General features: G+C 41.3%; 1 protein-coding gene and 1 non-coding gene across 6 annotated transcripts; both read right to left on the reverse strand.

Annotated features, from left to right (window-relative positions):
• Positions 1-253: 253 nt before the first annotated feature.
• Positions 254-108,559, reverse strand: LOC145343907 (nucleosome assembly protein 1-like 4). Of its 5 annotated transcripts, XM_080190415.1 has the most exons (16): positions 108,459-108,547; positions 100,483-100,567; positions 86,383-86,416; positions 84,301-84,368; positions 77,922-78,021; positions 66,193-66,334; positions 59,392-59,472; positions 58,644-58,775; positions 56,520-56,591; positions 45,320-45,459; positions 43,523-43,668; positions 31,310-31,335; positions 29,432-29,551; positions 19,779-19,814; positions 15,199-15,258; positions 254-1,246 (listed from the first exon to the last, which is right to left on the reverse strand). In XM_080190415.1, the coding sequence occupies exons 3-16, from the start codon at positions 86,397-86,399 to the stop codon at positions 1,208-1,210; spliced, it is 1,179 nt and encodes a 392-aa protein (XP_080046541.1). In that variant the 5' UTR covers positions 86,400-86,416; positions 100,483-100,567; positions 108,459-108,547; the 3' UTR covers positions 254-1,207. The 5 variants fall into 5 exon arrangements, with proteins under 5 accessions (XP_080046541.1, XP_080046539.1, XP_080046540.1 ...); XM_080190413.1 differs by lacking the exon at positions 100,483-100,567 and having other exon boundaries at positions 108,459-108,559; XM_080190414.1 differs by lacking the exons at positions 100,483-100,567; positions 108,459-108,547 and adding an exon at positions 96,795-96,959.
• On the reverse strand, positions 44,730-44,857 carry LOC145344635 (small nucleolar RNA SNORA54). Its single transcript, XR_013886931.1, has one exon. It is a non-coding gene; the product is annotated as a small nucleolar RNA SNORA54 (small nucleolar RNA).
• Positions 108,560-122,225: the final 13,666 nt, after the last annotated feature.

The raw sequence follows: 122,225 nt of genomic DNA on the forward strand, positions 1-122,225 counted from the left end.
AGATGGAAGGTGTCCTTGCCGTGGAGCCACGACAGTATCGTACAAGTACCAGGTGGAGGCCACATTGATTCTCTGACAGAAATCTCACCATCTGAGCAAGTTCAGGCTCAAGGAAATTTTCTTTTTACATTAATACTCTAAAAATGAAGTACTTCATTGAGCCAAACGCCAAAAAAAATTGTCCAATAGTTAATCCAAATGGTAACCTGAACATTTACATTTTCGCAATCAACATGACGGCCAAAACAAAAAATACTTCTATAATGTTGCACAACTTTATTAGAATACTCTGGCTATTCTGTACAAATTGAAAACAGCATATTAAGGTACATTACAACTGTGTAGAACAAGGTAAGGCTGGAGCACTCTATGCCTGGACACAGTGCTGTGTGCTGGACACAAATTAATAAAAATTTAAAAAAAATCTGTGTTAAAGATTTTACTTCCACAGGAAAACTAGTAATGACTCCCACAACATTATAATGTGCATCTTTTCTGGGGATGAAGTGACTGCAACTGGAGCTAATGTGTCCAGGTAATAGGATATTTTTCACGTGCTGGTTGGTAAGTTCTGTATAACGGTAATAAATAAGTCAGTGACAGCAAGATTTCAGAGCAGCCTCCCTGTATATATATATTTTCGTTAACCATTACTATTTTGGATTAAAACAGTAACAGTGACCACAGCGCAGTCAGATCTTTTTGTAGAAAATTAAGCTTTTGAAATGCATTTAAATATAAATATTAATGGCAAAGGAAATGCTTAACTATTAACTAAGTGGCTGCTCACAAACATTGGGCAGCACAGGAAAGATGCACCTCAGAAGTCCATGAAAATCACCACTGACTCACTGAGCAATGCTGCCCCTATTTGCAAGTGACAAGCGTGTAACACTCACTACATTTCAAAATATCAGTGTTCGTTGAAGCTGCAGAGTGCATGCTTGCTTTACCTTGCAGTCTCAAATCCTTCTGTATTTTTGAAGTAGAGAATTTTATAATGTTTCCACTGTAAAAGTAAGCCAAAAGTAGGAAAAAGAAATCTGAAGTTAAAGAGCAACCCATGCATTTTAAAACATAGTGTTTAGCTTAATAAGATTGTGCTGCAGAAGGGGAGGGATCACCTCAACTGCACAAGAGTATTTTAGATACGCTTTATCACATGGCATCAGTCTCTAGGCAGTGGTGTTTCCTTGTTACCACGCTCCTATTGCTGCTTGCATTCAGTAGGCTGGTTGGGTTCTTTCTGCAAGAGAGAGAAAATATCTGATCAGTGAAAGCTTCTTTGCTGCATGGGGTTTATCTGTAGTTCCAGTACAGACCATATTCAGTGTATGGACAGTAAGAATCCCACCGAAGGAGGAATTGAGAATAAGTTAGTAGAAGTTTCAGGGACATACTAACATTTGGGTTTTAGTACTGAAGCATGTTAGGAGGCCAAATGGAGAGGAAAAGGAGAGTAAAGAGATACACTCACTAACTGTTAATAATCCACCCTGTTGTGAAACTGAATCTAGCTTTGCAAAAAGCTGTACTTATATTTGAAGTTCAAATTCATTTACTAATAAATATTTCCTGTAATTTAGTTTTCTGGTGGAGAAATACATCTTGGCTCAAGTCTGTCTTGCTTTTCCTTTCAGAAATACTAGCACTGGGAAAGTATGACTTATTCTGTAAGGTCTTTACAATTCTTAGACTGATGGCATCCTCACACACTGGATCAATTTGTCCAATAAGGACTCATTCAGTTTTTGTCCTCATCTTCAAAACTCCCATTTGCTCAAGCTCAAATTCTATACTGGGACCTGCTCAATAGCTCAGTTCTTTCCAACCTACATTATCGTAAAATTATTCTTTTCTAACTCAATTCTAAGAGAACAATGATCCCAGCAGAATCTGGGGATGCTTTTTCACCACAGCAGGCCAGGGGACTCTAGTAGGGGCTGTTTCACAGGCTCCCTGATAAGCACCTGGGCCTGAGTGCTCTCCCAGTACTGGATTTCCAGCACAGTCAGCTTAGTGCTAATTTTTCTGCATTATGTATGCAGTGTCTAACTTGCATACCATTTAAATGCCCAGAATCACAAGCTCCAAAAGCTCATGATTCCAAATAAACCTGTTGGCTATTAAGCTGGTGTCACGAGACTTCTTTCTGTGCCCACCCCAGTCCAACGCCAGCATCTCCACAGCATATTTAAATGCCATTAGTGGGCCTGGGACTGAAGTCTCCAGGCCTGCTAGCATTTCAATCCCTCATTGCCAACAGTGTTTCACTCCAGTGGGACTTAGTGACTCCCGCTCCCCACTTATGGGGAGCTGGCAGCCCAACCCCTTTTTGGGGGGGGGGGGGGGGGGGGGGCAGGCAGGCAATCAATGCCCCCAAGTAAATTGGGTGCTCGTGATTCCAAATAAAATATGCCCTCTGGTCATTGCCCCCTTTGCAGTGAGAGTCTGGGCCCCATGGCACTGTCCAGGGAGCAAACAGCAAATGTCTAGGGGCATCTTGGCACTGCCCACTAGGTATGTGGCAGTGCCAAGGGCACAGGGCCTAATGGGGGCCTGCTGCCACTCGGCAGTGGGAACTGGGGGAGAGGGAAGGATGCCGGTGATTGGGCTGGGGATTGTCTCACGGCCAGTGCTGTGGGGATCGCAGGGCTGGCCAGTGATTGAGCTGGCCAGCAATCAGGTGGTCGGCACACAGGGGCCACTGTGCATATGCCGATCTTGCCACTGACAGATTGGTGCATGCACAGTGGCCCGTTCAGTGCTATGCTGCCAGCCTCACCAGCTGATTAGGCCCTGCCCACTGATTTTTTACCATGTTTCACACTAGTTTATCTAGCAGTGCACAGAGTGAGAGCAATTATTTTTTAAACTCCAGCTGAAAAAACAGCGTGATTTACTCCAGTTTTATGCAAATTTGACAAGAGTTTAGGGGTGAATCGCACCTAAAGTGGTGTTTGGAAAGTGCACTCGTCAGCACTGCCATTAATTAAAAATTGACAACAGAGGTAAGAAATCATTACTTCCCACACAGGCGCTGCAATAAGTTAAGGGAAGGCCTACTTGTGAAACTAAATCTAGCAACCAGCACTGTCTTGTGCGTTGTAGAGATATAAACAGTAATGTTTCACTGAACATACAAGGGGTACTTGATGTACAACTTTATATTGGACCATTGTAGTAAAATATCAAGGATTTTTTTTTTTACAGTAGGTGGGTTTGGATACTAAACCAAGGAGATGTGGGAAAAGGTGTCCAAAAACTTGACCAAATTTGTGGGTTTTCAGATCGGTCTTATAGGAGGAAAGAAATGGAAATGCGGGAAAGCAGAGGACACCATAGTGAACTGGACAGTTCGAGGGGCTTGAAGACAAAACCCACTGATGGTGGAAGTATGAGAGATTAGTAATCACCAGGGTCCAAGGAATGAAGAGATTGGGAAGTTAGGGAGGGTGGGTGAAAGAGGATACCAGAGATAGAAGGTCAAGACCATGAAAAATTTAATCTGAGGACACAAATTTTTAGACTGAAATGTTGAGAGACCTGGAGTCACTGTAGGTCAGCAAAGATGGAAGTGATAGACAAGTGGGGTTGATATGGGATAGGTAGGACAGCCAATTTTTGAATCAGTTAAATTTATGGTAAGTGGAAAAAAGGCTAGCCAGAATTGTACAGGAATAGCTGTGAGTGCTGGTGACAAAGATATGGTTGAAGATTGCAGAGCAAATGAGTTGAGGTAGAGCGAAGGTAGAATTCAATGTTTGAAGTTGGAAATAGACTAATTTCTGAAGATCTTAAAAATTGGATAAGGTGCAGAGAATACAAATGGCCTACTTCAGCCTGAGGCGCGAATGGATGCTAATCCACTGCAGCTGGAAAAAATAAAATTATTGCTCATCCAAATTCAATATTAGATAAATATCTGACAATGGAGTGATTAAGAGAAGCAATGAAGTGATGGGATCAGTTGAAAACACCCATGCCTATGTCAACAAGGAACAGAATTCTAGGGATAAACATGGAGTGGGAAGGGAAGTCAGGGTTGAGATGCTCTGGATATGACTGGATGGGTAGAGTGGAACAAAATACGGGTAGTCACCTCGAGCTGAAGGATTGACATTGGAGAATGGTCTGTTCACATTAGTTTAATTGGATTTATTATTGTCACATGTATTAGCATAGTGAACAGTATTGTTTCTTGCACACTATACAAACAAAGCACACCATTCATAAAGGAAAGGAGGGTACAGAATGTAGTGTTATAGTGATAACTAGGGTGTAGAGAAAAGATCAACATAATGCAGTGTAGGTCCATTCAAAAGTCTGATGGCAGCAGGGAAGAAGCTGTTCTTGAGTCGGTTGATACATGACCTCAGACTTTCTTTTTCCCGACGAAAGGTGGAAGGCAGAACATCCGGGGTTCGTGGGGTCCTTAATTATGCTGGCTGCTTTGCCGAGTTAGCAGGAAATGTAGACAGAGTCAGTGGAACAAGGAAAGTTGGATGTTTAGCAGTTTAGTTACAATTGACTCAAAGGTGCAGGAGGTGGGTCTAATGAACATGATTGTGATGAGGTATGAAGAAATTTGTGTCAAAGATGTTGATTAAGAACTAGGGCAGAAGGAGCCTGGAGAGAAGTTCTGCTTGATAGGTAAGGGGAATGAAGAAAAGCCAGTGAAAAAATGACTTTTAGCTTCATGGCAAAAAGTCCATGAACTTAAAACTTGCAGTTGGGACACAAGTGAGGAAGAGGAAGGGTTTCAAAAGGTCAGGTGGTAGTGGAAACAAGTATATGGGATTACTTTTCCACTTCAAGATGCTCTGCTGTACGGGCTGCTTCTGGTAGTAGAAAGCAAGGTCAGATAATATTTGATGAGAACATAAGAAATAGGAGCAGGAGTAGGCCATCTAGCCCCTCGAGCCTGCCCCACCATTCAATAAGATCATGGCTGATCTGTCACGGCTCAGTTCCACATTCCCGCCCTCTCCCCATAACCCTTAATCCCCTTGCCTATCAAAAACCTATCAACCCGCGTCTTAAATATATTTAGCGAGGCAGCCTCCACCACTTCAACGGGCAGAGAATTCCAGAGATTCACCACCCTTTGAGTGAAGAAGTTCCTCCTCAACTCCGTTCTAAACCGCGCCCCCCTTTATCTTGAGGCTGTGCCCTCTAGTCCTACTGTCCTTTCTGAGCGGGACGAGCCTCTCCACCTCTATCCTATCCATCCCATTCATCATCTTATATGTCTCAATGAGATCTCCCCTCATTCTTCTAAACTCTAACGAGTACAAGCCTAGTTTATTCAGCCTCTCCTCATAGCTCAACCCCCTCAACTCCGGTATCAACCTAGTAAACCTCCTCTGCACTCCCTCCAAGGCCAAAATATCCTTGCGCAAGTGCGGCGACCAAAACTGCACACAGTACTCCAGCTGCGGCCTCACCAGTGCCCTATACAGCTGCAGCAAGACCTCCCTACTTTTATATTCAATCCCCCTCGCTATGAAGGCCAGCATCCCATTAGCCTTCCTGACCACCTGCTGCACCTGTAGGCTGGGTTTTTGCGACTCATGCACAAGGACCCCGAGGTCCCTCTGCACCGTCGCATGCTGCAGTTTTTCGCCACGTAAGTAATAATCCTTCCTACCATTATTCCTACCAAAGTGGACAACCTCACATTTGCCAACATTAAATTCCATTTGCCAGTTCCTGGCCCATTCCCCCAGCCTATCTAGATCCTTCTGCAGACTCTCCACACCCTCCGCACAATTTGCCGTTCCACCAATCTTGGTGTCATCAGCAAATTTCGACACCACACACTCGGTTCCCTCCTCCAGATCATCTATATAAATGGTAAATAGCTGAGGCCCCAGCACCGACCCCTGGGGCACTCCACTAGTTACCAACCACCAATCCGAATAGCACCCATTGACTCCCACTCTCTGCCTCCTATTTGACAGCCAATCCCCTATCCACGCTAACTCCCTACCCCCAACTCCATGCCCCCTGACCTTCTGTAATAACCTCTTGTGAGGCACCTTGTCAAACGCTTTCTGAAAATCAAGAAACACCACATCCACCGGCTCTCCTCTATCCACCGCCCTAGACACATCCTCATAGAACTCCAATAAATTCGTCAGACACGACTTCCCCTTAACGAAACCGTGCTGTGTCTATTCTATCAAACAATTCTCCTCAAGATGTCTCGCTATTTTCTCCTAGATCACGGATTCTAACATTTTACCTACAACAGCCGTTAAACTAACCGGCCTATAAGGTACTGCTAGATTTGGCGACGGATGACAAATAGTGACACTGTTGCTAGAATTCAACTTGAGAACCTTAAGTTGTCTATAGGCTGTTTATTGACGAGGGGACTAATGATGCATTCATCCTGCAACTCGTCAACTAGTCAAACCCACACCTAACCAGAGATGGATAATGTATGGTTGGCTCTTGATACTCCCTAATGCAGCCAAAAAAAGCCACTCAGTTGCAGAAGAGTATTATCAGAGACTAATGACAGACATCAAACCGGGAAAAAAGATACAAAATCCTCAGCACTAATATCTGGAGCTAATGGTCAAATTGGGTGAGCCATCCCACATCCAAGTCATATTCATTAATCAACCAGCATTCCAAACATCCTCTACCATATTCAGGTAGGCCCTGTCCCAACAGAAACACATAGCTCAAGGGGAAGCGGAGTGAGAGTGGCATATTGTCAGTGGTCTTTGAAATCCTCAGCACTGACTTTGGACCCAATGAAGTCTCAAGTCAAATGCCAAGAAAACGTTTGTAATTACCACTGATTGCATCCTGAACTGCTGAGTTGTTATTCTGTCTGACAAATATGGCAGTAGAAATCAAAGCTCAAAACTCCTGTGTAAAGGACTTCAACGTTCTTAAAGGTTATAGCATCAATGACCAGGCTATGAACCTTGCTGTCAGTGAGCCAGTCATGCGACAGAGTGAAAGAAATACCCTACTCAACAACAAACCCACTAATCAACCAAAATTGCATTTCTGTAATAACAGAAGTGCCACAATCTTTGCCATCTTCAAAGTGAGGGCACACCTCATGTGCAAAGTGGGACAGACACAACAGTCCAAAAAACTGGACAGTTAAAATACTGTGGATTATCAGCATCCCAACTGTTAAACATCAATCCAGGAGACCACCTTACTGACCTAGTAACACAACTGCAAGCTAAATCTACATTATTACTCTCATTTCCAACTTGACATGAGTGCAAAGACATGCAAAAATATTTACAGGTGTCTTGAGCAAGTGTAAATGGCATTCTCTTTCCTGAGTCTCTAAAGATACTTGCATCCAGCCAATTTGGTTCAAACCATGTGACATTAAGAAATGGCTGTGCACGATCGACACTGCAAAATTTATTGGCGCCAACACCTTTAGTGCTGAATACCTGTGCACCAGGATCAAAAACCCTAGCCAAGTTGTTTCAGCATACCATCATAATAGTACCTATCCAACAACATAAATAAAGACAAATAAGCTCAGCGAAGATTGAATCTAGAAACACTAAGATGAGAAGAGATATCTCCTTCCTTGACGGTTTTCACCTCAGGTCTTCATACTCAACCAATTTGATTTTTTAAAAATTCTATTTTAAAGGCCTCTCATAACACCAATTTTCTTGCCTTTCATATCAACATTAATCCAATATATCAAATGTCTTGCATAATATTGACTAATTTCAACTTATAAAGAAGTTTTTTAACTGATTAAATACAATTAAGCCTTTTACAAAGCATTACTGTAGAATGGTAATTTGAGCTACTATTATAAAAGTGACAGTCAAATCAATCTAAAATGGAATTGTAAATAAAATCAAATTGGTTCAGTTTTAGAAAGTGAGCTCAAATGTAACTAAAGATAAAAAGCAACGTTAAGCAAAGGATGATCATAGAAATAAGGCAGAAAATTCCCTTACCTAGAAACGAAATTTGTTTTACTGAGATATGAATTATACCTAAGCAGGGGAAAATTCAGAACAAAATAGGCAATATTAATGTCACTGAAATTAAATAATCAGGGCTAGGCAAACTCTTAAAAGGTATCCAAGTCTGTCAGGTACTGACCATGAATGTAACAACAACGTAGAAGTACGCGGGGGACAGTAACAATGATAACTGCAGCCTGGTCAGATTGGATACCAACAGTTGATTATTAGGGCATTGCAAATTCTTTTTCTTGTACTATAAAATAGTGTATTAACTGTAATGAGCAATACTATGTTGTAACACACCCATATTAACTTACAATTAGTGAATTGTAATGACAGCACTCACAATGACCTCCCTTAACCTAATCTCAAGAAAATATTTGTAATTTCTTTAGTCAGGAACATACTAAGATGAAAAACAGTTTCCAGTGACATAAACAACTCATAAAATAACAATTATTTCTAGAGAACCCCTCATTTCTAGGGGGAGCTCTCCTTGCATGATGCCAGATTCAATTTTGCAGGAAAACATTAAAGTTTACATTGCTGTTTTGCACATGCTATTTTCTAAATTGCATGTTGAGTGCTTCAATGTAAAGACATAATGCAACATCACTTGTTTGTTCAAATATTATCTCACATAAATATCACAAATTTGAATTAAGTGCTCAAATAAATTAAGGATAATTTATACTGTTACTTTTTGCTGCAAGAAGTGACTCTGAAGCTTTTTGTCTTGCACTCATCAGGACGCTTTGCAAGTATACCAATATATAGGGTGGCACAGTGATTAGAACTGCTGCCTCACAGCGCCAGAGACCTGAATCAATTCCACCTTGAGTGATTGTGTGGGATGTGCACATTCTCTTCATGCCTGAGTGGGTTTCCTCTAGGTGTTCCTCCCATAGACCAAAGGTGTGCAGGTTCAGTGGATTGGCCATGGTAAATTTCCCCTTAGTGCCCTAAGATATGTAGGTTAGACGGATTAGCCATGGTGAATGAGTAAGGTTGCAGGGATAGGATTGGGGAGAGCGCCTAGATAAGAGTCAGTCAGTACAGACTCGCGGGGCCAAGCGACCCCCTTCTGCACTGCAGGGATTCTATGATACAAAGGGAAAGCAATAATTTATACTGCATGAGAAAGAACTGCTGATTGGTTGGCAAGCAGACTGAATGGTAGAGACATGACCAAGAAGAATGCATGAGATGACTGACAATTAACTACCAAGCACTGTTTAAAGTTTAAACGTGGCAAATTCAAACAACGTTTGGCAGCTGAGAGCTACTTAGTGCATTCTTCCTCGCATCATCTCTACCACAGTCGACCTGTCAACTGATCAACATCTGCTTCTCACACAAAACTGTTGTTTTCTCTTACATCAGTGATCTTGAAGTGTCCTGATGAGTGCAAGGCAAAAAGCTTCAACAGACTGATTTTTTTTAAAGCAATACTCAACATTTGTGTTACCAAATGACTGTTATTTTTAATTAACAAAGACTGTAGATCCCATTTCTGTCTAAACAACATACTTAATTAAGAACTATACTGCAATGCTATCAACATAGTACTTTAGGAAAAGACAGCTGTTCCAATTCAGATAGCATGAACAAAATTAGTGTTTAGGAGAAATAGCTGTATAACAATACTGGACGTACTATGTTTCAGGAAGGGACAACTCCATAACTGCACAGGCAATTTAATAGTATGTTTTAAAAAGTGGTAGTTGTGAGAATGTATTGGCAAATTATTTACTTATCAGATGTTAACATGGTCATGGCTTCAAAGATTAGAACTTCTGTTATGTAACTGAACTGCAGTTTAGATGTAGATCTAATTCTCTTATAAGACTACAGTTATAAAATCTACTGATTATGACAGGTTGATGGAAATGTAAACTAACTGTAAAAGGCATTATGATGTATGGAATTCGGAGGAAAAATTGATTACTAATATTGACAATGAGGAACATGAGTTCTTTAAAGATTACATTACAGATGAGTGGACATCAGGAACTTCACCCAGAGGTTTCTTATTCCATCTGCTTCTTCAAAATTAGTTACAGCTGCTCTTCAAAGGTCTCTAAGGTATCAACCAACTTATATACATTGAGAAACTGTAGAGCTACCAATGAGAATTACAGACAACCAGATATGACGAAAACTGTTTCAAGCAATAGAGAAACTATATGGGCTAAGATCCTATTAATGATATTCTTTGATTCTTCTGCTCCTAAAAGTGACAAGCAATAGAGAACCCTGTCCTGTGCACTTCTTGCTGTGAAAAAGTACTTGCCAGCTTTCAAAGCTCGTGAACACAATGGATTTCATCTGCTTCTACAAAATTTGATTCAATATGGTAATTTTACTTGGCTTAAATTACGTTTAGAGGAACTTAAATGAACCCCACGTAAAGACCACAAAAAATCTCCATTGGGATAAGTGGCTTAGGGAACATTAAAGCAACTGCAAAGGAGTTGTACTGCATAGTGTTAAAAACCTGAATCACTTCAGAAAGCATTAAAATTCAGTTATGAATTGCAAATGACATAAGTATTATTTTAGTTGCTTCTTCATATTAGCACCTGCAAACGATGGAACTTTTCATCGAGTCAACTCATCTGGAGCATGCTTTGTTGGATTTTGATGTAATGAATAAAGTTGGTTAGCAGCTACAGCAAGGGACATTAATGATTACATAAATTAACAGTTGAGATATGTTAGTAGAATCAATGAAAAGGTAGCTAGGAATTAGTCAAGAGGAGCAGAATTTAAATTAAGATTTAAAACAAATCTGAGAGTCAGTTACTAACTGTGACATCCCCAATTAATGAGGTAACTTTGTATTCTCCCAATTGCTGAATGGTAATGGCTTCTTCTTTAAACCACTAAAAGATTAAAATTCAACATCAATGTCCTAAATTCTACTTCCAAAAATGCACTGCATTCTCCTTTTCACAGACAAGGTGTGTTTACCATTTCTCAGGTTACAGAATCGATTTCTGAAAATTTACTTCTAAAAACACCTTTGATAGCACATGCCACTTATACATCAATGGTATATTGTTGAGGCTTTTACTGTGAATAGGGAAGCAGCTCAAAAATTTTATGAAAGTTAAATGTCGGTATATGAGAAACATTAATGTGAGTCATACTTAGTCAATTTAAAAACATGTGATTATGACAGAAAACCTCAAGTCTAAAATGATTCAATCAGTATGTACAGCCTTGCTCCTGCATCAATACAATTGCTACTCCTGCAAACAGCATTTCCTACCTTCACCAACACTTAAATTAATAGTTGGACAAAATTCAAGATCAAATGCAAGTAATACAAGTAGGATTATAAAAGTAACGGTGTTTATTCATTTCAACTACTGTACCAAAACATGTTATTTGGCAGATTTTAAATTATCAGTAACTTAAATTAGGAGGCCACAAACAATGGGATGCTTTAGGTTTGCAGACTGACTACATACAACAGGATTGGTCAACAGTCAGCGGATGGCTGACTGCCTTGGTGTGATGGTCAGTAATAAAACTTCATAATCAAACCTTCATAATCAATGTTTTACAGTCATGATCAGATGTAAATTTTGAAAGGACCACGCAGTTCTGTCCAATAAACGGTAAGCATTAAAGAAAAGGATCAGACGGGCAAAATTCACAAGATACTGAAATATTATTGGCAACAGGAACCAATATTACAAAGACTGACTGAATTTGAGGATTAAACCAGGAAACACTGGCGAGGTAGGGGACCATTTACTTTGCAAACCTTCAACACCATTATTAAGTTATATTTTGAAGTTGAGAAAATAATTGTCATATGCTGCATAGAGCAACAAATTTGAAGAGATGCAGCTTTGCCTCCTAAATAATATTACTTATTGGGCTTTAACTTTAGATTTGCAAGTACGGATACTTCAGCAGCTCACAAGGACAACCAGAAGAAAAACCTGAATCTAAAAACACCATGAGAGACTTATGGTGCTATTAATTAACATATGCAATACATTTTAACGTGCTGCTAATGCTTAGTTCAATACATACCAGTTTCCACAAACTAAACAGTATGTTCTTTACTAAGCTATGGCAGTTTAGTAGTTGTGGGAGTGGAGCAATAACTCAGAAGTTTTGAAATCAAATCCCATTGTAAGTTGGAAAACTGAATGCAACAAATCGGCTGGTGAGTTAGCACCAGAAAAACGATTGACAAATGCTTCCTACCTAAACTGGCTTAAACCCAGCTCCTGTGTGACACTATGTGTGACTCTTAATTCCAGCAGGGAAAAATCGGGAATGGGTAATTAAGACCACCCTTCTAGTCTCACCATATTCTTTTATTCATTCATGGGATGTGGGCATCGCTGGCTGGCCAGCATTTGTTGCCCAAACCTAGTTTCCCTTGTTCAGAGGGCAGTTGAGAGTTAACCATATTGGTATGGCTCTGGAATCATATGTAGGCCAAATAAGGCAAGGATAGCAGATTTCCTTCCCTAAAAAATATTAGTGAATCAGATAGGTTTTCACAACAATCAACAATGGTTTTGTGGGCATATGGAGATGCCAGTGTTGGACTGGGGTAAACACAGTAAGAAGTTTGACAACACCAGGTTTAAGTCCAACCGATTTATTTGATAGTAAACTCAAGCTTTCGGGGTTTGCCCCTTCGTCAGGTGAATGGGGAGTTCTGGCCTCAGACAGAGCATATAACAACACAGACAGTTTACAGATTACTGATTAGAATGTGAGTCTTTACAACTAACCTGCTATTCAAGTCTTAAAGAGGCTGACAACGTGAGTGGAAAGAACATTAAGCACAGGTTAAAGAGATGTGTATTGTCTCCAGACAGTGCAGTAAGTGAGGTCGCACAGGACCTTTAACCAATGCTATATACTTGATACATCGGTGACATTTTCTTCCTCTGGACTCATGGTGAACAATCACTGAAACAACTATATGATGACATCAACAAGTTCCACCCCACCATTAGACTCACCATGGACTATTGTCCAGAATCGGCTGCGTCTTGGACACACGCATTTCCAAGGACGGCCACCTCAGCACCTCACTGTACAGCAAGCGAACAGACAACCTCACAATGCTCCACTTCTCCAGCTTCCACCCTAAACAAGTTAAAGAAGCCATCCCCTATGGGCAAGCCCTCCGTATACACAGGATCTGCTCAGATGAGGAGGATCGTGACAGACACCTCCAGACGCTGAAAGATGCCCTCGTAAGAACAAGACATGGTGCTCAACTCATTGATCGACAGTTCCGATGCGCCACAGCGAAAAACTGCACCGACCTCCTCAGAAGACAAACACGGGACACGGTGGACAGAGTACCCTTGGTCGTCCAGTACTTCCCCGGAGCGGAGAAGCCAAGACATCTTCTCCAGAGTCTTCAACATATCATTGATGAAGACGAACATCTCGCCAGGGCCATCCCCACGCCCCTACTTCTTGCTTTCAGACAACCGTACAACCTCAAACAGGCCATTGTTCGCAGCAAACTAACCCAGCCTTCAGGAGAACAGTGACCACAATACCACACAATCTTGCCACAGCAACCTCTGCAAGACATGCCAGGTCATCGACAGGGATGACATCATCACACGCAAGAATACCATCCACCAGGTACACGGTACATACTCTCACAACTCGGCCAATGTTGTCTACCTAACACGTTGCAGGAAAGGACGTCCCGATGCATGGTACATTGGGGAGACCATGCAGACGCTACGACAACGGATGAACGAACATCGCTCGACAATCACCAGGCAAAACTGTTCCCTTCCTGTTGGCGAACACGTCAGCAGTCACGGGCATTCGGCCTCTGACCTTCAGGTAAGCATTCTCCAAGGCGGCCTTCTTGACACACAACAGTGCAGAGTTGCTGAGCAGAGACTGATAGCCAAGTTCCGCACACATGAGGATGGTCTCAACAGGGATCTTGGGTTCATGTCGCACTGTAACCCCCATGACTTGCCTGGGTTTACTGTACTGTATGGAGGCAATACACATCTCTTTAACCTGTGCTTCATGCTCTTTCCACTCACATTGTCAGCCTCTTTAAGACTTGAATAGCAGGTTAGTTGTAAAGATTCGCATTCTAATCAGTAATCTGTAAACTGTCTATGCTGTTATATACTCTGCCTGAGGCCAGAACTCTCCATTCACCTGACAAAGGGGAAAACCCCGAAAGCTCATGAGTTTACTATCAAACAAAATCGATTGGACTTAAACCTGATGTTGTCAGACTTCTTACTGTGTTCATGGGCATCAACAGATTCTTAACTCCAGTTTTTTTTTGTTTTTACAGAATTCAAATTCCACCACCTGCTGTGACGGGATATGAACCTGGGTCCCTAGAACATTAGTTGAGTTTCTGGATGAAATAATAGTAATAATACCACTAGGCCATTGCTTCTCTTCTCCAAAAAAAAAAACACCTGAAAACTATTGATTAACTCTAGCTGATGGCTGACTGCCTTGGAGTGATGTTCAGTAATAAAGTAACTGGTTTAAATCAGGGTTATACATAAAGATTCCCAGGTAAATAAGATCAACATGCTGTCCTTTTACAGTCCAACTTGGATAACAATCCATTCATTACAAAGGATTCAGGAAAAAAGCAGTTTCAAATGCCGGTAGCATCTAAACAAATCATGAATTAACTAAACCTGTATGTTGCTTTCCAGATAGGTTATTTCTGGCATTGTCTGATTACCAAATCTCAATTACATTTCACTAATGAACCTGGAGCCATAAATTACAAAGAGTGGAATGAAAATGATAGTTTTAAATTGGATCCAGCAATCTAAAGCAACAATTTATTAGGAAGACAAGGAAGTACCCTATCAATTTGTAAAGTTTTAACAAAGTAGACAGGTTAACAAACAAAAAGCAATTTAACTTGTTGCTGTTTCTTTTAAAAGCAACACTAATTCAACTGCTTGTAAAACAAGCTCAATGCACCATGAGGTTTAAATGAGTCTGAAATTTAGGGATATTTACAGCAGGACAGGAGAAAAATTAAACCAAAGCATTAAACGCTAGAAACAAGCAATAGGTGAGTCAGCATCTTTCAGCTGACTGACTTGCTGAATGCTTCCAGCATTTTTGTTTTGGGTTCAAACTTCCAGCACCTATAATCGTTTGCTATTTAAGATTTAGATTAAATTGATTGTTAATGAAATTCAAGCTAATAGAAACTCACTTTAGGATCAATCTCAGCATCATCATCTTCATCCCCCTCCTCTTCAACATCATCATCATCCTGTTAACAGAAAGTTTCAGATCATTAAAGTGACAATGGCATTTGATGCCATTTATTCAGTCAAATTGAAGTGGGTCATCCCAGTGTTTCACAAGTTGCCATTTCAACACCTAAAATCTGCCATAAATAATGACTCCTCTCCTCTTCTGCGACACTATCATTTAGATTGACTGGAATAGCCACATCAGGTCCTCAGCTCAATCACAGAATACTGGTTAATGATGCAGCTTTCTGAAAATTCAGATGTGTTACTTTTTCTGAATGAATGAGGAAAATACATCATATGTAGCAAGATTTTCTAAATACCAAATTTCTTCACAACGCGGAAATGACCCAATGAACAATAGTTTCCAATTCAACAAAGACAAAGACAATGTGAGCCAAAGAAACTCTCCTGAACAAGGCACTGCAGATCACTCAGATTCCATGAGGCATTAATGTAGCTCATTAATTATTAATAGTTCTCATTTCTGGACTGGCATAGGTGTTTGAATTAATGAAACTGCAACTGTGGTGGGAAAATAATCATTTCTCCGAGCAGCAAGATGGGAAGTTCCATAAATCCCTCAGTAACACAAAGCATACAATTAAGCAAGAACATTACGGGGAGCAAAAAGACCGTTGCACACAGAATATTAGCTGGGGAGATCAACGTACTAGATGGTCTACATCTGTGTTTTTTATTTTAAAAAATCCGCCTCCAAAAATCCAAATCCATTGATTCCTACACCTACAATCATAACGAATACTTCTGAAATAAACTTGTTTGTGTAATTACCTCCCTCTAATAACGTTTCAGTTCTCAATCACCAAGCCTCTCAGCTTGTGCTGATCAGAAACACCTATGCTCCAACAAACTCATCTGTTTCCTAAGTTGCAATTTATTTTTTTAAGTCACAATTGATAATGGAATATAGGACTTCAGATTAATTAACTGAATTGTATCTTCAAATCCTGATCAAGTTATTGTACACTCTGATTCACTCTAAGCCCATATAAGGCCTTAAATTCCCTTGTAAATCATGGAATTTGACCAATATAAACTTTATACCAGAAGATGATTTAAAGAAGTTTGTACAACAGCTGATTTTTGTTTACATACGTGCACTGCTCTACATTACATGTTTTAAAAAATTTTTCTTTTGCTGTTCATCAGTGCCACACTTGTGTACTTATGCCAAAAGTTCATTTTCATCATCTGTGGTCTCAATGAGCAAGAGTAGGCTATTCTATTTGAGCAGCATTACAGTAGATCTCAATCCTCAGTCCACAAATCTGTTCACCCAGACAGGGAACAAAACAATAAGGATGGACAGAAACCATGATTACACATGCAAATACACAAATTAGGAACGGGGTAAACCACTTGGCCTTTGAAGGCTGCTTGCCCATTCAATGAGATCATGGCTGATCAGATCGTAACCTTGAATCCACATTCCTGCTTACCTTTCACCCACCATATATTCCCCTCCCTAGCCCAAAGGCACGAAGGCTAACCATAGTAAACCTGCTGCTGAAATTAATTAACTGATCATAGGTTTATGATTGAACCCGAAGTATTCTTAGTCAGCTATTTATCAATAATCAGCTGAACGACTGAGAAGCCTATTTCATAATTGAACACAGAATGGGTAGGCTGTTTCTTCACAATTTAGCAAATGAATGAAGATGAATTCAAAATGGGGAAGCCATAACATCTGTGATTCAAAAAGTATAGACATATAGACAAACTGAAATATTTGGTTAGCATCTTACTTCTAAGTAAAATGCATTTGAAGCTTGTGTCACAAACAGATTAATCTCTATAGGATCTTCATTACCATAGCTTTGTAATTCAAAATGCCTACAGAGTGGCCAAAATGGAATCTTTCTTCAATCACACCAAATAGCAAACAGCACAAAACTTTAAAACCAAATTTCCTCTTCAATAGGAATGATTTGCTCTGTGGAACTTCCTGAAAACATCAGTGAACTTGTCAGCTGTTCAGCAGATGTATGGGTGGAGCACTCCAATCACCTGGCTTTCAAATAATCCAATTCCTCATCCTCCACCATCAATAGAATAGACAACCAGTTTATTTTCATACGATTAGAAAGAACTGAATAAGCCAGGAGTGGGATAATTCTGATACGTGCAATATATCTTGCCGCCAGAAATAGACTAATAAGGTAGTGGAAACATCTCAACAATAGCTTAGCAGGACAACTGGGTATATACTTCAAAAGGGAAAAAATATGCAAGGTTCTGGGGAAAGTGTATGGAGGAAGGGCTAATTTATTAGTTAACAGGCATTTATACTATTTCTGTGCTGTGTAATTTTCTGACTCAAAGGGTGCGATCCTCCCAACCCGCTGCACGAATAGCGCAGCAGGTTGGAAGATATCAGCAAGGGACCTGTTACAATGCAATCAGCCTCACACTTGGAGGGCGGCTATTGGGGCTGGCCAAGGGGCAGGGGGGCAGTCCTTTAGTGCCAATCTCCCCATCGACAGATTGGTGCATGCAGTGACCCACTCAGTGCACTGATTCCAGCCTCTCCAGCAGGTTCAGGCTCTCCCCTCCCCCACCCAAGAGAGATTCATGTGAGGGACTCTTGAGTGTCCTGGAGATTCATTCCCCTCAGCTCGCTCAAACTCCTGCTTTCCTACTCATTAGGCACTTAGTTTTTCTGGGGGGAGAACTGCCCCCAACATCTTTGTGTAAATGCAAACAGACACAATGCCCGTGCTAATTTTCCACTCCAGCACAAAGTGCTATTCTTCCGTTCCCTATTGCTACACACCAGCATCAACATTCCAGTTTCAAGTGCAGTCACATGCGCAACTCTGTTGCTTCATTTCTTACAACATAGATGCACATCAGAATAAATGCAAACCTAGCACTACTGGTCCATTCCTACTGCACAACACATGCCCAACTGTTACTTTACCTGCTCCAAATCAAAGAAAAGAGAGCAGAGCCTGCAGGAAAGATACTGTTTCAGTCAGGCTGTCCAGAATAGCATTACATGTCTTAAACAACATAATAAATAGGAGCAAAAAATGGTCATGCAGCCTGTCAAGCCTGCACTGCTATTTAATAAGACAATGGCTGAAGTTAGACAACAGTTTCACTTTCCCATATAGCTTGATTTCCTTAGTGCTTGAAAACCTACTCTCGAACATACTTATCAAATGAACATCCACATCCCCCTGAATTTCACGTGTGAAATGGTTAACTCCTTCATCTGATACTGTGACCCCATATGCCCAGAAAAACAGACTCAGTTACACCTCCAAACACAAGAATTTTATACGCCTTTACGAGATAATTACTCATGCTTCTGCATTCTCCAGCAAATACAAAACCCATTCTATTCAATCTATCCCCTTGTTCAGAGAATCAACCTGGTGAACCAGAATATTATCTTGCCCCTTTTGTAAAGAGACTAAAATTGAGCAGTGTTTGAGATATGCTCTTACCAATGCCCATCACTGCATGAATACCACTTTTTTTTATTCCACAGCATTAAAAGGTCAACTACAATTTGCTTTCCTAATTGTTTATTTTATCATGTTAACTTCCTGTGATGTGTACAAGACACCCCAATCACACCTGAATAAACTTTTAACACAAATCTTCCTTTTCCATTCTTCTAACCAAAGTGAAGAATTTCACATCTATCCACACTATACCTCATCTGCCATTTTCTTTCCCAATTTTTTCATCCTCCCCACAGCTTATTTTTCCATCTTAATATCCTCTACAAATGATACATTACAATCAATAGCCTCATCCAAATACCCTCATAAATTAAAAGTATGAGGCCTAAGCACTGATTCTTGTGGCACAAAACTAGTAATCTTCTGTCACCCTCAAAATGAGCTTTACCTGTTTTGTATTGGTTAACTAATCCTTAATCCATGTATTTATATTACCCCAAATCTTGCATTAACAAACAACTTATGAAATTCCAAACAAGCTACATTCACTGCTTCCCCCGTATCTACCTGTTGATTACGTCCTCAAAAAACTATAATTGACTTGTCAAAGTCTATCTCCTTTTTACAAAACCATTATATTGCGATTTCTCCAAGGGCTTGTCACCAAGTCTTCAATAATTTTACTGGGGCCAGGAACAATACGTCACACAACTATTATATCAACTGCAAACTTGCTCTTTGTCCAACATCAACAAGTTTACAAAATGGTAGAAGGATTTGTCAAAACTATTCATACCACCAACTTTCTTCCGGGGAGTTGGTAAAGAAGCATTTATACCCACACATTTTATATTTCTTCCAGTAAGATAAAAAGTTAATCAGAAAACTGCACTTCTTAAATAATCAAAATAATGACTAATGTAAACAAGGGAGACTTGAATAAAAAGTCAACCTGAAATTTGGAAAGGGACAACTGAAAAATGTCACCAGTTGTCTTCTTGAGGACAAAATAAATAATGCAACTTTTTCCTGAAGAGAAAAATGGTGGATAACATCTACAACATGCTGAAGAAATAAAGCTGTTAATGTACACTTACCTCCTCTTCACCTTCTTCTCCTTCCTCCACCTCATACTGGAAAAGAAAAAAATCAGCAAGTTTCTCATGAATTCTAACATCAGTCTAAACATTGAAAACAAAGTGATGCATTCAGAACTCTACATGTAACCTCTAATGAAATGATGAAAATCTGAGGGGTGTGCACTTTCCCAAGCATTAAAGCTTGTTTTCTGTATAAGAATACTGATTTAAATATAACTACCAAATATTTTGATATTTTAAGCCTGAAGTATATTCAAACATAAACAAGTTGTACGCTTGTGAACTGGTAGTAATGAGACTACAGTGTAAGAAATTAAAATAGCATGTTGGAAGTATGATGTTGAAAGTTTACAGATCAGCATGGCCAATTTGAAAATCACAGAATTGCTATGATGTAGGTGGTGACCATTTGGGCCATTGTCTCTGCACTGGTTCTTCAAACGAAGATCATGACTGTGCACCATTACTTGTCTTTTCCCTATACCCCTGCACATTACTTGAATAGAAACAATCATCTAATACTGTGTTGAATGCCTCAATTGAATCTGCCTTCACCACACTTTCACACCAAACCAGTCATAGTAGTTCAATGATTAAATTACAATGATTAGAGATATTTGCCACGTACATGGCTCATCATCTAGTGAGTGATCACAGAAAAACTAACTGAAATAGGAGCAAACTGAAAATAAAGAATCCTACTACTGTTATAGTAGTATGATGGTCTTGTCTGGTTATCCTGGTCTAAATAGAATAAACAGAAAATGTACTTACCCATTATTTAGAGAAAAAGAACTCAACATGTACAATTTAAAGACCGGCACTGACGAAGCCATTCTCTGTACTTCTCCCAGTATTAATACACTTATGTTTGGGCAAGTGCAGGAACAAATACTAAGAATAAAGAGCAGCAACATATGAGGTGGTAGGACTCTGATAGGAAAATCATTACTTTGAATGACTTGCTGTACTAGCATGTTAACTTTGTGATTCATCTACGAGAATACCCTGATTATTCTCTACCACAGCAATCTCTAATCTCCCTCTATTTCAATAAATTTTGCCTTTCTATTCTTCTTACCCAAGTGGATAACTTTACATTATACTGGAACAGGGTGTCCTGGTACATGAATCACAAAAAATTAGTAAGCAAGTGATTAGGAAGGCAAATTGAATTATTTATTTCCAAGGGAACTAAATGTTGCTGCACCTGGAAAGGGCTTCGGTGAGACCATATCGAGAGTACCATTTAGAGTGTTGCTTTCTTTATTTAAGAAAGGACATAAATGTTGGAAAAGTTCAAATGATGGCCACTCAGTTGACATCCAGAATCAGAGGGTGTCTTGAGAAAGTTTTGGATAAGTTGGACCTGTATCTATTGCAGTTTAGAACAATAAGAAATGACCTTAATGAAACATATAAGACTCCAAGGAGACTTAACATGGTGGATGTTGAAAGGATGTTTTCTCTTGTGGGAGAAAGACTAGAATTGTGGGACAGAGTTTAAAAATAAGGGTTTCCCACTTAAGACTGAGGTGAGAGTTTTTCTCAGAGGTTAGAATCTTTTGAACCATTTTTCCCCCAGAGAGCAGTGGAGACAAAAAGGTAGATAGGTCAGCCATTATCTTATTGAATGGCAGAGCAGGCTCAAAGGGCTGAATGGCCAATCCTGCTCAATTTGCATGTTTGTCCTGCAAGCGCACAGAAGGAGTTTGAGGAATGTCAGATTTTAGTTACAAATATAGATTGGAACCATCGGGATTGTTCCCCATGGAGCAAAGGAGATCGAGGGGAGATTCAATAGTACGCAAAACTGAGGGGCTTGAATAAGGCAGACAAGGAAAAATGGTTTCCATTAGCTGGTCAATGTGAATTGGGGGCACAGATTTAAAGTTTTGACAAGGATTTTAAGAGGAATGCAAGGAGGAACCTTTTTAACCAGCAAACGCTACTGACTTGGAATTCACTGCGCATGAGACTGATGGGAGCAGAAACAGTCAATGACTGCAAAAGGAAACTGGATGTGCACTTGAGAAATAAACCCACTAGGCTACAGGAATTGAGTTGGGGAGTGGAACTGACTTGATTGTTCCATGGAAAATCAGCATAGACTCAATGGGCCAAATGGCCTCGTTCTATGCTGCAAAATGACTCTACACCATTTTCCCACTCATTATGTATATCCACTTGCAGACTATCATCCACACAATTTGTTTTCCCACATTGCCTTTGTATTGTCAGCTAATTTAGCCACAACACACTCAGTCCCTTCGAAGTTATTAATGTAGATTGTAAATAGTTGAAGCCCCAGCACTGATCTCTGCAACATTCGACTAGTTACAGTTTACCAACCTGAAAGTAAGCCATTGACCCGGAAGCTTTTCTTTGTTAGTTAACCAGTCCTCTATTCATGATAATAGATTACACCTAACACACAAGATTACATGTGGCACCTTACTGAATGCCCTTTTGAGAATCAAATGCAATACAAATACATACGACTGGTTTTCCCATGAAATATTCTGTTCATTACATCCTCTAATAAGAGCTCCAATAGATATGTCAAACACGATTTTCCTTTTACAAAAGCACACTGGTCCCACTCATTTAGAATCACAGAATAGTGCATCGGCTCTCCAAATCAGCATCCTACCCAGACTGGAATCAAACCTGACCCCTGGCATTGAGAGATTCCAGTGCTAACCACTGTATCATGCTTTTCTTAATGTCCTGTACCTTCCTTAAAGGTGAATTCTTGCATTTTCCCCAGATTAATTGCCTGGTTTTGTGATTTCGGCCAATCTGCTCTTCTGGTTTCCTAAGCCACTGGGGCTTTTTTGGGTTTTAAATGGTAAGGGGGCAAGTTGACTGTCGTAGATTAGAAAGCTACACTAAAAAGTAAAACGTAGAAGACAAGCAATGGTTAACATTTAAGAATTATTACATGGTTTACAACAGAGATACATTCTTGTGGAGGTACAAAAACCCAGAAGGGCAAGTGATCCAACCAAGCCTAGCAAAAGAATTTAAGGGCATTATATCGAAAGAAGAGGCTTAAAAAATTGCCAAGGATTGGGAACATGTCAGAATTCAACAAAGGAGGATCAAGAAACTGATACAGAAAGGGAAAGCACAATTAAAAAAACTAGCAAGAAACAAAAGTGGATTGTAAAAATTTCTGTGGTATGTAAGGAACAGTTCAGCAAAGACAAATGTGGCAAACTATACACAGAGACAGGAAAATTTATAAAGGGAAACAAGGAAATGACAGAAAAACTAAACAAATACTGTCCATCTTCATGGAGAATACAAAAAGTGTTCCAGAAATACCAGAGAACTAAGTGAGAATGAAATGTTGATAGAAATTAGTATTAGTAAAATAGTACTGGAGAAATCAATAGCACTGCATATTGGTAAATGCCCTGGAGCTAGTCATAGAGGTTTACAGCATGGATATAGGACCTTGGGCCCAACTTGTTCATGCCACCCTTTTTTTCAAAATCGTAAACTAATCCTGATGATCGGCATTCCAGTGCTGAAGCTGGGGGGATGCAGAGACGGTGGAAACATTGGTGATCAACTTCAGAAAGGAAGTTAAGGGTAGTATTAAATTTAAAGAAATGCTGCACAATCTGTCAGAGGATTGGACAGGTTTTAAGAACCAGCAAAGCACAACACAAGATAAAAAAGATGCAGATAAGAGACAAAATTAGCTAATAACAAAAATAGATAGCAAGAGTTTCCACAACTATTTAAATATGAAAAGAATAACTGAAGCTAGCATTTGACATCCAGAGAGCGAGTCTGGGGAATTGATAATGAAAAACAAAAATAAATGAGGTGCTGGGTAAGCAGTGTCCCTGCGCATGGGAGAAGGCTTAGAAAACTCCTCAAAGATGCTTTATAATCAAGAGGTGAGGGGGAGGCATGAACTTAAAATGACCACAAATACTAGGAAAAGGATACTAGGAAAACAATTGCTTCTAAAGCAATAGTTCCCCAGGCAGGAAACTATAGACCAGTTAGCCTAATATCGATCACATAGGGAAATTACTAGAATCCATTATTAAGGAGGTTATAGAAGGGTGTTTCAAAACATCCCCATTCAGAGGATTGTTAGAAGGTGGAATGAATCCTCTTCCCCAAAAAGCAGTGGAGGCTGAGCCTTTAAATTTATTCAAGGCTGATTTAGATAGATTTTTGATAGTTGAGGGAGACAAAGGTTATGGGAGCAGATGGAAGGTGGAACTGAGACCGCAACCAGATCAACCATGGTCATGTTGGATGGTGGAGCAGGCTTGAAAGACCAAATAGCCCAGTCCTGTTCCTAAAATTCTATAGATTCAGGGAAGGTTCTTGCAGACTGGAAGGTTACAAATGTAGCACTACCATTTAAGCAAAGAGGGAAGAGAGGAACAGGGATGGCACAGACCTGTTAGTCTGACATCTCTATACTGTCTGTGCTTTATATGCTCTGTCTGAGGCCAGAACTCTCCATTCACCTGACGAAGGGGCTAACCCCGAAAGCTTGAGAGTATATTATCAAATAAATAGGTTGGACTAAAACCTGGTGTTGTCAGACTTTTTACTGAGTCTGACATCAGTAGCAGGGAAAATACTGGAATATGTAATAAAAGTTGAAATATCTGGACACTTAGAAAATAATGTGATTGGCAGATTGAACATCAATTCATGAAAGTCATGCTTGGTTTACAGGAATTTTCAGAAGGCTTGAGTTGGTCTCACAGAAGAGGTTAATACATAAAATTAGAGAAAGTATGGTAATATACTGACATGAATTGAAGATTCATTAACAGGCAGAAAACAGTAGGAATAAACAAGTCATCCTCAAATTGGCAGGCTATGACTAGTGGATAATGCAAAAATCATGCTCGAGCCCCAGCTAATCACAATCTCTCTCAATGATTTGGGAGCAGAGACCAAATATAATGGGTGGAATTTCTCCCCCCAAAAAAATCAAGTGTCAATTCGGGCAAGAAAACCAGTGTTTCACGCCAGAATAGATTGCAATTATCCCACACTTAGCCATTTTTTTTGGGAAGTGGTGAGTTTTGCACTTGTTCTGAAGGGGGCAAGACCTAACCACACCAGTAAGCCCAGACAGACTGGACGCCATTTTTATAAAGAGCACCCTGAGCTTGAATTGAAATTGAGTCCCACCCCACCACCCCCCTCACTAAAGGTATGTTTCCCCAGCAAAATTCGCTGGCATTGGGACATTGACTACAGTCCAATATAAAGAAAATTGTTTCAACTCCGACCAGATCAAGCTACAGATCAGCTGTAGGCCCATGGTTTTTGTTGAATTGATATTGCACCGGAATGGAACCCAAAGTCTAACAGGAATCATTAACAACAGGTTACGAACAGTGCAGAGACACAATGGCCTGTAACTTCTGGACAAGTGGCAATTGAGTTGGATTGTCACTCCTCTTAGTTTCTTATCTTAAACTGAAGCCACTTTACATCATAGAACAAAAAAACAGTACAGCACAGAAATAGGCCGACACAGATGCCTCTCTAATCTAATATTTTCTTACTGCTACGTGGTCTATATTCCTCTATTGCCTGCTATTCATGCATCTATCCAAATGTCTCTTGAACATTGTTGTAGAATCTGCTTCCACCACCTCTCCCAGCAGTGTGTTCCAAGTATTCACCATCCTCAAAGAAAAACATTCCCCTTACATCTCTTTTAAACTTCCCCCCCCTCTCACTTTCAACCTATGCCCGAGTAATTGACCCTTCGACCTTGGGAAAAAGATGGTCTATCCACTCTAACCAAGCCTATCACAATTTTGTAAACATTTATCAGGCTCCCGCCTCATCCTTTGATGCTTCAACGTAAATCAAGTTCGTTCAACCTTTCTTCATAGTCAATATCCTTCAAACCAAGCAACATCCTGATAAATCTCTTCTGCACCCTTTCCAACGCATCAACATCCTTCTAGTAGTATGGCGACCAGAATTGTACACAATACTCCAAATGCGGTCTAACCAAAGTCTTAAACAGCTGCAACATGATTTTCCAATTCCTATACTCAACACCGACTCATGAAGGCCAGCATGCCATACACCTTCTTGACTACCATGTTCACCCGAGCTGTCACCTTAAGGGAACTGTGGATCTGCATGCCTAGATCCCTCTGTTTTCTAATAATTCTAAGGGCTCTACCATTTACTGTATACTTTCCTTCTGCAGTAGATCTGCCAAATCGCATCACCTTACATTTCTCTGGGTTAAATTCCATCTGCCACCTTTCGACCCACGTCTCCAGCCAATTCATATCTTGCTGTATCCTCTGACAATCCTCCTCGCTATCTGCTACACCTCAATTTTTGTATCATCTGCAAATTTGCTAACCCAACCATCTACATTTTTCTCCAAGTTATTTATATATATCAAAGAACAGAGGCCCCAGCACTGATCCTTGTGAAACACCACTTGTCACAGACCTCTAGTTAGAAAAGTACCCTTCCACTGCTACTTGCTGCTTTCAATGCCCAAGCCAGCTTGTATCCATCTTACCAGCTCACCTCAGATCCCATATGACTTCACCTTCTGTAGCACTGTAGGTGTGGGAAGATGTGGCAGCGCGGGCTCGTTGGGCCGAAGGGCCTGTTTCCCGTGTTGGGATGTTCTTTGTTGTAGACTGCCTTGTGGAACCTTACTACAGTCTTTACTACAGTCCATGTATACAATGTCCACTACCCTGGTCAATTTTTCTTGTCACTTCTTCAAAGAGCTCATTCAATTTTGCGAGACACAACTTCCCCTTCACAAAACCATGCTGCCTATTACTAGTAAGCTTATTCTCTTCCAGATGTGAGTACATCCTGTCCCTAAGAATCTTCTCCAATAATTTCTTCACCAGTGATGAAAGGCTCACAGGCCTGTAATTTCCTGGATTATCTCTTCTCCCCTTAAGCAGTGGAAAAATGTTAACCACTCTCCAACCCTCTGGTACCTCACCTGTGGCTAAACAGAATACAAAGATTTTGGCCAAGGCCTCAGCAATTTCTTCCCTCATCTCTCTCAGTATTCTGTGATAGACCTTATCCAGTGCTGGGGACTTGACCCCCTTACTCACCTTGTTTAGTCTGCTACCTCAACAGCCTCTATGCCCTCTCCCCTCACCAACCTCTCAATGCTTGGTATCATAAGCAAACTGAAGCTTATACATGAAGTTAGATGATGGCTCCAGACATGAACATCATTTAATATTCTGCCCACTACCTAACCCACAATGCTGACATCAGCCCTAATAATTACTTAGCATCTCATTCCTTCAGCCAATTTCTTTCAGTAACTGTCCTTTAAGAGCAATTTTATCAAAATACATTCGGAATGTCAAATAGAAGACTTCACACCAATTTTTAGACATCCTTCAAAAAGTCATGGAATTTCAGTAGATAGGATCTATTAATTAAAAGCTATTTTAATTCAATGTTATTAAAACCTTACAGATATCTTTCCCTTATTTCAACATGTACTGAAATTCAACTGTTGTTCTCCTCCTTCCCCAGGACCTGATCTACCCCAGAATACTGAGGGAAGGCAAGGATGGAAAATGCTGGGGCCCTGACAGAAATGTTTGTATCCTCATTGGCTACAGGTGAAGTTCCAAAGGACTAGAGGATAGCCAATATTATTCCGCTGTTTGAGAAGGCAGCGGGGATAATTCAGGAAATTACAGGCTGGTGAGCTTTATGTCAGTGATAAGAAAAATTATTGGAAAAGATTCTTAGGGACAGGATTTACTCTCATTTGGAAAGAAATGGATTTATTAGTGTTTGACAGCATGGTTACGTGAAGGGGAGGTCATGCCTCACTAACTCGATCGAGTTTTTCGAGGAAGTGACGAAAGTGATAGTTGAGGGAAAGGCAGTGGATGTTGTATACGTGAACTTCAGTAAAGCCTTTGACAAGGTACCTTACGGTACATTGGTACGAAAGCTAAAGTCACGTGGGATCAGAGGAGAGCTGGCAAGATAGATACAGAACTGGCTTGGCCACAGAAGACAGAGGTTGGCAGCAGAGGGGTGCTTTTCTGAATGGACAGCTGTGACTAGCAGTTCTGGGTAGCAGGGATTTCTGGGACCTTTATTGTTCGTAATGTATGAATATAAATGATTTGGAGGAAAATGTAGCTGGTTTGATAAGATCGCAGACGACACAAGAATTGGAGGAGTTATGGATACGGAAGAGGATTATAAGAGGATACAGCAAGACATAGACTGATTGGAGACTTGGGCTGAGAAATGGCAAATGGAGTTTAATCTGGACAAGTGAGAGATAATGTATTTTGGAAGGTCCAATGCATGTAGGAATTATACAGTAAATGGTAGGAGTATTGACAGACAGTGAGATCTGGGCATACATGTCCACCGATCACAAACTGGTAATGCGGTTACTGATAAGGTAGTCAAGAAAGCATACAGCATACTTGCCTTCGTCAATCGAGGACATTGAGTATGGAAATTGGCAAGTCGTGCTGCAGCTGTATAGAACCTTAGTTAGGCCTCATATAGAAGATTGTGTACAATTCTGGTCACCACACAACTGAAGCGATATGGATGCTTTGGAGGGGGTACAGGAGAGGTTAATCAGGATGTCGCCTGACCTGGAGGGCACTAGCTACGAGGAGAGGTTGGATAAACTCAGTTTGTCCTCACTGGAATGATGGAGGTTGAGGGGTGACCTGATAGAGGTCTACAAGATTATGTCCATGCCACTCAGAGTAGATAGTAGGATGCTCTTTCCTAGGGTAGAAAAGTCAAGTACTCAGGGACATAGGTTTAACATGTGTGGGGAAAAGTTTAGAGGAGATGTGCGAGGCAAGTTTTTTTTTACAGAAGGAAGGTGATGAATGTCTGGAACGCGCTGCCTAGGGAGGTGGTGGGAGCAGGTACGATAGTGTCATTTAAGGAGCACTTAGGCAAATACACGAATTGGATGGGAATGGAAGGATTCAGATTCCGTTATGTGCACATGGTTTTAGTTTAGGCAGGCACCGTGATCTGCACAGGCTTGGAGGGCTGAAGGACCTGTTCCTGCACTGTACTTCTCTTTATTCCCAAAAAAGTATACTTACCAGAATTCATAAATTCGCTTATACTAATTATTAACACTGATCAAATGTCATTAGTTTTAAATATTCTGAGATACTGACATTACCTATCCAAGAGAATTTATTTGTTTTGAATCTTTTTAATTGTATAGAGCCAAATTGTTGTGTTAATGTAAGCCTTACTTGTGACTAATAAATAAACTTTGATTTTTATCAGATTCTCAACTCTGCATGAGTCTAAGTTTTGGTCAGTGAATACTTCAAGGGCAGCACGGTGACACAGTGGTTAGCACTGCTGCCTCACAGCACCAGGGATCTGGGTTCAATTCTGGCCTCAGCTGACTGTCTATGTGGAGTCTGGACATTCTCCCATTGTCTGCATGAGTTTCTGCTGTGTGCACGGGTGGAACTGTTGTCAGTGCAGGCTTGATGGACCAAATGGCTGCCTACTACACTGTAGTGACTCAATGATAATTTCAGCTTAGCTTCGACTGTTACATTGCTTTTCTTCTGATAACTTACCAAAAATAACTGGTCATAAATTAGCAATGTACTCACATCCTCATCATCATCTATAGCTTCTCCAGTGAAATACAGAACCGCTCGAGGGACTATCCGTTCACGGAAAAAGTGGCCAATTTCAAAATCCGTAGCCAAGTTAAACTCGGAATCTTCATCCTAGGAAACAAGATAAAATTCTGTTGCAACTATTTTATTGTGTGCAATATAACTAATTACCTGTATGATACAATATTATTTACAGTAAGTTCCAGATAAAATGTTTCCATCTAGGGGTTAAAAAATTACTATTCCAAAAGAAAGCTTTTGCTCATGAACCACAAGTGAAATCCCAGGTGAGGCTGAACAACTTGCAGAATTACCTCACCAACAAGACATACAGGCAAACAGATAATCTGACTGCCAGACTGTCTGCCTAAAATAATTAATTACATTGATTAATACTGAAGGGAAAATGAATTTTATATTTTGTGTGTTGAATGTGTCACCAGCATGTCTCTAGGCTCCAGGAGATCTTAAAGCTATGTTTTGTGTGGCTCAGACACTGGAATTGCAGTTGAAATTGGAGGTTTGGTAAGCACTCTATTGATCCCAACTCTAACTACAAGTAGATTTATACAAAAAAACCAGCCACAACTGTATCTACCTTGACTCAAAAGTTCAGAGACTAAGAAAATATACCTATAGCTTATATACCTATATCTTATGAACTTGTAATTTTAATAGGTAATGGGTTGAAGGGTTATGGGGAGAAAGCAAAAAAAATGGGGATGAGGAACATATCAGCGGACTCAATGGGCCAAATAGCCCAATTCTGATTCTAGATCTTATGAATTTATGAAATTCAAGAAGGGATCCGCAACAAAATTAAAGCTACCATAAGTTCAAGATTTGTTTGACAGATACCAGCCAGGTTCTCCACACCTCTTCAGGACATAAGAAAACTGAAGAGCCTCACTTGTATAACATGACAGGACAAAGGGCATGAAAAGACGTACAAGCAATTGATGGCTGACTGAAACGATTTATCAAGGAAGGATCTTGGCAATGATATACCCATCTTTCCACTGCTGCAACAAAAAAATTCCATCGTATTTGAGCAGCCATTTTAAATTCACACTGTAGTCAGAAACTCCCAAGAAGAAATATTCATGAAATGAAGTGATAGCTCTTGGATGTGTCATACATAAGAACATAAGAAATAGGAGCAGGAGTAGGCCATCTAGCCCTTCGAGCCTGCCCCGCCATTCAATAAGATCATGGCTGATTTGTCGTGGCTCAGTTCCACATTCCCGCCCTCTCCCCATAACCCTTAATCCCCTCGCTTGTAATTTAAGGGTATCCTACACAATTGGATTGTAAATGAATATTCAGAAATATATCTCAACCTCAACATTACTCTGCAGTAGCATTGCTTCAGAGAGATGTTGGACAGAGGCTAGACACCTGTAGGAAGACTGATCACACCTTCACCAATTCCCATTTACAGTTGTCGATGAGGCCCTCAAATGCATGCAGTCCATCTCCCGTGCCACTGATCTCACCCCTCCCCCTCCTCCCAGAACAAGGATAAAGTCCCCTTGTTCTCAGATTTCACCCCGCCAGCCTCCGCATGCAAAGCTTAATCCTCCGCCAGCTTTGACAAAGTCATCTGGACTCAAAACATCAGTTTTTTTCTCTCCTTACAGAAGCTGCCAGACCTGCTGAGATTTTTCAGCATTCTCTCTTTTGGTTCCCTCAAACACCTCTCTGCAGCATTTTGAATGGCCTTAAGGCGGAGCATAGGAGGCACAGATAGCCAAGAAAACCATAAAGGGAAAAAAAACAGCAATATCCTTGAGCATTTAATTCCAGTTAAGGAACATCTACAGTGTAAAGATCAACTCCCCTTCTCAGTTGCACTATAAAAGCACTTACCATTTCTGCCTCACCATGTCCAGAAACTGAAAAATAAAGAATAAAAATGTCAGTTTCTTTCCTGCATTGGTTGTCCCCTTAGGGTAAAGGGCAGATGTGCTGGACAATGACAAACTGAAGGTTTTCCTTAAAGAGAGTGGTTAATATTGTGCTGATAAAACCTATGACGTGGTTGGAAGCCCGTAGGACTGAATCAGATACAAACTGAATCTAGTTATAGCTGGAATCAGGGATCTTTCTGCGCACTTAAATCCATATTCAATTCAATGGGATATTTTGAAATTTTGTGTTCAGTAACTAAATTGTGGCTTAAATCTAAATTAGTGCAACCAATGTTTAGCTTTAGGCCAGTTTTTAAATGAACAGCTCTCATGCAGACTTTAAGAATGGGAGCAAGAGCTCATTCATGGAAAACGATAGTGAACCAATTTATCCAATACATTCAAGTTGCTAGAGTCCAGCACATTCTTTAATTGGAATCTGATTTGCAACTCTGGCATTAAAGTAGACTACATGCCTATTTTGTCTGCTAAGTTGTGCAATTAATGTGGCTACTACTTAGCTAGGTTCAGTCACAAAGCACTGTTGTTTCCTGCTGGCTGTTAGCTTTATCACTGCTGCAATTACAGGCATGTTAAGTTACACACACCCCTGTTCAAGTATTTCTCTCATAAGCACTTTTGTGGATGATAGCATTCCTTTCCATCATTTCAACAGAAAGACTTGGCTGATCAAATTCCACTTACACCTCTAGCATTCCACTTGTCGTTGGAGAATGTCTTATTAATTCTTAAGAAAACTCCACTAACATTTCAGCGCGAGAGAAAGCTGACAATTGGAAACATGTTATTAAAGGAGGATTAATTAAATGTGTAAAGTGGCAAGATTACAAAATTAGTTCATTTCATCTGAAGCGCCTCTGGAAGGATTCATAGAAGGTGGTCTTTAATTGATCCGAGTATTTCTGTTTTGTGGAAACACATTGGGAACTTGTTTGGTCAGGAAACAATCGTTTCCCTTTAGATTCTCTTAATGTTTTTAGTCAATGCATTATTTGTTTGAAAATGCAAGATCGTGTCTATATTTTTTGTTTTGAACAAACCCCAATACACACTACTACTCATGGTCAAATGGATTTCTTTTTCTCAGTGTCCATTTCCAGTACACTCTAAACTAATGCACAAATAGCTGAGAAATATTGTGTTTTAACCTCTACACTATAAAGGGGTCCAGATGTTTACTGTATGTATTAAGTTTTGCAACTGAGGTTGGGACATTTCTAGTCTTTGCAATTCTGGCTTCACATTTACATTTCCATCATACCAGCAAATATTTGAGTAACAGACTTAGCACTGGTATGAATATTGGTGGTGCTGTGATGATGATGTGATAAAAGGAGGTTTCAATCTATTGTGTGCTAATACGATAAATATAGGCAACGCACAAACCAGGCACAAGACCAAGTATTAACATTATCTTTCTCTCTTTTCCTCTCCGTTTCCTATCATCAACATTCTGATTGAGCTAGTACCGTGACAATTTCTGTTTCACCAAAGTCGCATTTAAGTCAACACACTAACATTAAAGGAGTAGCAAATATCAGTTGGAAAATGGGATGTAAGTTGACCAAAACGAAGTTAGAGAATGGTTGAGAATCTTTAAAATCTACTTTTTCATTTTCCTACAGAAAGCCAAACTATATCTGAATGTTCATTTAAAAAACATTAAAACCTTTATGCAAGTTAAGTTGGGTAGTTAAAAAGCCTCAAGTTTTCACAGTTCAATTTAACCAATTCACTGTTGGTTTGAGGTGAATTTCAAAGACTTTAGTCAAACGCAGTTAATTTTTTCAAAAATATTCATTAAATCCAAATAATGTACCTTTTAAGATTAAGTTTCTAAAAAAAATTGGACAACAAATTCCAACTAACTGACATCTAGGCGATACAGTGCATTAGATATTAGCCTTTTATCTCCATGATGGGTTCAAATTCAGCCCATACTTATTCATTCAGCCTGCTGAGGTCTGGTGTGAAGGAATTTGGCTAACCTTAACATTAAACTTGTATCAGCACCTCAAAACTGCTAATAACACAAAACTGCTAATTCAGCACAAATGTTAATTTAAAGTAACATAGCAAATCTGTGCTGATCAAAAATAATAGAATTATGGATCATTTATATTGCATGGCTTTTAATTAAAAGGAATTAGTATTTAAGTAGATTTCTTATATAGGCCATAGAATTTGTGGTATAGAAAGTATGATTCAGAACTGTCTGCTTTATATGGTCTGCTTTTCTTTCCTTGAGTAGAAGGAGCATTTGAATAAGCAGATTGCAAGGTGAATTGTACATTATAATGATTTGTAAATACTTACTAGCAGATTTCACTCATTAGCAATTTTGAAATTTCAAATTTACAAGATGAATAAATGAATGGTGAACTCAGCAGCATGAAGTTAAAGACTTCTGTGCACAGGTGCATATACCACCTTGATGCCTGGACTTTTATTCTTTGGTCCAAGAATAGTCACTGGAATTATGCAATTAAAGTGGTTGTTGTTAATTACTCTCCAAAACCTGCAAATTGCATTATGATTCACAAAAAAAGAGAACTCAACACCCACAAGTTTCTAAGATAATCATTTCTGGATCATGTCTGGGCAAATTATTTGGATATAGTCAATTACTGTACACCATTTTAAATTAGACAATATTCTGCATCTCCATTAGAGCTCATGAATAATATTCACTCCATCCTTCCTTCCTAAAAAAATTCCAATCCGATTGTTCATGACAGTTACAGTTGTGAAAGTCTACCTTTGAACAGTTGCAACATATAACTAACCACACTTCAACCTTTAGTTATTGGGTGGGTGACTCAATTGCAGTGGGTGTGTGTGTTCCACTGATGACTCATTATAGAGCAACCATGTCCATGAGCCATACATTTTAAGCTACAATAAAAACCAACAGCACAACCTAATGTAAGATACAACACAAGGTATTTAACCAAGTTCCCACCATAGACAAATATTAATTTTTAAATCAGTCATTTCAGTGAATTCTTTCAGGCAGTAATTCACTTCAAATAAGCTACTGCTAATTATAGGAAATAAAATGCAGTTTCTATTTTTGGACAGCATGAATTAGTATGATGCACCTAAAATTAGCTTGCCATCTTGAATCTTCAGGCCAAATGCAAAAATGCCAAATTTTGAATGACGATAATTTACCGACAAAAAAGGGTGTTGATTGATTGAAAAAAAATCAACAGGGAACCATCGGCTTATGTCTCTGGGAAATTCAAAGAAGGCTCAAGGCTTGAACATTTGATGGCTGTTTAAGAACATAAGAAGTAGGAGCAGTAGGCCATCTAGCCCTTTGAGCCTGCCCCGCCATTTAATAAGATCATGGCTGATCTGAAGTGGCTCAGTTCCACATTCCCACTTTCTCCTCATAACCCTTAATTCCCTTGTCCATCAGAAACCTATCTACCCGAGACTTAAATATATTTAGCGAGGTAGCCTCCACCACTTCAACGGGCAGAGAATTCCAGAGATTCACCACCCTTTGAGTGAAGAAGTTCCTCCTCAACTCTGTTCTAAACTGCTCCCCCGCCCCACCGCCCCCCCCGCCACCCATCTTGAAGCTGTGCCCTCTAGTCCTGCTGTCCTTTCTGAGCAGGAAGAATCTCTCTACCTCTACCCTATCCATCCCTTTCATTATCTTATACGTCTCTATAAGATCCCCCCTCATCCCTCTAAACTCCAGCGAGTACAGACCCAGTCTATTTAGTCTCTCTTCATAGTCTAACCCCCTCATCTCCGGTATCAGCCTAGTGAACCTCCTCTGCACTCCCTCCAAGGCCAAAATATCATTGCGCAAGTGCGGCGACCAAAACCGTACACAGTACTCCAGCTGCGGCCTCACCAGTGCCCTGTACAGTTGCAGCAAGACCTCCCTGCTTTTATATTCTATCCACCTTGCTATAAAAGGCCAGCATTCCATTTGCCTTCTTGATCACCTGCAGACTGGGTTTTTGCGACTCATGCACAAGGACCCCCAGGTCCCTCTGCACCGTAGCATGCTGCAGCTTTTCGCCCTTTAAATAGTAATCCCTCCTACTACTATTTCTGCCAAAGTGGATAACCTCACACTTGCTAACATTATACTCCATTTGCCAGGTCCTCGCCCACTTGCTCAGCCTATCCAGATCCCTCTGCAGACTTTCCACACCCTCCGCACAACTTGCCTTTCCACTCATCTTCGTGTCATCAGCAAATTTCGACACCCTACACTCAGCCCCCTCTTCCAGATCATCTATATAAATGGTAAATAGCTGAGGCCCCAGCACCGATCCCTGCGGCACTCCACTAGTCACCAACCGCCAATCAGAATAGCACACATTGATACCAACTCTCTGCCTCCTATTAGGCAACCAATCCTCTTATCCACGCTAACACCTTACCCCCAACTCCAAGCCCCCTAACCTTCTGAAGCAACCTTTTGTGCGGCACCTTATCAAACGCCTTTTGAAAATCGAGAAACACCACATCCACCGGTTCTCCTCTGTCTACCACACTAGTCACATCCTCATAGAAATCCAATAAATTTGTCAAACACGATTTCCCCTTAACGAATCTGCTCTATCAAACAATTCTTCTCTAGGTGCCTCGCTATTTCTTCTTTGATGACGGATTCAAACATTTTTCCAACCACAGACATTAAACTAACCGGCCTATAATTCCCTGCCTTTTTTTAAACAGTGGCGTAACATTAGCCATTTTTCAATCTTCCGGCACTTCCCCGGAATCCAGCAAAGTTTGGTAAATAATCACTAAGGCAGCTACTATCACCTCTGCCATTTCCTTCAGAACCCTGGGATGCATTCCATCCGGTCCTGGGGACTTGTCCACCATCAGTCCCGTTAGTCTATCAAGCACTACCTCTCTAGTGACAGTAATCGCATTCAGGCCCTCAACTCCTACCATCCTTCTATCTTTAATATCCGGCAAACTGTTTGCGTCCTCCTCCGTGAAGACCGAGGCAAAAAACTTAAAGGCTTCAGCCATTTCCTCATCTCCCACCACTAAATCCCCCCTCTCATCCTCTAAGGGTCCAACATTCACTCTAGCCAGCCTCCTCTTCTTTATATATTTGTAAAAACTTACTGTCCGTTTTTATATTTAATGATAGTTTAGCTTCATAGTCTATCCTTCCTTTATCAACTTCTTAGTCATTCTTTGTTGATTTTTAAACCTCTCCCAATCTTCTACTCGCCCACTACTTTTAGCCACTCTGAACGCATCAGCTTTTAATTTAATACTCTCCTTTATTTCCTTCGATAACCACGGCTGATTATCCCTTCTCCTACATTCCTTCTTTACCATCGGAATATATTTCTGCTGAGCACCGAAAAAGATCTCCTTAAAGATCCTCCACTGTTCCTCAGTCGTCCTACCGACCAATCTGCGCCCCCAATCTACATTTGCCAATTCCTCTCTCATCCTATCGTACTCTCTCTGTTCAAACAGAGGACACAGGTCCGGGACCCTACTTTCTCATCCTCCATCTGCATCAAAAACTCAACCACACAATGATCGTCCCAAGAGGATCCCTCACAACAAGATCCCTAATTCTTCCTGCCTCGTTACACAACACCAGATCTAAGATAGCTCGCTCCCTCGTCGGCTCCGTCACACACTGTTCAAGGAAACTCTCTCTACAGCATTCCAAGAACTCTTCAAGCCCACTACATCCAACGGGTCAACCAATCAATCTGCAGATTGAAATCCCCCATAATCATCGCCATTCCATTTTCTGCACGCATCATTTATTTGCTTTTTTATAGCCCGCCGCACCTCCAAGTTATTATTTGGGGGCCTATAGACCACACCCACCAGCATCTTCCTTCGCTTACTGTTCCTTATCTCCATCCACAATGATTCCACGTTCTGCTCTTTGGAGCCTATATCTTCCCTTACTACCGCCCTGATATTATCCTTAATCAGCAGAGCTACCCCCCACCCCTCTTTTCCTCCCTTCTATCCTTCCTAAACACTTGATGCCCCTGGACATTCAGCTCCCAGCCCCTGTCACCCTGCAACCACATTTCCGTAATGGCCACCAGATCATATCCATTTGTGCTGATCTGCGCCACCAGCTCATTCACTTTGTTCCTAATGCTTCGTGTATTCAGGTAAAGTGTCGTTATCCCAGCCTTCATCTGAGCCCTATTTGCAGGAACACTACCAACCTTTCTCATGCCCCCCACACCCTTTATTATTGGGACATCCTCAACATTTTCCTGCGCCCGTACCCTCTCTTTTACTTTAGACATTGTAATTTCTCCTACCCCTGCACCCTTAACAGAACAGGCCTCTGAATATATGTCACTCTGAACAAGCAGAAATGGGCCACCTCATGAGCTTGACCATCTTAAGTTTATTACTGTAGCTATTTGCAGGCTCAGGATTGTTCAGTAAATGGTGCCCAAATGCGGGAATCACATCTAATAGATATTTTGTTGTGGGTTTTCCAACATTGGGCTGATAGAATACAGCCCATAAACAATCTATTATGAACCACTGGATGATTTTTGTTTGGTATCATCAGCCAATCATTGAGATGCGTAGCCTGCACACCTGGCATTGCATGAATCATATGAATTTCTGTGCCAGTATAATGCTCGGTCTGTAGGTCATATGCCTCGACGATTGGCTGATCAATTCAAACATGTAATTCTGTCACTGAGATAGCCCAGTAGTAAGGCTCATCCAACCCTGTCTCTCTCAAAGGCGGAGCATTTAAAATAAAAGAGCAAATATGCTTCTTTATTAAACAGGGAAGTATTAAATAAGCAGAATTCACTATTTCTGTTCTACACAACACTAAATATTACATTTGCAGCAATCACCTCAGATATACTGCAATATACATCCCAGCCTCAAATATACCACCGTATTTCATGACTCTTCTGACTGGGTAATGAGACACAAGAGAAGAGAATTTGAATCCATAGGTTTGCACATCGGTCAAATGTATGTAGGTCTAAAGCTAATGTTTGGGCACAAATCTGCCATCCGTAAATTTCTGGGTTGTAAGGTTCTGTTCAGCAATACCAGTAAAATATTGACAGGTTCTGAATAGATATTCTATTAAAACACAAAAAAAGTAGAAGGAGTTTGTCCTTCAGTTGTTCATGGCATCGGAGAGATAGCATCTGGATTACTGGGTATACAGTTGGTCTCCTTATGTAAGGAAGGACGCAACTGCAATGAGAAGCAGTTGAGAATATTAATTCAATTGAATCCTGATATCAAGAGGTTATCATATGAGGAAAGGATAAAACCCATATACACCGGAGTTCAGAAGAATGAAAGGTAATCTTACTGAAGCATACTAAGTCCTGAGGTTTGACAAGACAGATGCTGAGAGGATGTTTCCTCTTGTGGGACAGACTAGAACCAGGTGACAGTTTAAAAATAAGGGTTTGTCCCTTAAGATGATGAGAAGAATTTCTGAGGGTCGTTATCTGTGGAATTCTTTCTCCCTAGACAGCAGTCAAGGCAAGGTCATTGAATACTTTTAAGCAGAGTTAGATAGGCTATTGATAGACATGGCTATAGGAAATAGAGAGGAAAGAAAGAGTTGAAGCCACATTCAGATCATGATCTTATCAAATGGTGGAGCAGGCTCAAGGGGCTAAATGTCCTGCTCCTAATTTATACCTTCATACGTATCTACTCTTTGCCATCCAACCCAATGCTGAAGCAACTATGATCCCGCTATGCTCTACAATTATCAACTTCATGCCTCCTGTCCCCAAACATATTAAACACACCATTATCAACTCAGTGCCCAGCATAATTTCCTTGCCGACCACAGTACTTGGCAAAGTCAATGACAACTTTTGAGACTATGACTTTGATTTGATTTATTATTGTCACATGTATCGACATGCAGTGAACAGTATTGTTTCTTGTGCGCTATACAAAGCGTATTGTTCAGAGAGCGAAGAACAGGAGAGGGTGCAGAACATGGTGCTATAGTCATAGCTAGGGTGTAGAGAAAGATCAACCTAATGCAAGATAGGTCCATTCAAAACTCTGATGTCAGCAGGGAAGAAGCCATTCTTGAGTCAGCTGGTACGTGACCTCAGACTTTTGCATCTTTTTCCTGGCTGCATGGGGTCCTTAATTATGCTGGCTGCTTTGCTGAGGCAGCACAAAGTATGGACAGAGTCAATGGATGGGAGGCTGGTTTGCGTGATGGATTGGGCTACATTCACGATCTTTTGTAGTTTCTTGCAGTCTTGTGCAGAACAGGAGCATACCAAGCTGTGATACAACCAGAAAGAATGCTTTCTATCGTGCATCTATAAAAGTTGGAGACAGTCGTAGCTGACATGCCAAATTTCTTTAGTCTTCTGAGAAAATAGAGGCGTTGGTGGGCTTTCTTAACTATTATGTCAGCATGGGAGAACAAGGACAGGTTGTTGGTGATTTGGACACAAAAATGTAAAGCTCTTGACCCTTTCTGCTTTGTCCCCGTTGATGTAGACAGGGGCATAGTCTCCTCAACACTTCCCGAAATCAATGACAATCTCCTTCCTTTTACTGACACTGATGGAGAGGTTATTGTCGCCGCCCCAGTTCATCAAATTCTCTATCTCATTCTGTACACTGCCTCGTCATTGTTTGAGATCTGTCCCACTATGGTAGCGTCGTCAGCAAACTTGAAAATCAAATTGGAGGGGAATTTGGTATGCTGTACCTACTTATATTTCTCACCATGTATTTAACACAGCAGCCCCCTCCAATTTCCTGCATTTCCTTCCTTATAGGGCAATGACCAAATGGGCTTTTGTTCTGTTATTCTAATGCAGTCGTATAGCAGCTAGTGGTTTTTTTTCCCCCATGACCAAGCCAGATCATAAGACGCTGCATTTTCATCTTTTGGCTTTTTATCTCCATGGCTATATGCTTCCCTTGGATCCATCATTCATATAGCTTTCACATGTATGCTGACAATGTCCAGACTTAACTTTTGCCATCATTAACTCCATGACCATTATTGTCTTAGCCAACTAAGACAGGAATTCACTGATGAGCAAGCAGCCACTTCAGTTAAACATTAGCAAAACTGAATTTGTGTTCAATTTGCACCAAAAATTCTGTATTCTGGTCGATTCCATTCTGTTTGGTTTCTGTCTGAAGACAAACCAGGCCAAGAAACTGCTATCACCAAATTCTGCCTAAATAGTTCATTTGCCTGTCCACTGCTAACTCAATATGCTACACATACTTAAATGCTGGAAGCTCAATTACCCCAACACTCTCAGAATTCCTACAGTGCAAGAGACCATTTGTCCCATCAAGTCTGCAACAACCACAATCACAGCTAGGCCCTATCCCTGTAATTCCACATATTTACTCCGCTAATCTCTCTAAACTATGCATCCTGAGACACTAAGGGGAAATTTAGCATGGCCAATCAGTCTAACCGCAGATCCTTGGACTGTGGGAGGAAACCCACGCAGACACAGAGAATACGCACACAGTGACCCAAGCTGGGAGTCGAAGCAATGTTCCTGGAGCTGAGGCAGCAATACTAACCACTGTGCCACTGTCGCCTCTCTTTACTGGCCTCTCAAATTCCATCCCTCAAACGTCAACTTGTTTCAAGACTTCACTTGAATTTTGTGATGCGTTATTATGCCACTTTGGCCTTCTTCAACCTCACCACAATTCACCATATTCAAAATTACATGCAGATCCTCAGCCTTTATTGGCCTCAACATCTCCCTCCTCTGCAACCTCCTCCAGCTTTTTGCATCAATGTTTGCCTTCCATATGTCAAATCTGGGCTGCTTTTCATCTCCCTATATCTACAGTTAACATGAGTTATGAGCTTCAGCTACATTCTGGAATGCTCAACTTTGCATTATATCTTTGCCCTCCTTTAAAAGCTGCTTTGAATCCACCGTTATGACCTCACTTGCAGTCAGCTTCCTATATCTTTCAGCCATTATTGCTCCGTGCCCGACTGTTTTTCCAATACATATGCATTAATAAACACTATGGCAGAAGTTCCTGCTGACAGGAACTTCTGATCCTGCCAACAGCAAACCCCCGCTGCAGATTTCCCAGTGGCAGGTGGTATATAAAACAGGAAATTCCAGATAGCAGCAGGACTGGAAGATCTTGCTGTCAGCCAATGGCAGACCACCTCCATCTCATTACAATGCTACCAATTATGATTGTCTGTTTTTAAAAACGAATCACTCATAACAGTCAACATTTACATGACACAGAACCTAATACATAGATACAATGATTGGCGTTGTAGTTCTCTTCCCGTCATCTGTTCACAAATTGCAACAAACTTGGTCCTTTTTTTGGTTTCATCTTTTTGTAGCTCCAACAGCCTTCTCTCATCATACCTGTAGCTCTCCTTGCTTGCAATGATCTAGCTTTGATTTGTACAAGCAGGCTGTTCCCACATGTTTATTAATTTCTCCATCTTCCAGCCTCTTTCCATACACCTGCGCCAGGGAATTTGGAAGTAGGCCTCCGGGTCTAACTGACATGTATGCGTTAATTAGGCTCTTCTTAGGCACAAAGGAAGGGAACAGCAAATGTAAACTGGAGAAGTAAGGGCACTCGACTACTCAAATGTACAAAACAGTATATGCTCACTTACGCAGAAGTTTTTTTAAGTAGAGTTTATCTGCAGAGGTACATGAGATCATAGTAGCTTAAAATCAGCCACCTTCTACAATGACAATCTTTTATTCTCCTCCCTGTACTCAACTACGAAATCAAGATGTAAAAAATATTTTTCATGCACTTAACTCAAATGGTGCGACATTTTAAAAGGCATTTTACCTTAACATTAAATGATTGAGGATTGTAAACACAATCCTTTTTGTGTTTGATTTACTATCAAACACCTAATGAGAACTTCTGTTTAACCTTCATCTTTAAATATAGTTATGGCAATTTATGTTGCTTCCAGTTTCCTTACTAAGTTATGAAATGAAAGCCTACAGGGAAACAAATAGACAATAAAAGTAGAAACAGACAATGCTGGAACAACTCAGCAGGTCTGGCAGGATCTGTGGAGAGAAAAACAGAATTAATGTTTCAAGTCCACATGGTTTACTTAGAGCTGATAAAAGCACAGCTGCTGGACAGGCTTAAAAATTACAGCATTTATCTTTGTAGTCTTCCAGCTATCCTAAATTAACTGGTGGTCAAAATTGGAAGATTATGCATGTGTTAGAGTTAGTCACTTGGTAAAGTGCGATTCAAGATTCACACCACAGTCACAAGATAAGGCCCCAAAGCTGTTTGGATTGTTATTTCACGCATTTAAAGCTGACAGATGATCCCAAATTCAACAGCTGTGCTGAAAGGCCCCATGTAATCAGCAGAGCTTCTGACACACTCCAGTTTTCAACTCTCCATAGCAAAATTCAGAATTTTGTAAAATTTTCTTTCAGAAGCAAGATTTGCAAGAACTTGCTGTGAAATGCTCCAAAGATCTCAGCCTTTTGTTTCAAATCCAGACTATACCAATACAATTGTTGCATTACATTGGTATCATCATTCTTTTGCTCTTGCACACATTTGAGGTTGGCACAGTGGTTAACACTGCTGGCTTACAGGGCCCCAGGTTCAATTCCCAGCTTAGGGACTGTTGGTGTGGAGGCTGCACGTTCTCCTTGTGTCTGCATGGGTTTCCTGCTGGAGCTATTTCCTCCCACAGTCCAAAAGACACTTTGGTTAGGTACACTGGCCACACTAAATTCTCCCTCAGTGTACCCGGACAGATGCCAGAGCGTGGCAACCAAGGAATTTCACAGTAACTTCATTGCAGTGTCACTGTGGGCCTACTTTTGACATTAATAACTTTAAACTTTAGATTAAAATCTCAGTATTTACAATATATGATCAAATAGTGAGAATTTTTCAACTTTGAGATGGTGGGGGAATGTAATGAGCATTTCACTTATTCTCCAGTAACACATTTTTAGTTAAAAAACTTGGGTTATACTAACCTAAAATATAAAGCATTAAAATTTTTTTTTGTAGAAATCTTAGTTTATCATGAACATGGGAAGTATATTGAGAACAACCTTTTTTTTTAAAATTAGGCAGACCTAAATGTATAGAATCTCTTGCATGTTTTCAAATTTCTCCTCACCTTTTACTGGATTAAAGAAGTTGAAGAAGGAATCATTAGGTACTTGTTTGGTGATGGTTCGAACTGTTCCTCGACCCTTGTGCTTCTGCTTCTTTTTAATAGTTTTTACAGTTATATTTTTTCCTTTCTTCCAGTCAATGGTGCACCTGGTGAAAAGGGCAATAATTAATCTCATTCTAAAATTTGCCTGTAAAACACAATGGTGATAACTGAATTAGTGTTTAATTCTCTAATTAGTAAGCTCCTTCAATAGAGTTATTTCTATGATACGTACATTCCATTTTCCCTCCCTCCCAACATCAAGTTCATTAATTTTCTAAGCAAAAGCGATATTACATTCCACCCTTGAATGAATAAAGACAATTTAAATTTTGCCAGAAGTATGCTAAAAAAACTTAAGTGCAAAATACTGCAGATGCTGTAATCTGATGCTGTCAGACCTGAGATTTGAGCATTTTCTGTTTTTGCTTCAAAAAACTTAAATCCACTTTAGCATTGCTCAGCTGTTCATTGTTTGGCAGTTCATTTTGCATCTGAGCAGGATGGGATAAGATGCACATGAATTTAACCATTACTTGTTCTTTAACACAAGTTGATCAATACAAGTGATGGAAAACAAGCTCACAATCATTTAAAAAAGAAATCCAGATTTGACCTTTGTCAAATGATCACAATTGCATTGCATTACATAGGGTACACGATTAAATTAAGTAGAGTCTTTATTTTGTGCCACATAACACAGGCGCTCAGTTTTGGGCTCGAGTATAATTTAGACAATGCAGAGCTCAATAAGAGTACTAAATTTTGTACAGACAGAGCTAGAAATTTATCTTAGTATCAATTCTGATATAAAATCATTTCCTGTACGCTTTGGCAAACAGTGAATCTGATTAGATATTTGATAGGTGCAGCACCTGAAAGTTCTTTTGTGTTCCAGCTTTTGTTCCTCATGAAGCTTAATTATAACCTAAACCAAGTAATCAAATTACTTGGCATAATGCCTTGCCTTCCAAAACACATGCTGGTATTTGGATCTGCTTTTAATATCATGTCTATACATGATAACTAGCTATGGTTGACATGCATCAGTTGCTAAAAAATAAAACATATAAAAAAGACAAACAGTTTGAACCTCATGGGCCCCTAGGAATAATAAATATTCAGACAAGTAGGAACTGGTGAGTAAAGTTTTAACTTAGCAGTAGAAATATGTTCCCAACTCCAAAAAGGTCAGAAGCAGAATGAGCACCTAACCCATATTGTTGGGATTAATTTAGCACTGGAATGGAATCTGATGCAAGACCAATGACAAGTAACAGATTACGAACAGTGCAAGATATATAAACCTCATTTCACACTATCTGGAGGGTCACATTTGGCTCAAAGAAATTTCAGGACAGAAGTACGTCACTCAGCACACCGCACTCATAGCATTGCGAGTTCCATATTAGAGCTAGTTTCTCTATACCCACATTCCTTCATTTTAATATTTTTTTTCCAAGTGCTTGTCTGAATTCTTTGATTCAGGAACTGGAGGATAAAAAATATCAATTAATGGGCAGTTAGCTTCCAAGATGCCTTTGAGCCACAAATGGAATTAAATGGCTTTTGTTTTGCCTGGCTAATTTGGTTTGAGCTATGGAAAATGAGAGGCACAATCAGCAGTTTGCACAGGGAGCAGATACTGCTGTCCAACTGCTAGGATTTTTACTTCACATCAACACCATAGTGACGTGTCAATTAACGCCAAATTTCAATGACAATTATTCATCAGGTCAAAAATGACTTTTCACTTACCCTACAAAGTCAACAATCTCTGGGCCCTCAAAGGAGAAGGGATCAGTCTCGTCTGGTTCGGACTTCATCTTGTAAGTTTTGGTTAACACAGAATTTGTAAAGTAATCATTTGGTTCAAAATGAAACTCTAACGTAAAACTCTGTTGAGAAAACAGTAAAATAACTATCTTAAACAACAATTTTTCCACCTGTCTTTCCATTCTCCACTCCCCAAAGACTCAAAGCTTGAATGCATGTGAGTTGTTTTCAAATTGAAGGAAAAGATGTACTAACCACATGGTGAAATAATGCACATCTCCTTCCACCAAGATACTCTTAAATAGAAATGTCTACGTCTTGCTTGATAATTAAAATTGAGAGTTCATTTTCAGCCTTATAATAATGGGCATAGAAACAGCCTTCCTAATATCAAAGCAAAACCAGTGTTGCTCACATTTTTTCTGAAATGATGTAATATTGCTCTCACATCCATTACTCTCAACTATGAGACGCTAATAGCTGCATCAATACATTTGACACAACTGATACCACACTTGTATTGCTGTGCTCAATCTGGACTTGAAACCTCAAGCTTGGGCTTGCACTGGTCCAGATTAAGATGCCAGTGATGTTTTTGGGCAAGTTTCTTCTTTTGCACTCAAAGGTCCCAAGAAGTGTGTTTTTGCACACTTTTTCCTTGCCATGCATCTCCTTCAGAAGTGCTGATAATTCATTATTTTTGTTTAGAATCTATTTCCAACAGATCTCAAAACTCGTTTATTTGCATCACAGTCCAAAAGTAACTTTATTATTTCCTGTCCATGTGTTTGCATTCAAGCTCAGTTGGCCCAGCCATACGGAAGGAAATTGCTAACCAGTGGTTCAAAGTGTTCGTATGTAAAAACAGCTGTCACAGAATCATAACTTCACTAAACACAAGATTCACTGCTCATCATAGAATCCATGAAATCCAACAGCAGGCCATTCGGCCCATCCAGTCTGTACCAACTCTCTCCAATTGAGCATCTTATCCAGACTCCTGTAATCCCATGTATTTATACCAGTAATCCCCCTAACCTACACATCTCGAGACACTAAGGGGCATTTCAGCATGGCCAACCTATCCCTATCAGTGCTGGTGGAACTGTACACAACAGCATATTGTACCTTTAATACAATAAAATGCCCAAGGCACTTCATAGAGGCATTATAAATAAAAATGTGGCATTGAGTCACGAGGGACGTTTTAAAGGAGGAAAATGAGGTACAGCAGCAGAGGTGAAGAGGGAATTTCAGTCTAGGGCCTAGGCAGTCAAAGGCACAACCATCAATCATGGGGTGACTGAAATAGGGGATGTTTCAAGAGGCCAGAAGTCATGCAGGTTAGGTGCTTTGGCCACGCTAAATTGCCCCTTAGTGTCCCAGATTGTGTAGGTTACAGGGATTAGCAGGGTAAATATGTGGGGTTATGGGGATAGGGCCTAGAGATTGTTGGTGCAGACTCAATGGGCCGAATGGCCTTCTGCATTGTAGAGCTTCCATGAATTAAGAGTGTGCAGAAATCAAGGAGGGTTGTGAAGTGGAGATGGCAGTGGGGGCAAAGCCATAGAAAGATTTCAAAACATGGCTGGGACCTTTCAGCTGAGACCTTTCAAATTAACTGCTGGTATACCATCAAGTGTCATTACTTTCAGATACGTACACAGCAACTGATCAATTAGAGTTGTTCCACAAATAATACATAAGTAATTATTTGCAAAGTACTCATCAGTAAGCTGAAAGGGTCATGTGGTGGCACAGTGGTTAGCACTGCTACCTCACAGTGCTAGAACATAAGAACATAAGAAATAGGAGCAGGAGTAGGCCATCTAGCCCCTCGAGCCTGCCCTGCCATTCAATAAGATCATGGCTGATCTGAAGTGGCTCAGTTCCACTTTCCCGCTTTCTCCCCATAACCCTTAATCCCCTTGCCTACCAAAAATCTATCTACCGGCGTCTTAAATATATTTAGCGAGGAAGCCTCAACCACTTCAACGGGCAGAGAATTCCAGAGATTCACCACCCTTTGAGTGAAGAAGTTCCTCCTCAACTCCGTTCTAAACTGCGCCCCCCCCCCCCCTCCTTATCTTGAGGCTGTGCCCTCCAGTCCTGCTGTCCTTTCTGAGCAGGAAGAACCTCTCCACCTCTACCCTATCCATCCCTTTCATCATCTTATACGTCTCAATGAGATCTCCCCTCATCCTTCTAAACTCTAACAAGTACAAGCCCAGTTTATTCAGCCTCTCCTCATAGCTCAACCCTCTCAATTCCGGTATCAGCCTAGTGAACCTCCTCTGCGCTTCCTCCAAGGCCAAAATATCCTTGCGCAAGTGCGGCGACCAAAACTGTACACAGTACTCCAGCTGCGGCCTCAACAGTGCCCTGTACAGTTGCAGCAAGACCCCCCTACTTTTATATTCAATCCCCCTCGCTATGAAGGCCAGCATCCCATTTGCCTTCCTGACCACCTGCAGGCTGGGTTTTTGCGACTCATGCACAAGGACCCCGAGGTCCCTCTGCACCGTAGCATGCTGCAGCTTTTCGCCCTTTAAGTAGTAGTCCTTCCTACCATTATTCCTACCGAAGTGGATAACCTCACACTTGCCAACATTGTATTCCATCTGCCAGGTCCTCGCCCACTCGCTCAGCCTATCTAGATCCCTCTGCAGACTTTCCTCACCCTCCGCACAATTTGCCATTCCACTCATCTTTGTGTCATCAGCAAATTTCAACACCTTACACTCGGTTCCCTCCTCCAGATCATCTATATAAATGGTAAATAGCTGAGGCCCCAGCACCGGTCCCTGGGGCACTCCACTAGTCACCAACCGCCAATCCGAATAGCACCCATTGACACCCACTCTCTGCCTCCTATTTGACAGCCAATCCCCTATCCACGCTAACACCCTACCCCCAACTCCATGCCCCCTAACCATCTGTAACAACCTCTTGTGCGGCACCTTATCAAACGCCTTCTGAAAATCGAGAAACACCACATCCACCGGTTCCCCTCTATCCACCGCACTAGACACATCCTCATAGAATTCCAATAAATTCGTCAGACACGACTTCCCCTTAACGAAACCGTGCTGCGTCTGCTCTATCAAACAATTCTTCTCAAGATGCCTCGCTATTTTCTCCTTGATTACGGATTCAAGCATTTTTCCTACAACAGATGTTAAACTAACCGGTCTATAGTTCCCTGCCTTTTGCCTGCTACCCTTTTTAAACAGCAGCGTAACATTAGCCGTTTTCCAATCTTCCGGCACTTCCCCGGAACCCAGCGAGGTTTGGAAAATAATCACCAAGGCATCCACTATCACCTCCGCCATTTCCTTCAGAGCCCTTGGATGCATTCCATCCGGTCCTGGGGACTTGTCCACCATCAGTCCCTCTAGTCTGTCCCAGGTTCCATTCTGGTATCAGGTTACTGTCCATGTACAGGTGGATTGGCCATGCTAAATTGCCTGTTTAGAGTCCCAAGATGGATTAGCCATGGCAAATGTGTAGAGTTACGGGGATAGGGCAGAGCAAGAGTGTCTGGGTAAGGTATTCTGTCAGAAAGAGTTGGTAGAGACTTGAGGGGCCGAATGGCTGCCTGCACTGCAGGGATTCAATGATGAACAATTAATTTTTTTTTTAAGTGAAGTCATGATACGCTGATCAATGTAGGAGAACTCTTCCTTTCTTTGAACAGTGCCATGGAACTTTTAATGCCCAGGTAAATCAACAAAAAGACGAGATTAATACCTCACCCAAAGGGAAGCATCTTCAACCATGAAATACTCTTATCATTGCACTGAACTATGAGCCCCAATTGAGTTCAAATTTCAAAAAGGTTTAAACCCATTATTTGTTGTCCAGACATGATACTATCATCTTGGCAGACTTAGTAAATTCCATGTCAAAATTTAGCATTGCCACTGCAAAATTCAACATCATCTTTCTCTTATTCCAAGTCTTAACATGTGAAAACCTGGGTAATTAATATCATAGGATCGCTATAGTGCAGAAAGAAGCCCCCATGTTCAATAAAAGCTAAATGATAAAAGCAGGCTTATCAACTTTTACGAAATTCCAAATAGACAGGTGTGAGGGTTAGAAAAGCATGTTCACACTGGTGACTAACAAGCAGGAGTCATGGAATCTTTCACAAAATGGTTTATAGCGCCATCCAAAGTTGACATAAAAAATACCTCTCAGTATTTAGCAGGGGATTAACAAAAAGATGGGGAAGATAAATAAGAGAAGGGAGAGTGAGACGTGCACGGGGGCAGATGTTAAAACATGTCCACAGAAAGACAGGTGAAAAAGGATCCTGAGACAGGCAGCATTATTTAGAGGAGTGGGCAACAGGAGGGCCCTGGGACAGACAGCAGAATCTGGAAGAATGGGCAAAAAGTGTGTCCTGAGACTGAAATGGTTCAGTTTGTGGTTCCAGAGTGAATTGACCTCGTTGAGATAAATGAAATGTGACATCACAGGAAAACTGATAGTTGAATGGTGGATTTTTTTGTGTGTCAAAACTTGGATAATTTTAGTAATTGGAAGGCTTTATTAAATAGTTTACTAATAATAGTAAAGCTGGTTAGGTTAGCTATTGGGTATAGGGAATTCAATTGACAGGAGAAGTGGAACATTTATTGAAAGAATATAAGCACAGGCATTAATTTAAATTAATCATTAATTGTTTAAATAATAAAGATTGCCAGACAGATGTGTAGTGGCTGAAGCATGTGGGAGCTCAGGGCACCAGTATGATCCAAGGCAAACATGTTTGCATCAAGTGCCTGGCTGGAGGAACTTTGGTTCAGAGTTATTGAGGTGCAGATACTCTGACACATCAGGAAGTAGTTGGACATTTTGTTCCGAGTGGCAGTCACACCTCTTAGGACAGGGTCATCTGTGAACTTAGGTCAGACAGCAGACATTGTTTTCTGTGGTGGAGACCAGGATTCCAGAAGGTGGCGTTGCCCTTCCAGTGCCAGGGTTTTCAGTGGAACAGGGAGGGGCTTGGTTGTCATGGTCCACATAAGTAGCACAAGCAACTAAAGGCTAAATTAAAAATGGGAATTTCAAAAGATATTCTCTGGATTGCTATTTGAGCCATGACAAATTGGTGTAGCAAACAAGATTAGAGAGTTAAATGTATGGCTCAGATTGGCTGAGAAATAGATGTTGATTCATGGGGCACTGGAATCAGTACTAGGGATAGCGGGAGCTGTAACTTTAGGACAGTCTTCACCTAAACAGTGCAGAACCATGCAGAGACCAGTTGCAGAAACCAGTGTTCTGGTGGGTCATATAACCAAGGCAGAAAAGAGGACTTTAAACTAAACAGTGGGGATAAGGGATCATGTGAGAAAAGATGTGATAAATTAGAGAGAAGAGGGGGTAAGAAAGCAAGGTAGCATTAACGGAAATAATAATCAGTCTGTGGCAGGAACAGAGTGTGTAGTAACTTAAGAATGCACCAGCAGATAAGGCTAGAGGTTGCAAAAATAATAAAGGCACATGCATAAACAGAAGTAAACTGTTGTGACCAAATTGCCATTATGGAGGCTGAGACGTGAATATTCAAGGGTTTTCTATATTTAGAAAGCACGGTTTGTCTTTATATTCTACTTTTGTCTGTATAGTATGAAGAAACAATACTTTTCACTGTATGTTAATACATGCAACAATAATAAATCAAATCAAAGGATAGGCAAACAGATAAGGAGGTGGGACAGCACTGTTGATGAAGGATGAGATCTATACATTAGTAAAAGGACCTCTGATCAGAAGAGCAAAATGGAATCTGTTTGGGTGGAGCTAAGAAACAGCATGGAGCAGCAAGCACTGGTGAGATATGTTTATAGACTACCAAGTAATGAAATTCCTGGATTTTTGGAACAGTATGTCGAGGAACAAACTAAAGAACAGGCAATTCTAGATCTAGTATTATGCAATGAGAAAGGGCTAAATTAATAATTTCATTATAAAAGATCCTATAGGAATAAGAACATAAGAAATAGGAGCAGGAGTAGGCCATCCAGCCCTTCGAGCCTGCCCCGCCATTCAATAAGATCATGGCTGATCTGTCGCTGCTCAGTTCCACTTTCCCGCCCTCTCCCCATAACCCTTAATCCCCTCTATCAAAAACCCATCAACCCGCGTCTTAAAAATATTTAGCGAGGCAGCCTCCACCACTTCAACGGGCAGAGAATTCCAGAGATTCACCACCCTTTGAGTGAAGAAGTTCCTCCTCAACTCCGTTCTAAACCGCCCCCCTTTTATCTTGAGGTTGTGCCCCCTAGTCCTATTGTCTTTTTTGAGCGGGAAGAGTCTTTCCACCTCTATCCTATCCATCCCATTCATCATCTTATACGTCTCAATGAGATCTCCTCTCATTCTTCTAAACTCTAACGAGTACAAGCCCAGTTTATTCAGCCTCTCCTCATAGCTCAACCCCCTCAACTCCGGTATCAGCTTAGTAAACCTCCTCTGCACTCCCTCCAAGGCCAAAATATATTTGCGCAGGTGCGGCGCCCAAAAATGCACACAGTACTCCAGTTGCGGATAGTGATCATAACATGATAGAATTTTACAATAAGTGATGTTGACCAATCCAAAACTTGAGTCTTTCATCTAAGCAAAGGAAACATGAAAGTATGAGGGGCAAGTTGGCTGTAGTAGGTTTGTAAACTACATTGAAAGATACAAAGACAGAAAGACAACTAACTTTTAAAGGTAGGGTTTACAACAAATTTACATTTCTTCAAGACACGAAAACCCAGCAAGAAAAACGATCCAACTACAGCTATCAAGATAAGGATTGCATTAAATCAAGAGGAGACCTATGAAGTTGCCAATAAAGTAGTAAGATTGAGGATCGGATGCATTTTAGAATGCAATGGAAAGCCAAGACGCTTGACAATGAGAAAATAGAACATAAGGAAACTAACAATACACAAACTGTAAAAGCTTCTAAAGGTGTGAAAAAAAATTAGCAAAAACAAATGTGTGGTCAGTACAGGCAGAAGCTAACATCAGTGCAAATTTAAGGCTGAAGCATTCACCTTCAGTCAGAAGTACCAAGTGGATGATCCATCTAAGCCTCCTCCTCCTCCGGATGTCCTCAGCAGGACAGATGCTATAGCCAAGTCAATTCACTCCACACGTCAAGAAATTGCTGAAGACATTCCATACTGCAAAGGCTCCGACAATATTCCAGCAAGTCAGTACTGTAGACTTGTGCTCCAGAATGTCCCACTTGCTTGGCAAGCTATTCCAATACAGCTACACTGGTATTTATCCAGCAATGTGGAAAATTGCTCAGGTAGGTCCTGTCCATGAAAAGCAGGACCTACCCAACCAATTACTGCTCCATCAGTCTACACTTGATCATTGGTAAAGTGATGGAAGAAGTAATCAACCGTGCTATCAAGCAGCGCTTGCTTCAAAATAACACACTCAGTTTGGATTCCACCAAGGTCATTCAGCTCCTGGCCTCATTATGGCTTTGGTTGAAACATGGACAAAAGAGCTAAATTCCAGAGGTGGGGGCAGAGTGACTGTCCTTGACATTAAGGCAACAGTTGACCAAGAATGGCATCAAAAGAGCCCTAGCACAACTGGAATCATCGGGAATTGGGGAACACTGCCCACTGGCTGGAGTCATACCTAGCACAAAACGAGGAAGGTTGTGGTTGCTGGAATTGAATATCTCAGTTCCAGATGAATCATCACTGCACAAGTTCCTCAGGATAGTGTCCTATGCCCAACCATCATCAGCTACTTCAATGATCTTACTTCCACCGTAAAGTCAGAAGTGGGAATGATCACTGATGATTGCACAATGTTCAGCACCATCCAGGACTCCTCAGATAGTGAAGCAGTTCATATCCAAGGCAGCAAGACCTGGGCAATATCCACGCTTGGACTGATAAGGGGCAAGTAACAGGAACTCACCAAAGCTTCTTAGGCAGCACATTCCAAACCTACAATCCTTACCATCTAGAAGGACAAAGACAGCAGACACATGGGAACATTATCCATTGGACATCCACCTCCAAGTCACTCACCATCCTAGCCTGGAAACACATTACCATTCCTTTCATTGTTGCTGGGTCAAAATTTTGGAACACCCTTCCTAATAGTACTACAGGTGTATAAGAACATAAGAAATAGGAGCAGGAGTAGGCCATCTAGCCCTTCGAGCCTGCCCCGCCATTCAATAAGATCATGGCTGATCTGTCGTGGCTCAGTTCCATATTCCCGTCCTCTCCCCATAACCCTTAATCCCCTTGCCTATCAAAAACCTATCAACCCGTGTCTTAAATATACTTAGCGAGGCAGCCTCCACCACTTCAACGGGCAGAGAATTCCAGAGATTCACCACCCTTTGAGTGAAGAAGTTCCTCCTCAACTCTGTTCTAAACCGCGCCCCCTTTATCTTGAGGCTGTGCCCTCTAGTCCTACTGTCCTTTCTGAGCGGGAAGAGCCTCTCCACCTATATCCTATCCATCCCATTCATCATCTTATATGTCTCAATGAGATCTCCCCTCATTCTAAGCTCTAACGAGTACAAGCCTAGTTTATTCAGCCTCTCCTCATAGTTCAACCCCCTCAACTCCGGTATCAGCCTAGCAAACCTCCTCTGCACTCCTTCCAAGGCCAAAATATCCTTGCGCAAGTGCGGCGACCAAAACTGCACAGTACTCCAGCTGCAGCCTCACCAGTGCCCTATACAGCTGCAGCAAGACCTCCCTACTTTTATATTCAATCCCCCTCGCTATGAAGGCCAGCATCCCATTTGCCTTCCTGACCACCTGCAGGCTGGGTTTTTGCGACTCATGCACAAGGACCCCGAGGTCCCTCTGCATCATCGCATACTGCAGTTTTTCACCACGCAAGTAATAGTCCTTCCTACCATTATTCCTACCAAAGTGGACAACTTCACGTCTGCATGTGAACTTCACATTTGCACATTTGTATCTACACTACAGGGTCTGCAGTGATTCAAGGCAGCAGCTCACCATCATCTTTTCAAGGGCAATAAGCCCAGTGATACCCACACTCTATACATGAACAATAAAAAAACTATAGGAATAAGGAAATGGTAGAGAAATAAACAAATACTTTGTGTCTATCTTAAGAGAATACAAAAATAAACTTCCCTGAAAGAGTAGAGAACCAAGGAATAAGTTGGCAGGTTGCAGAGCAATTGTGTTACTCCTGAACTGTCTAATCCAGAACAGACTTTGGATCTGATGTTCCGATATCAAGCCAGTCAAGTGAGCAATGTGCATTTTTAAATAACTGAATCCCCATTATTAACAAAACTGGTGCATTTACTGCAACTCTATTCTCTCAACGTTATAAAATACCAATCTCCAAATGTGTGCATCTCCAATTTTGATAACACCTTCTAATTCACTACAAAGACAGGAAGTTAACATTTAAAATATTCCTTTGGAAAATTAAATCCTATTACAAATTAAATTGATGGCCAAGTCTCAATCACCCCTCCAGGGAACTCATCTCAGCCAAAAAAACATTAATGGGATGTGGGCTTTGTTGTCTGGGCCTGCATTTACTGCCCTCAAGATGCCCTTTAATGCATTTGAGTAAATCACATTGCTATGGATCTGGTGTCACATGTAGGCCCGACCAGGTAAACGTGGCAGATTTCCTTCGCTAATGGACATTAAAGAACCAGTCAGGTTTTTATGAAATCAGCAGTAGTTTCAAATTTCACCATCTGTCACGGTGGTATTTGAACCCAAGGCCCCATATCTTGCCCTGGGACTCTGGATTACAAGTTAATTGACAATATCACTGTTAGCATCTCCCCTGATTAAAGCCTGTGAAAAAGACATCATCCTGAACATACTTTTTTAAAAACCTTCCTTTCCTGCTCCAATTACCTTTGGATCTTGCATTCAATTCTTACACATACTGCTGCAAATATTTACTAAGACAGACAGAAGTTGATTGTTTTTGTTGAGTGAATTCTAATTTGATACAGCATCCCTCTCAAGTAGCCTTGATCCAACTTTCTCAAACTCAAGACTAGTGATTCAAAACACTTTTCATACGCTCAGATCTTGCTAGATGCTGCTTGTTTAAGTTCCCCATTCTCCTTCAGTTTCTGAATTTTCTCATGTTTTATTTGGATCTCTTGCATGATCTTTCACCTTTCATTGATTTCACAGTCTTTGTCCTGCATATCTCTCTGTATTAGACACTGATCTTTTAAACCTAGGAATTGATCAAGTGGGTTCTAGATCATCCCCCTCCCACTATATACTCTGTGTTTACAGTCTCCTATGATTCTCTTTCAAAAGTTCAACATTACTAAATGCCGGGTTATCGATTAAATCACCATTTTAGAGAGGAGACTGCACACAACAGATCATAACAAGTCTTCCTGATTTAAAAGAGTTAATTTTAACACTCATAACAAGTGGGTTAGGTCAAGTTTTAAAATTTTAAAGATTTGAATACCAACATCACCTTTGAATTTATTGCAGAACAAGGAATAATCAGCCAACCCTCTCACATGAGCAGGTTGACAATACAAATATTTTAAATAAGACAGACAGTTTGATTCAACCTGCTCTGCATGTTTAACAACAGCTGTGCTTCCCAGCATTCAGAAAACCTGTCAACCAAAGGGAAGCTGGGGCAGTTTTCAGCCTTTATCACAAAAGTTGTTGGTCCGATGAAGAACGAGTGCTCCCACCACCCCAGCTCTCAAGCTGTACCTCCATCAGATGCCTTCCCATACCAAGGTCCCTGGGGTCAGAGATCAGATCCATTTTCCTATCATCACTACCTCCCCACTCTGGGTTAATGCTCCGGCTGCCCACAGAGACCTCTCTTTCCAACTGGAAGTCAAGCCTGTCAATCAGGCTGACTTCTGGGCAGGAACTTGCTAAGTACAAAAGGCATTGGCTGCGGAGTTTAAATTCCATAGCATTTAGGGAAGCTTCTGGGTTGCTCATTCAAACGCTAAACCTCTGCCTGTCAAACCTCCACTTGTTAATATCCTGGCCACAGATGCTGACTGGCCTACACTCTCATTTATTTCAGATTACAATTATTAGTCATTTTTTTCTCCACTTCAGAATTAGTTTTAATATCCAAAATCCTTCAAGTTTTCCACCTCCATCCCAGCCTTTACACAAATACCCACCATTGGCTCATTAGGCTCTGAGAATTTCACTCGGACATCCTGCAAGTGCTTCAAGATAGGCTCATCATGATCCTGTAGAATGAAGAATTTCAAATGAATTCAAACCAGACAAATGAAATACCCAATCTTAACAAAACCAAGCTGAAGTTGCATGTCAACACCTCGCTGCCTGATATTTTCTTCTGATGCTAAGGTGTCTCTACATCCCACATTGCTCCCCAGAAGGGGATCGACTCAGATTGGCAAAAAGTGGAACTAGTATTCCACAAGAATCAACACAGAAGCAATGAGGTGATCATATGAAATAAATTATAAGCTCAGAACAAGAGAGTAAAAACAAGAGAGTTTCTGATCCTCCCCCCTCCCCCGCCAGTGAGTCCAAATCTGGTATCTAATGCACTCAGTGCAGAAGAAAACCCAAATCTGTTTCTCACTACTCGGGGAAGGGGGCAAATTTTAAATCACTCGAAATCCTGCTGATAATGGGGGCTCACTGGAGGGGATCCGCTGCAATTCTTATTGGAGAGAACCACATCTTTATGAAAAGGAATACAAGAATATAACTTTAAAAATATAAACATTTACATCTTTACATGTATTCAATGGTTCATAATAAAATATAGGGCTTAGGATCAGTCTCAAAGGGAGGAATGACGATAATGCTCATTTGAGTAAATAAGAGCAAGAAAAATTTGCCTACAATTGACTGAAAAAGTTACAGAACTATTACACAATGAGATTACGCACAAGATTATTATATGAACAAACAACAGCACAGTACAGGAAACAGTTCCTTCAGCCCTACAAGTCCACGCCACCCATTTTAACACTCAGCGAGTGCTTTATTCAAATCCTTCTACCTACGACTTTTGTCTACATCTAGTAGACTCCACAATAAAGGGGTGCAAATTTAGGGAATTCTATGTGTGCCAGATTTAGGGAGATCCAATTTAAGGACAATTTATTGGCACCAATCAGCCTAAAAAGCATGTTTTTGTGGTGTGAGAGGAAACCGGAGAACCCGGAGAAAACCCACACAAGCACGGCGAGAATGTGCAAACTCCCACAGACATTGACCCAAGCTGGAAATCCAACCGGGTCCCTGTAACTGCACAGCAAACAGTGACAGTCACTGAGCTGTCGTGTTGCCTGACAATTGGTCCAGTTTAAGCGTACACTAACAGACGCGAAGCACTAGACAACTCTCGAAGCAAAATGCAAGAGCAGCCCTCACACGACCCACCGCGTGTATGCCCCTTGTTGGCCAACAAGGTGGATCGAATCGCCTGTGGATGTAAAAAGGAGACAATGAAAATGACCCCAGTCATAAACAAAGATTTCCCCATGTATTGTCTCACAAGCATGCCACAAAAAAAGGTATCTGCGGCATTCTGATATAGAGTTTAATAGGTTATGCTAGAGTCTATCACTAGCAAATGAGGACATTTCTGATAATACATAGCATATGGACAATTAATGCTAGCTGAATGGTATACACAGGAAGTTAAAACAGAAAAACAGGCTAATCAGCGCCTATCTTACGCACAATTTCCCTGATATCAGCTAAGGCCAGGGGAGATGAAGAAATGTTGAAAGAAATGCATGAACATCATTGTTCAAGCGCTGATTTCTTCGTCACTGGTTACAGAGCAGCACTAGCAAATGAATGCTGCGGTCCTTGTCTATTGACTTAGCTGACAAATGATATATGGCACAGAAATTACATCAAAGGTGAAGACAAGAGAAAAACATTGCAAAATCCGCCAATCACTAACTAGCCAAGGAATTCTTACTTCAGTTCCCAAACAATGATGTGGCACTGTCATGAAGTGAGAATAGAAAGTAGTGGTACTGTAGTATGATGAAGACCAAATATTAGATTTCTTCAATATGTTTGGGACTTTTATCTGATATATATATTAATGAAACATGAGAAAACATTTCTGCGAAACCATCTGTATTTCCCTGAAGTACATCACCACAAATTACATTAAAAGTGAAATCCACAGCTAAACTGTTTTACTACCTAAAAACCATAAACAAACTTTAAAAAACAGAAAAATACAGCAACACTTCATATAACTAGAAAATTATTTTGCAGCACCTGATGACTCCCTTTCTCACCTCCACAAGTTCACTCAGCATATCTACATTTCTGAATATTGTGACCCAGAATTCAGGGATTCCTTTAGGATTCTCCTCCTGCTCAGATTCTTCCATTTTTTCCTCTATTGCTGCTTTCTTTTTCATTTCTTCCTATTATACAAACACATTTAATCAGTACATTCCAAAACAGCATAATTTGTTTCATCATATTGTGATGATTAAATAAGAAACTGAACTAATTCTTGCTTGATCAGTGAAAGTGCATTTTAAGAATGCGCTTGCTTTACCAACTTTTTGGTTAAGGTTTCAAGCGCATTTATTCTTCTTATATAGCTCTTCTTAGTCTCATTGCTTGAAGCTAGACAGTGCAATATATTAGACACTGGCCATTCATTCCAAGACCAGGATGTAAATCCAGGGACAAACTTCCGCAGTGCTGTAGGTGGTTAACTACCTTTTAAAGAAAATAATTTATCCAGTCCAGTAAGAATGTGTCTCCAACACAGAACTACACTTAACATAGCCCTAACTGTTAGTAAGTGGCAAGAATTAGTCAAGGCCAAAGAATGTCTGATGAGAATTAGAAAGCATGACTTTATGCAATAACAGACGTGTTTTCCATGAAGGACTGGGGTACAATGGTGCAGCAGTGTGAAGAAAACTTTATTCTATACATTGGCATTAGTGAGCAGGCTTTCAGAAATGCCATGGATGTTGGACAGACCCAAGAACAGAGACAATAATGGATACAAAATTTCAAACTTACTGCTAGCTCCTCTTCCTCTTCACTGTGCCATTCACACTCTGCATCTGTAGGCTCTACATTTCCTGTTGTTATGTCTCGTCTCTGCAAAAAGAGAAACAACAGGTTACAAACTGTATGTGGAGTATGTAGTAGTACAGAGTGGAATAGAATAGAATCCCTGCAATGCAGAGGGAGGCCATTTGGCCCATCGTGTTTGTGCCAACCATAATACCACCCAGGCCCTATTCCCATAACCCCACATATTTACCCTGCTAATCCGAGGGTCAATTTAGTCTAATCTGCACATCTTTGGACGGTGGGAGCAAACCCACGCAGACAGAGAGACTGTGCAGACTACACACAGTGACCCAGGGCCGGAATTGAAACCAGGTCCCTGGCACTGAGGCAGCAGTGCTAATCACTGTGCCACTACATCACCCTTACATTTTGTTTTAAGCAACCAGGTGGACTGCAAAAATATTTTTTGGTTTAGTTCATTCTTACATAACAGCAAAATTACAAAACATTGAAATACAAAAATGTACAGCCCACATTAACAATACTTAAATAACCAGTACTAACTCTTATGTGCTTAAGATAGCAAGAAATGAGAAAAGGCCACTTATCAATCTTACTCCTTGTCAACTGTGTGCTGTTTACGTGACCATGGACTCAACTCCGAAATTCTGTATTAATAATTCCTTCTCTCAAACGCCATTGGGAAAATACCAAGCAATCTGCCAGTCACATGTACTATTCAACTCAAGGCCTATCAGGCTTCAGAAAATAGGATGTCCATCTGCAAACTTCAAAGCCAATAAATCTTTCTTACATTGATTGACAATGATGAGCTGCATTTCTTTCCTGGAGATTGTGGCGTGCTTTCTTGAATTGCTCCAATCCTTACGTTAATGATGCACCTCCAGTATTAGATAAGGAGCTCGAAGATACTGGTCCAGCAGCAATTAGGAATACAAATGGCCAAGCCAGGATTATGTGCTGTTGTGATATAGTTTCTCTAGTCATTCTCAGGCCTAGAAGTTGCAGGGAAGTAACTTGGCATTGGAATTGCATTGGCTTGCAGATCATGCATATTGCCCAAGCATAGAGGAATGGCTATTAAGTCCAACGGGAGTACAGATAAAACAGTGGTGTTCTGGGTATTCAGTTTCTTAATGCTCATTACAATTGTGCCTATTCAGACAAGTGGCAAATTGTCCGTGACATGCCAGACTTGATATGACAAGTTTTGAGGGTTCAGAGACTGAACCACTCGTACTCACTTGAGTATTCTGCTTTTGTCTTGCTTTATGTTATTGCTATGGTTGGTCAATGATGACTCCAAGATGTTGACAATGGGTATTTCAGCAACACCAGAGTTATTCAAGGTCAAGGGATACAGCTGGGTTTTTCTTCAAGATACTTGGCATAGTGGCATTTGTGAACTCAAATCTGGATGTTATCCAGTTGCAGCTGTAGGCTGCTTCATCATTGGTGGGGGATTTGTGAATAAAGTCCACGGCGTTATCCAATTAAAGCATGCTACCGAACTACAGAAAACTCACCAACTATGAATACTGCTTTAATGCTATTCTTTCAAAGAACGTGGGCATTACTGACTAGGTCATAATTAGTTGCCCATCTCAATTCCCTTGAGAAGGTGGTAGTGAGCACTTTATTGAATCATGTAGTCCATCTGGGCTGTAGGTACAGCTACAGGGCCGTTAGGAAAGAAGTTCCAGATTTTGACCCAATGACGGTGATAGTTCTAAATCAGGGTGGTGTGCAGCTAAGAAACTAAACGTGCAGATGGTGTCATTTCCATTCATTTGTTGCCCATATCCTTCTTGATGGTAGAGGCCACACAGGTTTGGAAGATGCTTTCAAAAGAGCCTTGGTGTGTTCCTAAGGTGCATCTTGTAGATGGTATACACTGCTGCCCTTCATTGGTGGTGGAAGGAATGGATTTTGATGGTGATGGATGGTGTGCAATCAAGTGGGATGCTTTGTACGGAATAGTACTGAGTTTGGAGTTGCACTCATTCGGCAGAGTAGAAAATATTCCATCACGTCCTGGCTTGTGCCTTGTAGATGGTGAACAAGGTTTGGGGGATGAGGTGATGACTTACTCACCTCAGAATTCCCAGTCTCTGACCTGCTCCTGTAGCTGCAGTATTTATATAGCTGGTCCACTTCAGTTTCAGGTCAATGGTAATCCCCAGGACATTGACAATGAGGAAATTCAGCAATGGTAATGCACTAAATGTCATGGGGAGATGGTTAGATACTCTTTTGTTGGAGATGGTCATTGCCCGGCACGCGTGGCATGGGTTACATGTCACTGTCAGCCAAGCCTGAATGTTAACATCATGCTGTCCCCATTTTTAACTTCATGGTGGAGAAAATCATTGAAGCAGCTGATGATGGTTAGGCCTGAGGGACTCCTACAATGATGTCTTGGGACTGAGATAATCAAGTTCCAAAGATCATGATCATTTTCTTATCTGCTAAGAATCAAATCAATGAAGGGTTTCCTCTCCAATTCCATTGCCATAGTTTTGCTGGATGTTATCCAGTTGCTGCTTTGGTCAATGCTGCCTTCAAGTCAAGGGTAATCACACACGAATTCAATTTATCTGTCCATGTTTGGACCAAGGCTGTGAAATTATGAGCAGAGTGGCCCTCGTGATCTCCAGGTTAGCATCAGTGAGCAGGTTTCTGCTGTGCAAGTGCCACTTAATAACACCGTTGCTATTAAGACAACCCCATCCATCACTTTACTGGTGATCAGGAGTAGGCTGATGAGGCTGATAATTGGTCAGGTGGGATTTATTCTGCTCTTTGTGGACAGGATGTAGAGATGCCAGCATTGGACTGGGTAAACAGTAAGAAGTCTCACAACACCAGGTTAGAGTCCAACCAGTTTATTTGATAGTAATCCCACAAGCTTTCGGAAACGGTGTCCCTTTGTCAGGTGTGTGGAAGGTTCTGATCAAAGGAGGACAGGACATACCTGAGCAATTTTCATATTGTTGGGTAGATGCCAGCGTCATAGCCCTACTGGAACAGCTTGGTTCGGACAAGACTAATCTGTAGTGCATGTCTTCATTACTACTGCTGCAATGTTGTCAGGGCACCATTACCTTCAATTGGTGCTTGACAGCATGTGGGGTGATTTAAATTGCCTGAAGACTTGCATCTGATGCCAGGAAGTCAGGTGGCCAAGATGGATCACCTGCTTGACATTTCAGACTACTGGTGTTTGCAAATTCTTCAGCTTTGTCTTTTACACCGATGTGCTAAGTTCACCAATGATTGAGGACGGGTATTAGTGCAGCCTCCTCTTCTGGTTAGTTGGTTATTTCTACCACCACTCAACTGGATGTGGCAGGACCAGAGCTTTGATCTGGTCCACCAGTTGTGGGATCACTTAACTGTCTGACACTTTCTACTTCCACTGCTTGGCATGTGAGAGAGCTCATTTTTATGGATGCCTGGTGCTGCTCCTGGCATGCTCTCCTCTCAATTTATTGAGCCATAGTTCCACGCTGAGGTCTGGGTGTGAATATGAAATGAAGAGTTCATTTCGGAGGGAGGACAGGAAGGCAGTGAATTCTGAGAACAGTGGACAAGGTGAGTTGAAATGGAGACAAATTTCAAAAGACGTAAAGTCATTCAATACATGGGGATGAGTGAGGAAAAATGTTGGAACTTGGGTAGGTGAAGAAGAGTAAAGATTTTATAGGAGCGCTGCAAGTAATTGATATGGCTAGATATTCAAAGGATAAAATGCCAGAAAGATGAGCAGCAGTCCAGGGTGGCATTTGGCAAAATGGATACGTTGCCACTATGGCAAGATTAACCATGCGCTGAGTGGGATCGTTAAGAGGGGAGAGTTGGGCAGTTGGAGCTACTTTTCACAAGGAGCCAGCTAGCAGTGCCTTGATGTGTTCTTTAAAGAATGCACAACAAGATAAAAGGGCCAAATTTTCCAAACCTGGATCACAGACATGACATACGACTGAAAATGTGTGCCAGGACCCTGTGAAAATCCTCATTCATGGACCTGCATGGGAATTTTCTGGGAAAGTTAAACTTCTGATGGGCAATTTCCCTGTTCCTTGGGTCCTTGCTTTTTGAGTGGTAGATGGGCAGGTAGGCAAATCTCTGACTCTGAATGGAGACTTCAGACAAATCTGGGGATGTAGCTGGAAAGCTACACCAGGAAATGGTAGGTCGGATTAAAAGCTAGTTAACACTTGGGAAATTATACAACTGACCCCTCCAACCATCCACTGACCCCCTGACATTCAAGCTCACTGTGCAGCTGCTAGTGCCATTAAAATGGGGTGCATCCTCTCATCTTGACTGACACGACTTCCCCAAGGGACCTTGTTTCCTCAAGGGACATTATGCATTTGTGACAGCCGGTATCAGATCACCATAGAAGAAGTGCACAGCAGAATCAAGGCGGGGAGATAGAAACATCGAAAATAGGAGCAGGCCATTCAGTCCTTCCAGCCTGCTCCTTCATCATTCAACATGATCGCAGCTGATTCTCTATTTCAAAGTCATAGTCCCACACACTTCCCATATTCACCAAGACTTTTGCTTTCAGTAACTGGTGTCCAAGGACAGGTCCCTTTGTACATTGATGTTTCACAATCTACCATGTAAATGATAGATGGAAAGTGGGTAAAGCCTAGATGGGATTGTTGTCAGCCTCAATGGGCCGAATAGCCTCTTTCTGCACTGTAGTATTACTATGAAATAATGCTCTACCATTCTGTTTTTCCCACCAGTGGATAATGTCACACTTATCCACATTATACTGAGTCTGTCATGAATTTGGCCCCTCTCTCAACTTGCTTCAATCGCCTTGAAGCCTCTTAACATTCTCCTCACCACTGATTCTCACCAAGTTTTGTGCCATCGTTAAACTTGGAAATATTACACTTGGTTTCCTCATCTAAATCACTGATACATATTGTGAATAGCTGGGGATCAAGCACTGATCCATGCAGTATCCACCTAATCACCACCTGCCACTTCAAAAAAACTCATTTATTCCTAATCTGTTTTCATCTGCCAACCAATTCTAAATCCAAGCTAATAAATTCCCTCCAATTCCATGCTCATACTAACCTTTTACGTGGGACTATCAAAAGCTTTCTGAAAATTCAAATACACTGCTTCCACTAGTTTGCCCTTATATATTCTGTTAGTTACATCCTCAAACAACCTGAGTAGTTTGTCAAACATGATTATAAATCCAAGTTGACGATTTCTAATCCCTCTGAAATTTACCCAAGCGTCCTGCTATCACATCCTTTATAATGGACTCTTGGCATTTTCCCTGCTAATATTAAAATAACTGGTCGGTAATTCTGTTTTAAGAAGCAAGGTTACATCTGCCACCCTCCAATCTGTTCAGACTGCTCCAGAATCTACAGAATTTTAGAAGATGACAACCCATACATCCACTATTTCCATGGCCACCTCCTTTAGAAACTGAGGCTAGATTACGAGGCTCTCAAGTGTCATTGGCTTTCATGAATTTCTTCACTTTTTTCCTCCTTCTCACTTGACCTTCGCTTCCCTAGCATTTCTGGGAAGTTATGATTATCTTCCTCCTTTAAGTAGTTGTTTAACTGCTCTGCCATTTCCTTGTTCTCTATTTAAATTCTCCCATTTCAGACTGTAAGGGACCCATGATTGTCTTCACTACTTTTAAAAAAATACTTGTAGAAGCTTTTATCTTCCTTCTGAGTTTACGCTCATGCTCCAATTTTCTCCTTTGAATCTCTTGGCCCTCCCTTGCTGAATTCTAAACTGCTACTTTTTCTAGCAATTTTACAGACTCTTCTTTGGATCAAACACTATCATTAATTTCTTGTTAGTCAGGGTTGGGCCATTTTCCCTGATGTGTTTTTGTGCTAGAAAGGAACGTTAGCCATTGCATATCCACCTTTTAATGAAGTTCCCCAATCAATCTTCCAGTGCAGCAGCAATCCGTTCAAATGATCTGGGACAATGCATGTGCAAAGTTAGTTAAGCTCAGACAAGAGAGGATGACTAAACACAGTACAATAATCAGCCAGGACAAATATTGGTATCCCTAAAAGGTGGACTGAAGCATCTGAGGGTAGACAGGGTCATTCATCCCAAGCTACTACATGCAACCAGGGGTCAAGAATGTTTCTTCATGTTCATATAAGAGTAGTGGCCTCAATGTTTCAGACTGGAAATTAGCCTGCAATGCCATACTTTGGGCAGCATGGTGGCACAGTGGTTAGTACTACTGTCTCACAGCACTAGGGACCCGGGTTTGATTCCCGTCTTGGACCACTGTCTGTGTGGAGTCTGCATGAGTTTCTTCCAGGTGCTCCTGTTTCTTACCAAAGATGTGCAGATTAGGTGGATTGGCAATGCTAAATTGTCCCTTAGTATCAGGGGGCTAGCTAGAATAAATACATATGGTTATAGGGATAAGACCTGGACGGGATAGTGGTCGGTGCAGACTCGACAGGCCAAATGGCGTCCTTCCACACTATAGGATTCTATGATCTTACTGTTTTCAAGTATAACATCCCTAATAAAAGCTTGTTCTTTAAACTGCAAAATCTGCAGACAATAATTGAGAATTGACAAATACATGATAGTCATGATTTGTGGTATTTCCAAGGTGATGCAGTTACAAACAAGTCCTAATACAATTACCAACTGCCAGCACATTGATCTAAAACAGTTAAGCAATTACTTGAAAGGCAAGGGGCTACTTCACAATTAATACAGAAATGGCTATCTTTTGAGCACTCATACCTTTTCAAAATATGGCTGGTAAAGGGCTGCATATTTCCGTTCCAACTCATGAACTTCCTCATAAAATTTGGCTTCTATGTGGGCACACTTGACCTGAAGATGTTTCAAGGCATTTATTCTTCTCTTTACAGCTTTAGGTAAACTGCACGAAAAACAATTAATATCAGATAACTGAAGTATTATTTACAATGTCTATTAATGAGAATGCAACGCCCCTCCTGCACCCTCAATTTAAACAATGAGGGAGCTGAATTACCTATTTTCTGAAACATTAATAGTTTTACCTCAACTTGTTAATAATTCAGCTTTCACACTACTACCATGCTTTGTGCCTTAGCTTAAATTATTTGCTCTCATGTATTTGAATACTCAAGGTGAGGATTAAAGCAATAGCACATTATCTTTATTTGCTTTGCAAATTCTTAGTTTTTAAGCATACTCTATAGCTACTAGCGATCGATCCTCAGTTCTAGGAGTCACCCAGCCAATGTGGAAGGGTTGGCAACCCTAGCAAGAATGGTGCAATTAATTTCAGCACCTCAGTTAGCATGTAAAATTAGCCAAGGCTTCCATTCGATCATCCAATCACTGCTTCTGAAATAAGCAGGCATGGATACTGGATACTCATAAGCTACCATGCTTTCCAGTCAATATTCTGCTGACCTAACTGAAAAAAAAAGCACATCAGCTATACCTTAGCAAGCGTTCAACAGCTTTACAAAAGGAAACAGGGAGGTTAAAAAAGATACTTAAGAGTTCAGTATGTTCACAATTCAAATTTTTTTCAATGAAACAAGTAATTTAGACAACTTATCTCACTATAAGCAGCTGCAGTACATTTGTGCTAGGAATAGGTACATGTGCTCCACTCTGCCCAGGATGAGCTACAAACACACTCAGCCATGGGTCTGCTGAATTACTGCACTGCAACAGGACCAACTATTACAAGGGTCGCCTACTGCAATTAAATGCATCCCTGGGGGTTTCATCACATGATGTGGAAATGCCAGCATTGGACTGGAGTAAAAACAGAAAGAAGTCTCACAACACCAGCTTAAAGTCCAACAGGTTTATTTGTAGCAAACACTACAAGTTTTCGGAACAGGCTGTCCCTTCGTCACGTGGGTGGGAAGTTCTGATCACAGAAAGGGCACAAAGACACAAACTCAATTTACATGAAATGATTGGAATGTGAATCTTTTTGGCTAATTAAGTCTTAAAGGTACAGACAATGTGAGTGGAGCGAGCATTAAGCACAGGTTAAAAGGAAGTGTATTGTTTCCAGACAGGAAAGTTAGTGAGATTTTGCAAGTCCAGGCAACTTGTGGGGGTTACAGATAATGTGACATGAACCCAAGATCCTGGTTGAAGCCGTCCTCATGTGTGCGGAACTTGGCTATCAGTCTGTGCTCAGTGACTCTGCGCTGTTGTGTCGTGAAGGCTGCCTTGGAGAATGCTTACCTGAAGATCAGAAGCCGAATGCTTGTGACTGCTCAAGTGTTCCCCAACAGGAAGAGAACAGTATACATGCACACCAAAAAACAGGGAACTTGAGAAATTCGGCATCACCCACCAGCAGCAACCAAGCTTGCCCCAGTACCACGGTAGAAAACAATACCACTGCAGGGAAGTCCACTGGCAACTTGTCAGACTATACACTTCAACCAGATAAAGTCAAAGTTCTCAGCCAAGGGCTCAATTTCTGCCCCACCACCAAAATGGACCCCATCAGTCTCACAGCAGACAGAAGAATTCATCAGGCAAACGAGGCTGCGGGAGTTCTTCCACAAACTCCAAGAGGCCAACAGCGAACACAATGAGACAGCCAATGAACTGGAACAGGTGACAAAGAGATCCGCAGCACAGCGACCAAATAGGTAGGAGTCCAATTGGACGGCTCTGGAAAGCCACTGTCCTCGACTTGACATGTATGCCCAAGCCACCAGGAGATGTGTCAACACCAGATTCATTAACCACACTCAAGACAGCCCCCCCGAGCATCACACAAGCACAACACAATGCCATCCATGCTCTCAAGACCAACGGCAATATTGTCATCAAACCAGTAACAAAGGAAGGGCCATCTTCATACTGAACAGAACGGATTACTGCAAAGTGTGCCGACAACTGAATCAGGAACACTACAGTTACCCGCAGATCTGACCAAAGAACACACCCATCAACTCAACACCCTGATCAAGACCTTTGAGCCAGACCTTCAGAGCACCCTCCGTGCTCTCCCCGCATTGGAAATCTCTACTGCCTCCCAAAGATACACAAGGCAAATACACCCAGCCATCCCATTGTATCGGGCAATGGGACCCTGTGCAAGAACCTCTCTGGCTACATCAAGGGCATCCTGAAACCCACTGTACAAAGAACCCCCAGCTTTTGTCACAACACTACAGACCTCCTACAAAAACTCAGCAGAGGAGTACTCTTCGTCACAATGGATGTCTCAACACTCTACACCAGCATCCCCCACGATGATGGCATTGCTGCAACTGCCTCAGTACTCAACGCCAGCTTCCAGATGCAATTTTACAACTCACCTGCTTCATCCTGGACCGCAAAGTTTTTACCTTTAACAACTAGTTCTTTATCCAGACACATGGAACACGGGGACCAAATTCGCACCTCAATATTCTAACATCTTCATGCACAGGTTCAAACAAGACTTCTTCACCGCACAGGGCCTTCAACCAATGCTAAACACTAGATACATCAATGACATTTTCTTCCTTTGGATTCATGGTGAACAATGACTGAAACAACAATATGATGACATCAAAAAGTTCCATCCCACCAGACTCACCATGGACTACTCTCTGGAATTGGTTACATTCTTGGACACATGCATCTCCATTAAGGACGGTCAACTCAGCACCTCACTGTACCGCAAGCCCACGGATAACCTCACGATGCTCCACTTCTCCAGCTTCCACCCTAAAACATGTCAAAGAAGCCATCCCCTATGGACAAGCCTTCCGTATACACAGGATCTGCTCAGATGAGGAGGATCACAACAGACACCTCCAGGCGCTGAAAGATGCCCTCATAAGAGCACGATATGACGCTCAACTCATTGATCGACGGTTCTGACGCACCACAGCAAAAAAACTGCACTAACCTCCTCAGAAGACAAGCACGGGACACAGTGAACAGAGTACCCTTCGTTGCCCAGTACTTCACCAGACTGGAGAGGCTACAACATCTTCTCCAGAGCCTTCAACATGTCATTGATGAAGACGAACATCTCGCCAGGGTCATCCCCACTTCTTGCCTTCAAACAACCGCACAACCTCAAACAGACCATTGCCTGCAGCAAACTACCCAGCCTTCAGGAGAACAATGACCACAACACCACACAACCCTGCCACAGCAACCTCCAAGACGTGCCGGATCATTGACACAGATGCCATCATCTCACATGAGATCATCCACCAGGCACATGTACATACACTGCAACTCAGCCAACGTTGTCTACCTGATATTGTACAGGAAAGAATGTCAAGGCTTGGTACGGCAAAGGATGAGTGAACACCGCTTGACAATCACTGGGCAAGACTGTTCCCTTCCTGTTGGGGAACACTTCAGCAGACACAGGCATTCGGCCTCTAATCTTTGGGTAAGCGTTCTCCAAGGCGGCCTTCTGTTTGTTGCGCAGAAACTGACAGCCAAGTTCTGTACACGAGGACGGTCTCGTGTCATACTATCTGTAACTCCACAACTTGCCTGGACTTGCAAAATCTTACGAACTTTCCTGTCTGGAAACAATACACATCCTTTCAACCTGTGCTTAATGCTCTCTCCACTCACATTGTCTATACCTTTAAGACTTGATTAGCTGTAAAGACTCACATTCCAATCATTATTCATGTAAATTGAGTTTGTATCTTTGCGCCCTGTTTGTGATCAGAACTTCCACCCACCTGACGAAGGGACAGCCTGTTCCAAAAGCTTGTGGCGTTTGCTACAAACAAACCTACTGGACTTTAAGCTGGCGTCGAGACTTCTTTTAGTTTCACCACATGACATGCCTCCATGCTCCAGCCATTAGTTGGCTAACACATACATCCTTGTTGCACACTGCCCTATGTCAATTGGAAAGCAGAAGGGCTCAGCTGATGCACAACCATCAGCAAAAGAGCCTCCCCTCCCCCATCTTCAGTGTTTTTTTTGACGTTCCTGATGATTTTTCTCCAGGATTACAGAGTCCTGGATATTGATTTTTCAATTCCTGGAGACTCCAGACCAATCCTAGAGTTAGGCAACCCCAATCATTACCAGCTGAACAGTGCAGACCATGACTTCCCAATTACATTTCACCTTCAGCTGATTATCTGATGAAATAGAATCTAAACAGCAAATACGCAAGATTGCAGTTTTGCTATCTGCAATCAGCTGGATCAATTTCATCGGACCTGGTAACTGTCACCGCGGGCTGACCTGTTCTGCTATCCAATCTACAGAACAATAAAATTGTTTCAACACTGACCAGGCCAAGCTGCAGATTAAATTCCAGCCCAGGGTTTTTGTTGTATTGATGTGGCACTGGAATGGAACCTGATACAAAATAAGTTACATGCAGCAGGTTACAAACAGCACAAAGACATTGAAATTTAATTACATTATATCCTCAGTCTAACTGGCTGACAAAGGGTTATCTGAATGAGCAAGAAAGCTAAGTGTTCGCTTGCACGCCCGTGCAAAAGTTCCACGATCATGAACAAATGAGACATTTTGAAGTATAAAGATCTGCAGCAAAAGCCAAGTTTTTACTTCTAATCAACGCTTCTGTAAGAACATGCCTTTCCTTATTTAATATGGTAGACCAAGCCATCTTTTTATGATAATGTCTAATTGGTTGGGAATGCCCTCACCAGGTTCCACTGATCAGAACAACTGCAGTCAAAGCACATCAAGTATTAGACTTCTTTACTCCTACATTGGTGCCTTGGGTGCCCCCAACAATCTATTCATGGCACCATCTTCATTACCTGTATGCAACTATTACAAAATCAGCTACAGAAACAGACCCCGTTTCAATACACAGCTGTCTCTCTCAGCCCTTAAACTGTCTCTGTGGTTTCAGGCTGTCCAGTATCATCTTGAATGAGCTGCAATTTCTTACAGCTAAAATCAAATCCCTCATTACTTGCCACAAACTTGGTGCCATAACTCAAATCTCCTTTCTACTGCCTGAGGGTGAATCACTGTTCACAACTTGTCTCCCACATGTGAATGAAACTTCCAATCTCAGACTTTGGCCATTACAAAGATTTGCCTGCTTGCAGCTCTGTAGCGTGGCAGGCCTCTATCTCTATCTCAGCTCCATCTAATGAATAGATTGTGATTGTCACAAATTCTATGTTCTGAATGGGCATCAAGCACAGCACAAAACTGACAATATCCAGTTAACAGGTTTACTTGAAGTTGCTGGATCACCAATATAGAAACTTATACAGTGTCACAAACCCCAACACAAAATTAGTATTCTTAAAAAAAAATTCCTAAAGAACACCCAAGTGGTATTCTTCATGAGCAACAAATTTATTGAAATTAAACGCTGTACATCAGCATAATATAAAGTACATAAGCGTTAGAAGCCCTATGGTCGAAATCTCAATGTTTCTTTGTAAATAAGTTTAAAACTGCAATTTTCGCCTCTCCAAGGGTGATTCATGTTGGTGTATGGTTTCATAAACATGTTAACATTCCATAAACTCACCTAGTCATTCTCAATCCACATTTATGCAATGAAGAGAGTCTGGCTTTTTTAAAAAATGAATACATCACAGCCAAACTTAATCACTCCTCGCAAATATGCACTTTCCGGCAGTGTCACCGGGCAGAAAACAGGAAATGGAACCATGGTTGTTTTGACTATTCTTGCTTAGAGCTTTTCTAAGTAATTTTTGCCCTACCCATCTTGTTTCTGCCTTTTAATATAGGCCAGGCACAAGGCCTGCAATCATACTAGTCTGTAAAGCTCAAATGTGGGTATGCCGGCGTTGGACTGGCGTAAACACAGTAAAAAGTCTGACAACACCAGGTTTTAGTCCAACCTATTTATTTGATAATATACTCACTAGCTTTCGGGGTTACCCCCTTCGTCAGGTGGCGAAGGGGGTAACCCCGAAAGCTAGTGAGTATATTATCAAATAAATAGGTTGGACTAAAACCTGGTGTTGTCAGACTTTTTACCAAGCTCAAATGTCACACAGAAGTCTTACTGACTGAAGTTAAAGTGGTATAATATGGGTACAAAACACCAATACATTTAACACATACCAGGGCACTTCAAAAGTGCAATCAAATAAAAATGCATGCTTATTCAGGGGTTTGGGTTTAAGGACTAAAGGGGCACAGGGACTGGGATTTAGGAAGGAAATGCAGGGTAATGGATCAGCATTCTTGTCATACTCCATCAATACACAGAATCTTTCCAGGAAATCAATGATCCTGGAGCATAACCCTGATTCCAGCCAGCCCGCTGCATCCACCATTGAATCACTGCTTTTGAACCGCCTCTAGCAGGCGACAACTTTCGAGATCTTGTCCTATTGCAAGAATCCTTCAGCTTAATGTTGAAAGAATCTCCGCTGTTAAGCACAAGATCGAGAACTATACAAAGTTGATGTGATCTGCTTACAGGAAACCCATATCAGTAATGTGGCTCCAAGATCCAGATTAAAAAATGCCAACTATGATTTGGTCACTTTCCATTGCCATGACAAGCATGGTCAGGCACAAACATCTGATCTTGGTGACACCATCATGGTTGGAAACTACAGAATTGCCAATGTGTACAAGCCTTCTACCTCATGGCAAGACGATGCCCTGCTTATCCTCCAATGCCCAGCTGTCTACGTGGTAGACTTCAACAGCCATCATGCTATCTAGGGTTACGACAGGCCAGGTACAGATGGCAAATAATTAGCAGACTGGTCTTTTCAACTCAAACTGAACCTAGTCTTTGATTTTGAACAATGGCACTTTCATTCCACTAGATGGGGCCGTGACTGTTCACCACATCTGTGCTGAGTCACTTCCAGCAACAGACATCACCTTAAAACCACATACCTTAAGTCCTTTTCTGAAAAGTTAGCATTAGCCTACGTTCATCCACGGTGGATTCCACATACCTTTTATTCAGTCAAAGCCAAAGCCAGGATGGAATTTCCAATGTGTTGGCAACAGTTAACTAACCAGCTAGAGAAGTTGGTTGTTTGCACCCTGATCAAACAGCTCCCAAACAATGTGGCAAACATGCTTCACCAAGACCACATTCAAAGCTGCCAAAACATGTATTCCACTTCAGTTTCATCCAATATACGTTCTTTGCCTTGGCTGTGATTGCTCAGAACACCTGAAACAAGTTGAAGAATATGACCCAGATATTGCTGACCATCTCATTGAAACACTAGACAACACATAGCGTTCGCTGGGAAAAGCTCACTAACAACCGAGACTACACTCATTCTAGCCAGAAATATTGGAGACTGATCTAACAACTAGCTCCGAGTAACAGACTGCAACGTCCAACCGGAGCTGGATTCCACCGAGTGCAATGCCAGCCTCCTTGTCAAAAGTAGCAAAGCTCCCACCAGAGCGAGCCATAGACACAATGTTGCTATGGAATGGAGATCCTTCAAAAGGGGAAAGAACTCAAGACCAGCCCAAACAGACAAAACCATAAACACATATGAGGTCCAAACAGTAATGTGAAACCTGGCAAAAAACTGCGTGTTACAACCAAATCTACACTGAATTTCTTAAGCACCTTGGTCTTGTGGCAAAATTGTTCTCTATACTCTTGACCAGCGTCTTTCAGAAGAAGCAACTGCCAAAGATTGGACGGAGAGCCAAGATCATTGCAATCCCCACAGCCTGACAAGGATCCTAAAGAAGCTTCCAGTTACAGACCAATTTCTCTTCTAACCATGTTATAAGGTGCTGGAGAAGATCATTGTGCACTTTATCCAACCAATCGTAGAACCAAGCTGGATTCTGCAAGGAGCGCAACACAAAAGACCAGTTACTTGCCCTCATGACCCACACTGAAAATGGTTTTCAAAAATGCTTGAAAGCTGGAGTCATAACTGGCTCTCACTGTAGCCAACAACACTGTTTGGCATAAAGGCCGACTGGTCAAGCTTTCTAGGATTCTACCACCCTGGGTTCTTGACACCATTGCCCCATTTCTTCAGAACAGACTATTTTGAGTCCATACGAGGACCAAAACCAACACATGGAAGGGACAGTGAAATGGTCTAACTCAAGGATCAGTACTGACCCCAACTTGTTCAACCTGCAGGTAAATGACTTGCCAGCCACATGCTACTGACAACTGTCAAAACTGGTATCTCAAACCAAATTCTACCCAAACTGTATCATGTGTCTATCACCTTGACAACGCAAGATGTCACCATGAACTTGACCTCTACCTAAACCGAAGCTACATCCTATACCCACCCATCTTGGTGTCTTTTAAACTGCATACTGACCTTCAAGCTGCACCAGAAAGTTTCAGATAAACCGAAGATACGCAACAATCCCATCAGCAAACTAGTGGAACCTCTCGGACAGCCAACACCAGAACCTTAAGAACCTTCTCTTTAGCTGTCTGCTCCCCAGTAGCTGAAGAACTCTGCACACTACAAATTGGTAGATGTCCAAATGAACAAGATATTGAGGAACATCTCAGGAGCAATCCAGTTATAAACAAACTGGCTACTTGCGTTCTGGAACACTGTCACTATGAATCCATTGCAAAGCTAGCAGAGCATGATTGCTAGAAAAAGTGCATAAAATTCCAGACCTGCCATTGATAGAAACATCACCCACCACTGAGCAAATACCCCATCACAAAGTGGCCAATCTGGAGCCAGGCAGCTCTGCTGCAGACCTATGGTGGAACACCAAATATCAAAGGGCATCAGCCATACACCAACAAGCAATCAGCACCTGGTTGATGATTGCACATTGGAAACCCCAGGCTTTGACCTCCCACACAGTGAATAGGTCAAACTAAACAGGTTTCACACCTGAGTCAGACCCTGCTGCAACAATGTCTTCCGCTGGGAAAACTGACTCATCCCTATGCAACTGTATATAAAATCAACAAGTGCCTCGACCTGCACTTCAAAGGCAGTCTCACTGCCCAACATCAGGAGGAGGTGGTGGCTGCCAACTGGCTGAAAAATTTCAAATGTGACACCCAGCTGTTCATCCTAATGTGTAGGCCATAGATTGTGAATGCATAGCTGCTTTTGCAGGGTGCACAAGGCAGCCCATTAGTAGGAGTGATCACTGCACACTCTTTGTGGAGATGAAAATCTGTATTCACATCGAGGATACTCTCCATCATGCTGTGGCACTACTGCCATGTTAAATGGAGTAGATTTTGAACAGTGCTAACAATTCAAAACTGAATAGCCATGAAGAACTGAGAGCCCTGAGGCCCATCAGCAGCAGAACAGTATACAACCACAACTTGTAACCTCATAGCCCTGCCGATCTTCCATTATCAAGGTGGGAAATCAACTCTGGTTCAAAGAGTGTAGGAGGACATGCCAGGATCAGCAGCTTCACTTGTGCCCACCAGGTGAGGCTATGACACAGATATAATACTTGCATGCCAAACAGCAACAGCAGCAAGCAACAGACCTAAGTGATCCCACAACCAACCAACCAGCTCTGCAGTCCGACTACGTCAGTTGCAAATGAATTAAATAATTAAATTAACAAAACGGGGGCTGCTCCAGAAACACCCCTATCCTCAATGAAGAGGAAGTCCATTATATTAGGGCAGGAAGTCAAAGCTGAAACATTCACAACCATCTTGAGACAAAAGTGCAGAGTGGATGATTGATCTTGGCCCCCTACCAAGGAGGCTGGTATCACAGACATCAATGTACAGCCAAGTCAATTCACTTAATGGACACTGAAAAGGCTATGTGCCCTGACAACATGTCAGCAATAGTACTGAAGACTTGTGCTCCAGAACGAGCTACCCCCCTAAGCCAAGCTGTTTCAGTACAGCTACAACACCGGCACATATCTGGCAATGTGGAAAGTGCCCAAGTCTGTCCTGTTCACAAAAAATCTGACAACACCAGGTTTTACGCCAGTCCAACGCCGGCATTCCCACATCCTGTTCACAAAAGTCAGGACAAATTCAACCCAGCCAATTACCTCTCCAGTGCTGTACTTGATCAAAGCAAAGCAATGGAAAGTGTTGACAGTGCTATTGAGTGGCACGTGCACACAACAACCATCTGATGCTCAGCTGGGATCAGTCAGGGCCACTCAGCTCCTGACAGCATTGCAGCCTTAGTCCAAATATGGACAAAAGAGCTGAATTCAAGAGGTGAGGTGAGTGCTCTTGACATCAAGACAGCATTTGGCCAAGTGTGGCATCAAGGACCCTTAGCAAAACTGCAATTAATTGGAATCAAGAGGGAAAACTCTCACTGGTTAAGTCACACCTGTGCAATGGAAGATGGCTGTCATTGTTCAGGGTCAATCATCTGTGTCCCAGGAAATTGCTGTAGGAGTTCCTCAGGATAGTGTCCACGGTCCAACCATCTTCAGCAGTTCCATCAATGACCTTCTCCCCTTCATAATGTCAGAGGTGATGATGCTTGCTGATGACTGCACAATGCTCAGTATGATCCGTACCTCAGATACAGAAGCAGTCCGTGCAGCAAGATTTGGACAACAGTCAGGCCTGAGCTCATTGCCTAGTGCTTGCATGGCACAGGTTATGAGCATCATCAACATGATGACATCTAACCATCTCACTTTAACACTTGATGGCATTGCCATCATTAAATTCCCCACCTGGGGGTTACTTTTGACCAGAAATTGAACCAGACCAGCCATATAAATACTATGGCTACAACAACAGATCAGAGGTTTGGAATTGAGGCGAATGACAACTCCAGACTCCCCAGAACCTGTCTACCTCTATAAGGCACACGTTAGGTGACAAAATACTTCTCACTTGAGTGCAGTTCCAACAATGTAAGAAGCTTGACACCTAGTACGATGCAGCCCATGTGATTGGTACCCAGTCACCAACTTAAACATTCACTCTCTTACCATCAACACATGACAGCAGTGTGCACTATCTTAACAATGCACTGCAGCAACTCACCAAGGCTTCTTCGACAGCACTTTCCAAACCTGCGACTTCTACCACCTAAGAACTCCCTTCCCTGCAACAGTATGGGTGTACCTGCACCAGATGGATTGCGGCTGTTCGAGAAGTTGCTTCACCACCACCTTCTAAAGGCATTTAGGGTTGTGCAACAAGTGCTGTCTTTGCCAGCAAAGACCACATCCAATGAAAGAATTTTTAAGCAAGCTAAGCATAGGGAGGGAGGAATTAAGTTATTTGCATCCCAAATTTTGTATAGTATGTAAACCTAAAAATTTGAGGCATGTACCTTGCATGGTGTAATATGACACATTGGTTCAGAGTTTCCTCTATTAGTGAATCTCTGACTTTTATGCCATAACAGCAGTATTGCAAACATTCCAGTCCTGATCCCAGATTACCCATAACAATGCCAGAGATTAACTGAAACTCAGGAGGAAACAAAGCACCATAGATGACCCATAATAAAGCAACAGCTGCAATTAAAGAACATGCTTCTAAAGATTATAAATCATGAATTTAATTTTTAAACAATCTTACCATGTTATACAAATGTACTTACGTTTCAACATAGCTGGAAGGAGTGTGCGTTACACTGTCTAGTCTTTCCTGTAAGGCTGCTAAAACTTGTGGATTCTGCATAACCTGGGCTGTCAATTTTGCTGTAATGCAAGGATTCATGAGGTCAGATTAAATGCATCAGTAGCAGAGTCTACCTCTGCCAAATGAAGTCATGATTGCTCTCATTTCAATCCCTTGCTACTTGATACAACATGATAGTAAATCTGCAGAAGTTCCACGTCACAATTTATCTTCAGCTTACTGCATTGCAATCAATGAACTAAAACGCTTCATTAATAATTTTGCTCATTGCTCAAACCTATCAATAGGCTCTAAATCCAATTAATCTGGACACCTATTGGGCACATTTAAAAATGACAAGAATCATCTCATCTACAAATACGGTCCCATACAAGAGTTGCAGCTACTTGCATGAGGCCCGATACATCTAGTCATCAGCTATATAAACTCCTGTTAGAAACAAATGAAAAAAATGAGGGATCAATTTAGAAGGAGGAAAATCTGTTGTGCCTTCTCAATTCTTAAAAGATGATCAAAATGAGTTCCAGGAGATCATGACATGAGGTACGTCACCCAATACAGAACCTATCTTTCATACCATGATTAGCCACATGCAGGTCCTGACCCAACTCCCTTCTGAGTGCCTGTAATTCTCGGCTCATAAGTACAAGCTAGAAACTTGCTCCAAAGACCTAAAAACTCTACAAAGAAAAATCCAAATTCTAATCTATTCTATGCTTACATGCAATTATGCTCGTGTCTCTAAGTTCTTTCCAATCTATGTAATGCCATTGCACGTGAACACAGTCTAACCCCTTAAATATTTTCAAAATGACAAACCTGCCCAAAATTTCAACTTTTCTAGAGTAAAAAATACTCATGGAGAGTAAGGGCTTAAGAGTTATTAGTGGCCCGGGCCTGAAACCTTTCTGGAGGCTTCATATCACTCGTGCTGAGGTTAAACTGATGGAACCCGGGGGAGGGGGGAGGAGCGGGAGGGGGGAGGAGCGGGAGGGGGGAGGAGCGGGAGGGGGGAGGAGCGGGAGGGGGGAGGAGCGGGAGGGGGGAGGAGCGGGAGGGGGGAGGAGCGGGAGGGGGGAGGAGCGGGAGGGGGGAGGAGCGGGAGGGGGGAGGAGCGGGAGGGGGGAGGAGCGGGAGGGGGGAGGAGCGGGAGGGGGGAGGAGCGGGAGGGGGGAGGAGCGGGAGGGGGGAGGAGCGGGAGGGGGGAGGAGCGGGAGGGGGGAGGAGCGGGAGGGGGGAGGAGCGGGAGGGGGGAGGAGCGGGAGGGGGGAGGAGCGGGAGGGGGGAGGAGCGGGAGGGGGGAGGAGCGGGAGGGGGGAGGAGCGGGAGGGGGGAGGAGCGGGAGGGGGGAGGAGCGGGAGGGGGGAGGAGCGGGAGGGGGGAGGAGCGGGAGGGGGGAGGAGCGGGAGGGGGGAGGAGCGGGAGGGGGGTACAATAGATAGTAAAGGCAGTGTCAGTAATCATAGTACTGGACAGACCAGGCAAGAGCAGGGCACAGAGCAAAAGAAGTCTGGATTAAACTGCATTTATTTCAATGCAAGAAGCCTCACAGGCAAGGCAGATGGAACTCAGGGCGGAGTACATGGGACTGGGATCTTATAGCTATTATTGAAACATGGCTGAGGGGGACAGGAGCGGCAGCTCAATATCCCAGGGTACAGATGCTATAGGAATGATAGAACAGGAGACGAGAGGAGGGGGAGTTGTGGTTTTGATTAGGGAGAACATCATAGCAGTACTGAGAGGGAATACTTCTGAGGGTTTGCCCACTGAGTCTAAAAGGGTAGAACTGAAAAATAAGAAGGGGGAAATCACTGATAGAATTATACTGTAGGCCCCCAAAGAGCAGGAAATTGAGGAGCAAATATGTCAGGAGATTACAGATAGCTTCAAGAAAAATAGGGTGGCAATAGTATGGGACTGTAACTTTCCCAACACTGACTGGGACAGCCATAGTATTAGGGCCTTGAATGGAAAGAAATTTGTCGAGTGCATTCAGGAGGAATTTCTCATTCATTGTGTGGATGGTCTCACTAGAGAAGGGGAGCAACACTTGATCTCCTCTTGAGAAATAAGGAAGGGCAGGTGACAAAAGTGTTAGTGAGAGATGACTTTGGAACTAGTGACCATAATCCCATTAGTTTTACGATAGCTATAGAGAATGATAGGTCTTGCCCAACAGTTAAAATTCCTGAATTAACGCAAAGCCAATTTTGATAGTATTGGATAAGAACTATCAGAAGTTGAATTCAGGCAAAGGGACAGTTGATAAGTGGGAGGCTTTCAAAAGTGTCGTAATCAAGGTTCAGGGTAATTATGTTCCTTTCAGAGCAAAGGGCAAGGTTGGTAGAGGTGGGAACCCTGGATGACTCGGGATATTGGGGCTCTGGTTAAGGAGGAGGAGGCATATGATGTGCATAGGCAGCTGGAATCAAGTGGAACCCTTAAAGACTGTACAGGGTGTTGGAGTAGAGTTTAGAGAGAAATCAGAGGGGGCAAAAAGGGGACACGACATTGCTTTAGCAGCTAAGGCAAAGGAGAATTCAAAGAATTTCTACAAATACCTAAAGGGTAAAAGAGTAATCAGGGAGTGAATAGAGCCTCTGGATCAGGTATTTAAAATATTTTCAGAGGTAGGACCGCATCTGAAATGGAGCAAGTGCACTTTTCAGACAGTGTGGAGTATCATAGAAATCATCAGAATTCCTACAATGCACATGGAGGCCATTCGGCCCATCAAGTTTGCACCAACAACAATCCCACCCAGGCCATATCCCTGTAACCCCACAGATTTATCCCGCTAATCCCTCTAACCTAAGCATCCTGGGACACTAAGGGGCAATTTCGCATGGCCAATGCACCTAACCCACACTGTGGGAGGAAACCGGAGCCAAAGGAAACCCACACAGATATGGGGAAAACCTGCAGACTTCACACAGACAGTGACCCGAGCTGGTCATAAAATCACAGCACAAGGTTAATCTCTTGTGGAAGGGAAAGTTCGAGCTACTAAGGATGTTCCAGATCCAAGGAATGTGTCAGAGTTCAGATCATTTTTGAGCCTGGTGAACTATTATGGAAAGTTTTTGCTAGATATTTCAACTGTGTTATCACCACTATATAAACTGCTTCAAAAACAAACCAAATAGAAGTGGGAGTCAGCACAAAGGAAAGCTTATAAGAATGTGAAAATGTTATTGCAATCAGTTAATCTGCTGGTTCATTTTGGCCAAGACAGGGAACTCATTCCGTCTTCCATTGCCTGTGTGGGGGTGATATTCGCATTTAATGGAGGACAGAAAAATCCACTGATTTTGCATCTTGTACACTAACAAGGCTGAAGAGAGATATTCAGGGAGAAGCCTGGGAACTTCAGGCTGGTGAGCCCAAGGTCTGTAGTAGGGAAGTTGTTAGAAGGTATTCTGGGCAACAAGATCTGCAGGCATTTAGACAGGCAAGGACTGATTAGGGGCAGTCAACATGGCTTTGTCTGCAGAAAATCATGTCTCACGAATTTGACTGAGTTTTTTTTGAAGTGGTAACCAAGAAGGTAGATTAGGCATGCAGTCAACATTGCCTAAAAGTCATTGGAAGGCGAAACTTAGAATATTCTATAATATTCTATTATAGAAAGGATGCTATTAAACTAGAAAGAGCGCAGAAAAGATTTACTAGGGTGCTACCAGGGCTTGTTGATTTATGAGGAGGGGTTGGAAAGACTGGGACTTTTTTCCCCCTGGAGCATTGGAGGCTTAGGGGTGATCTTACAGAAGTCTACAAGTAATGAGGAGCATAGATAATCAACATCTTTTCCAAAGGTAGGGAAGTCCAAAACTAGAGGGCATAGGTTTAAGGTGAGGGGGTAGAGATACAAAAGGATCCAGAGGGGCAATTTTTTCACAGTCGTGTGTGTCTGGAATGAGCTGCCAGAGATAGTTGTAGAGGTGGGTACAATTTTGTCTTTTAAAAAGCATATAGATAATTACATGGGTAAGACTGGTGTAAAGGAATCGGGGCCAAAGGCAGGCAATTAGGGCTAGCTTAATGGTAAAAACTGGATGACATGGACAAGTTGGGCAGAACTGCCTATTCCACGCTGTAAACCTCTGGCTCCACCTAAGCAAAGCAAATAGTAAATCTGGAATTCAGTGTAAAAAACAATCAGGTCTTTTGAGTAATTCTGAAATAACCTTTTGTTAATTCAAATGTATCTGCTTCATAAGGTACAACTTTGGGACACAAAACTGAAGCTTTGAATTCAAGTGGATCAAGTTACTGACTCCAAATTATACACTGGTACTTGAAATAATCAAAGATAATACCTTCAGCTTATCCCTCAACATCAATCCTTTTTTCCTTAATTAACCATCATCTCCTTGTCTAGTCATGGAGAAAGCCTTTAAGTTGGCATCGCCTTTTAAAATGGTTTGGCAGTAGACTTTTGGCTGTGCGATGAAGGCTCGGCAATAGTAAAAGTAAGTTAGCTCCCAATAGGTGTGCATCAAGTTTAGGTTTCAGGAAGCTAAAAGTGGAGACTTATCATAGGGATGGCAGAATGGAGAACAGCAAATGGTTCAGTGGAAATATGATATTAAGGCAGTTAAGGACGCTGGCTGATTGCATCCAGTTCAACAGCGCTGAAAACCAATGCAATGGGGAAAATGTGAATTTGTGGACAACAATTTGGGGAAAACTTTGTAGGTGAGCGGAGTGGAGCTGGACTGATAGGAAGCTGACAGCAAATAGAAACAGCTTTATCAGTGACAGAAGCACTTTTTAGATACTTTAAAAAAACACCAGAAGTTTCATTCTTTATGCTATTATAATTTTAAAAAGATTTTCCATATTTGTGATTAAAAGAATCACAAGTGCAGGACAATCTAAAGACAGAAAATATTGGAAATGCAAATAGGCATTTTAAAAATCAAGTTAACATTTTAGGGAACAGCCTTAATATTTGCCCATTTTGTTTTATTCTGCATGCAAGTCAGAATTTGAGCAGACAGCTGTACAATTTATTTATGCTCCAGCAACCTCAACTCCTGCTAGAAGGATCTGCATTCCTTGCAGTTGTTCAATCTGAAGACACAGCATACTGTCACGGATCAATCGGCTAATGGTTTTTTATTAATGCAAAGTATTTTATTACAGATTACAGAATGGTTAGCATTTCAACAGCATAAATCATCTATTCCGTTTTAATCTGTAACAACAGGGTGTGCTCATGTTCATCACCATTCACTGGTGACACCTTCTGTAGAGTGCATGGCCACAATTGGGCTCAGCTGCAAAGTCTGCCATAGCTAAACAGCTTGATGACACTCGTTGCCTAAGGCCACACAAAGAATGATCATTTAATCAACATATAGCAGCGATACACTAACACGGAATGTGCCCAGGAGTCGATGCCTTCTAAAGTAGGAGAGAGAGATAAGAGAAAGGACCAACTGTGTCCTGTGATCTCATGTCCAATAGAAATAGGTGCTCAAGTCTTATGAAAGCAGCATCCCACGTAAGAGTAGATGATTTATGCTCTTAAAATGCGAAGCATTCATTCTGTAATCTGAGATTAAAATCTGTCCCAGTGAGGCAAAAAAATGATTAGCAGACGGATTCAGAGGAAGTAAGTTTGGACAGTCTCATTCCAATGATCAATGGGTATGAACTCAGCAAAATGTTGCTACATATAGCAGAAATGTAACAGTCTCACTTAAACTACAAAGGCAGACAATTAAAAGACTATTAAAGGCGGTCTAGTGGCAGCTTGATTTTAGGTCTTTCAGATAAATTATTAATAAAGGGAAGCCTCAAATTTCACACCATATAACACAGCCAAAAGCCAAGCCAAAATTGTAATCAGTGTGATTACTTAACCTTTCCCCATGAAAAGCAGTTAAAAACATTAGATGATTTAAGACAGCAATGATTTAACGCTCGTATGCACAACTCTGAGTCAAGCAGCCATAGATTAAAGTTTAACTGCAAGTTTTCTTATTTACTAATGATGCATGAACTTCATGTGCAGCGTATGAACACAAAACATTCACAAACCATTTCAGTCTAAATAATTGTGTATCCTTAAAGGTATTAATTTTCCCAAAACTAGAATTATGCTAGTTTATCTCAATGGTGGCAGTTAAAATGAAATGCCTAGCCAAAGGACTGATAAGAATTTATGAACAGTGCCAACCTGATATACATGAGAGCCAGGCTAAGAGAAAAAAGGAAATGTACAATATTTGTTTTTACACTCTAATTCCATTTAATAAGTTCAGGTTACTAAACTATTTTTAAAATCAGTTAACATTTAAACATACTATCTCTGACAAAAATTGTACCTTTTCCTTTGCTCTCAGCTGGCAGTTTGTCCGTTCCCAAAGGCTCCACAGAAGCATCATCGCCTTTACTGAAAGGCAAAAGTGTATCGGAGAGTTATCAAATACAACTAGTACATATAACCAAGCCTTCTTTTATCATGAAATAGCAGCTTATGCAGACTGCAAGCAATGGTCTATGAAATACACTCCAACAACAAAAAAAATGTTTAGACTCCTCTTCAAAATTAAAGTCATGCAGCAGGTTGGTTTAAGCACTGGGAACCCATCTGGGATAAAAAATACTAACTCCCAAATTAATTTTTTTTTTAAATTCAGCATCTAAAAAATGTATATCCCCCACCACCACCAAATTGAGTTCCTTAATACTTGCATCTTTATAGGCAATATTCAAATGATAATGAGGAAAATGGGAGGAACTCCTGCGAGTTACCCAGTGGACTGGCCAGCCAGTGATGTAGGTTAGTCTTCAATTAGGTACAGCAGCTGATCTGTCCAGTGCTTTACTACAAGTGACTCAAAAAAACTGCATTGGTTTTGGAGGAACTTGCATATTAGTAATATCACCATTACAGCAGCTGTTTGCGTAACTGACTCAAGAACAGCATGATAGCTAACTTCATTAGTGCCAGTCCAACGCCGGCATACCCACATCACAGAATACACAGCCATGATTCTCAATTTGCATAGGCCTCAGTAATGCTAAAGAAGCGCCTACCTAATTGTAACACTCTTTATTATCCCATCTTTCTTAAACTTGTGCTACATGTCAAGAATCTCCCAACCCAGCCTCCTGTTTAGCTGGCACTATTTTCCACGTACATTAAAAATCTTTTTCCCTCAAAGCCAACTCTCTCAAACTGACGTCTCCTTCTTGCCTTTCCTGTCACTCCAGCTGAGCTGCCCACAGCCCCAGTTCCATCTTCCACAAATATTCACATGCTGCATTTCTACTGAGACTCAGAAACTGACCAAACCCTATAAACCCTTGCAATTCCATCTTGACTGAGTTCCATCTCAACTGAATGGACATTTGTAGGTGCGTGCATTAATGGACACAAATCTCGTTTCTGACAAACTGTATGCCATATTTGTTTCACAATTAAATGACAATATTTTACATCTAGTTCTATATCTAAATAAATACTACCTTCTTAATCTTTTTCTCAAGGATTTCTATTGTATATTGTGATGCAAATGTTGTTCTACTACGATCACAGACCTAAATTATAGATTCCACATAAACACAAAACACGTCCTATGGCAAATAATTAGCATTTCAATTGTTGTTCCATTCTGGTTCTTGAAATTCAAACGGAATTCCTTAATTACAAATTTAAATGCAAGCACTTATTTCTTTATTATACTTTTAAGAACATCTTCAATTGAGTCAGACAAATAACATACAATTAGTTCCTGGCAAGGATGAGATCATAAATACAAAATTATATCATGCACTTTGTTGGGTAAAATCAAGACACTAGATGTGTTTACCATCAAAAATCAGCAATATTTTAAGAGGGGAAAGGCAGGGGGGAAAGGATTTTTTTTCCATAAAACCCCAGTAACTATTGTCAGTGCCTTTAACAAGAGTACAATAGCAGTTACACAATGTAATTTGCAGGGCTCTTCTCAGTTCTTAAGTCACCCTCAAACTTGCTCAGTGTAGCTTTGAACCCTATTTAGAATAACCATTTGTCAGGTGTTAGCTGAGCTGATTCAGTACTGTTCTACTTTTTTCCTTCAGAAAATGGTAGCAAGGCAGAATAGAGAAGCAGGATCTTAGCCCAAGGAAATTGTGAATAGTTTTTCCTTTCCTGTTCCTTTGGTTTAAGTATCAGGTTTCTACCTGACAAATACTCATAATTGAAAACAAGAATTCCCCATGGGAGGAAATTACAAGATAATGGAAAGTCCTCCAAAGACCTTTCATGTTGTAATCTGAATTTGCTGAATTTCACAACCAACTATAAGTTCTATTAAATATGGGGGAATATTGACTGCTGTTGTGTTCATTTTTTCCCAAATTAAACACCATGCTATAGAAATACAAACGATCATGGTAATGGAATCTATTTGCCTTACCTGTTCTTATCAGCCATCTTTCACGTTGATTTACCTAGAAAACAGATAGGGAAAAAACAGGTCAGCATGTTACAGGTACATAGCTACAAAGACACCATCTTCAATCATCGTGCAATCTGGTAAGCAGCAGCTTAGGGTGCTTAAAGGAGGAATGGGCAGAAAAGTGAACCCATAGCCATGAGAAAATTGAAGTGTTTCCTCATGAGGAAACTATAAGCATAGGTCTGCATGGCAGAATATGTTGCCCAATCTTTGAAAGTGATGATGCAGTGAAAGTGGCTAGAATTACTGGTCTTAAAACAGTAAAACCGGAGTACAGAAATAATAAGTTAAACGTTACAAACATCAGAACAGCAGCCTGCAAAATTAGTAAAGATGGCAATGGATTATTAATTGTCAAGAGGATTAAATTTACTCCACAATATTGCAGAGTATATTTATACAAAAGTAACATTTTTGCCTGCTGCAAGGGACATATTTTAGATGCTTAATTGTCATTGGAAGGTGGAATTTAGGAAGAAATAGTGTGAAAACTAGAATCTTACTCTCATTGTTAATATAAATTTAATAGAGCAGGTTGGAGTGCAAATATCGCACTGACTTCTGTAAACAATCACAAAGTGCACCACGAGTACAAGGAATTACTTTTTGATGTAGCTTCCACTAATCTGGAAAAAATTGTGAAAGTATGTTACAAGTTAAAAAGACACCAACAAAACTCTGAAAGAGACTACACAAAAGGGCTGTGCAAAATGCAAAACCAGTAACCCTGTTAATCCCTCCCCCTCTCCTCCCAACTTTATTGGAGGTTTATGATGCCACGGAATAGTCAATTGGCACTGGAGGAGTTTAATGCATAAATTTAAACAGAAGCAAAAGGTTTTCCAGGAATGATGAGAGTACAATGCATTTCATGATCAGATCCATTTGAATTGTCGACGGTGTTCAGCAGTAGTCCAATATAGTTAGTTCTCAGCAAGTTAAACTGATTAATTATTTATGATTATCTAGAGGCAAGCCAATGTTTCCTGCAATGGCAATTGTATGCAATTTGATTAGTTTATTTAGTCATATAGATAACAGTTGACAGAACACCTCAGAGGAGATACCATTCAAGGACGGAGGCATGGACTATTTTCTAATTGGGAAACTGCTTAGGAAATCAGAAACTCAAACGGACTCAGGAGTCATTGTTCAACATTCTCTTAAGGTTAACCACAGAACTATAGAAAATTACAGCTCAGAAACGGACCTTTTGGCCCTTCTTGGCTGTGCCAAACCATTTTTTGCCTAGTCCCACTGACCTGCATTTGAACTGTATCCCTCCACACCCCTCATCCATGAACCCGTCCGAATTTTTCTTAAATGTTAGCAGTGACCCCGCATTTACCACTTTATCCAGCAGCTCATTCCACATTCCCACCAGTGTGTGAAGAAGCCCCCCACCCCCCTAATATTCCCTTTAAACTTTTCTCTTTTCACCCTTAACCCATGCCCTCTGGTTTTTTTTCTCCCCTAACCTCAGTGGAAAAAGCCTGCTTGCATTCATTATCTATTCCCATCAAAATCTTATCTCAAATCTCCCCTCATTCTTCTATGCTCCAGGGAATAAAGTCCTAACTTATTCAATCTCTCTCTGTAACTCAACTTCTCAAGTCCCCTTGTAAACGTTCTCTGCACTCTTTCAACCTTATTTACACCCTTCTTGTAACTAGGTGACCAAAACTGTACGCAAGACTCTAAATTCGGCCTCACCAATGCCTTATATAACTTTACCATAACACTCCAACTTTTATACTCGAAACTCCAGATTTATAAAGGCCAATGTACCAAAAGCATTCTTTACGACCCTATCCACTTGTGATGTCACTTTTAGGGAATTCTGTACCTGTATTCCCAGATCCCTCTGTTCAACTGCACTCTTCAGAATCCTACCATTTAGCCTGTACGTTCTACTTTGGTTTGTCCTTCCAAAGTGCAATACCTCACGCTTGTCTGCGTTAAATTCCATTTGTCATTTTTCAGCCCATTTTTCTAGTTGGTCCAAGTCCCTCTGCAAGTTTTGAAAACCTTCCTCACTGTCCACTACACCTCCAATCTTTGTATCATCAGCAAATTTGCCGATCCAATTTACTACATTATCATCCAGATCATTGATATTGATGACAACAACGGACCCAATACCGATCCCTGTGGCACTCAACTAGTCACAGGCCTCCACTCAGAGAAGCAGTCCTCCACAACCACTCTCTGGCTTCTTCCACTGAGCCAGTGTCTAATCCAATTTACAACTTCCTTATCTATACCTAGCGACTGAACCTTCCCAACTAACCTCCCATGAGGGACCTTGTCAAAGGTATAGGTTCAGTCAGCAGTTAGGAAGGCAAATGCAATGCTAGCATTCATGTCACGAGGGCAAGCATACAACAGCGGGGTATACTTCCGAGGCTGTATAAAGCTCTGGTCAGGCCCCATTTGGGGTATCGAGAGCAGTTTTCACAGAATCAGAATCTAAGAAAGGATGTGCTGGCCTTGGAAAAGGTCCAGGAGTTCACAAGAATGATCCCTGGAATAAAGAGCTTCTCATATGAGGAACAGTTGAGGACTCTGGGTCTGTATTCATTGGAATTTAGAAGGATATGGTGGGAGGATCTTATTGAAACTTGCAGGATACTGCAAGGCCTGGACTGAGCGGACATGGAAAGAATGTTTTCACTAGTAGGAAAAGCTAGAACCAGGGGCACACCTCAGGCTAAATGGACAATCTTTTAAAACAGAGATAAGACAGAATTTCTTCAGTCAGTGAGTGGTGAATCTGTGGAACTCTTTGCCACAGAAGGCTGTGGAGGCCAGGTCATTTGAGTGTCTTTAAGACAGAAACAGATAGGTTCTTGACTAATCAAGAGGATCAGGGGTTACAGGGAAAAGACAGGAGAACGGGGATGAGAAAAATATCAGCCACGACTGAATGGCAGAGCAGACTTGATGGACTGAGTGGCTTAACTCTGCTCCTAAGGCTTATGGTCTGACACAGGCCACAATAAAAACCTGATCTGCACTAACTGGGAAACGTATTATGCGAACACTGACTAAGCACTAAAAATGTTTTAAAAAATAATTCACAAGATACAAATTTCATTGGCAAGGGTAGCATTGATCATCTTTGAAGACTTTAAGAAACTTCTCACGTATCCCAGTAAGCACAGATTAACTGGCACTTTACTCATTTGCTGTTTGTGGGGCCCTGCATTGTTGAAATCATTGTCACATTTGTTATAATTACACTTCAAAAATAGTGCTCTGGTTTTAAAACACCATCAGAAATGTGAAAGGGCACCAGACAGTATATGTTCTTCATTCTTAAAAACTTCTATTCAAGGAAAAACCTTCAATATTTCATTTGTGAAATTTTAATTTGAACATTTAACCACAAAGTTAACAGGCTTCAAAAATATTTGTAACCTGATTTTGGACTACAGAGTCAGAGATTTACAGCATGGAAACAGGCCCTTCAGCCCAACTTGTCCAAGCCACCTTTTTTTTTAAAACCACTAAGCTAATCCCAATTGCTTGCATTTGGACCACACCGCTCTATACTCATCTTACACATGTAATGTCTATATGCTTTTTAAAAGACAAAATTGTACCCACCTATATTACCTCTGACAACTTGTTCCAGACACACTCCACCCTGTGTGAAAGAATTGTCCCTTTGGACCCTTTTGTATCTCTCCCACCTCACCATAAACCCATGTCCTCTAGTTTTAGACTCCCCTACCTCTGGGAAAAGGTGTAGACTATCTGGCTGATCTATGTCCCTCATTACTTTCTCTAACTTCACTTCTCAAAAAGAGCGTATATTATTTCTATCCTAAATGAAATCTTTCCCATGTCTCGAGTTTTGAAAGTAAATGCCAAGCTTCTCGGAAGAAACTTCTCCCAAACCAAGATTTTTGGGTTGTTCAATACCGATGATCAAAGACCAAGTGTTGGAAGAAAAGCAGGCTACAAGATGAAACGGTTATCAACTGAAATCAGTTTTACTCACTTTGCAGGTGCTGCATGGCCTGAGAGTATTTTCAGCTTTTACTGTTTTATTAGATTTCCAGCATCTGCGATTTAAGACAGATTCTGTACTCTTATATGGGGTAATGTTATGTCTTTGAACTACTATTTGTCAATTATGACAATAGTGGCCATCATCTTTCTTCCAAAAGGTGGTAAATACTGTACTTAAACTAAAATCAAGAATGGTTGGAAAAATATTATAGCTTTGGAACACATTTCTTGCAGTCTTAAACTATAAGACTAATGATTTTGTAGACTGTAATTGTGAAAGGCTCATTTCTTAAGTCTCATGCAGAATTGAACAAATATGCCTAAAAAAGTCTCAACGTAGTTCAGACCCAAACACCCATGAAAAGCTGTCACAACAATCAAATTCAGATAAAATGGTAGCAGTCAAGCTTTCATTCTCATCCAGACTTTACAAAAGCATCTCTCAAAATCTAATTTCTTTTGAATTCTCACATTATGTTTCTGATCAATTTTACCATTTAATTATACGTTTGGAACATCAAATAATCTCTGAACCACTGCCTGAAAAACCAAACTTTGCTTTCATTTTCTGTTTCTCATTGATAAACAAGTTTTAAACACAAGATGATTTTGATGCATCAAATTAAACAAAAGCACAGAATTGGCTCTAGTGATACAGAAGTCAGGTGAAAAAAGCATGATACAGTAAGGGAGCACCTATACAGATAAAGATAAATTTGTAGCCATAGTTCGGGATGACCATAAGCTGCTCTCCCTGTTGAGGCAAGAGATGACTACTGATGATTTAACCTGAAGTTCACCACACCGGAGGTGAGGGGCAAGGTTGAGAAGGCAGACCTTCATAAATAACCTCAGCCAGTATGGGAATTGAACCTCCACTGTTGGTGTTGCACTTCTTCACTAACCAGCTGTCCAGCCAACTGAGCTAAACTCACCTCCAAGCACCCATACAACCAGCATGGTAATTCCCACCCTGCTCTGATCAACAACTTTAATCATACTATACTTTGATTGAACAACATGGAGTCAGTAGTGGCACTCTTGCCCGAGGCAGGGGTCATGAGTTCCAACTTCATTCCAGTGATTAAGCATATAACCCCAATACAGCACTGAAGGAGTGATGCATTGCAGAAGATAATATAGCATGTCCAATAATGAAACATGCACAAGAATGACAGTGGTGATGGCACTGTCATTCCTGGGCATGTTTCATTATTGGACATGCTAAATTGCCCCTTGGTGTCAGGGAGATTAGTAGGGTAACTACATGGGGTTGAAGGGATAGGACATGGTTGGGATCGTTGTCGGTGACAGTTCAATGGGCCAAGTGGCTCCACCTGCATTCTAGGGATTCTATGATTACTAAATTCATGCACATATACTTAATAAAGTGCAACCCGACCAAATATCAAAAAACAAAGGTCAATTTTTTAAGCTACTAATGCTGAAGAAACTGCATGCCATTGAGGCTATTGGGAATTTTGATATAAAAACATCTTCAAGCTTCCACCATTTAATTCCAGTGTTATCAGTGGCATTTTCCCCTATCAACATACTTAGATATTCCCATTGCAAAATAATGAATTCTGGGAAATGGTAGTGTGCTCAGCCTTCAACACAATTATTCCCACAAAACTCATCTCCAAACTCCAAGGCCTGGGCCTCAGCACCTCCTTCTGTGACTGGATCCTGAGCTTCCTAACTCGCAGACCACAATTAGTAAGGATAGGCAACAACTCCTCCACGATCATCCTCAACATCAGTGCTTCACAAGGCTATGTTCTCAGCCCCCTATTATACACCTAAGACAGTGTGGCCAAATTCCCTTCCAATTTGATTTTCAAGCTTGCTGACGACACCACCGTACTGGTTGGATCTCAAACAACGAGAGTACATGAATGAGATGCTGAACTGGTGTGGCAACAATCTCTCCCTCAATGTCAATGAAACTTCAGAAAGCGTAAAGAAAAACATGCCCCGTCTACATCAATAGGGAAGAAGTAGGGCCAAGAGCTTCAAGTTTTTAGGTGCCCAGATCACCAACAACCTGTCCTGGTCCCCCCATGCCAACACTATAGTTAAGAAAGCCCACCAACACTTCTTTCTCAGAAGACTAAGGAAATGTGGCATGTCAACTACAACTCTCACCAACTTTTACAGATGCACCATAGAAAGCATTCTTTCATTGTATCATAGCTTGGTTGGGTCCTCCTCTGCTCAAGACTGCAAGGAACTACATCAGGTTGTGAATGTATCCCAATCCGTCACGTATACCAGCCCCTCATCCACTGACTCTGTCTACACTTCCTGCCGCCTCAGCAAAGCAGCCAGCATAATTAAGGACCCCATGCACCCCAGACATTCTCCCTTTCACCTTCTTCCTTCAGGAAAATGATACAAAAGTCTGAGTCACAAACCAACCGACTCAAGAACAGCTTCTTCCTTGCTGCTGCTGCCAGGCTTTTGAATAGACTTACTTTGCATTAACCTTTGATCTTTCCCTACACCCTAGCTATGACTATAACACTACATACTGCAATCTTTTGTTTCCTTCTCTATGAACAGTATGCTTTGTCTGTATAGACAGTAAAAAGTCTGACAACACCAGGTTTTAGTCCAACCGATTTATTTGATAGTAAACTCAAGCTTTCGAGGGGACGCCCTCTTCGTCAGGTGAATGGACTCACCTGACGAAGAGGGCATCCCCTCGAAAGCTTGTGAGTTTACTATCAAATAAATCGGTTGGACTAAAACCTGGTGTTGTCAGACTTTTTACTGTGTTTACCCCAGTCCAACGCCAGCACATCCACATCTTGTCTGTATAGCACAGAAGAAATAATACCTTTCACTGTATGCTGTGACAATAATAAATCAAAGTTGTGTTTTCTGAACAAAAATATGGAAAAATTATGGAATTCTCATATAACTTTGGAAAACAATCCAAGAGAAAAAATAAACCACACGGCAAACTACCAAATGACTTGGGGAACAAGCAATGGCAAAAGTAATACGAAAGGTCTCACAACCAGCCCAAAAAGCTATTGGCAATAAGATATACTGAGAGTTGGTCAAATTACATTCCCATCAGGCCTTTGATTTTATGACCCATTATTTAACAATATGTTGAGTTAAAACAGATCAGAAAATTTTCATCTCATCTAAACTTGAAGCAACTTACTACCCATAATTTTAAACATACCATGTGGCAATTCAAACTTTTATGAGCCAATTAAATGCTCTTAACTTGACACCAAATTTTGAACATACAAAAGAGGTAGTTTCTCCTGCTACCTCAAAAGTGCCTAGTGACGATGATGAAGGGGACGTCATCACTTGGTAAGAGGCACAACAAGATCCATACTCTGACAGCAGTGGGGCTAAAGCATTTTACCTGCAGAAACTGATTTGCGGTAAATGTGCCAGCCTGCTGAGAGAAGGAGGAAGTATAACTGGGGCATGAAGACCAAAAGGAGAAACACAACTGGCACAGCCGCATGAGACACTTAAGGTGGTGTTTCACTGATTCAGGAATGGATTCCATGAAGGGACGACCCTGAAGCCCAGGCATTCCACTGCATATCGACACAACAAAATGTTCTAATTTGGGAGGAGAAAGTACCTATGTTAAAAGTACTATAGAAATGCAATATTATCAATGCTCACATTAGCCAACCAGAAATGCAAAATTGGGAAACAGCTTTTAAACACAGAAGCAGAAGATAATTTAGCACTTCAAAATATTCTGCTTTTCAATGAGATCATGGCTGACCTACAACCTATTCTATAGGCCAGCCTTTGCCCCATATCTCTCATCAAAACAAATTAAAGAGTTTACAACTGATGTAACATCAATTGCCATTTACAGGGAGCCCCAAACTTCTTTTACCAAGTGTAGAAACGTTTCTTAATTCTACTGCTGTAAAGTCCAATTTGAATTTTTAATTTTAGCCAATGTTCCTCAGTCCAATAAGGAATGGAATAATTTCTCACTACCCACCCTCAAGATCTTGAGAACATTACATCACTCTTTAACCTTCTAAATTCCATGGTAGACAACCCTTGTTTGTATAATCTCTCCTTACAAAAAAAAAACGAAAACTACAGCACAGGAACAGGCCCATTCGGCCCTCCAAGGCTGCACCAACCATGTTGCCTGACTGAACTAAAACCCCTTATTGTTCCGGGGACCATATCCCTCTATTCATGTATTTGTCAAGTCCTTTAAAAGTCATTATCATATCTGCTTCCACTACCTCCCCCGGCAGCAAATCCCAGACACTCACCACCCTCTGTGTAAAAAACTTGCCTCATATGTCTTCTTTAAACCTTACCCCTGCACCTTAATCTTATGCCCCCAGTTATTGACTCTTCTTGGGAAAAGCTTCTGACTATTCACTCTATCCATACTTCTCAATCTTGTAGACTTCTTGTTGCCCTTCAACCTCCTTTGTTCTATTGAGAACAAACCCAAGTTTCTCCAACCTCTCCTCATAGCGAATGACCTCCATACTAGTAAATACTAGTAAATACTGGTAAATCTTGTCTATACCCACTGAGCCTCCACATCCTTCTGTTAGTGTGGCAAATTGAACATTATATTCCAAGTGCGGCCTAAGGTTACACAAAGCTGCAACATGACTTGCCTATTTTTAAACTCAACGTCCCAGCCGATGAAGGTAAGCATGCCGTATGCCTTCTTGACGACCTTCATCTGCATTGCCACTTTGTGACTTGTGTACCTGTACATCCAGATCCCTCTGCCTATCAATACTTTTAAGGGTTCTGCCATTTACTGTATATTTCCTCTTCCGAAATGCATTATCTCACATTTGTCCGGATTAAACTCCATCTGCCATCTCCCTGCCCAAGTCTCCAAATGATCTATATCCTGCTGTATACTATGACCCTCATCGCTATCTGCAAATCCACCATCTTGTCATTTGCAAACTTACTAAACAAACCAGTTATGTTTTCCTCCAAGTCATTTAGTTATATTACAAACAGCAAAGGCCCCAGCACTGATCCCCGAGAATGCCACTTGTCACAGCCCTCCATTCAGAAACGTACCCTTCCACTGCTACCCTGTCTTCTATGACAAAAGCAGTTCTGTTCCATCTTGCCAGCTCACTTCTGATCCCATGCGACTTCACCTTCTGCACCAGTCTGCCATAAGGGATCTTTCAAAGACCTTGTAGACAAAATCATCACTGCCCTACCCTCAACAACCATCTTCGTCACTTCCTTGAAAAACTGATCAAGTTAGTGAGGCGCAATCTCCCCTTCACAAAACCACGTTGCCTCTCGCTAATACGGCCAGTTTAGCCTTTGGAGTCATGGAGAAGTGGTAAATCTATGCTGCGCTTCCTTGAATGCCAACATATTATTTTTAAAGTGTGAATCATGAAGTTAGTTAACCCAAAGGTTGATTTTTGTGCAGATTCCCCAATCTGCACCATGATAAACCAACAATTTTCCACTGTTGCAAGTCAAACTTAATTCTCTTACACAAGTATGAGCTACACAGAATCTACAACAGGAGAACAGGTTAATTCAGATCAACTAGCTTATGTTGATGTTTATACTCAAGAACCTCCTTCCGCTCCTTCCCACCCTGCTTCCATATCACTCCATACACTATTCAATTGTCTCAGTCTCTCCATAAGTATATCCATGCAATCTTCTTCAATCACCCCAAATGTAAATTTGACACTCTTACCACTGAGTGAGAAGCCATAAAATATATATGTACGTCCCATATCCAGGGCTCAGACAAATGGCAAACAATCTATCAAACCATCCATATGTTAAAGATATCTATCAGATATCTTGCCTTCTTATTTGATGGGCATTTCATAGAATCATAGCATAGAAGTCAGACTTCAGCTTGCCATACCCACGTCAGCCCTCTCACAGACAATGCTACACTTAGTGAAATGTCACAAGGATTTGTGATGGGGTCTCAGCTATTTACAGTTTTATATATTGACTTAAACACTGAGCCAGAGTAATATATCTAAGTTTGCTGATGACACAAAGCTAAGTGGGAACACAAGCTGTAGAGGGGGGCATGGGCTGCAAAAAGATATAGAATGGTTTAATGTTTGAATGACAAGATGGCAAAATTATTTTTATTAAAGGTATGCAACTTAGAAATGTCCACAGAGATTAGGATGTGCCAGGAAAACAAAATGTTGACATGCAGGTACAGAAATCAATTAGAGAAGCAAATGACATGTTGGCCTTTATCACAAAGGGATTGGGGTACAGGACTAAAGAGGTTTTGGTACAATGCTTTTCATACTGGAGTCGTGTGCGCAGTTTTGGTCTGCCTACTTAAGGAAGGATATACTTACACTGGAAGCAGTATAACCAAGATTCACTAGATTGGTCACTGGGATGAAAGAGCTGAAGTCTGGTGAGAAGCTGAATCAATTGGGTCCAAATCCTCCAAGATTTAGAAGAATGAGCAACGATCTCATTAAAACCTACAAGATTCTAAAGGGACACGACAGGGTAGGCAGAGGTTACTTCCCCTGTCTGAGGAATCTAGAAATGAGAGGCACATTTCATGATAAGTTTAAAGTTTATTTATATTTATTATTGTCACACATAGGCTTACACATGTATACTAACACTGCAATGAAGTTACTGTGAAAATCTTCTGGTCACCACTAGGACAGAATTTAGCATGGCGAATGCACTTAATCATTACGTCTTTCGGACTGTGGGAGGAAACCCACCCAGGCACAGGGAGAATGTGCAGACTTCACCCAGTGACCAAACTGGGAATTGAACCCAGGTCCCTGGTGCTGAGGGGCAGCAGTGCTAACCACTGTGCCACCATGCCGCCCCAAGGGGCGAAACCTTTAGCACTCAAAAAACTTTGCATTGAAAGGATTGTGAATCTTTGGAATTTTCTACTACATAGTATTGTGGGTGAATGCAGGTATTGAATACATACACTGACAGCATCATCTTACTTGGTAAAGACAGATACAAAATCATAGTGAAAGAATATTGTAAAGGTTGGCTGTACTTAAAATGGAGTCAAGATCAGCAGCAATGCATCTGAGGATTGTAGAGGCACACTGGCCATAATCTTCCAACATCCTTAGATACAGGGTAGTGCCACAGTATTGATGAATTATAAATGTTACACTCTTGCTCAAAAACAGTTTAAGCTCTTATCAGCAGGGAAAATTTACAGTAAAATGGACAAATAAGTTTATTTATTAGTCACAAGTAGGCTTACATTTCACGCTGCAATGAAGTTACTGTGAAAACACCTAGTGAGAAGTTAGTGAAAATCCTGTTAAATGTGGATTAAGAAAAAAACATGTATTGATGGGCAAATGACGGTTAAGTAAAATTATTGAGTTTTTAATTAGGTTAACAGAGACCATTGATGAGGGTAAATGGACTTCCAAAAGATAACTAAGTGCCACACAACAAAATTGTCTGCACAGCTGAAGCTCATGGGGTAGAAAGGATCATGGCAGCATGGATACTAAGTTGGCTAACTGACAGGAAACAGAGTAGCAGTGAAAAGCTGTTTCAGAGTGGAAGGAAGGCATTGAGTGACCCCAGGGGTCAAGTACGCTGACCATGGCTTTTCTTGATCTATATTGCAAGACCTGGTTGTAGGTCTGGTGGAAGCAGAAGCCGGGTGACAAAAAGCTAAAGGTGAGTTGATTAAAAACATTTTATGCAGCATCATCCGAAGAGAAAAAAATTACTAGTATACTGGGAAAAGGCAGGAGAGTGAGACTAGGTAAATTGCTCCTGCAAAGCCTGTACAGGCACGACGGACTAAATGGCCTCCTCCTATGCTGTAAACACGCTATGATTCCCTTAGTTCTGCATTATTTTATCAACCCTGTAGAACACTTTGCGATTTATGTATAGTACCATCCATTTGTTCTTCTACACTATTTACTTCCTGATATCCCAAGTGGATATTACGAGGGAACTAAGATTTGAGGCGCATGGAAAAATGTTTGGAGATGTGCAAGGCAGCTTTTTTTTTAAACACAGGTGGTGGTGAATATATGGAACGTGCTGGGAGCATGTAAAGTTAAAGTTTATTTATTAGTCACAAGTAAGGCTTACATTAACACTACAATGGATTGTCTGTTATGAATATTACTGTGAAATATGACAGCGGCATTTAAGGAAAATCTAGGCAAATACATGAATGGGATGGGAATAGGAGGATACAGACTCCATAAGCTTTTATTGATGGAGGGATTGAATTTCGGAGCCGTGAGGTCATGTTACAACTGTACAAAACTCTGGTGCGGCCGCACTTGGAGTATTGCGTACAGTTCTGGTCGCCGCATTATAAGAAAGATGTGGAGGCATTGGAAAGGGTGCAGAGGAGGTTTACCAGGATGTTGCCTGGTATGGTGGGAAGGTCTTATGAGGAAAGGCTGAGGACTTGAGGTTATTTTCATTGGAGAGAAGAAGGTTACAAGGTGACCTGACTGAGGCATACAAGATGATCAAAGGATTGGATAGGGTGGACAGTGAGAGCCTTTTACTTCGGATGGTGATGGCTAACACAAGGGGGCATAGCTTTAAATTAAGGGGTGGTAATTATAGGATGGATGTCAGAGGTAGGTTCTTATCTCAGAGGTAGTAAGGTCATGGAATGCCCTACCTGCAGCAGTTGTGAACTTGCCAACTTTAAGGGCGTTCAAATGGTCAGTGGATAGGCATATGGATAACATTGGAATAGTTTAGGTTAGAGGGTCATTAGATTGGTTCCACTGGTCGGCACAACATCGAGGGCCGAAGGGCCTGTACTACGCTGTAACATTCTATGTTCTAAGTGCATATCGTTTTAGTTTACACAAGCATCATGAGCAGCCCAAGCTTCAAAGGCCACAGGGCCTGTTCCTGTACTGTTCTTTGATCAGGGACTCAATTCTTAATATTTAATACAACTTCTCTCTCCTGATGGGAGAAAACAAACAGATACCTACTTGCACTGACAAATAATGTAAACAATTTTAAAAAATAAAATCAATACCAATACATTAACGTGCAAGTTCAAAGGCATTTACATATTTCAGACTGCTGCTATTGTAACAGAAAATTATTTGACCATGTAATAGGTGAACAAGCTATGAGCTTTACTTGCTCTGCAGGGTAGGAACGTTTAAGCAGTAACGTATCAGATATACTTCAATAGTACTAAAAAAATGGTTAGTTGTAATCTATGTACAGTAGCGTTTAACTATATTTTTGAGTTGTCTATGAATATGGAATGACTGGACTTATTTCTCTGTATAATTGACTTCATAGAATCATAGAAACCCTACAGCACAGAAAGAGGCCATTTGGCCCATTGAGTCTGCACCAAACACAATCCCACCCAGGTTCTACCCCCACATCCCTACATATTTACCCACTAATCCCTCTAACCTGTGCATCTCAAGACACTTTTTAGCATGGCCAATCAACCTAACCCATACACCTTTGGATTGTGGGAGGAAACCGGAGCACCTGGAGGAAACCCACAGACACGAGGAGAATGTGCAAACTCCACAGTGACCCAAGCCGGGAATCAAATCAGGTCCCTGAAGCTGTGAAGCAGCAGTGCTAACCACTGTGCTACTGTCTTAATTTTGCTTAAGACATTCTTGCTAATTTTACAATGGCTACCAGATGTCCTCTGCAAACAGAAGACAGACAAAAGAAATCTCCTGGTTCCTAGTCTCAATTTCTGTTCTTTTGCCTCAAAATATAATACTGTTGTATACATCGATATAATTGTTGAACATTTTCTTGATGCACTTCCAGGGGTATACACTTGACATCACGAATTTACTAGCATAGTTCAATATATTACTGCTACATCTTAGTGTTTTTCATTCATAGATCTTTCCAGTTGCTTACTGTTCCATTGTTTTGTTCATATTAACATTCAGCAAAAAGGATTAAAGTGAGTTTAAGTTGTAGTACTAGATATTCACAAGCGTCCTTATTAATATTTATAATCAAGAAAACCTTGTGACTGTTCTTAACTGGTTCCATTACCTTTCTTTCTTTGTTTTTGATCCTCCAGAATTCCTTAAATTCTAGAACTGCTCTCATGGATTGGAAGTTAGCAAATGTAACCTCACTGTACCAAAGGAGAGAGAAAACAGGGTTGAGAATTTGTTAATGGAGAGAAAACAGTCGGGCTACTAGAGAACTATATCTAGTCAGATCTTGCTACAATATATGGCTTTTGTGGGACAGCAGTACTGTCTAGTTTGGTCTCCATATCTAAGGAGGGACATGCTTGCCTTGGAAGCAGTACTGCAAAGATTTATTACAATAGTTTTTTGGGTAAGAGGTAATGTAAATTGGGCTCTCTGGAATGAGAAGAATGAGAGACAATCTCACTAATGAGAAGAATGAGAGGCAATCTCAAAGCAGTACAGAGGTAACAAAGGGACACATTGGACACGAAATGATAGCTCTGTTTCTCTCTCCAGAGATGCTGCCAGATACGATGACCATAAGACACAGGTACAGAATTAGGCCACGCGGCCCATTGAGTCTGCTCCGCCATTCAATCCTGGCACATTTTTCTCATCCCCATTCTCCTACCTCTTCCCCATAACCTCTGATCTCCTTATTAATCAATAACCCAGCTGTCTCTGTCTTAAAGACACTCAATGACCAGGCCTCCACAGCCTTCTACAGCAAAAAGTTCTACAGATTCACCACTCCCCTGGCTGAAGAAATTCCTTCTCAACTCTGTTCTAAAGGATCGGCCCTTTAGCCTGAGGTTGTACCCTGGTTCTAGTTTTTCCTACTAGTGGAAACATCCTCTCCATGTCGACTCTATCCAGGCCTCATAGTATCTTGTAATTTTAAATAACATCCCCTCTCATCCTTCTAAACTCCAAGTACAGACCCAGAGTCCTCATCTGTTCCTCATACAAGAAGCTCTTCATTCCAGGGATCATTCTTGCGAACCTCCTCTGGACCTTTTCCAAGGCCAGCACATCCTTTCTTAGATATGGGGCTCAAAACTGCTCATAATACTCCAAATGGGGTCTGACCAGAGCCTTATACAGCCTCAGAAGTATATCCCTGCTCTTGTACTCTAGCCCTCTCCACATGAATGCTGACGTTGCAACTGCCTACCTAACTGCCAACATTAACCTTAAGAGAATCTTGAACAATGATCCCCGAGTCCCTTTGTGTTTCTGATTTCCTAAACATTTTCCCATTTAGAAAATAGTCAATGCCTCCATTCCTCCTTCCAAAGCGCATAACCTCACCTTTCCCACATTGTATTCCATCTGCCACTTCTTTACCCACTCTCCTAACCTGTCCAAGTACTTCTCCAGCCCCCAGCTTCCTCAATACTGTCTCTCTAAATACATTTGTATCATCTGCAAGCTTAGCAGCAGTGCCTTTGGTTCCATCTTCCAAATCGTTAATGTATATTGTGAAAAGTTGTGCTCCCAGCACTGACCCGAGGCGCATCCCTAGTCATCCTGAAAAAGAGCCCTTTACCCCCACACTCTGCCTTCTGCCAGTCAGCCATGGCAGGATCTTACTCTTAACACCATAGGCACTTCATTTATTTAGCAGTCTCATACGTGGCACCTTATCAAAGACCTTCTGGAAATCTAACTAAATCACGTCCACTGGTTCTCCTTTATTTAACTTCCTTGTCATCTTCGCAAACAATTCTAACAGATTTGTCAGACATGACTTCCACTTGACAAAGCCATGCTGACTTAGTCCTAAGCACTTAGGACTTAGTCCTTAGATCCCCTCGAAAGCTAGTGAGTTTACTATCAAGTAAATCGGTTGGACTAAAACCTGGTGTTGTCAGACTTCTTACTGTGTTTACCCCAGTCCAATGCCGGCATATCCATATCATCCTCCCTGCCACCAGTGACTTCTGAAAGATCACCACCAATGAATGCCTCTACAATTTCCTCAGCTATCTCTTTTAGAATCCTGGGGTATGGTCCATTTGGTCCAGGTGATTTATCCACTTTCAGACCTTTCAGTTTCCCCGAGAACCTTCTCCTTAGTGATGGCCACTACACTCACCTGTGTCCCTTGACTCTCCTGGAACTCTGGCATTCCATTGGTTTCTTCCACCGTGAAGACTGATGCAAAGTAACTATTCAGTTCCTCTGCCGTTGCTTTCATTTCCTATTATTACTTCTCCAGTTTCTCAAGCACCTGTTATTCTTGAAGCAACTACTCTATTTGGAACTCGACAAGAGATTCTCAAGAGTGGAAATGCTTTAGGTACGTCCTTAAATACTTGAAGGGGTCAAACATACGTGATGACACAAAGGAGACCATGGCTCGTGACTGACTAGAGAAGACACTTTTGAGAAGGCACTGAACACATCAACAGAACTCATTGAGAGCATGCAGAGAAAAAGTCGAGATGTCGAAGGGAGTGCACAAGCCTCGAAACAACCTCTTTACACAACCCTTCTGGCAGCATTTGCCTTGCACGTGTCAAAATCTGCAGATAATGAAGTGGATTTATCAGCCATCTCAGAACCCAGTGGAATTCTCAATCCTGAAAGACTGCCTTAAAAAGAAGAAAACATCCAAGACCGAGATCAGTAGATTTTTGAGCATCATGGGAAACAAGGTGAAGACAGTGCAGGAAAAATGAGACTGAAGTTCAGCCATGATCTAACTGAATGGCAAAGCAGGCTTATCTTCTTACCTAAATGTAGCCAACATACACCCAGTATGGCTTCTCCTCTGCCATCACTTTGGAATCTTTCACAGATCTATGCTCAATCTTCTTCAGTCTTACCATCAGTTTCCCAATATATTATTAGCTACAAGGAGAAATTGGACAAACTTGGTTTGCTTTCACTTGAACGTCAGAGGCTGAGATACAACCTGATAGCCGAAGATTTTTCCCCAGGGTAGAAATGTCAATTACTAGGGGACATAGATTTAAGGTAAAAGGGGAAGTTTAAAGGAGGTCAGAGAAGCAAGTTTTTTTTAAAAAAAACAGAGGACGGCAAGTGCCTGGAATGTGCTTCCTGAGGAGGTGGTAGAAGCAGATGCAAAGGGAATGTTTAAGAATCATCTTGACAGATACATAAAATAGGGCAGCAAGATATGGACAAACTAAATCCTTAGTTTAGAAAGCTGTCATGTGTCAGCGCAGGCTTGATGGGCTGAAGGGCCTGTTCCTGTGCTGTATTGTTTTTGCTTCTGTATACTGATAACCTGCTTCACAATTGAGCAGGGGTGCTTGCAGGGATGCTCCCCAATTCAGGGTTCAGAATGACCATTTAGATGAAGTACTGGGATCAACTGATGCCAAAGTTCAACGTGTGTATGCTTTTGGAAGAGGCAAATAAAAAATTATCTGGCACACAGTGACCAAACAATTCATGGTCACAACTGTGGCAGACCCAATTCCTCAGATGGAAAAACAAGCCTCAAAACTCAGTCTGGAAAAAATTATCAATTGTAATGATTACACAGAGTCGAATGACATATATTCTGTCTTTCATAGATTAAGTTCTGGTTCATAGAAAGCTGTCTAAGATAGCTGCCCTCAAACAGAACAATCAAGCCTTTTAACGAATGATACATGCTTGTACAGAACACTACAATATATTCCTGACCTCTCCAACTGACAGGCCACAAGTTTCAGGCTCAAAGCTACCAAATGTGTTTAAGATCTTGCTTTTTTAAGAAGCGAGATTTAACAGATTGCATTATTCCATTGTCATCAACTCCAAAACCTGACCATTCATTTTATATCTTTGATGTAGAATCCCTACAGTGCAGGAGGCTGCTCTTTGATTCACTGAATCTGCCCTGACTCTAATAGAGTACCTTACCCAGGCCCCCCACACAATCCCTATAACCCCACACATGCACCATGGCTAATGTGTCTAATCTACACATCTTGGGGACAATTTAGAATGACCAATCCACTTAACCTATGCATCGTTCATCTGCAGGAAGAAACCCAGAGAAAACCAATACAGACATGGTGAGAATGTACAAATTCCACACCAACAGTGACCCAAAGCCAGAATTGGACTGAGGTCCCTACTGCTGAGAGGTAGCAGTGCTAACCACTGTGCCACCATGTGTAGTATGTCAACGTAATGCCAAGTTTCACTTGAAACAGAATCCGAATTAGACGAGTTTTAAACAGGAAGTTGGAAGAAAAATGGGCACACATTTAGAAAGAAAAATATTTTTAAAGAGTTGACTTTGGGACAGTTATTTGCAAGTTCAAAGGGCTTAGACAAGTTTATTTGTCCCAATGCTGTCGCCAATCCTTCAATGAGAGAAGGACAACATTAATTAACTTATGAGAGGCAGCCCAGGGAGGATAGATGGGTGGTTAGCAGTTTATTGGGAAAGGAATCAAAGACTAGAAAGTGAATTGCATTGACATGAATTTCCAGAAAGCATGAGGAGAGATGATGAAGAAAACAGACCTCCATAAATGTTTAGTGATCAGCCAGTGAAGCATATTGCAGGGGAGTTTGGCTTACTGGGCAAAAGGAAGGAGAAAGCAGAAAAGATAGCTGATCAGATGACCCCAATCTTCAAGAAGCACAATATTATAAAAAGAATGTAGTGGCACTGGAGAGGCTGCAGGGAAGATTGACAAGGGTAATACTAGAAAAGCATTTCAGGAAAGGGGTGGCAGGAGAGTTCCTTAAAACTATGAAAAGTTTTGATGAGAGTGGATAGAGAATCTTTCCTCCTGTAGGGAAGAGTATAACTACAGGCTAATACAAGTCACCAAGAAATCCAACTGTAAATTCAGAAGACGTTTTATCACCCAGGAATGAGAAGAAAATGGAAGTCTGTACCATATGGTGTGATTAAAGTGAACAGTACAGAGGTATTTAATGGGAAACTAGACAAACATACAAGGGAGAAGGGAATAAATAGTTACTATGGTAGATCTAAATGAGAAAAGATGGAAGAGGATCAAGTGGAACATCAACATAGAAAACCATTCAGCCCAACCAGTCTATGTTGCACCCCATGCAAGTCCACGAGCTCCTTACACTGAGGTGAAGGGGAAATATTAAAAGGGAGAATAAATTGTTAGTGCAGGAATAAATTCTGTGCTTATTTTCTATTTGCAGATCATTTTCAGAGAGTGACCCAAAAGCACCATGTCACCAGACAACAATTCAGAGTAGGATAAGACTGCCCTAATTGCTTTCTGTGCTTCCTGTTAAAGGCGCGAAACAGAATAGTATGACATGGTTATGGGCTGTGTGAGATCAAGGCCTACTTACAACTGAAAAGTACACCAGCAAGTTATCAGATGACTGTTGTCAAAGGAAAGTATGGAGTCAATATTGTAGGAAGAGGGAAAATAGATTAAAATAATCCAGGTTTTCCTTTAAATAGATATATCAATAATGTGATACTTTTAAAAATTATACCAAAGCAAATAAATAGAGGTCATTACAGAAATGGAAAGGGACATTCGAGAGAGTGGGAGGATTTAAAAACAATCTAGTATGACATCTTTAGTACAGTACTCAGGGAATGAACAAGAGATATTTCAAAGAGGCCATTTTTATATTGTTACATTAAATCAGGACTCAACTACATGCAGATATGAAAGATTCACTGCACATTTTTGAGAGAGAAAAATTTTGGGGGTCAGACAGAGAGAGGACATGTTTCCTTTTCTAAGTGCTATGCCATTTTTCTTTTGGCTCACGTCCAACCCTTGTTGCTCCCTGTAATGCCTTGCTTTTATCTTGTGGCTTGTTGTCTTCTTGACCCAGTAAGAAGTCTGACAACACCAGGTTTTAGTCCAACCGATTTATTTGATAGTAAACGCACAAGCTTTCAAGGTTTCCCTCTTCATCAGTTGAATGGAGAGTTCTGGCCTCGGACAGAGCATATAAAGCACAGACAGTTTAGAGATTACTGATTAGAATGCGAATCTTTACACCTAACCTGCTGTTCAAGTCCTAAAGTGGCTGACAATGTGTGTGGAAGGAGCACTGATCACAGGTTAAAGAGATGTGTATTGTCAGCCTCTGACCTTCGGGTAAGCGTTCTCCAAGGCGGCCTTCACGACACACGACAGCGCAGAGTTGCTGAGCAGAGACTGATAGCCAAGTTCCACACATGAAGACGGTCTCAACAGGGATCTTGGGTTCATGTCACACTATCTGTAACCCTTGTGACTTGCCCGGGTTTGCAAAACCTCACTCACTGTGCTGTCTGGAGACAATACACATCTCCTCAACCTGTGATCAGTGCTCCTTCCACACACATTGTCAGCCACTTTTGGACTTGAACAGCAGGTTAGGTGTAAAGATTCACATTCTAATCAGTAATCTCTAAGCTGTCTGTGCTTTATATGCTCTGTCCGAGGCCAGAACTCTCCATTCACCTGACGAAGAGGGAAACCTCGAAAGCTTGTGCGTTTACTATCAAATAAATCAGTTGGACTAAAACCTGGTGTTGTCAGACTTTTTACTGTGTTTACCCCAGTCCAATGCCGGCACATCCACATCATGACTATTCTTGACCCAGCCCAGGATTTAAGAACATAATCGAGTATGATACCTTTGGTAGAGTACTCAGGGAATGAACAAGAGATTTTTCAATGAGACCATTTTTATACTGTTACGTTAAATCAGGATTCAACTACATGCAGACATGAAAGATTCACTGCACCACATGATCAAGAATGTTCCTACAGTCTTAGTACTTATTCTTTCCTCAAAAGCCAGCAACGTACATTAACTGGGCATCCATTTTTTCCCTGTGGAACATTGTAAGCAGATTGGCTGCAGATTTAGCCATTAAATTGTTGAATACATTTCAAATTTAATTAATCGGTTGAGAGATATTTTGGTAACTCTGGAGAAATCAATAAACAGTTTTGTATTTATATAGCATCTTATCATATACCCTGTGCGCATCTAAAAGCGCTTCAGTCAATTACTTTTGAAGTGCAGTCCCTAACATATGCAAACACTGCAGCCTATATAAACACAACATCCCAGCCAGGTGAAATTTTAAGAGATGAAATTGGTCTATTTTAGTGATATGGGTCAAAAAAGGTGATTAGCTAGAATTTGCCATTTACTTTCAGATAGCATAATATAATCTATTTCATCAACCTGAATAACCTAACTCACCTTGGTTTTAATTCCTTGTCACTTCAAACATTCTAACATCCTTCAGTGAACTGAGCCTCATATTGTGTTCACATTGTACGCATGCTTACACCTTGGAACTTGAAACCACAAGGTGACAAAACACTACCCCCAAGCCAAACTAATACTAATAATTAGGCTTTGATATATCCATATTCAGTTTCCTATTTAAATGGAATGAAAGAAAGGTGAGAGATTGGAATACCAAAGAGACCTAAAATATTACCCAATTTTAAGTAGAAAACGAGAATCAACTATGTTTCAGGTTATTATATTTCAGAAATAGCCTCAAGTAACTCGATTAAAATAAACTACACCACAAAATCATTGCTGGACTTTCGTGCTGCCCACTAGCCCTTGATGCATTAAAGAAATTCATGCTTGAATCGAAACAAAATTAATTAAGTCATAAAGAAGTTAATTTTACATATTTCTTGTAACTTTAAATTAACTACCAAGCAGCGAACTACTGATGTGAAACAGCCACCCATTAATGAAGTTTTCTTTACTAGTGTAAAAGCTTTCAAATTGAGCGAGGCTCCTGGATTCAGACGCCTGGGCAAGTTTCCATTTACTAGTGGCTGAATTTTATTTGAATAAAACAAACCCGTACTATAAATTGCTGCAGTGCAGCCACTTAAACAGCCTCAAATCCAGCGCAAAACACGCAGCTTGTGTATATGAGGGAGGGGAGGCCCGAAGCCCCAGACTCACTCCACATGTCACCCAGTCCGTCCTCACAACATGACCACTCTTCAACCTCCCCACAGCCACCCATTTTCCAGTCCAGCTCAGCCCCGCAGCTTACTCCCTCTCCCCGCGGCTTATCCCGCTCTCCTCGACCTGTACCTGCGCCGCCGCCGCCTCCACCACAACCGTTGATCAGGCCCAGCCGCCTCTCAGTCACCTCCGCGCGCGCTAATGGCGGACACCAAAGAGATCGCTTCCCATTGGCCACCGCCCATGGCGACTCCCGCGCTGACGTCAGAGCGCACGGAATCAGCCAATCAGAAGCCACGTTTCCGCTGTGTGTCCGGCATGTGAGCTCTTAAAGGGAGACGCGTTTTAATTTGCCGGCTAAAAATGGAAGCCGTGAGAAGACGCCGCACTAACTGGCAGTTTGGCTGGAAGACGTGAGACGTCATATAATTGGTGAACGGCGCTATCTAAATGCAACTTGTTCGCTTCTTTAGTTTTATTAGTATTCAGGTTAGTCCTGAAGCTACTGATTATTTATTTCTTGGACGCAATTAGCATCAATCAACCATTGGGCATTAAAAGTTACTTTTTTTTCATTTTGTTTGAAGACCAGTTATGAAAATGTTTTCCAGTTGAAAAGCTGCCGTTCGACTAGCTAAAGGGAGTCGTTGAAATCAGGAGATTTGTATGAAGAAACCTCGAAGTTAACAGTGAAGTGGAGTTGCTGACCCTGAGCGATGGAATAGGATTTTCGGGAGGCCGTGAGGATGCCAGAGGCTGCTCTGCAGTAATTTAACTCTGGGACTAAAGCTAATTGCTTTAAAGGGAGATTTCCTCCTCTATCTAGTAGGAAGATAGGAAGTCCCGCCTTATTGGGTAACCAGTAACGGTTCCAGCAGCGCCAGCTACTAGGACTACAGGTAGTCTCACCGCACCAAGAAGTCTAGGGGAGGGAGTTGGGTTTAACAGGATGGGTATAGGAGAAGGTTCTTCCCTTTTCCTCCTCCCTCCACTCTTGCCCAACACATAATACCGAACTTCCACATGAATGTGGAGATGCCACGTTGGACTGGGGTGAGCAGCGTAAAACTTCTTACTGAATTTCCACATGGTGTGGGCCTCACCTGCATTAGCTAACATAGCAGCGAGTGGGTGACAAAGTCAGCCTCATTTCTCATTCATCCTTGAACATAAAATACAAATGGAAGGAATGATTATTTATATCACGTCTTGGAACGTCCTTTCAGGACTCTTTTAATTGAAGCTATTGTCATGTACAAGTTCAGCAACCGATTGTGCACAACAGGTTCCCACAATCCCAGGATCTTTTACATCCATATGAAAGGCAAGATATACCCTACATCTAATCTGAAAGACAGTAGATTGCCTTTTGGATGTTATAACAATTCAAATGGTAAAACTAACAATGCTGCATTTCTCCAGAACTAGAACAGCAAGTTTAATCACATAATGATCTGACTACTGATAGAAAATTATCACACAGGGGCCATTCGGCCCATCAAGAGAGAAGATTCTGACTTGTTGGATCTCCCACCTGGCACCCTTCCACCCGTCTGAGCGCCTTCCCACCTCCTAAGACAACTCAAAGATGGTACTAACTCCTGTCTCTGTCTCCATAGAGCAATCCAATTTTTATGTTCATCCTCCTCCTCTATCCCTGTAGCCCTGCCAGTTTTATTTCCCTCAAGTGCCCATCCAATTTCCTTGTGAAAACATTCATCAACAGTGCTTCCACAGCTATTATAGGAACCAAGTTCCAGGTCATTACTGCCTCACTGTATAAATTTTTTCTTCCTCCTATTTCAACACCCTCCCCATCTCATGCTCAAACTTTTAAGTTTGTGTCCCCTAGTCCTTGCACCATTAGTTAATGCAAACAGTTTTTGTCTCCCATATCTATAATAATCTTGTACACCCCTAACAAATCTCCTGTCAATTCCTTTGTTCAAAGAAAAACAATTCCATTTCTCCAAACTGGCCTTGCAGCTAAAATACTTAATTCCTGGAACTATCCTGTAAATCTATTCTACGTCCTCTCAAGGACAGTCACGTTATTGATAAAATGTGGTTGGAAGACATGAGATGTCCTATACTTAGTGAATGGTGCTATCTAAATGCGAATTGTGTGCTTCTTTAGTTTTATTAGCATTCCGGTTTGTCTTGGAGCTACTGATCATTTATCTTTTGGATGCAATTCCCATCAATATTGTTGGGCATTACAAAGTTACTTTTTTTCATTTTGTTTGAAACTCAGTTATAAAAATATTTTCGAGTTGAAAAGCTCCCCTTCGATCAGTTGAAGGGAGTGGTTGAATTCAAGAGACTTGTGTGCCAAAACCAGAACTGGATGCAGTGCTCTAGGTGTGGCCTAACCAGGGGTTTAATAAAAAGTGTCATATTACTTAAGTGTTCAATCCTCTGTAATTATGTATCTTTGCTTGTGGATTTGTAACAGTGGCTATGTTCCAGGAGCCGAGAGGCCATCTGTGAAAATGTGAAGAAAGAAAACAGGGTGGGAGTTAGTATCATCCTTGAGTCGATTTCGGCGGTGGGGAGGCACTTACACAGGTGGAAGGGCACCAAGTGGGAGTTCCAGCAAATCAGGATCTTTTCAGCACTGCTGTGGGTCAGGAAGAACAGGAGGGCATTTGTCCAATCTCACAAGCTGCTGTGATTCACTTCCCTCACTGCGATCCACCAATGGCTCCTATGATCCAAAGTGTCTCCTGTGATCTTCCCACATCTGTAGTCTCTTCAACCCCTCGTGGCTCTCCCTCCCTTCTCATCACTGGCTGCAACCTTCCGGTACAAGTCCCACTTAACATCCAGTCAGTTTCTCAATCCGGCTGGATGTAGACTACAAAACGTAAGGAAATAATTAAATGAAGTCCCACTGTTAAATTTGGCAGAATTTTTGTATCACTATAGTTTTGGGTTTCCAGGCAGCTTTGACTGAGTCTTCTCCCCTAGCCTCTCAGTAAATAACAGGGCCCATATGTTGTTAACAGACCAATTGAGCTTCTTTAGTAGAACAGCTTTCTTAAGGGTCTCAACAATACTGTACATCAATAAAAGACAAAGAGGAAGTTGAGAATGTGATTATTGTTCAAAGCTTCACTGTATTTGGGATAAACAGTCATACATAGATTTAAGTAGCCTCTTTTAAACCATAATATGGTCATGATAATTTGTTTTAATGATATTGGTTGATGAATAAATAAGTGTTTCACAACACCAGGTTAAAGTCCAACAGGTTTATTTGGCAGCACTAGCTTTCGGAGTCTCAGTCTCCTTCATCAGGTGAATCAGGATTTGTGTTCACAAACAGGTCATATGCGGACACAAACTCAATTTATTAGATAATGGTTGGAACGCGAGTGTTTACAGGTAACCAAGTCTTAAAAGATACAGACAATGTGAGTGGAGAGAGGACCAAGCACAGGTTAGAGGTGTGTATTATCTTCAGCCAGGATAGTTAGTGAGATTTTGCAAATCTAGACAAGTCGTGGGGGTTACAGATAGTGTGACATGAAACCAAGATCCAGGTTGAGGCTATCCTCGTGTGTGCAGAACTTGGCTATCAGTTTCTGCTCAGCGAGTCTGCATTGTTGAGTGTCATGAAGGCTGCCTTTGGAGAACACTCACCCGAAGATCAGAGGCTGAATGCCTGTGACTGCTGACGTGTTCCCCAACTGGAAAGGAACACTCCTGCCTGATAATTATCGAGCGGTGTTCATTCATTGTTGTAGCGTCTGTATGGTTTCCCCAATGTACCATGCCTCGGGACATCCTTCCCTGCAGCGTATGAGGTAGACAATGTTGGCCGAGTTGCAAGAGTACATAAGTATACCTGGCGGATAGTGTTCTCACGTGAAATGATGGCATCTGTGTCAATGATCCGGCACATCTTGCAGAAGTTGTGGCAGGGTTGTGTAATGTCGTGGTCTCTGTCCCCCTGAAGGCTGGGTAGTTTGCTGTTGTGCAGTTGTTTGAAGGCAAGAAGTGGGGGTGTGGGGATGGCCTTGGCGAGATGTTCGACTTCATCGATGACATGTTGAAGGCTCCGGAGAAGATATCGTAGCTTCTCTGCTCTGGGGAAGTACTGGACAACAAAGGGTACTCTGTCGGCCGTGTCCTGTTTCTCTTCTGAAGAGGTCAGTGTGATTTTTGCTGTGGCGCATTGGATTTGTTGCAGACGCTACAACAATGAATGAATGAACACCACTCGACAATCACCAAGCAAGAGTGTTCCCTTCCATTCAGGGAACACGTCAACAGTCATGGGATTCAGCCTCTGATCTTCAGGTAAGCGTTCTCCAAGATTGCTTTCACGACACACAACAATGCAGAATTGCTGAGCAGAAACTGATAGCCAAGTTCCACACACATGAGGACGGCCTCAACTGGGATCTTGGATTCATGTCATACTATCTGCAACCCCCACAACTTGCAAAATCTCACTGTCTTGGCTGGAGATAATACACACCACTTTAACCTGCACTTGGTCCTCTCTCCACTCACATTGTCTGTACCTTTAAGACTTGATTATCTATAAACACTCGCATCCCAACCATTATCCTGTAAGTTGACTTTGTGCTTATATGCGACCTGTTTGTGAATACAAGTCCTCATTCACCTGATGAAGGAGGCCGAGAGTCCGAAAGCTAGTGCTGCCAAATAAACCTGTTGGCCTTTAACCTGGTGTTGTGAGACTTCTTACTGTGCTTATCCCAGTCCAATGCCCACATCTCCGCATCATGGATAAGTGTTTGCCAGGATACCAAGGAAAATCTGCTTCTCTTCAAAATAATGCTTTTGTGCTTGTTCTGTCCACCTGAGATAGGGTCTCAGTTTAATGGTGTGCAATACGCCATCTGTGTAACATTGAAGGGTCGGCTTAAATCTCAATGGAGACTTCGACCCATGACCTAATTCAGAGGCAATGAGGCTACAGCTGAAAGGTTAAAAATATGTGCACTTTGGAGAAGCAGGTTGGATAAGTGGCAGCATTCTGTGAGAAAAGGAATTAAGATTTTGCTATTGAGGCTGTCGCTGGATCCCTTTCCTGATTGTGCCTCCCCCACCCCTCCACCTCAAGATATGTGCCTCTACCCACCTGCCCTGGTCTCTGAGACAGGACTTTTTCCCTAGTGAGGAGTGGAAATCCTGCCTCAGTCAGTTAATACTCCATGGAGCATGCAGAGCAGCCAACATCACACCCTGACCATTTTAGTGGCAAGGTGGGAAACCCATAAGGCCAGAATCCGGATGTTCAGTGGGGATTTCTCAGTGTTCAGTTCTATTCCCAACTCATTAGATAATGAAGCAGTCCATGCAGCAAGACCTAGGCACCATGCAGACTTAGACTGACAAGTGGCAAGCAATGCTGTGGGGGGCTCAGCTATTTCAATCTATATTAATGACATAGGCAAAGAGACTGAGAGTAATATTTCTGTTTCCTAACAGTACAAACCTAAGTGGGAATGTAAGCCTCGCAGAGGATGCAGGGATTGCAAAAATATATAGACGGTTTAAGGGCAGAATACCAACACTTTCATGTCACATACCATACTGACTTTCAAATATGTTGTCATTCCTACATTGGGCGAGGTCAAATTCTGGAGCTCCCTCCCAAACTGCACTGTGGATGCACTCACACTATGCACACTGCACCAGTTCAAGAAGGTAGATCACCACCTCCCCAAGGGCAACCAGGGCAATGAATGCTGATCTTAACAGCGATATCTGTATCCTACGAATGACTTTTTTTAAAAATGGGTGCTGATTATAGTATGCAATTAGCCTTATCTGCTGAGTGCTTCTTTCTGTTCTCTATTGTATTAAGCTTAACTGTCATTCTGTGTAATGCTGAGATGTACATTAACCACCTCTACTACACTCTGGGGTGGGAAACATAGTGACAAAAGACATTATCATTACCCATTCTCAAATTGTCTGGCTATGGCAGTCTGAGTTGTAGATATGCAAAATTGCTTTGTGTCAGAATAAATATTCCCCCTCAATTCTTGCCAGGAGTCATCCGTTCTGTCTTTAGAAAATATTTCTTTATAGGACTGTCTTAGAAAGGAACCCTGTTGCAGGGGGAACTGAAATGTGGCCAGCGTTCACCTGTGATTGAACATATGCAGAATTTAGCCAATCTGTGAGACCATTTCAGAGACAGCCTTTATCCATAGTTGCTTTTAGTGAGGCTAGAATAGATTCTTGACCTGCTCACCAGAGATCAGTTTTATCAGAGGTATCTTGAGGATCATATATCTCTACAGAAGGGTTGCAAACTAAGTATGTAAATAGAACAAAATGAATTCTATCCTTAACACTTTTATTGTTATATTGAACCCAAGTGATGGAGGTCCTGTTAAAGCTCCTGCAGCGTCTCTGGTACCCTGTTTGGTATACAAAATGTATTTGATGTACTTTGAAGTTTCACACCTCTTAAGGCCTGTTATGCTCAAAATGATGCGCAGATTCCTGTTTCTAATGATGGGAGCTGACTCTGGTTTCTTGTTAATATATTCAAGTGCACCAAAATGCTGATTTTATGCAATGTTTATTAGTAGTTGGTTTACATAAACTTCAATATATAATATTTAGAAATGAGACTGATACCAGGTACAAAATTCTCAGTCACTGTGATCATTGTTCAGTATATAAAGAGTAGTAGTTTTGACAATTCAACATCATTTACATACTAATTTCAGTTATATGCTAGCAGCCAACTTAAAATCTCAAATCTTCAGTATAAACAGAACAAAACTCTCCACCATTGGCTCAAAAGTAAATCAAGGTTTGACGTTTCGGGCGGAGGGGGAGATTCTCCCAGTCTCATCGTGCAGCGCAGCAGCCGGGAGATTTAAGTGGAGGTCATTTAGTGGGCTTTCTCCTGGGTGCCATGGCCTTGGTGAGTCTCTGGCTGCCAGATTTCTGGTATTGCCAGCTCTGTGCCAATGAACATTTACATTTCATTAGTGGGCCTGGGATTGAAGTCTCCAGGTCCACTAGCATTTCCACTAGTGCTTCACTCCAGCAGGGTTTACAGCAGCTCCCTGGCAGCCCAACCCCACTGGAGTGAAGGAAGGTCTCCTAGAACATCAGGGTTAAGTAGGGATACCATTGGGCCTTTGCCAGCTTGACAGTGCCAGCCTGGACCCCTGACTCTGCTCAAAGGGCAGAGTGGCAATGCCCAGAGGGCACCATGGCACTGCCCACTGGGCATCAGGCATGGGGGGGGGTTGTTGGGAGGCCAGGGCTGTGGTGTGGGGTGGGGGTGGGGGGGTTTGGCCCAGACATGTCCAGGGGAGCAGCGATTGAGCCATGGCAGGGGGCATCAGTGGGGCAGCAATGTGGGGTCATGGGGCAGGCCAACAATTGGGAGGCCAGCAGTGCAGGCTATTCTGCGTGTGCCAATTTTGATGCTGACAGATCAGCACATGTGCAATGGCCCGCATAGTGCTATGCTGCCGGCCTCATCAGTGGGAATAGGCCCCATGCACAGATTTTTAGCATGATTCACACTTGAGCTCTTTGCACATCAGAGTGTAGGAGATTCATTTTGTAAACTCCGCTGAAAAAACCAGCAGGATTTACTCCAGTTTTTACCCAAATTCGGCACTTGGAACTTCTTTGGGAGAATCCTACCCATTGGTCCTAAAATTAACAGGTCTTAGCTAAAGTAAATTAGGGAGCCAAGCTCTGTTTCAATTAATCTGGGCCAGGAAGAGGAAAAAATAACCAGAATTCATATTACTGAGTGTAATAATATGAGTGGAAAGTGCAAGCGTGTGAATATTGAGTAAATATAAAATCAGGTTAATCGATCATTTAATTCATCTCCTTTTTCCCACAACTTCTTGATTTACATATGTAGAATTGCCAGTTGGGTGAAGTCATGGAAGATGCCCCTGGATGACCAGACCCCAACAAGGATTGCCCTCGTAAGGGATAAAAGCGAGAAAATAAGTTTTTTAAAAAAATAATCTGTATTCAAACTATCAAAACATACATAATTTTAAAAGACCTCTTCAGGATTAGCCTCAGTCTTTTTTCAAGAGAAAAGAGACCCAGCCAATTCATCCTTTTTGCTGATGTGTATACCCATGTATTTCTGGTATTGTCCTTTTAAAATCTCTGCCATCTACATTGCTTTAATATCCTTTTCATTAGATGGAGTACTGGGCGTAATTCTGGTGACTAAGTGTGACCCAAGCAAAGTTCACTACAATTTAGTATAGCTTCCCTACTTTTAAATTAAATTAAAGCCTACTGCTTGGTTTACCTTTTTACACTTTGATAACTTGTAATACAACTTTGTGATTGGTGTATTTGTACTCAGATCCCTTTGTTCCTCTACCCCATTTAGATGCAAACCTTCCAATTAATAACTAGCCTCTCTTTTTCCAACCAAAATGTAATATTCACATTTATTCATGTTGAACTTAATTTGTTAATTATTATTGGGATATTGGAGAGAAACTACAGAATGTTACAATACTGAAGGATCTGGTTATCTCTGTACATGAATTTAAGAAAGTCAGTATATAAGTACAGCAAGTAATTAGGAAGGCAAGCAAAATGTTGGCCTTTATTGCAAGGAGGATGAAATATAAAAATGAGAAGGCTTGCTACAACTGAACAGAGCATTTGTGAGGCTGCACCTAGAGTTATACATGTATGCAAAGCAGTTCAGAAAAGGTTCACAAGGTTGATTCCTGGGATGAGGTGTTTATCTTAGGAGCAGGGCCTGTGAGAGAGGGGTGCAGATGGTGATCTGGATGTGAATGTGAGGTGTGTGAGATCAGTAAATTTGCAGATGACATGAAAGTTGGTGGTGTGGTAAATAGTGAAGAGGAAAGTTATTGATTGTAGGTGATGCGCTGGTCAGATGGACAGAACTTGACAAATGGAATTTAACCCTGAAAAGTTTGAGGTGATGCATTTTTGGGGGATGAACAAGGCAAAGGAATACACAATGAATGGTAGGACCAGAGGGCCGTTGGGATGCATGTCCAAAGATCCCTGAGGGCTATATGACAGAGATAAGGTAGTTAAGAAGGAATATGGGATACTTGCCTTTATTAGGGGAGGGAATGACATAGTGGTATTCTCACTGGACTGTTAATCCAGAGACCCCAGTTAATGCCCTAAGGACCCTGGTTTGAATCCCACTATGGCAGATGGTAGAATTTGAATTCCATAAAATCTGGATTGCCTATTATCCCATGCTAGCTTGGTGCTTTTTTGTGTTTTTGAGGTATTGAAATGTTGTGATAGTGATATATATTAGATATTGAAAAGATATTGTAGTGAGATGCAGCAGAGTCTTTAGACTTGCTGACCAAGAAACCACAGACATTCGTGAACCATTTGTTCTTCGTCCTCTGGTCAAAGTTGTGTCACACAGAGACATCCGAGGGTCCCAACATTTCTCACTGACAAAAAAGACTTGTTGTTTAATCATCCACTTTTGTTGCTCAGGAATCATTTGCTCTTTCTACCCTGAAATTACGAATAAAATAGAATCCAATTACCCCTCTCCCATCCCCGTCTGAAATAATTATATTGAATATACCCAGGCAGAAGAAAGTCTCCATTTACAGAATGGAAAATGTCTTATATAGTTAATCTGGGTTGCAAGTATTGGATCTTCCCCCAAATATGAATTTACTGTCATTGTGTTCGTATGGTGCAATTTTAAGAGGCTAAGGCAGTCAACAAAATCCGTATTGTCTGTTCAGTTATAAATTACAATATTATAAATAACTTCCTGTCAAATTAACAATACTGTATGATGCTATTAAGGTAAAATTTGTACTTTATTGATTTTTAATAGTTATGTTGGGAACACCTTTAGGGTGCACTCAAACTAATACTACATTATGTAATTTCTACTGTTAATATTAATGACCATTCTGTATGTGTATGTGTGTATATATAGAGCAGACGACATGCATAACCAAATGCAGTCAGGGGACATCATCATTTTACTTGGAACTTTCTGAAAACGTTTGGTGAATCTATCATCCACGATTGAGGGAAATGAGATGATGTGATGGGAATAGCGACGTAAGAGGTCCGGAAACAGGCAAAATATTGGACATTGGCTTCTGCTGCTTAAATCACTTTAAAACATAGAGAATTCTGAAGGGTTTGATAAAGCAGATGCTGAGAAGTTGATCCCTCTTGTGGGGGAGTCTAGAACTAGGGAGCACAGCTTAAAAATAAGGAGCCCTACATTTCAGGCAGTGATAAAAGATTTCTCCTCTGAAGCTCATGTGTTTGGAATTTTTTGCGGTGAACAGCGGAGGCCACACCATTGAATATACTCAAGGCTGACTAACAAGGAAGCTTAGGGTTATTGAGGGGCAGGAAAGTGAAGTTAAGACCACAGTCAGATCAACCAGGATTTTATTGAATTTCAGAGCCAGCTTGGGGACTGAATGGCTTTTTCCTGTTTCTATTTTGTATGCGATTATATTATGCAAGTTTATTAATGTCCTCCTGTAATTTGTTGCCGTTCTCCTCAGTATAGATTCACCCTTCTGCAAATTTAGAAATTGAGTTCTTAATTTCAAAGTCTAAATTATTAACATAACTTGTGAACTGTATTGGTTCATCTTGACACTCACCCTGATTCCACATTGCCTATCTGACCTATTAGTCTATTATGGCGTACATTATTGAAGGCCTTTTGAAAACCCAAATAAGTTACATCTCCTGCATTACCACTGACTACTCCCACTTTTACCTCCTCAAAAAAACAACAAAGTTGGTTGAGCAAGATTTTTCCCTGTTTAAATCCATGCTACTTATTATATTGTTTTCTAGACATCCTTTTATTCCCTCCTTTAGTACAGATTTAATTATTTTTCCTACTACCGATGTCAGATTGGCTGGTTTATAATCCCTTGGGCTTATCCTGTCCTCATTCATTAATATGTGAATTATGTTATCTAGCCTCCAGTCCTCAGCACTACACCTTTTTATAACAAATTATTAAATATGTGCAGCAATGCCTCTGCTGTCTCTTCCTGACATTGCATGTACTACCTAGACCTGAGTTTTTAATCTTGGTTTGATTTGGTTATTTTATCATTTTAAGTGCACTTACCATCCCCCATCTCGTTCTTCAATGTCATTTCTATCTGTTCTATCTCCTTGGTAAATACCAAGGTGAAATATTATTTAATGTTTCTGCCATTTTTCAACCCATCACCTGTAATATTATCCTTGATTTTTTTCCTTAATTGTCTTATTCTCATGCTAACTTTTTTATATTTGATGTACCTATAAAATACTTTGGTTTGTTTTATTTTCCTTGATAATTTAAATTCATAGTTCCTCTTTGTCTTCTGAACTTTTTTCGATATTTCCTAATCTTTATGAATTCTCTCTTGTCATTCACTCTTCTGATGTCAAAGAACAAAGAAAATTACAGCACAGGAACAGGCCCTTTGGCCCTCCAAGCCTGCACCAACCATGCTGCCCAAATGAACTGTGACCTGCTACCTTTCCAAGGACCAGATCCCTCTATTCCCATCCTAATCATGTATTTGTCCAGACGCCCCTTAAAAGTCACTGTCGTATCTACTTCTATTACCTTTCGCGGTAGCGAGTTCCAGGCACCCACCATCCTGTGTTTAAAAAGAAAACTTGGATTATACATCTCCTTTAAATCTTATCCCTCACACCTTAAACTTGTGCCCCCTAGTAATTGACTCTTCCACCCTGGGGAAAAAGCTTCTGACTAGCCACTGTGTCCATGGCCCTCATAATTTTGTAGATTTCTATCGGGTCAGCCCTCAACCTCCATCATTTCAGTGAGAATAAACCAAGTTTCTCCAACCTCTTCTCATAGCTAATGCCCTCCAGACAATATCCTGGTAAATCTTTTCTGTGCCCTCTCCAAAGCTTCCACATCCTTCTGGTAGTGTGGCAACCAGAATTGAACACTATATTCCAAGTGCGGCCTAATTAAGGTTCTATAAAGCTGCAAGATGACTTGTCAATTTTTGAATTCAATGCCATGTCCAATGAAGGCAAGCATGTCTTATGCCTTCTGGACTATCTTTTCCACCTGTGTACCTATACACCCAGATCCCTTTGCCTATCAATACTCTCAAGGGTTCTGCCACTTACTGTATATTTCCTATCTGTATTAGACCTTCCAAGGTGCATTAGCTCACATTTGTCTAGATTAAACGTCACCTGCCACCTCTCTGCCCAAGTCTCCAACCGATCTATATCCTGCTGTATCCTGTGATGGTCCTCATCACTAACCCGCGAATCCACCAACCTTGGTCCATGCATTTGTATTTCTTGAATCGAATCCTCAATTGTTCCCATATGTTTTTATTCACTGATGGAGTGTCACTAGTATTTAGTTTATTTGCTTTTAGTAGAATATACTTTCTCCTGTTGAGCACCTTTTTCAGTGTTTTCCATTGTTGCCAGCCAATTTTGTTGACCATTTTACTTTCACTAAGTTCCATTCTTGGCTTCTCTCAATCAGCTTTTCTTCAATGTATCAACCAGGTTTCTGTCATACTTACTTACGTCCTGCATAATTATTATTCAATATTTTTGCTCAGTTCCTGAATTTATCTGCATCTTTCTTCCTCCACTTCTCTTTACTTTTAGGTGGTTGTAGACAATACCAATTAGTGTGGGGGGAAAAAAAGATAAAATCTTTTACCTCTATCCATATGGGTTCTGTTTTTGTCTTGTTGATGACCGTGTCCCTTTTTCTATACAGCCATTTTGTTCTTCCTGGTAAGTACTGCTTCTCCATCTCCTCCTTTTCCCTCTATCTCTTCTAAATATATTGTATTTTGCAGTTTAAGTCCTAATCCTTATTTTTTTGTGGAGCCATGTCTCAGCAATTCTTGCTACCATCTGGTTCCTTCCAGTGCAAGATTGCCATCTGCTCCATTACAGACACTGTGTCCGTTGTTGTGCAGACATTTTTAAACTCATTTTTAGTAAGATTTCCTCTTATGTTTGACCGTAAAGACTGCTATAACTATTCTCTTGCCACCAGTATCCTCCTTTACTTTATTGTTTCCTTTGTTTTCTTTCCCTGTTCTAATTACGTTTAGGCTGTTTATGTTTACTGTTTTTTAAATTCTTCATTGGGATTAGATTTAAACATGGGAGACACGATTGGGAAAGTTGCAATGACATAAGCATTGGCTTAGTAGTTGAGAAGAGCTGTTGATTCAAGCCATATTAAAGTTCTGGTTGAGTGGCAGAGAAGTGATAAATGGAATTCAATCTAAAAAGGCGAGTTAATGTAATTGGGAGGGCAAGCAAAGCAAGGGAATACTCAATAAATGGGAAAATATTAAGGAAGTAAGAGATCTTGGCATGCATGTCCACAAGTCCTTGAAGGTGGTAGGACAGGTGGACAAGATGGTCAAGAAAGCAAATTGAATGCTTTCCTTTATTGAGCAAGGTATTGAATTTAAAAGCAGGGATGGAATGTAGGAACTATATAAAACACTGGTTTGGCCGCCACTGGAGTTTTGAGTATGGTTCTGGTCACAACATTACAGGAAGGCCATAATTGCTCTGGAAAATGTACAGTCGCATTTGAAAAGAATGTTGCCAGCGTTTGAAATATGCAGCACTGAGGAGAGATTTTACAAGCTAAAGTTGTTTTCCATAGAACAGAGGATGCCAAGGGGTGATTTTAATTTAGGTGTACAAAATTATGAGGGGCCTAGACATGGTAGATAGGAAAGACTTGTTTCCTCTAGTTGTGGGCTTGATGGCTCTAAGATGATTTGGCAAGATGTGTGGAAAAGATTCTCACCCAGAGGGTGGACATCTGGAAATCACTGCCAAGGTTGGTGGTTGAGGCTGAAATGCTCAACTAAT

This window comes from Carcharhinus amblyrhynchos, chromosome 6 (assembly GCF_965287045.1).
Source record: "Carcharhinus amblyrhynchos chromosome 6, sCarAmb.v2.hapA, whole genome shotgun sequence".
Lineage (NCBI taxonomy): Eukaryota > Metazoa > Chordata > Chondrichthyes > Carcharhiniformes > Carcharhinidae > Carcharhinus > Carcharhinus amblyrhynchos.

What these genes read in the sequence shown, in the direction of transcription:
- LOC145343907 (XM_080190413.1), bottom strand. An exon ending in CCTTCCAGCTATGTTGAAAC is followed by an intron (nt 66,335 to 77,921) that starts GTAAGTACATTT and finishes TTTTTCGTGCAG; the next exon opens with TTTACCTAAAGCTGTAAAGA. An exon ending in TGCTGAGTGAACTTGTGGAG is followed by an intron (nt 56,592 to 58,643) that starts GTGAGAAAGGGA and finishes TTCATTCTACAG; the next exon opens with GATCATGATGAGCCTATCTT.